Genomic DNA, 144,179 nt, shown 5'->3' on the forward strand with positions numbered 1-144,179 from the left:
AACCTGGTCACTGTGCTTTTATCTCTGGCCCCAGATACAGAAGACACAGAAGGAGAGCTGTAGTTTTCTTATCTATTTTCCAGCCTCTGGGTTATCTTTGCTTCTAGTAGCCTTTCGTGGGCAGAGTCCTACACATCAACGATATGAAGCCAAAGCTTAGTGCTGGGAGGAGGAGGTGTTAAGCCATGAAGCATCAAGATGGAAAACCTGCTTTGGAATATTATTGTAATCCTAGTCCGTGTCACACCCAACCTCCTTGTGCTGGTGGGAACTTTTGTTTGTTTTTTTGTTTTGTTTTTTTTGTGTGTTTTTTTTTTTTTGAGACAGAGTCTTGCTCTAGGCTGGAGTACAGTGCCATGATCTCAGCTCGCTGCAGCCTCTGTCTCCCGGGTTCAAGCAATTCTCATGTCTCAGCCTCTGGAGTAGCTGGGATTACAGGCATGTGCCACCATGCCCAGCTAATTTTTTTTTATTTTTAGTAGAGACAGGGTTTTCACTACGTTGGACAGGCTGGCCTTGAACTCCTGACCTCAGGTGATCCACTCACCTCAGCCTCCCAAAGTGCTGGGATTGCAGGCGTGAGCCACTGCACCCAGCCCTCGCTGGTGGGAATTTCAACATAATTGGCAGCAAGCAGAGAGGGGAGAGATAAACATTCCACCAGGTGAAGGCTTTCTGGAATAGCCTGCCCACACACAGGGCAAGATGTCCCAGATAAAATCTGAGTGCCCAGCCCAGTTTCAAAACTTCAGCCACAGGAGTACCATGAACAGTCGTGGATCTACTGCTCAAAGAAATAGCCTCCTCTCTCACACCAGTCTTTAAAATGACTATTAAATAAATCATTTTGAATCTATTTGTCAAACTGCGGCTTCCCTAAACCCTAGGCAGTGAAACTCAAGATTTGCTTGTAGAAATTGAGGCTAACACGTGGTCTTCTTCTGGTCCCCAAATGAGACTGAAACACTTAAAGACTTACAATAGGTCATAAAAAGAGATAAATTATCATCTCACCTAGAAATGGGTCATCTAAAAGGAGGTGAAGAAAAACTATGGGTGCATGGGTGAGGGTTTTAATTAAAATACTCAAGCTTTCATTAATGGCCAAGGGATAAAACCTAAAGTTGATTAGACACCTGCATGTATCAGCACAGTGCTAGGAGCTTTACAGAGCTCATTTTATTTAAGTCCTATTTTAGAACAAAGGAAACAGTCTTAGGGAAGGCAAACTCACAGTTGGCTACTTGATGTCTTTTATTTCTGCCTGTTTTTTGGCCCCAGAAAATGCAGTATTTTGACACAGAAAAAAACATTAGGATGAGTGTGAAATCAAATATGATTCTGGTTTTTGAGCTAACGTTTAGTCATTTGGAGCCACATGGCTGTCCCAGGGCCTGGTCCCCAGGTCACAGGCTTAAAGCTTCCAGGCGGTTCTCATCATGACGATGAAGTACACATCAGTGTCAATGGATGCGCTCACGCCTGCATAGTAGTTCATGAACTCCTCAGGGGTCACCTGCAGTGGAAAAGTTAGAAACAAAAACGAAACTTTGCTTCTCACTCTGTCAATGGGCACCCACCTTGTGCACCTGTAAATAGAAGGGAAATAGAGGATTTCTTTGTGTGTGTGATCATGGCTGAGGAACTGATCTAAAACAAAAGAACAAGTGAAGCTGAGGATGGTGTGAGAACAGCACCTAGGAAGAAAGAAAGAAAGTCTTGAAAGTTTCTAAGCCAACCTAAATGGAAAGTGACACATAGGTTTTTATCTTTTCTCTAAGGGTGGGAGCCCGTCAGTTCAGATAAGGGAGACTGAAACTCAAAGTAAGAAGGAAGTGCTCTGCAACTGTAGTTATTTCTGTCTTTCTGTGACACTTCAGAAACAACATGTCATGTCCTTGTGTCAGGATAAGTGATGTTTTCCCTTTCCAAAAATGGAGTTCTCTCCTGTGGGTGAAGAAACAGATTTCTAGTTAAACGCTCTTGGGTTGCATGCTTTTCTAACACATAAATAACTCATTCAAGGCCCAGGGTGAATAAAAAGCTTTCCCCTGCTTCATGGCTCCCACCCATCCTGGCTTCTCTCCACTCTACATCCATGATCATGTCTTTGAAATATTGACTAATGTGTTTATCTGTGCGGGGATTTTATATTACTTTCCTTTGGAGAAGAAGAAAAGACAGTTATTAGTCTTATTTTTAACAGGTCTAGATAATATGTACACTCTAATTTAATCATGTTGGTTGACATGATCGGTTGGGGACATACCTATGCCTTCCAAGAATCATAAGAGATGACTGACCCACTGGTCCTATTGAAATTATAAGTGACCAGAAAAAAAAAAGTCACTGGATCCATAATTCTCTCTCATACCACCCCTTCCCACTAAAAACATAAGGAAGGGCAGTAGAAAGAAAGGCATTTGAACTCAGCTCATAGTTAAACTGTAAATACACATCTACAATACATGCATAGAGCCTCTGTCAAAATTAGGATACCATTAGCGTCCCCCTTTGTTGAACTTCTTTATTCCTCTCCTCCTTTGGATTCCTCAGCCTCTGCTTTTCAATTCCCTCATTAAGGGATTACATTAAGTTTCACACATCATTATTGCCCTCTTTCTATCTTTCTCATGTTGTGTGAGGTTCTAGGGAAATGTTTATCAGTGTGGGTCCACACCACCTGCATCAGGACCACCTGGGGTGTCTGTCATAAGCCTAGGTCCCCAGGCTGTACCCCACACCTGCTAAATCAGAATCTCTGAAGCAAGCGGTTGTGGAATTTACTTCTTAAAAATCTAAACATCCCTGTTAATTGTTGTGCACACTACAATAATTTAACTGGGAATATCAAAGATAATTAAGATAAAGTCTTAGTCCTCAAAAATGTTGCAGGCTGGTGAAATACTCCAACAAAGTAAGTGGATCATTTTACAGCAAATAGCAAGTAAAGTAAAAGAGTTACCCATGAGACCCTGAGCCATTTTGACGTGCACTTTACCGTGACAGTTTGAGGAACATTTTTTACAGCTAATTATTTTTTAATTAAAAATTATCAAACTCCTAATATTTTTAGTTTGTTATTGTTTCTGTTGTTTGTTTGTTGACCAGGGATGACAGCCATTGAGTGAGACTTCCTCCACATCCACTGTAATACTCTTGTCCCTAGCTTTTCTCTCCCACAAAAGTTGAAAAACTCAAAACCTACTTTCCCAGACTTCCCTGCAGCTTCAGTTTGGGATGGCCAAGTAATAGAGTTCTCACCAATAAGATACAAAGGAAATTTGACATGAATTTCTAGGGAAGCCTTTGCATTCCTGATGCAGGCTCTAGCCCTTTCTCGTTCCCTCCTTCTCCCTCCTTTGTCCTGCTGCCTGAAACTCAGATGTGCTGGTTGAAGTTAGGCAACCATCTTGAGATCATGAAGGAAAGGCCAGGAAAATCACAAAGACCTCAGCTCTGCTCTCTTTAAGAGCACTTTAAGGCTCTTTAAGCCACTCAAGTGAGAACATCAAGTAGAATAAAAAATAAAACCTAATTTGTGTATTCCAGTGTATAATAAGATTTCCTATTTCTTGCGATTGAAAGCAAACCCTAACTGAAACACCAATACATGATTGAGACTGGTATCATCAACCCCATCCTTCCATCCCAAACTCCCCCAATGGGATGGGGTGATCTGAGTTGAGTTGGCTCTGTTGGAGAACGGAGAAGGAATCCAAGATGGGCAAAAGATAAAGGAAGCATTAAACCTCACTTGGAAGTCAGATGATGTCAGGCCAGAAGTCAGGGCTAACGTATTTGATCATTTGGGAAAAAGCCATCAGTTACTCTTAGCTAGGTGTTTGCTTGTTTTCTGAGACTCAACTTATATTGGGAATGGCCTGAATCGCAAATTCTCTGATCTCCTGTAAATTTGCCCTCATCATAGTAAATTGTTGGTTAGCAATAATCACTATCCTTATTCATTTTAATTGACATTAGAAAAAATGAGAGACTGGGCACACCTACTTTTAGCAGGCCTCTTGACTAGGCTACCTTTATGTGACAAGATATATATCACATACACAGGGAAAGGTCCCAGATGGGGGTAATGGAAGTCACAATACAAGCCCTTTTTCTCAGCTCCAAATTCATCAGAAAAATCCTAAAACAAATCTAGGTTAGTATTAATACATACACTCAGTAATATACCTAAAATATTTTTAATTATTTAAAATTTTTTTATGAGATGGATGAGGCAATAGACTGATATTCCCTGAAGGTCTAAAGTCCTAAGAGGCTTTTTTAAAATATAGTGATGATAAAGTCATATATACACATGAAGAATTCAAAACTTAGATATTAAAGAATAAGAAGTAAATGTCTCACCAAATTGTGGTGGGGTTTAGTGATAGAAAAGGGGTAAGGAAAGTGTGTTTCACAGGTTATCTGATTGCTTCACACCTCCATCCAAATGGCTTCTGGCTGATATGAGAGTCCAGTGGGGTATTAGTGCAAGATTTATGACATCAAATTCCGTGACTGCTGAAACTCCAGCAACCTTTATGGGCATTTGAGAGTTTAACCTAGATTATCAAGTTTGAACATTATCCTTAGCTAGGAGCTATGCTAAATTTTTTGCATTATTTTAAATTTTGTCTTATATGGGATGTTTTTAACCATAAATGAGCACACTGGCTTCAAGTACAGCTATGCTTCACCACAAGAAATCTTAATATGCAAAACAGTGCAATTTGCAAGAGGTAAATTAGAAGCTAATTATTCTTCTCATAAAAGAATTTACCATGGAGTTCCTCTACATCAACAATTTATTGTGCATTTAAAATACAATTCAGTGTGCGAAAGTTTGAATCACACATCACTTTTCAGAAACACTTTTATTATGTCTATTAAATGAGATATCCCTGGTAAGCCCTTAGCAAATGACCAGTTGATATGTGCTCAAAAAATGTTGCCCAGATTCATTATTATGCTAAATGGGATCATGTGCATATTATATTTAGTAATTTTAAAACAGTCATTTCTGAATCTTTTAGAGCTAAAGATCACAAATACGCCTGAGTATAAGAGTCATCTGGTACACATTAAAATGTGAAGCCTTGGACTCCACCCTCCAAAAAATCAGATTCTGTGATTCTGCAGTGCAGCTAGCAATCTACATTACTAATAAATCCTCCCTGATGATGATTATGGACAGCCAGAGTTGGGTATCAATACAGGGTCTGTAACATGCAGATGACATCAAGTGCTATAACTGCTAAAAACCTCAATAACCTTTATGAGCTTTTGAGAGCTTAATGTGGCTTCTTAAGATAAATATCAAAAGGGGTGGTGTGCAGACTTGAATCAGCCGAATCACAACTGGCTATTTTGACTTTTGTTAGAGAAAAGGGTAGCTGAGGTTTCCCCTGGCAATGAAGAGGAACCACCTGCAGAGAGGAAGCAGACACACTCTGGGATCCACACAGGGGTGGGCTAATTTGGGGAAATGGCAGTTGGCTATTTTTCCACTGACATCTCAGTGATCAAGGCCAGCAATACTGGAAGAAAACATATAGTTTTTATTTCTGTCCCTAAGATTTTGGTTGCCGTATTGAATTTCGGCCCTTTTGTAAACCTGCCTCCACAATCCTCAGCCTGAAATAGAGGGTATGTCTCCACCCCTGACAGGGAAATGTCAGCAGGAAGAACAGAAAGGTCACCTTCCTATCCCCCACCCCTTGCTAATGAGACTCATCATGAACTTTCATTTAAAGAGTTGGAGGACATTCCTTTCAGAATACAAAGGTTTATTTCTTCTTCCCTTAACCACTCTCTTCTTGTCCACTGGGCCACTTATCTTTTCCTGTGCTGTAAAGGGCTTAAGAGACAATGAACCCTGGGGCTGTGCTGCTGCTGACTGTTACTCAAGGGACAACCCCCTTTCCTTATCACCAAAACCCTTAGGTCACCTAAGAACAGAACTGGCTCTGGGTTTTTTTGTTTTTGTTTTTTCTAAAAAGTCCATTTAGGGCTGTTGATAAAGGACAAATGACATTTTCATCTCATCCTAGACACAGTCATGGAGCTATATAATTCCTTACCCTACCAAGCTGTGCATTTGTAACTTGAAGATAAAAGTTAATGGAGATGGGCTGGTTGATTTTGTTTTCAAATTCAGTGCAGTTTAGAAATGCAAGTTAATCTCAACGCACACTAAAGAATAAATCAGAGTAAATTCTGTTATTTGACATTCCCTTTACCAAAAACTACCTTTAAATGGCATTTCCACATAGCAAAGTGTGATGACAAATGAGGATGAGTGTGAAGGCACTAAAACATCCTGAAAGGCCTTGTAAATCTGTTCCCCAAAATTAAATTATGATTTCATTTCAAAGTTAAATATATTTTATTATAGTCAGTTCATTGGAATGCAACTAGCAGAGTATGGTAAATATAATAACCATAAAATGGCATGTTTAATCAGAACATCACATTCCCCAGATGACAGGTCATCACTTATGTGGATCCCCTACCAATATATTTCAATATATATCTATGAGTGTGTGCGTGCACAAACATACATTAGGTTTCAACTAAAGTAACATGGAGGTCTCCCCTGGCAATGGAGAAGTTTCTAGGTGGTTCCTAGGGAAATAGTTAACTTCTATTTACAACAAATATGGTATCAATGTGTTAACATTTTTAAGGGTTTGGACCTATTTCCCATTTACAATTTTGAATTGAAGAAATTCCCCATAGACTCTTTTACTTACCAATCCATCTTTGTCATAGGGTGAATCAAAGTTATCCAGAAATTTCCTAAATACTTGTTCCTCACTCCATTCCCCATTCTGGTACTTTGGGTGGTGTTTTGCATTATATACTTCACGAAGGTCTTCGATTGTTATAACACCATCTCCAGTCTTGTCTAACTTTCTAAAAGCTTGCATGATTACCTCTTTTCTGGCTCTGGACATTGGAGGCTACAAGAATAGAAGAATACATACAGAGACATACATAAGCAAATGAGCTTTTTTGGTATCCTATGTGATAAAATATCTCATTCCACTCAATGATGTGAAATAATATTTGTGTGCTATTATGTAATAGGCACTACGATTGCTCCAAAAAGTTCCTAAGTCTGTTCACAGTCTTCTGCTCATCCCACTCCCCACAGTGTACTAACAACTTGTAAAAACAAAACCTCAAGGTAGCCAACCCAAACCACGTGAAAGCCAAACTCAGCAGATACGCTGATTAATGGGGCCACTTACTCTTAATGTGAGAAGAAATTCATTGAAATCTATTGTTCCATTTCCATCTTTATCAAACCTCCGGAAAAGCTCTTCCACCTCTTCTTTTTCCATGACCACAGCATAATCATTTAACCCTTTCATAAATTCTTTAAAATCAAGGGTTCGATTATTATCATCATCCATAATTCTAAACACTCTGAAGAAAATACACACAAAAATTCAGAAGAAATGTACAAATAACAGGGGTAAGTGTAAAGATTAAAAAAAAATCCACACTCAAGGTTTTGTCAAATTAAAATACAAAAGTCTTAAATTCTTCTCTGCACCCTCCCTTCTAAAACTGGAGAGCCTCTTCCCACCACACACACACACACACACAAAGTATAATTCTAATTACATGACATTCTGCAAAGGACAAAACTGTGGAGACAGTAAAAAGATGAAAGGTAAAAGAAAGAGTTGAATTGGTGAAACATGGGATTTTTAGGTCAATGAAACTATCCTTTATAATACTATGATGGTGATACATGACATGATGCATTTGCTAAAACCCATAACACTTTACAGAGCAAGGTGTAAACCTTAATGCATATGGATTTTAAAAAAATGATTTAGGAAGTCAGAAAATCAGTGTGATGGGGCTATGTTAGGGATATAGGAGCCAACTTAAAGAGCTCTCAAGATCAAGGCTGGAACAATTAAACCAATAAAACAATGTTGGATTATACCCCAAAATATAAAAAAGAAATCCCTACATCCATATTGATTTAAATAAATGATAGAGTAAATAAATGTGAGGAAAATGACAAATTTCTCTTGCAGAAAAGTTCCAAATAAGTTACGGATACATTCTGCCCTCAAGGAGGGAACACATACTCCCCACTCTCTAAGTGTGGGCTCTACAAAGAGGTTTCCTTCCAAAAAGTACAATATGGAAAAGGGAAAAGGGAAGCAACTTTACAATGGAGAAGTCTGACAAACACTACCTCAATCAGGTGATCAGTTTCAACATCAACAGTAATAAATCATGTTAATCATACATATCCTTGGAACAATGTGATAAAAATGGTGCTTTACGTCTGTGGTCCCTAAAAACAATAAGCCCCGTTTAGTCATGAAGAAAAAAATCAGAGCAATTCCAATAGGTGGGCATCCTACAAAATACTTGACCTGTCACATTCATCAAAAACCGGGAAAGTCTGAGAAACTGTCATAACCAACAGGATCCTAAGGAAACATTGCAAGTAAATGTAAAGCAGAGTTCTGGATGAGATATTGAAACAGAAAAGGACACTAGGTAAAAACTAAGGAAGTATAAATAAATTATGGGTCTTAGTTAATAATAATGTGCTGACACTGGTTTTTAAAGTAGTCTATTTAAAAAATAAGGGGGTGGAACCAAGATGGCAGAATAGGAACAGCTCCAGTCTACAGCTCCCAGTGTGAGCAACGCAGAAGAATGGTGATTTCTGCATTTCCAACTGAGGTACCAGGATCATCTTACTGGGGAATGTCGGACAGTGGGTGCAGAACAGTGGGTGCAGTGCACCAAGCATGAGCTGAAGCAGGGCAACACATCGCCTCACCCAGGAAGCGCAAGGGGTCAGGGAATTCCCTTTCCTAGTCAAAGAAAGGGGTGACAGATGGCACCTGGAAAATCAGGTCACTCCCACCCTAATACTGCGCTTTTCCAATGGTCATAGCAAACGGCGCACCAGGAGATTATATCCCGTGCCTGGCTCAGAGGGTCCGACACCCATGGAGCCTTGCTCATTACCAGCACAGCAGTCTGAGATCAAACTGCAAGATGGCAGTGAGGCTGGGGGAGGGGTGCCCGCCATTGCTGAGGCTTGAGTAGGTAAACAAAGTGGCCAGGAAGCTCGAACTGGGTGGAGCCCACCGCAGCTCAAGGAGGCCTGCCTGCCTCTGTAGACTCTACCTCTCAGGGCAGGGCATAGCCAAACAAAAGGCAGCAGAAACCTCTGCAGATTTAAATGTCCCTGTCTGACAATTTTGAAGAGAGTAATGGTTCTCCCAGCACGCAGCTTGAGATCTGAGAATGGACAGACTGCCTCCTCAAGTGGGTCCCTGACCCCCAAGTAGCCTAACTTGGAGGCACCCCCCAGTAGGGGCAGACTGACACCTCACACAGCCGGGTACTCCTCTGAGACAAAACTTCCAGAGGAACGATCAGGCAGCAACATTTGCAGTTCACCAATATCCGCTGTTCTGCAGCCTCCGCTGCTGATACCCAGGCAAACAGGGTCTGGAGTGGACTTCCAGCAAACTCCAACAGACCTGCAGCTGAGGGTCCTGACTGTTAGAAGGAAAACTAACAAACAGATAGGACATCCACACCAAAACCCCATCTGTATGTCACCATCATCAAAGACCAAAGGTAGATAAACCACAAAGATGGGAAAAAAACAGAGCAGAAAAACTGGAAACTCTAAAAATCAGAGCGCCTCTCCTCCTCCAAAAGAACGCAGTTCCTCACCAGCAACGGAACAAAGCTAGATGGAGAATGACTTTAACGAGGTGACAGAAGAAGTCTTCAGATGATCAAACTACTCGAGCTAAAGGAGGAAGTTTGCACCCATGGCAAAGAAGTTAAAAACCTTGAAAAAAATTAGACGAATGGCTAACTAGAATAACCAATGCAGAAGTGCTTAAAGGACCTGATGGAGCTGAAAACCATGGCACGAGAACTACGTGACGAATGCACAAGCCTCAATAGCCGATTCGATCAACTGGAAGAAAGGGTATCAGTGATGGAAGATCAAATGAATGAAATGAAGCGAGAAGAGAAGTTTAGAGAAAAAAGAATAAAAAGAAATGAACAAAGACTCCAAGAAATATGGGACTATGTGAAAAGACCAAATCTATGTTGTATTGGTGTACCTGAAAGTGACGGGGAGAATGGAACCAAGTTGGAAAACACTCTGCGGGATATTATCCAGGAGAACTTCCCCAATCTAGCAAGGCAGGCCAACATTCAAATTCAGGAAATACAGAGAATGCCACAAAGATACTCCTCGAGAAGAGCAACTCCAAGGCACATAATTGTCAGATTCACCAAAGTGGAAATGAAGGAAAAAATGTTAAGGGTAGCCAGAGAGAAAGGTCAGGTTACCCACAAAGGGAAGCCCATCAGACTAACAGCTGATGTCTTGGCAGAAACTCTACAAGCCAGAAGAGAGTGGGGGCCAATATTCAACATTCTTAAAGAAAAGAATTTTCAACCCAGAATTTCATATCCAGCCAAACTAAGCTTCATAAGTGAAGGAGAAATAAAATCCTTTACAGACAAGCAAATGCTGAGAGATTTTGTCACCACCAGGCCTGCCCTAAAAGAGCTCCTGAAGGAAGCACTAAACATGGAAAGGAACAACCAGTACCAGCCACTGCAAAAACATGCCAAATTGTAAAGACCATCGATGCTAGGAAGAAACTGCATCAACTAATGAGCAAAATAACCAGCTAACATCATAATGACAGGATCAAATTCACACATAACAATATTAACCAGAAATGTAAATGGGCTAAATGCTCCAATTAAAAGACACAGACTGGCAAATTGGACAGAGTCAAGACCCATCAGTGTGCTGTATTCAGGAAACCCATCTCACATGCAGAGACACACATAGGCTCAAAATAAAGGGATGGAGGAAGATCTATCAAGCAAATGGAAAACAAAAAAAGGCAGGGGTTGCAATCCTAGTCTCTCATAAAACAGACTTTAAAACAACAAAGATCAAAAGAGACAAAGAAGGCCATTACATAATGGTAAAGGGATCAATTCAACAAGAAGAGCTAACTATCCTAAATATATATGCACCCAATACAGGAGCACCCAGATTCATAAAGCAAGTCCTTAGAAACCTACAAAGAGAATTGGACTCCCACACAATAATAATGGGAGATTTTAACACCCCACTGTCAACATTAGACAGATCAACGAGACAGAAAGTTAACAAAGATATCTAGGAATTGAGCCCAGCTCTGCAGCAAGCGGACCTAATAGACATCTACAGAACTCTCCACCCCAAATCAACAGAATATACATTATTTTCAGCACCACACCACACCTATTCCAAAACTGACCACATAGTTGGAAGTAAAGCTCTCCTCAGCAAATGTAAAACAACAGAAATTATAACAAACTGTCTCTCAGACCACAGTGCAATCAAACTAGAACTCAGGATTAAGAAACTCACTCAAAACCTCTCAACTACATGGAAACTGAACAACCTGCTCCTCAATGACTACTGGGTACATAACGAAATGAAGGCAGAAATAAAGATGTTCTTTGAAACCAACGAGAACAAAGACACAACATAACAGAATCTCTGGGACACATTCAAAGCAGTGTGTAGAGGGAAATTTATAGCACTAAATGCCCACAAGAGAAAGCAGGAAAGATCTAAAATTGACACCCTAATGTCACAATTAAAAGAACTAGAGAAGCAAGAGCAAACACATTCAAAAGCTGGCAGAAGGCAAGAAATAACTAACATCAGAGCAGAACTCAAGGAAATAGAGACACAAAAAAAAAACCTTCAAAAAGTCATTGAATCCAGGAGCTGGTTATTGGAAAATATCAACAAAATTGATAGACCTCTAGCAAGACTAATAAAGAAGAAAAGAGAGAAGAATAAAATAGATGCAATAAAAAATGATAAAGGGGATATCACCACTGATCCCACAGAAATACAAACTACCAACAGAGAATACTATAAACACCTCTATGCAAATAAACTAGAAAATCTAGAAGAAATGGATAAATTCCTCAACACATACACCCTCCCAAGACTAAACCAGGAAGAAGTTGAATCTCTGAATAGATGAATAACAGACTCTGAAATTGAGGCAATAATTAATAGCTTACCAACCAAAAAAAGTCCAGGACCACATGGATTCACAGCCAAATTCTACCAGAGGTAGAAGGAGGAGCTGGTACCATTCCTTTGAAACTATTCCAATCAATAGAAAAAGAGGGAATCCTCCTTAACTCATTTTATGAGGCCAGCGTCATACTGACATCAAAGCCAGGCAGAGACACAACCAAAAAAGAGTATTTTAGACCAATATCCTTGATGAACACTGATGCAAAAATCCTCAATAAAATACTGGCAAACAGAACCCAGCAGCACTTCAAGGAGCTTATCCACCATGATCAAGTGGGCTTCATCCCTGGGATGCAAGGCTGGTTCAATATACACAAATCAATGAACATAATCCAGCATATAAACAGAACCAAAGACAAAAACCACATGATTATCTCAATAGATGCAGAAAAGGCCTTTGACAAAATTCAACAACCCCTCATGCTAAAAACTCTCAAGAAATTAGGTATTGATGGGACGTATCTCAAAATAATAAGAGCTGTCTATGACAAACCCACAGCCAATATCATACTGAATGGGCAAAAACTGGAAGCATTCCCTTTGAAAACTGGCACAAGACAGGGATGCCCTCTCTCACCACTCCTATTCAATATAATGATGGAAGTTCTGGCCAGGGCAGTGAGGCAGGAGAAGGAAATCAAGGGTATTCAATTAGGAAAAGAGGAAGTCAATTTGTCCCTGTTTGCAGACGACAGGATTGTATATCTAGAAAACCCCATTGTCTCAGCCCAAAATCTTCTTAAGCTGATAAGCAACTTCAGCCAAGTCTCAGGATACAAAATCAATGTACAAAAATCACAAACATTCTTATACATCAATAACAGACAAACAGAGAGCCAAATCATGAGTGAACTCCCATTCACAATTGCTTCAAAGAGAATAAAATACCTAGGAATCCAACTTACAAGGGATGTGAAGGACCTCTTCAAGGAGAACTACAAACCACTGCTCAAGGAAATAAAAGAGGATAAAAACAAATGGAAGAACATTCCATACTCATGGGTAGGAAGAATCAATATCATGAAAATGGCCATACTACCCAAGGTAATTTATAGATTCAATGCCATCCCCATCAAGCTACCAATGACTTTCTTCACAGAATTGGAAAAAACTACTTTAAAGTTCATATGGAACCAAAAAAGAGCCTGCATCACCAAGTCAATCCTAAGCCAAAAGAACAAAGCTGGAAGCATCACGCTACCTGACTTCAAACTATACAACAAGGCTACAGTAAGCAAAACAGCATGGTACTGGTACCAAAACAGAGATATAGATCAATGGAACAGAACAGAGCCCTCAGAAATAATGCCACATATCTACAACTATCTGATCTTTGACAAACCTGAGGAAAACAAGCAATGGGGAAAGGATTCCCTATTTAATAAATGGTGCTGGGAAAACTGGATAGCCATATGTAGAAAGCTGAAACTGGATCCCTTCCTTACACCTTATACAAAAATTAATTCAAGATGGATTAAAGACTTACATGTTAGACCTAAAACCATAAAAACCCTAGAAGAAAACCTAGGCACTACCATTCAGGACATAGGCATGGGCAAGGACTTCATGTCTAAAACACCAAAAGCAATGGCAACAAAAGCCAAAACTGACAAATGGGATCTAATTAAACTAAAGAGCTTCTGCACAGCAAAAGAAACTACCATCAGAGTGAGCAGGCAACCTACAAAATGGGATAAAATTTTTTCAACCTACTCATCTGACAAAGGGCTAATATCCAGAATCTACAAGGAACTCAAACAAATTTACAAGAAAAAAACAAACAACCCCATCAAAAATGGGTGAAGGACATAAACAGACACTTCTCAAAAGAAGATATTTATGCAGCCAAAAGACACATGAAAAAAATGCTCACCATCACTGGCCATCAGAGAAATGCAAATCAAAACCACAATGAGATACCATCTCACACCAGTTAGAATGGCAATCATTAAAGTCAGGAAACAACAGGTGCTGAAGAGGATGTGGACAAATAGGAACACTTTTACACTGTTGGTGGGACTGTAAACTAGTTCAACCCTTGTGGAAGTCAGTGTGGCGATTCCTCAGGGATCTAGAACTAGAAATACCATTTGACCCAGCCATCCCATTACTGGGTATATACCCAAAGGATTATAAATCATGCTGCTATAAAGACACATGCACACGTATGTTTATTGCGGCACTATTCACAATAGCAAAGACTTGGAACCAACCCAAATGTCCAACAATGATAGACTGGATTAAGAAAATGTGGCACATATACACCATGGAATACTATGCAGCCATAAAAAAATGATGAGTTCATGTCCTTTGTAGGGACATGGATGAAATTGGAAATCATCATTCTCAGTAAACTATCGCAAGGACAAAAAACCAAACACCGCATGTTCTCACTCATTGGTGGGAATTGAACAATGAGAACACATGGACACAGGAAGGGGAACATCACACTCTGGGGACTGTTGTGGGGTGGAGGGAGGGGGGAGGGATAGCTTTAGGAGATATTGCTAATGCTAAATGACGAGTTAATGGGTGCAGCACACCAGCATGGCACATGTATACATATGTAACTAACCTGCACATTGTGCACATGTACCCTTAAACGTAAAGTATAATAATAATAAAATAAAAGAAAATAAATAAATAAATAAATAAAATTGACCACATAATTGGAAGTAAAACACTCCTCAGCAAATGCAAAAAAAACAGAAATTATAACAAACAGTCTCTCAGACCACAGTGCAATCAAATTAGAACTCAGGATTAAGAAGCTCACTCAAATCTCACAATTACATGGAAATTGAACAACCTGCACTTGAATGACCACTAGGTAAACAACGAAATTAAGGCAGAAGTAAATGAGCTCCTTGAAACCGATGAGAACAAAGACACAACATACCAGAATCTCTGGGACACATTTAAAGCAGTGTGTAGAGGGAAATTTATAGCACTAAATGCCCACAAGAGAAAGCAGGAAAGATCTAAAATCGACACCCTAACATAACATTTAAAAGAACTAGAGAAGCAGGAGCAAACAAATTCAAAAGCTGGCAGAAGACAAGAAATAACTAGGACCAGAGCAGAACTGAAGGAGATAGAGACACAAAAAACCCTTCAAAAAATCATTGACTCCAGGAGCTGGTTTTTTGAAAAGATCAACAAAATAGATAGACCACTAGCCAGACTGATAAAGAATAAAAGAGAGAAGAATCAAATAGACGCAATAAAAAATAATAAAGGGGATATCACCACTGATCCCACAGAAATACAAACTACCATCAGAGAACACTATAAACACCTCTATGCAAACAAACTAGAAAATCTAGAAGAACTGGAGAAATTCCTGGACACATATACCCTCCCAAGACTAAAGAAGGAAGAAGTCAAATATCTGAATAGACCAATAAAAAGTTCTGAAACTGAGGCAATAATTAATAGCCTGCCAACCAAAAAAAGCCCCAAACCGGATGGATTCACAGCCTAATTCTACTAGAGGTACAAAGAGGAGCTGGTACCATTCCTTCTGAAACTACTCCAAACAACAGAAAAAGAGAGACTCCTCCCTAACTCATTTTATGAGGCCGGCATCATCCTGATACAAAAACCTGGCAAAGACACAACAAAAAAAAAGGAAATTTCAGGCCAATATCCCTGATGAACATCGATGCAAAAATCCTCAATAAAATACTGGCAAACCAAATCCAGCAGCACATCAAAAAGCTTTTCCACCACAATCAGGTCAGCTTCATCCCTGGGATGCAAGGCTGGTTCAACATACACAAATCAATGTAATCCATCACATAAACAGAACCAATGACAAAAACCACATAATTATCTCAATAGATGCAGAAAAGGCCTTTGATAAAATTCAACACCACTGCATGCTAAAAACTCTCAATAAACTAGGTATTGATGGAACGTATATCAAAATAATAATAGCTATTTATGACAAATGAACAGCCAATATCATACTGAATGGGCAAAAGCTGGAAGCATTCCCTTTGAAAACCAACACAAGACAAGGATGCTGTCTGTCACCACTCCTATTCAATATAGAATTGGAAGTTCTAGCCAGGACAATAAGACAAGAGAAAGAAATAAAGGGTGTTCAAATAGGAAGGGACGAAGTCAAATTGCCTCTGTTTACAGATAACATGATTGTATATTTAGAAAACCCCATCGTCTCAGACCAAAATCTCCTTAAGCTGATAAGAAACTTCAGCAAACTCTGAGGATACAAAATCAATCTGAAAAAGCACAAGCATTCCTATACACCAATAATAACCAAATTATGAGTGAATCTCCATTCACAATTGCTACGAAGAGAATAAAATACCTAGGAATCCAACTTACAAGTGATGTGAAGGACCTCTTCAAGGACAACTACAAACCACTGCTCAATGTACTAAAAGAAGACACACAAAAAATGGAAGAACATTCCATGCTCATGGATAGGAAGAATCAAAATTGTGAAAATGGCCATACTGCCCAAAGTAATTTATAGATTCAGTGCTATCCCCATCAAGCCACCATTGACTTTCTTCACAGAATTAAAAAAAAAATTATTTTAAATTTCATATGGAACCAAAAGAGAGCCCACATTGCCAAGTCAATCCTAAGCCAAAAGAACAAAGCTGGAGGCATCACACTACCTGACTCCAACTATACTACAAGGCTACAGTAACCAAAACAGCATGGCACTGACACCAAAACAGATATATAGACCAATGGAACAGAACAGAGAGGCCTCAGAGATAATGCCACACATCTACAACCATCTGATCTTTGACAAACCTGACAAAAACAGGAAATGGGGAAAGGATTCCCTATTTAATAAATGGTGTTGGGAAAACTGGCTAGCCACATGCAGAAAACTGAAACTGTACCCCTTCCTTACACCTTATACAAAAACTAACTCAAGATGGATTAAAGACTTAAATGTAAGACCTAAAACCATAAAAACCCTAGAAGAAAACCGAGGCAATACCATTCAGGACATAGGCATGGGCAAAAACTTTATGAGTAAAACACCAAAAGCAATGACAACACAAGTCAAAATTGACAAATGAGATCTAATGAAAGTAAAGAGCTTTTGAACAGCAAAAGAAACTCTCCTCAGAGGGAACAGGTAACATAGAGAATGGGAGAAAATTTTTGCAATCTATCCACCTGACAAAGGGTTAATATCCAGAATCTACAAAGACCTTAAACAAATTTACAAGGAAAAAACAAACAATCCCATCAAAAAGTGGGCGAAGGATATGAAAGGACACTTCTCAAAAGAAGACATTTATGCAGCCAAAAGACACATGAAAAAATGCTCATCATTACTGACCATCAGAGAAATGCAAATCAAAACCACAATGAGATACCATCTCACACCAGTTAGAATGGCAATCATTAAAAAGTCAGGAAACAACAGGTGCTGCAGAGGATGTGGACAAATAGGAACACTTCTACACTGTTGATGGGACTGTAAACTAGTTCAACCATTGTGTAAGTCAGTGTGGCGATTCCTCAGGGATCTAGAACTAGAAATACCATTTGACCCAGCCATCCCATTACTGGGTATATACCCAAAGGAGTATAAATCATGCTGCTATAAAGACACATGCACACGTATGTTTATTGCGGCACTATTCACAATAGCAAAGACTTGGAACCAACCCAAATGTCCAACAATGATAGACTGGATTAAGAAAATGTGGCACATATACACCATGGAATACTATGCAGCCATAAAAAAATGATGAGTTCATGTCCTTTGTAGGGACATGGATGAAATTGGAAATCATCATTCTCAGTAAACTATCGCAAGGACAAAAAACCAAACACCGCATGTTCTCACTCATTGGTGGGAATTGAACAGTGAGAACTCATGGACACAGGAAGGGGAACATCACACTCTGGGGACTGTTGTGGGGTGGGGGGAGGGTGGAGGGATGGCATTAGGAGATATACCTAATGCTAGATGATGAGTTAATGGGTGCAGCACACCAGCATGGCACATGTATACATATGTAACTAACCTGCACATTGTGCACATGTATCCTAAAACTTAAAGTATAATAATAATAAAAAAAAGAAAAAAACAAACAACCCCATCAAAAAGTGGGCAAAGGATATGAAAAGAGATTTCTCAAAAGAAGACATTTATGCAGCCAAGAAATATGTAAAAAAAAAAAGCCCTGTTTGCAGATGGCATGATTGTATATCTAGAAAACCCCATTATCTCAGCCCAAAATCTTCTTAAGCTGATAAGCAACTTCAGCAAAGTCTCAGGATACAAAATCAATGTGCAAAAATCACAAGCATTATTATACACCAATAACAGACAGAGAGCCAAATCATGAGTGAACTCCCATTCACAACTGCTTCAAAGAGTATAAAATACCTAGGAATCCAACTTACAAGGGATGTGAAGGACCTCTTCAAGGAGAACTACAAACCACTGCTCAAGGAAATAAAAAGAGGATACAAACAAATGGAAGAACATTCCATGCTCATGGGTAGGAAGAATCAATATCATGAAAATGGCCATACTGCCCAAGGTAATTTATAGATTCAATGCCATCCCCATCAAGCTACCAATGACTTTCTTCACAGAATTGGAAAAAACCACTTTAAAGTTCATATGGAACCAAAAAAGAGCCTGCATCACCAAGCCAATCCTGAGCCAAAAGAACAAAGCTGGAAGCATCATGCTACCTGACTTCAAACTATACTACAAGGCTACAGTAACCAAAACAGCATGGTACTGGTACCAAAACAGAGATATAGATCAATGGAACAGAACAGAGCCGTCAGAAATAACACCGCATATCTACAATTATCTGATCTTTGACAAACCTGAGGAAAACAAGCAATGGGGAAAGGATTCCCTATTTAATAAATGGTGCTGGGAAAACTGGATAGCCATATGTAGAAAGCTGAAACTGGATCCCTTCCTTACACCTTATACAAAAATTAATTCAAGATGGATTAAAGACTTAAACGTTAGACCTAAAACCATAAACACCCTAGAAGAAAACCTAGGCACTACCATTCAGGACATAGGCATGGGCAAGGACTTCATGTCTAAAACACCAAAAGCAATGGCAACAAAAGCCAAAATTGACAAATGGGATCTAATTAAACTAAAGAGCTTCTGCACAGCAAAAGAAACTACCATCAGAGTGAACAGGCAACCTACAGAAGGGGAGAAAATTTTTTCAACCTACTCATCTGACAAAGGGCTAATATCCAGAATCTACAAGGAACTCAAACAAATTTACAAGAAAAGAACAAACAACCCCATCAAAAAGTGGGCGAAGGATATGAACGGACACTTCTCAAAAGAAGACATTTATGCAGCCAAAAGACACATGAAAAAATGCTCACCATCACTGGCCATCAGAGAAATGCAAATCAAAACCATAATGAGATACCATCTCACACCAGTTAGAATGGCAATCATTAAAAAGTCAGGAAACAACAGGTGCTGGGGAGGATGTGGAGAAATAGGAACACTTTTACACTGTTGGTGGGACTGTAAACTAGTTCAACCATTGTGGAAGTCAGTGTGGTGATTCCTCAGGGATCTAGAACTAGAAATACCATTTGACCCAGCCATCCCATTACTGGTTATATACCCAAAGGATTATAAATCATGCTGCTATAAAGACACACACACGTATGTTTATTGCGGCACTATTCACAATAGCAAAGACTGGGAACCAACCCAAATGTCCAACAATGATAGACTGGATTAAGAAAATGTGGCACATATACACCATGGAATACTATGCAGCCATAAAAAATGATGAGTTCATGTCCTTTCTAGGTAGATGGATGAAGCTGGAAACCATCATTCTCAGCAAACTATTGCAAGGACAAAAAACCAAACACCGCATGTTCTCACTCATAGGTGGGAATTGGACAATGAGAACACATGGACATGGGAAGGGGAACATCATACACTGGGGACTGTTGTGGGGTGGGGGGAGTGGGGAGGGATAGCATTGGGAGATATACCTAATGCTAAATGACCAGTTACTGGGTGCAGCACACCAGCATGGCACATGTATACATATGTAACAAACCTGCACGTTGTGCACATGTATCCTAAAACTTAAAGTATAATAATAATAAAATTTTTTTAAAAAAAGCTTATCATCATTAGAGAAATGCAAATCACGTCAGTTAGAATGGCAATCATTAAAAAGTCAGGAAACAGCATATGCTGGAGAGGATGTGAAGAAATAGGAATGCTTTTACCCTGTTGGTGGAAGTGTGAATTAGTTCAACCATTGTGAAAGACAGAGTGGCAATTCCTCAAGGATGGAGAACCATAAATACCATTTGACCCCACAATCCCATTACCGGGTATATACCTAAAGGATTATAAATCTTTCTACTGTAAAGACACATGCACACATATGTTTATTGCAGCTCTATTCACAACAACAAAAACTTGGAACCAACTCAAATGCCCATCAATGATAGACTGGATAAAGAAAATGCGGCACACATACACCATGGAATATCAGGCTGCCATAAAAAAAGGATGAGTTCATGTCCTTTGCAGGGACATGGGTGAAGCTGGAAACCATCATTCTCAGCAAAGTAACACAGGAACAGAAAACCAAACATTGCATTATGTCACTCATAAGTGGGAGTTCAACAATGAGCTCACATGGACACAAGGAGGGGAACATCACACACTGGAACATGAACGTCGGGGTGGGGGGCTAGGGGAGGAATAACATTAGGAGAAATACCTAATGTAGATGACAGGTTGATGGGTGCAGGAAACCACCATGGCACATGTGTACCTATATAACAAACCTGCGTGTTCTGCCCATGTATCCCAGCACTTAAAGAACAATTTTTTTAAAAGATGGAAAGTTGGAGTAATCAGAATCTAAAGACTTTTAAATGCCCTTAAATGCTAAAAATTTGAACTTTATTAGCAAGTCATTTTTAAAGTCATTAAACGGTTGACTTGAAGTGACATTATCAAAATAGTTCTCTTAGCAATAAGAGAACTAAGAGAACTCTAGCAATAATGGGTTGAATGAATTGGAGGACTGAAAACTTACAAGCAAAGGAACCAGTAAGAATACTATCATAAGAGTCCAGTGAAAAAATGTTGAGTGTCTACACTTGAGCAATTGGGATGAATATAAGAAAAATAAAGATTTCAAGATATTATAGAAATAAAGGAGTCAATATGGTGGGCTAATGAAGATAATTCTAAAGTTTTCAACCCAAGGACCTGGAAGAGTAGTAATACTGTTAAAACTGTAGGGGCTGCAGAATGAGCTCTATTTGCAAAAAAAAAAAAAAAAAAAAAAAAAAAAATGACTTTTGTTTTGTTTGGATTGGATACTAAGGCAACTACATAGAGATATTCACTGGTTAGTTAGCTAGTATCTTTCCTGACAAAAAAAGTATATATATATATATATAAATTGTGAAATTAGTTTGGATCTCAGGAACGGATATCATTCCTATAATGTGACAAGGGGCCAAGGTAGAGATGTGCTAACTCAGGAGTAGCCAAGTTGTCTGATAAATTAAGGATACTAGCAAAAGAATCTTGAGAATGTACATACTAGAGAAGTATCTACATTTACAAGGCAATTGGAAATGACTAAGAAAGCACGTATACTGTTGAAAACCACAAGAATTTCATGTCAAAAAATGAAGGTGCCAAGGTTATAAATAACAGAGTCGTCTTGATCTTGGTCAGGATAAAGACTCAGGGTGGAAAGATGATGCCGGGAGTCAATGCTTCACAGAATGCTAAATGTTGTGCAGGGGGGAAGATGGTAGAGCCTAACCTGAAGAGATGCCCTTCTAAGACAGGATTTATGGGAAAGAAATAAGTGAACAAAGGGGTGTGTATGACCTGGGATTTGGAGTTAGACTGAAGGAGAGTGTTCAGTCTTCAACTGACCCTAAGGTAGGAGTGGAGGAGAAGGGGCAGCTTCCACTTGAGTTAGGAGGTGCTTAGAGAAGGCCAAGGCCAGTAAGTGAGGCAGATGGCATATTCTGCAAAAGGCTTAGGATGGAATGGTGTCTGTTGACTGTAGAGTGGTTCCCAGTGGAAAGGCTGGTAGAAACACGGTGTGCAGTGGGTATGGGGAGAAGATGGAACAGGTAGCAGGAGGGATTCCACTGAGTGAACCAGAGAGTAGAAGAGAGGATTCCTCAAAGATTTGCACTAAGGACAATGATGTGGACCCACGATGAACGGGGTAGAGGTTGAAGTGACACAATATTGAGGGCATGGGGGCTGGTCTTCCCATTGGACTGGGGCAGCCTGGCCACCAGGGTCCATATCCCCACTGCCTGGCCTTCTGACAGAGCTGGGCTTAGTCTGAGACTTGGGACTGTTCAGAGTTGTCTCCCAGGCACTCAGTACCTTGCTGGAAGTGAAGCCTTCCGCATCTTCTGGGTGTAAGGCTAGATTTCCCTCCCATTGGCACCCTGTACTTCTCTAATAAACAACTTCTCACACCACTGAGATGCCATTTAGATCACTCATATTCTTCATTGTCTTAGTCCTCCATGGGGGCTTAAGAAGCCTTGTTTACCCACAGGTCCCTGAGATGTGTCCAATGCCTGGCCCATGGCAGGCTCTTGATGGAGTTTGTTACAATGCACAGGACCTGCCCTCAGGAGGCTCACAATCTCCTTTCCCCTTGGGTTTCTCAGTCCTTAAAACTATTCACACTCAGAGGACAGAGGGTGGGAGAACAAGAGCTACCCAGCTGAGAGAACCCCATTGGCAGTGAGCTATCAGTTACCTGACAAGCAATACAAGTGTCCCTGGAAGTGATGGAGAAATGATTGCCTGAGAGCAAAACTCCAAATTCTGCAATTAGGGCTAACTGACTGTTCCTTCCTCCCTCTTCCACCCTGGCCTTTATTATCACAGCTGCAGAGAGTCTCTCTCATTGTCCTGGTAGGCATCTCCATGCCAGGGCACATGCTGCTTCTCCCTTTACCTCATATTTTCCCAGAGCTGCACTGTCTTGTAGCAGATATGAGTCTTGCTGAATCTGGGACTAAGATCCAAAAACTGTCACAAGAGACCTCATAGATCAACTCTTCTAAACTCCACATTTTACAAATAAGGAACTGAGCCCCTAGGAGGAAACGATTTGCCCAAGACCACGTGGCCAACATTAGCCTCACCTGGCAGAGTCGTTCCTTCCCGCTCCATTCCCTGCCACCTGTAGCTGGGTCCTACCTGCCAAGTCCTTTGATCCCAGCAGAGCCCCTGGCCAGGCACTGCAGTCGGAGTCTTTCAATGGGGTCGGTGGCCGTGGTGAGCTTTTTCTTGGCCTGGATCGCCATCTCTCGGTCATGGCGCGCTGTCCCTGCCATCTGAGGGGAAGCCATAGCATGTTAGCAAAGTCCAGGCCTCACCGCTGCCTCTGGTTGGGCAGAGTGACAGCAGCCTCACTGAGAAGGAAATGTACAGCCTTCTCTGTCAGGAAACCTCTCAGAATTTCCAATTTTTCTCTATGCCAACTGTGCCTGGCATATTTATAACTTACTTATCTAGTCCTGAGGACATCTGGCTTCTCCAGCCTAGACAATAATCTTAAATATATCACCATTTCCCAAGATGCTTTGATCTTTCTGAAGCCCTCTTCCATGCATAAAAGAAGTCCAATTTCTCTATACTCTCTTTTTCGAACCAACCTTATATACCATATTATTTTATGTAGAATTTTCCATATTCCCTTGACCCTCACATTTAATGTTCTCCTCTTTGGTCTAAACATTGATTTTGTTGCTGTCTTGAATGAGATTTTCAGCACTTGATCCTTAATAATTCTTACCAGTAATGGGTATGGTCTCCTTGATTCACAGTTTAGTGTCCACTAACACCTAACGAGGTTCTTAGGATGGGTGCAGTGAAGTGCTGTCTCCTGAGTGGTCCCCCAGGGACGTACAAACTCCTGTAGCCACACTTGAGCTCTCAAAGCTTGCAAAACAGTGGGAAGAGCACTTGGCTGGGAGCCTGGAGACCTGGGTTATAGTCCTGACTCTTCAATCCCCACCCCTCAACTCCCCCCACCCCTCACCCCCATCTGCCTGGTAACCTGCCTGTGAGTGAATCTCATAGCCTGTGTTTCCTCCTCTGTTAAATGGGAGGATTGGATAAGATAGTCTTTAAATTCCATCCCAGCTTCAAAAAACACTAATTCTCGTGAGTCCACATACTCAGTAAATGGGGGACTCTGGAAGTTACTTGTGAGTCGTGAATGAAAAGAATGAGAGGCAAGAGGCTTAAAGGATGTGCAAAGGGCAGCATGCAATGTGCAGAAAAAAAACAAAACAAAACGGTATTAGAATGTGGTTCCACCCTGGCTTCAAGGCTCCCTCCCCAGTCAAATTCTGGCACTTCCCCTAAGTGTTACATTAGGACTGAATTATTTTCATCAAAGACAGCAATCTGCAGATTCACAACCTGGTCTATGCCAAGACTGTTTTTCTCCTATACGCCCTGAAAGGTCTCCCATACAGGGTACTCCTTATTTGACTTTTGGGAAAGGGAATCTCAACAAGCCAATAACTGAGGCCAGAATAGACAGTCAGGGATGCACACACTTAACATGGCCACTTTCTTGCAGCCTCTGCCGAGCCAAGGTACGGGATCCCTCCTTCTTGCCCTGTATTCAGATTCCCAGTATGTGGGTGAAGGTGGGAGCAATTCCTTTCAGTTCTCTTGAACCTTGGGTCAAGAAGGAGACCTGTCTAGGTCCCAGCTCTTTACTCCACATTAGGAAAGACTTGCTCTGTCTAAAGCTACACAGTCTTCCTCTGCTTCCTCTGGCACCTAAGCAGAGGTTTCCTGGAACTCCAGACAGTGGCACACCCTGCACTTAGAAACTTCCATCTCCGTTCTTGCCAGGCACACACAAGGAGCATGTTCCAATTCTCATCCAACAGGGACACCTGCAGCCAAGACTGTGCCCTTCCTGGCAGCTTTAGCTTTCTAATAACTGGCGTTTGCTTATTACTATTTTGTCACCTGACCTCAAGCTGACAATTCCCAGAGCTCATTCCCAGCTTCAGCACTAACTCTCCCCTCATTAACAGCCAGAATCCTGAGTCACGGACAAGACCACCAATTCACTCATCTAGCCATGTCCTGCTGTCTTTCTCATCCTTGCCTGAGCCATTCTCTTGCCCTGACCATATTCTGCTAGTGGCATGTGCCCCATCCCCACCCCAACCCCTATGGAAGCAGAAACTGGTGTCGACGACATGCCCTTCTCATTCTCTAAACCCACCTCAGAGTCTTGATCCTTCCCAGGACCACCATCGTCTTTCCTGACCCTTGACCTTGCTTCATGATACTTGCCCAATGGCTGTCCCCAGCCGCTCACCTCCCATTCTCATTTCCCATGACATCTCCCCCACCTTGTCCACCTTACTCATTTTGCTCTGGTTTTTCCCTGCCATCCATGACAGTAAGTGAGAATGAAGAGAAACAGAGACTAAAAACCAGTCATGGAGAGAAAGTGAGATCCGGCTCCTGGATCTGGGACAGATCCCCAGTGGGACCCTTTTTGCACACCTTCGGAATAATATCAAAGGCATCAGTGGTGCCCCCACTAGGTAGTAAGCATGTGTCCAGTTCCCACAAAAACCCCGTGAGCTGAACTGAAAACAGGAACTCAAACAAATGCACATATACCCATGTTTATAGCAGCATTACTCCCAACAGCCAAAAGGTAGAAACAAACCAAATGTCCATCCATGGATAAATGGATAAACAAATTGTGGTATAGCCATACAATGAAACATTCTTCAGCCATAAAAAGGAACACAGTACTGACAGATGCCACAATGTGGACAAACCTTGGCTATGTTATGCTAAGTACAAGAAGCCAGACACAAAATGTCACACATTTACGATTTCATTTATGTGAAATATTCAGAATAGGCAAATTCATAGAGACAGAAAGCAAATTAGTGGTTGTAAGGGGCTGGGGTGGGAGGGCCAGTGGGGAGTGACTGCTTAATGAGTGTAAAGTTTCCTTCAGGGGTAATAAAAATGTTTTGGAACTTGATATAGACGGTGGTTTATCAACATTGTGAATGTAATATACACTTTAAAATTGCTAATTTATGTTATGTGTATTCATCTCAATAAAATAAAACCCATGCACAGATGTTACTAGCTAGATTTAGTCATTCCACAATTATACATACTTCAAAACATCATGTTATACAAGGTAAATACGTACAACTTTATCTGTCATTTTAAAAATAAATTTTAAAGTGTGCTGGGCACGTAGTCATCTTGGTAAATTAGCAAAGGTTAAAAAAGAAAAACAAGCCTATGAGCTAATTACTACTATTATTGGTATTTCACAGATAAAGAAATTAGGATGCAGAGAAATCAGGTAACTTGCCCAAGTCCCACGGAAATGTGGCTCACAGTAATCCACACGCTGTTAGAACTGTATGACCCTTGAAGATCCTCTAGTGCAACCTCATTTTGCAAACTTGGAAACTAAGGATTGGGTTGGCAAACCGACTTGCTCAAAAGTCCTGGCCAAGACCAAAACAGAGGGCTTCTGATTCCCAAGGGCTCTTTCTGCTTCATCATGTTTGTGGTTTGTGAAATAATATATAAGAATCTCAAAGCACAGTTTGATGGTGCTTTCTCATAGGAAAGTGGGATCCAGTCCAGGAAGGCAAGAGACAGCCAGCCCAGTACCTCATGCTGTCCCACCTCTTGAGGCTGACCCTACCGAGCAATGATGTGGGCAGTTTATTTCTGGAGTCTAATTTAATAAATTCAAGGGGAAAAAAAGTCCATTCTCTCCTGCTAGCCTGCCATGAAACTTGAAATGCCCATAGTAAGCATCCTTTTTAATCATTGAATCACCCAGTTTACCAACCACTAGCTAAGTGTATTGTGTACTCTTTTCAAGGCACTATGCTGGAATAGAGTGTGGGAGTGTGAGGAATTACTCAGAGGAGCAAGTCCTTGAATAGCCTAGAGTCTTCATTAGTTTGAATCCTAATCTCCTGTATTTAAGCAGAACGGAAAACATAAAGTTTATTAAGCACCGGGGCTTTTAAGGAAGGCAGGATTGCACAGGATCTCAAGTGAATAAGAGAGATGCTCAGCTTTGAAGTTTCAATAAAGACGCCAGGCACCAGGGCAAGAGTCAGTCCCCAAACATATGTCACCGACTTCACAGCAGTGCACAAGATGTCTCTGCCTGCAGAAGACTCTGTCTGAACCTTAAAGATCCGGCGTGGTGACAACGGAGCGCATCCCTGTGCAAGGCGGAGAACAGGTTGCGCTCCCGACGCACTTGGCTGCAGCGCCACCACGTGTTCTCAAGCGTCTGCACAATCCCCCGGCCAGGCGTGCGGTTCAGTCTCTGCCTTCCACAAAGGTCTGCTAAGAGCTCAGGAAGCGCCACGCATTGTGCTAGGGGTAGGATGAAAGCGGGACCAAGACAACGCTCACAGCCTAGGGGCTGAGCGGGGGATGCAATCACAAGAGGACAGGGGGCTTACCTGGCCTGGGAGTGGGGCTTTCTGAGGACCTCTCAGAGGAGGTGATGTCTGAACTTTCATCCTAATGGAAGGTGGTAGTTATCGAGGCTGGGGACGTGGGGATAGAAGGATATTTTAGATAGAAGGTGTACCCACTACTTAGACCAAGGTGAGAGAGAAAACAATATAATTAGGAAAGTACAAGTATTTCAGTATGGTTGGAGAACAGAGGTATGGGTGGCAGGGGGAGATGAACAGTAGTGGAGATTCGGAGGAAGTAGGGAAAGGGGAATTTTGGGTAAAGATGAAACTGACCAGGCGGGCAGCCATCAGATCCCAAAGAGCCTGGGGTGCCAGGGTGGGATTTGGATTTTGTCCTGAGAGCAACAGGAGACCACAAAGTCTTCTTAAAAAGGGAAAAAGTCTTCTTAAAAAAGGAAAAAGTCTTCTTAAAAAGGGAAAAAGTCTTCTTAAAAAACAGGAGACCACAAAAAAGGGAAAAAGTCTTCTTAAAAAAACAGGAGACCACAAAGTCTTCTGGCCGGGTGCGGTGGCTTACGCCTGTAATCCTAGCACTTTGGGAGGCAGAGACGGGCGGATCACCTGAGGTCAGGAGTTCAAGACCAGCCTGGCCAACATGGTGAAACTCCGTCTCTACCAATATACAAAAATTAGCCAGGCATGATGGCGGTTGTCTGTAATCCCAGCTACTCGGGAGGCTGAGACAGGAGAATCGCTTGAACCCAGGAGACGGTGGTTGCAGTGAGCCAAGATCGTGCCACTGCACTCCAGCCTGGGCGGCTGAGCGAGACTCCGTCTCAAAAAAAAAAAAAAAAAAAAAAAGTGAAAGGCCGTTTGCATTGTAAAGTGAGAAGAATGGATAGGAAGGCGGGACAGGCTAGCCAGTGGGAGACTGTTGTTTCCAGCTATGCTGCCTGGACCGTGTGGACGGAGAGAGAGGAAGAGATACAAGACGGCCAGTGGCAGAACGTGCAGTTTGAGGGAGAGGGCGGACTCAGGGCTGGCATCCAGAGCTGTTGCTTGCGCTCTCCACTCCTACCCTCCAGTGGCTGGCGGCAAGGGAGGATGGATATTCACAGAAGCTTGGAGATTTGGGGCAGAGGCAGAGTGTAGCCACGGTAGCAATGGTCCCATTAAGGTTGTCTCATTCCACTGTCCCCCCGGTGCACAACAACTGCCACGCCAAACTCTCTGTCTGCCTGGATTTTGCGAATTATTGTAGGAAGGATATGGAAAGCTGTAAATACATGAGGTCTGTATCTTCATGGTTCTCTCTAAGTTTCAGAGACAGATTTAAGTGGACCCTTGGAAGAGGGAACTGCTCTAGCCCTAGCCTGCATCCATTGACTTGTCTTTGGTGCCCCCTGGTGGCATTAAGCTGAATTACATCTCTCTCTCTTCCTCTTTCTCTGTTCCTTTCCATCTGCAGCCAACTACCTGCAAACACAGAAGGGGATCTTATTGCTAAAGAGGCAACCCTAGAGATCGTTGATCCAGACACCATAAGGCACCAAGCCTTTTACATCCTCTTTGTTGCAAAATCCAATGGAAACTTCTCACCTCACCCTCAAGAAACCCTCCCTCCTTTGACTTCTCTGACAGTACATTCCTGGTTTTCCTTTCTCAGGGAAAAGACCGTTCCTTGAAAGAGAACTGAAGCAGGTTTAGTCAGCTCGGATGAACTTTAGAGAAGAGGGTTAACCTGTGTTAAAGTGGAAAGGGAAGGACAGAATTAGGTAAATAGAAAGTGACAGCAAATGTGGTGGAGAGGACAGAGGCGAGATGTGCTTGAGGAGGGGAAAGGAGGCTTCCCCGCTGGCAGGGATGTGCAGTAGATATGGCTGGACCAGATTTTGCCTGGACAGTCTTCCTTTGCACCCCACTGATTGAGACAGCACGTACTGTGAGGAAGCTGTCCTGTTGAGGAAGTCCTGCAGGTCCAGCCTTGTGACAACAGCAGCCGTCTGCAGTCCAGTTGTTCCGAGCGCCTGTCCCACCTCTTGATGCTCTTAAGCCCATTTTCCCCATAGCCAGACAATGTCATGATTTTTAACATTTTTAGGCATTTCTGTAATTGTTAGATACCTGTGCCATTACATAGCAGGGAACCTGGGGTTGCTATAATGGTTCCATGTGTTTGGAAACATTCTACTATGGGGAGAGAAGAAAGGAGAAAGTTATACAGTAGGCAGCTGTTGATGAGGTTTGTAGGGCATCAAGCTAGTTCTGAGAAGGTGGAAAACATTTGCCTTCTTTTAAATTCTCATCCAAGACAAAACATTCCCTATTCTGCTAGCTCAGGCTTGATCCTGAGCACTGAGACCAGTCCCCCATAGGGATGGGAAACTTGATGTGGCTTTTGCTCTTTCTCTCTGTACTTGGAAACTGGGTGTAAGATTGAAATTTTGATTAAGACTTGATGGACCTTTCAATACTTGAAATGTCATCCAGGTTTGAGAAGAGATATACAACAGACCATGTCTGAAGGCAATTAATGGAAAAAATTAAACCATCTGCCCTGACTTTAGTCCATTCAATAAACCAGCTATTACTACATGGTAGATGGCAAAAACCCATAGTTCCTCAATAAGTTTCCCCTTGGAAAATGACCTTCTGAAATAAATATTGCATTCCAGAGGTCTTAGTACAGTTGTGCTGCTAGAACAAGATACCATAGACTGGGTAATTTATAAACAAGAGAAATTTATTTCTCATTGTTTTGAAGGCTGGGAAGTTCAAGATCAAGGTATCAGCAGATTTGGTGCCCGGCAAGGACTATTCTCTCTGCCTTTAAGATGGTACCTTGAACTATGGATCTTCCAGAGGGGACTAATGCTGTGTCTTCACATGGCAGAAGAGACAGAAGGGCAAAAAAGGGCTGAATAATTTGCAAAGCGACTTTTATAAACACCTTAATCTCATTCATGATGGATGAGTCCTTGTGACCTAACCAACTCCTAAAGACCACACCACTTAATACTATTGTATTGGGGATTCAGTTTCAACATGAATTTCAAACATTCAAACCATAGCACTAGGTGTTGAGTATAGCCTAGCAGGTGGCTAGGAAGTAAATAAATAGTGATGTCCTTCCGAAGAGACCGAAATTGAAGACCCTGACAGTTTGAATACATGGCTTCTGCAGTACACAGAAACCTCAGATAAGAGTATGTCAGTGTTATTGACATCGTAAGAGTTACTTCACGGAGCCCATTTGAGTTTGAATCAACTGAACATGCCCTTAGCACCACTAGCTATGCAAGGCACTGTGCTAACTCTTCAGGTAATAATTATAGAGAAGTGCTTCTCAGCTGGGTACAATCCCCCCCCACCCCCAGGCAACATTTGATAATGCCTCCTGTGAGACATTTTTGGTTGTTGCAACGGAAGTAGGGTATAGTGTTATTGGCATCTAATGGGTAGAGGCCAGGGATGCTGCTACACATCCTGCACAAGATACACGAGATGGCCCCTGACAACAAAGAATTACCAGTCAGAGATGTCTGCAGTGCTGAAGTTGAGAAGCCCTGCTATAGAGAAAGACCTGGGACCACCGTGGGTGCTGTTGAAAAACAAAGATGCCCACAGCACTCACCAAGCACAGTAAATTAGACTCTCTTGGTGTAGATGCTGCGGCTGGGCATTTTATTGTTTTTAGTTGGTTTTCATGTATCCCTAAGTTTGAGAACATAAGCTACAGGAAATACAAGGTCACCCTCTAGTAAGAGGAGTAAGGCCTTATTATAACACAACACAGGGCAAGATAAAGGCATGAAGAGAAGAGTTAGTAATACAGTTGTAACTATGCTGGGGGCTAAGTCCTTGGCTAAGGACTTTACATATATCCACACATTGCATCGTGTGGTGGATTCTATCAAACACTACTGCCCTATTACAGGAAGTCAGCAGAGACCTGAAGAACCCAGGTCACTTGTCTGAGAATGTGCCACTAGGGAGTAGCAGAGCCAGGGCTGAAAACAGTTCCTTTTTTTTTTTTTTCTGAAACAGAGTCTTGCTCTGTTGCCCAGGCTGGAGTGCAGTGGTGCATTCTCAGCTCACTGCAACCTCCGCCTCCCGGGTTCAAGCGATCCTCCTGCCTCAGCCTCCCGAGTAGCTGGGAATACAGGCACCTGCCACCACGCCCAGCTGATTTTTGTATTTTGTATTTTTAGTAGAGATGGGGTTTCACCGTGTTGGCCAGGCTGGTCTCGAACTCCTGACCTCATGATCCACCCACCTTGGCCAGACATGAGTTCTAAGTTACTGCATTCAACAGCTACACCATGATGTTGCTTAAAACTGATAAATTGCTTTGGGGACTCAGAGAAGGTCCATGAAATGCAGGAAAGGAAAAGCTTCAGGGAAAAGAATGCTTTGGAGTGCTGCTAGATTTCATACCAGCAGAGCGTGAGGACAGCAGTACAGAGCGAATCCGGGCCACTCACAGTCCCTAAACATGACCCCTTCTCCCATCTTAGGTCCTTGCTTGGGTTTTCAAATCCTTAAGGCTCAGTGTAAATACCTTCTGGTTAAGATGGAAAATTTTACTTAGCCTCTTCCTCTTGCAGCAGCTATTTTTTTCTCTGCTTGTTTTAATTAAAATGATGTGTGAGCGTTTTTAAATCAAACTCAAAACTTCTGCACTGATTATCTTTTATACAATTTACTATTTTCCCACAATTTATTTTTAAAATTTTTTCTAAAATGTATGAATATATGAAACATCTGGTTTTTGTTTAGATTGCCAACTTCCACATACCACATAAAGTATGACGGCATTTCTTCTATACTTCAGTGACATAGCATACTGTGGAAATAAGATGTCACTGAAATCTGGCATCTTACCACATTTTCTCTGCATCAGAATACATTTTCTCAAAATGCTTAAAATGCATGTTGCAGCCACTCTCAATAGGCAGGTTTGTGTAGAGCCCATTTATGCTAAACTACAGTCTTTACTTCTTTCTATTGATCTTTGAGATGTGAATTCGGTCCTTATTTTAATGTTTGTGATATGGTACATTTTAAAAATAATATTTTATAAATATCATTGTGATAAAGTGTTTACTTCATACATATTCATATTTCACTTTATTCACTGAACCAGGGTTGGGGCTAGGGCTAAGTAAGAGAAAGGCACAATGTTTAAAGAGGCACACAGTCTCAGAATCATGCAAATGTTAACCATACACTTGCCCAAGCCTGAGAATGAGTGTCTCCTTAAATAGTGCACCCTAAACACCTACCTTGCCTCACTCTAGTCTTAGTTCTGCATTAACGCATGTTTATTAAACACCTATTATGTGCCATACAAGAGGAATGGATGAGATAGCCAAGGTTCCAAACCTTGGAAGTTTACATTCCTAGAAGTAGTTTTAACTTGATTAAATTTGAATTACAACTAATTTTTTAGACACTGCCACCTGGTTGAGACAAAGTCATTCTATTTCCCTTTTTCTCTGCCCTATTCCACTTTCTACTGGGTAGGCACAGGAACCAGTTCTGGCCAAAGGGACCCAAAGGAAAGTGCTGAGAGCTCTGGAATATCTCTCTCATCTCTTTTGCCTTCCTCGTGCCTTGAGTGAGGATGTGATGTCTGGAGCTATGCCAGCCTCTATGCAATCATGAGGGAAGGCCAAGGGAATCATATCCATACCAATTTAGAGCCCTGACATCAATGGAGCTGCTGAACTAATGTTGGAAACTTCTTGACTTCACACTCCTGTCTTGTAAGAAACATAATCATTTGTATTATCTGTTTAATCTGTTGTTGGTCAGGTCTTCAGTCACTTGTAGTCAAAAATATTCCTAACTGATACAGATGGCAAAAAGCTTATTCTTGCGATGTTTGGGCTGACCCTAAATATTGACCTTTAGCTGGGTAAAATAACTGGCAATCCAGTGTGAGAAGACACTCAACTACCCCTGAGACTAAGGAGGAGAGAGAAAGTCACTCTATTATAACCTCTTCTCTCAGTAGAATTTTATCAAGTAACAGCCTCTCCAGCACTTTTGACTATGAAAGAGAGCAAAATAAACAGCTTAGCATAATATTCAAGAACCCATGTAACTGACACAATGTGGTTAAAAAAAAAAAAAACAAGGTTTAATAAAGTACAGAGGCCCCAAGGTTGCAGGATCCTTGTCATAATAAGCATCCACTGGGAATGTTAGGGGGCATGCACTCTCCTAATAGCTCTCTCCTTGCTGTCTTCTCCATCTTGCTTTTCCCTTTGCTGTGCCTTCAGTCTCTGGGGTTTTTACCAAGAAATAACTTACAATCTATTCTGAGTTAGGTCAATCTGCTCAATGCAACATCTTAAAGAGAGTAAGAAGCTACCTAAACTATGCAAAGGTAAGCAAAGAGTTAGCTGAATTGCAATACAGAGAAATAAATAAATAAAACCAAGACAAAAGAAAAGTAAAACTTTCGTTGATTTCAGTGGTTATGCTCTTAAGACCAACCAGGTAGCTTTCAAATATTCCATTTTTGCCATGAAGTCATGACCTCAGACAATTGTTTCAAACCCACTGCAAGGAAAAAGCCCAACTGGTACATCTTCTATCACTCTTTTAGATGCAAGTAAAGACACAGCTCTGGCGGACATTTGCCCTTTTGCAGCCATTAGTCACCAAAATCACTTAGTAACTATCTTGCAATCCCTTAGAATGAATGCTTCTTTTGGAGTCATTTGTCTATTTTAATGTTTATTTTATGGCCACTTAGAAATCTCGTCAATTATTTGTATCCTAGTTGTTCTTAACTGATACTTCCAGAAAACCAAAAAGTGTTAAGGGATAGAAATCCAATGTCATAGTTCCAACATCAGTGTAGATCAATGTATCAGTTATGAATTGTGTCCAGCGACTCATAATAGAAACAGGTCATGTCTCTGAAAATGATAGAGATTTTCTTTACTCTCATGTAAAAGAAGACTGGAAGTGCCTCAAGTAGTCATCAATGTTTCCAGACTCTACTATCTTTCTACCCTAGCATAGTTTTTACACTCAAAGTTGCCTAAAGGTACATAATATTCCTACATAATAGCCATAGCAGCTCCAGCTATTACCTCCACACTCCAAGCAAAAGAAAAGATAAGGGCAAAAGGCAAGAAGGGTGCTCTTCCCAGCGAAATCAGCCCTTTCTGAAGTGGTTCCCAGAAGATTCACCCAATTCCTTCTATGTAAATCTCATCAGCCACTCCAAAGGAGTCTGGGAAACCTGATTTTTGGCTGAATAATTTGCCACCCCTAAGGTTCTGTTTATAAAAATGAAGACAGTGGCTATTGAGTAGGCAACTTACAGCTTCTGCCTCAGTTGGCAGAAGAAATATTGTTATTCCAAAAAGTAAGAGTGTGAGCATGTCTAGATCAGCTTATTTCACAAAACCATGTGGAGCATGAAGCTTTCTAAACATATGGAGCAACCGGATCACTCTGATGCAGAAGACTAAGGAAAGCCCTAAGGGCAGAGGTCAACACATTGATGATTTTTCCCTTTTCACCTCCGTTCACCCAAAGCAAGTAAGGCTCACTTTTCCATGGGCAGTTATGAAGGATGCCCTCAGTGCAGGCAAACATAACCTAAAATAATCTAGGCCCAGGACATCAGACCACACCCCATGGGCCAAATTTGGCCCTCCACCTGGTTTTGTCAATAACATTTTATTGGAAAACAGCCACATACGTGTATTTCTATATGGTCTGTGGTGGCTTTCACATTACAACTCAAAAGTTGAATAGTTGCATCATAGACCTTCTGGCCCATGAAACCTGAATTTCCTACTCTCTGGCCTTATATAGAAACACTTTGCTGACCTCCGGGACTATGCAAAAGATAAGAACAACAGTAATAGGAAATATTTACTGCACACTTACTCTGTCCCATGTTCTCTGCCAAAAGGGTGGCCTGTGTTTTGCAAGCTTTTCAAAGTCAGTTTGTTTAGAGCCGAAAATTTGTCTGGTATAAAATAAGTCTTGATAACAATTCTTATAGGTTACAGACATAGCTATATCCACTTTTTACAAAATAAGGAAACTGAGGTACAGAGAGATTTGGAGGTTGTCTCAGTTCACACATCAGTAGCAAAACCAAGATTCTGAGCAGGGCCTTTTGCACCTGCCAGTCCCCCAGCAGCCTTTTATAAATTATCCACAACATCTCAGAAAATGTTCATTTTTTAAACAGGAAACCCCTGTAGTCACCACAGGGCACCCATTTATAAAAACTGGGTCAAGCTTATTAGCAATATTGAGTCCAAAGCACACTAAGTAAGAAGGACTGATGCTGTTTGTTACTGAAGAGCGTTTGCCTGCTCCTCCCTTGGTGTGAAGAACTCCTGTCCAGGCTAGAGGGGTAACTGCAGAGGGGACACACACTAAGCAGAGCTTCCAAAGAAAGGAAGAAGAGTTGTCATCCACCTCTCAACCGAGGACTGTCCTGCTCTCTCAAACTACACTTTTTAGTTTGGGAAATTTTAATTCTATTTGACTTCAGGTTACAAGAAAATATACAAGAATTTTAAAATTATTCTCAGACTGCAGGAAAAACAAGATGCTGAGTGGCAATGGAATTATGGCTAAAAATGTGGGAGACAATCTGCTCTAAAGAATATCATAAATTGAACAAATGTTCATGGGATTAAGAATCCCGTGAGAAGCCAACCCGTGGCCATTTCTACAATTCAGTGTCTTGTAATGCCATCTTCTCCCAAATGCCATTCTGTTGACTTCTGAAATATAGAAAACTGCTCTTGTGAACCTTGATATGTTTTCTTTATACAAAGCTGTCTGATGTCAGAATAAAGAGCAACATTTTACAAGGAAAATTCTTATTTCATTCATCAAGAGTTTAAAGCAACGGTTGAAGCCGAAAGTGTTATTCCACGAGCTAAACACTCCCACTCCTTGCTCTCGAGCACCTCACCACCACCTCCACAAGTTACAGCAGAGGTTGGCCCTCTTGGGACCAAGCACACCTTCCATCCAGAGACACCCAGATTTTCCTCTATTCCTTATTCAATTATAAGCCTCTTCATCTTGATCAACCTCTGAACAGCAATCGTCACAGCTGAGCTGAATATTGTTTGCTTGTGTGCTTCTCCTGATCCATTCCCCACCCACATCTGTGCTACAAGAGATTGACCTCCATAAATTGTGTTAACCACACTTCCTTGCTCGCTGGCTTCCAGCTGGATTCCACCACTTGGAGGCATCAGCAGAAGATCAGAGGAGAGGAGGAGATAGAGGTTGGAGTATTTATTTCCCCAGCTTCCTCTCTGCCAAGCCACAGTTTTTCAGTGACCATATCGTTCACCAAAGGCAGCCCTCCCTACAGAAATGCTTTGATTGAGATATGAAAACCACTCCTCCTTTTGCCCCTTTAAGGCTATGGGTAACACCTTTCTTGTCCCTTCTGACTGTGGCATTGCTGGGTGTCTCATTATGCTTTCTCTATATTCCTTATCCCTACCCACACTTCTGTGAATTGTCCTTCATTAAACTCTTTTCTGTTACTACTTTTGAATATGCCATCAATTTCCTGCCAAGACACTGATTGGTACAATGTCTTTATCCTGGATGGTATCTAATTTTGCATAAGGAAACCTACCCCTCTTACAGTCTTCTCAGATGAAAGCACCTCTTACCCCAAATTCTAAGTATTAAGGAACCTCACAGATTTTAAGATGCACCCTGTCACCTCCACATCATGACCTATATCCACATCCTTCTTTGAAGCACAGCGTAGCTGGACACACTTCCTATGTTTCTCTTTGGTTCTGTCAGTTTATAAATCACTGAGACTCTGAATGTTGCCTCAGAGATGTACTCTCCATTTCAAGTGGTGTCATCAATCTGGGAAAACCCAGAGCTCATCTAGACAATCCATCCAACAGGCAGCTATGAAGTTCCTGGAGCTCCTTGGTTTCTACCAACTCAACTCTATCTGTTTGTTGTCTCAGCATTCCTTCCCAACCAAATCTGGTCTCCTCTGAAAGTCCAAAATTCTTTTTTTTTTTCTGAGACAGGGTCTCACTCTGTTGCCCAGGCTGGAGCACAGTGGTGCCATCATAGCTCACTGCAGCCTCAATATCCTGGGCACGAGTGATCCTCCCACCGAAACCTCCCAAGTAGCTAGGACAACAGGTGCGCACCACAATACCCAACTAATTTTTCCTTATTTTTAGTAGAGACAGGATCTTGCTATGTTGCCCAGGCTGATCTTGAACTCCTAAGCTCAAGCAGTCCTCCCACCTTGGCCTTCCAAAATGCTGAGATTACAGACATGAGCCACTGTGCCCAGACTGAAAGTTCAAAATTCAAGATTGACTTTTTCTGCACTGTTCAGTTCCATTATTCCAACTTGCTTCTGACCTTATGGGACCTCCAGCCTTTTGTCCCTACATTTTCACCCCAGCCATTACCTACCTCATTCTCCCTTCTGGATCCACTTCCCTTCTTATCCATTTTACACACTCTGTGCATCGTTCTGACCATCTGGTACCAGTGCCTTCCTTCTTGACCCTCATTTGTCAACCTCCCACCATCTCAAAATAATAGCTAGCTTGGTTCAATTTGCCCATGCTCCATGTACTTAAAGGCAGACTGAAGTGCAGCTGAATAAACCCACAGGCCAGCATGGACAGGTGTCACTGCATTTATTCTTTAACCACAGCTAGGCCTTCTGCAACACACAACTCTACTTTTATATGATGTTGGTCAGGTTCTTCTTCCAGTCTCCTCAGAGGCTAATCCAAACCTTTGCCACTCCAGACCTTGCCTTGAAAGACCCAGAAAAAAATGGAGCCACCAGTTATGAACAAATTCACATCACCCTCCTCCAAATCTATAAAAGTATAGAGTTCTAAAGACATCCTGACTTCATCCTCCCTCCTCCAAGAGAGTGCTGAACTTCCTCCCATCTAAGGATGCCCTCTGTACCTGCAACACAGAGGCCTACCCCTCTAAGACTCTCAGCCATCAGTTATACCCTTTTCCTCCTCTCCAGCAGCTCCTTCCTTTAGTTCATGAATCTGCTGTGGTCCCTCAGTCCTGAACTTCCTCTAGCTGTCATCCCTCAAAATCAAACTATTTGAAAGAATTTCCAGATTTTCTACTTTCTCATGCCCCATTCATGCTTTGGTCCATTTCAATATGGTCTTCACTCTGTCATTCCAACAAATATACTCTTCAATAAGTCATTGCTAACCTGATTGCCAACTTCAACGGTCATTAGCCCTTAGTTCACTTCTCCTACCAGTTGACTATTGGTCATTCTTCCTTTTTGACACCCTTTCTCTCAATGGCTATAAATCTAACTCCCTGTCCTCTCCTCCTCCCTCTTGGAACTGTCCTATTTTGTTTCTTCCTTGTCTTCACCTGCTTCTTAAGTGCTGTTTCTCGGGCTTCAGTTATCTATTCTCTTCTCACTATTCCACTATCCTATGGCAATCTCAGTCATATCCCCTGATACAATGATGACTACCAAATCTTTATTCCAATGTGGGCACTCTCTGGAGCCAGATTTCTCACAAAACATGTGCACTTGGATGACCTACAGACATTTTCAGTTTAATGTTCCATAGCCAAATTCATTACCTATGTTCCTTACTCCTTGCTTCAGGAAACAGCAATACCATTTACCCGGGTCATTAACTGACCATTATCCTAGACTCTTCCTCACCCTTTACATCCAAATAGCAGCTAAGTCCTGTAGAGTTTCACTACCTTGACACATTCTGCATTTCCATTCCCTCATCTCCATTGCCATGGATACTGACTCAGCCCAGGACATGATCACTTCTCATTTCCACCATTGCAACTGTCTCCTAGCTGGTTTCCTGCCCCGAGCTTTGCCCTTTGTACTTTGTCTTTCAGAAGACTGAGCAATCTTTAGAAAATGAAAACAAGAACTTCACGATCTAGTTTAAGACCTTTTGATGGTTCGCCATTGCATACAGGTAAAATGAAAGTTCTTAGCATTTAATTCATGCATTGGCCCTTACTATGTCTCCAGCCATTTCTAGTAATTCTCCATCCATTCAAAATCTATTCTGCATCTCTACTCACTCACATTCCCCAAACACACCATAGCATACTATATCTCTGTGCCTTTGTACATGTAGTCACACTTGCAGGTACACCTTCTTTTTCCTGTTGGCCCAGAGAAGTCCCACCCATCCTTCCATGATCATGTGGTGAAGTCCAAATAGCATTCACATTGCACGACAATGTAATTCGTTTTCAGAATTACTTGCCCTGCTAGACAGACTATAAGGTCCTTACAAGCAAGGGCTGTATCCTTTGCGTTTCCTATTACCATATCATCAGGGCTTAGCAGGAGGCTATTATATTGCTATTAGAATTTATCATTGTCATTGCTATTGAGTAATTGCTATCAGAATATAAATACAAATGTATGCCTGAAATTCAAATCTCAATATTTAAAACGTTCAATAACAAAATAGATTTTTGTGGTTGTAGGGTTTGAGGAAAAAATATCAAAAAAAAAAAAAAAACAACCAGGAGAATTTCATCTACTTAATGTGGTTTAAATACTCTCCAGACTGAAGGCAATAGAGATGTCTGCCTGGGTCATTGGTGTTGTCCTTTACTGAGAATGTAAAGGACCCACTCAAGTCTCTGATGAACCAAATCAACTATTTGATATAATTTTGAACAAGCCATCTACGTACACTTTAATAAGAATTCTGATTTTTATTCTGATTCTCAGTTGTCAGGGCATAGCAGAAATAGCATAAGTTTAAGTATCAGACAAAGCAAGGTCTGAATGAAAGTTGAAATGTTTTATTGTTTTGTGACTTGGAAATGCTGAACTTTCCTGAAGCTCAGTTTTATCAGTGGTCATCAGGATTGTTAGAGCAATTCACCCAAACCCTTCACACTCAAATACCTAGTACCTAATGACTGCTCAATAATGTTTACTTCCTTCCCCTTTACTGAATGAAATTGATTTTTGTGCATTTTTATCTAAGCATATTTTTTACAAAGGTTACAAAAATCTTTCCCAGTACCAAGCTCTTTCCTCTTTGCACTGACAGCCTAGTGATAGCTTCTCTAGTCCAAGAACTCTCCAAAGACTTTTAGGTTTTCTTTTTAGAGAGAGTAACATCTATTGTCTTCTTTTCTCAGCTAAGACACACCAAGAAAAAAAAATCAAATCATAGAATAGATAAAAACATTGATTTACCTTAAATGCTAACCTTTTGCCACCAGTTGCTTCAAACTGAAACTATGGACGCTGTCTCCTGCATCTAGGAAAACTGGTCCCTCCCAAGCCACCTTAGCCTCCTCCCTCTTACCTGTCTTCCTCAGAGGCCCTGGTCCACTCTCTTAGTATTAATTGGAGGGCCTGGGATCACTGCTGCAGATTCACAGCCTGATTGGCTGAGCTCACTGTCAATCTCTACTCTGGTTCTTCCTTTTCTGAAGTTTACACTCCTGTTGCCTAGGAAATCTCAGTGACTGTGAAAGCTCAAGCCATTTGCACTGGGAGAGAAGCCAGCCAGAAGTTTTGCTGGCAATGGTTTGGTTTCTAGAACAGCATCAAAACTTGTCTCCCATATTGTGTAAGGTAGTGCTCAGCACATTGTCTTCTTTCTTTTAGGCAGCACCTTTCTGTCCTTCTGTTGTCCCCAGAAAGCTTACTGCTAGGGTGCCTCATTACCAGGTGAGACTTAAAACCACAACCCTTGGGAGCAGGCAGGAGTAATTATAGGTGATTCACGGTTCTCCCTCCTTCTCTGCATTTGCAGAGGATGTCATTTCTGCTGTTTTCATCCTTGGTTTCTTCTCTTCTTTTCTCTTTTTGTTTCTTTTTACTTCTGTTTTTCACACGTTCCCTAGCAGTTACTTTGCCAGATAAGAAGAAATCTAGTGGCTTATTTAGAGGAAAATATCTACATTATGCTCTCTTTCATTGTGTATCTATGACATCCACCCTACCCTTGCAATTCCCACTCCTGCACGTCCTGCTCTCAGGAGCAGGCAGGTATAATTAGTGCTGATTCAGACCTTACACCTCTCTCTTTCTCTCTCTCTGACACAAACACACACACACACACACACACACACACACACCTCTGTATATAACGTAATCCTGGTTGTGTGCGAAATCCTTCCAGTATAAGAACTCACAGAACTGAATAGATGCCAGGCACCCAGCTCTGCAGACTTCTAGGTAAGTTCTTTCATGGATTTGACAAGGGCTTGGGTCATTTGCTATATCTGCAGGGAATATATGTAGTAGCTATTTCATCCTTTTATCTGAATTGTCTGAAGAATTGTCCCAGAATTAAGTAATTAGAACTATGGTTCTTCCAGGGCAACCTCAGATCTCTAATGTTTTCTTTTCAGTGCTTTAACCCACAAGATATCCTGCATTTGAAACTTTTAAGAAGAAACTTGATTCCATCTGTGAATGCAAAAGCAAAGATGAGGGCATGGGCATTTAAATATGAAGTATTTCTTGAAAGCCACCTACCAGAGAGTAAGTTTGGTGCAATAATTTAAGAAAAGATAAAAAAGAAACAGAAAAATTGAGACAACGGACAGCATGATGGAGCCACCTTGCAAGCCCTCAATAGTCTGCCTCCAGGCTGTGTCAAATAAAGTAAAAAGAACAAAATCTCTGGAGTACTTAAGCAACGCTTTCGCTTATTTCTACTGCTAGCAACTGGTGTAATTCCAAGGGTTTTACCAGTTCAAAAAACTGGATCTGGGTTTGTGGTATTGGGTTTCTGACATGATTGATTATATTTTAAGGCATAAGTATTCTTTCCAGTGGTAAAGAAGACAATGATAGTCTATGGTGTAATGTGGTAACAAGATTTGTAAAATATTACTACTGGATTCCTAATCAAATATTCATAAAAGGCAAATTTCTGGGTAATCATGATATCTTAAAATATTTTAGTCAAACTAATAAATGTAATGAGGATGACTGCTTGTAACTGTGGTAGAAAAAGTAAAGAAAAAGGATGAACTCAGGGCTTGAAATTCCAAGTTCAAGCTCCACATAAATGATCTGAAACCTTCTATGTCTTCCTGGAGGAATGTACTTATCTCCCATTGTCATCAGCCTGAGGTTTCAGAAAATCAAATCCGGAGTCTCATCCTGAGAGTGGCAGAATTACAGTGCAAATTGAATTCCCAACCAAGCAAAGTATCTTCTGCTAAACTGAGGGAATTGATTGGGAAGGAATGAGATTCTGAAAATTGGAATGAAACATATAGGGCAGATCCTGATGAAGCTGAGGACACTTAACCTCTAAATTCTCTTGCATCTTCTTTGCCAGTAGGAGCAACCCTGCTATGCATGTCTGAGAAGCTTCATCCTGATTTTTCAAAGGAAGGTGTACTAGCACCTCTGAGGTATTTTAATTGGAAGACCCTGCTGATTATCCTCAGAATCTACTTCCACCAAGCCTCTTGGCTTGTAGAACTATATCTATATCTATATCTATATATAGACTCTAGTCCCAACAGGCTTGAAAGAGAGATTAAAATTGTGAACCAATGGGAGACATACTACATACCAAAAGTAATGCGTATTTTTTCAATTTATACAGACAGAAATCTGGTGAATACATGTGAGAATTTAAGTTAATAGTGTGAAATAATGGTAGAAGGAACATAAAGTTGACTCAAGATTAATTTATTGATACAGGCCCACAAAGCACAAATTCTCAATATAGAGTTGCAGCTTGATGGGTTTGGTTGAGTTAAAGATGAAACAAAGGGTGGCCTACACTAAATGAAGCTGAAATACCAGAATTGCCTTGGGACACTGAAAAGGAAGGTATCTAAAGGCTTAGGGAGATTGAAATGTTGGACTGGATTTATGATGCAAGACCTGATTACTAAGGGAAATTGAGGTGCTACTACACATTGATGTGAAGAGTAAGCCTTAAAAGGAACAAAATCATGTGATTTGCAGGGACACAGATGGAGCTGCAAGCTATCCTCAGCAAACTAATGCAGGAACAGAAAACCAAATATTGCATGTTCTCACTTATAAATAGGAGCTGAATAATGAGAACACATGAACACACAGAGGGGAACAACACACAGAGGGGAACAACACACACTGGGGCCTGTCAGAGGGTGTGGGGAGAGGAGGGAGAGGATCAGGAAGAATAGCTAATGGATGCTGGGCTCAATACCTAGGTGATGGGAGGATCTGTGCAGCAAACCACCATGGCACACATTTACATGTGTAACAAACCTGTAAATATACCCCAGAACATAAAATAAAAGTTGGAAAAAAAAAGTAGTGAATACTATGTTTTCGTCTTCTTTGTAGCACTTGTCATAACTGCAATCATCTCTTTGGTTTACTGTTATAGGTCATTAAAAAGAAGAATAAGCCTGGAATAAAGTAACTCTGTTAGCACATCACTAAGTATGCCCATGCCCCTTTATTAAAGTCAACAAAAAATCTACAATAACCCAATTTAGTAAGGAAAACTAATAACCCCAACTCTTCAAGAATGAATATTTGGGTCCCCTTCCCAGTCAGGCAAAAAATCAATTGTGGTACTTGCTGAGGGCAAAGGGCATATGAAATACAAATGCTGGCTATCACCATATGATCAGTTGTGAAAGGATTGTAAATGTTATGAGAATTTACCTTGTATTTTGTTATGAATTTGTGTGTGTAGAATACTATTGTATTCTTCTCACTCTATCTCCTTAAAATCTAATAGATTACTTCACAGTATTTATGTTACAGAATATCAAGAATGAGAGTGAACATCACCCAAGGACCTCCACTCTGGGGAAGAGTTAGTACATTCCCAGTATGCTATAGAAGAGTTGTATAAAACTGTGTTTTTAATGTCAACTTGACATATGCCATTGTACCTAGATATTAAATCAAACCCTAATCTATGTGTTGCTCTGATATTATTTTTAGATGTGATTAATATCTACAATCAGTTTATTTGAAGATATTCTACCTCAAGACTGGAATATCAGTTCCCACCCAAGAGTGTCCAGCCTGCTGGCTTGCTCTACAGATTTCAGATTGCCAACTCTTACAATTCCAAAATCATTTATGCCAATTCCTTGAAAAAATAAAGGTATCCTACTGCTCTGTTTTAATGAGGAAATCTGACTGATAGACTTTGCAAAGCAATTGGCTCCATCTTCAACAAAAACCATGGAGTGGTTCCAGCCCAAGAGAACCCAAACAGAAAAAACAAGAAACAGTGGACTTAGTGGTGAAAGGCAATTGGCAGGCGATGGGTAGATTCATTGGAGATACAAGTTAAACTGTAGGGTGACTAACTTGCCAGAGGAAACTGGGAAAAGACAGCCAGGAAGAGCCCTTCTTAGGTCCGAAAAAAATCTCAAACATTGTCTTTAAAAGCTATCATTTTAAAGGAATCTGAATTTGATAGGATCAACCTGTTTTATACTAGATCATTGATAAAAACAGTATGGCAATCAGCCGATGATTACTAGAGCTAAATCCAGGGATGGTCCGATAAAAGAAAATCACAGTCAAGCCACAACATTCTGTCCCTGCCCTCCAAAAACTCATGTCCTTATCACATACAAATACATTCACTCCAATCCTCTAATTCCAAAGTCTTAACTGGTTTCAGCATCAACTCAATAGTCCAAAATCCAGAGTCTCATCTGTGAACCTGCAAAATCAAAATAAGGTAACAACTTCTAAGATACAATGGTGATACAGGCATAAGACAGACATTCCCATTCCAAAAGCGAGAAAGAGCACCCTTCCACGCTCGCTCTCCCAACAAAAGTAACAGGCTCCAAGTAAGACCAAAACTCAGCAGGGCAGGCAGACATTACATTTTAGAGCAAGAGAATAATCCCTTTTGACTCCATGTGCCACCTCCTGGACACACTGGGCTAGGATTGAGCCCTCAAGGCCTCAGGCAATTCCACCCCTATGATTTTGCTGCATGCAGCCCACATGATAGGGGTTTGTGGAGGTATGGGGGAAAGCCAGGAGAAAAAAGGCTGGGAAACAAGAAGTGCAATAGTGAACACGTGAAGACAAGCTTCACCAGTTCTTCCATTTCACTTTGGGTAAGCCCCAGCCCAGGCACCTATATTCCAACTGCCCAAATCCCTGATCTGTGGCAATCTTCCACCAAAGATTTCTTCTGTGACTCATGGTCTCCATGTCAGTGTCACGAGCTTCTTCTCTGTGCTCATACCTTAGGCATTTCTTATTCCAAGACACATGTTGCATTCTAACCAGAGATTTTATGGAGATACTGTGTCCGAAAGAAATAACTGCATTGGTGGAAAATATGGCACAGAGCTGTGAATGTGAGTTGAAGGATTCTTGATGGACAACCAATCAGGGCTATCTCTGGGATCCTTCACTTTGGAATTTTATGTTACTGTAGGAAATAGAAATATGGGAGCTAAAGGTTGAGTCCAAGAAACTTCCATTGGAGGGAGAAATGTGTAGTCAACATTTACAGCCAAAATCCTTGAGATTGAAATGTATTAGGTTGGTGGAAAAGTAATTGCGGTTTTGCCATTACTTTCAATATTTGGCAGGATATTTCTTATTTGGGGCCTGAATTTTCTGCAAAGTCAAATGAAGACATTCAGGAAAATTGTGAGATTGTTCTAGAATGGGCGATGTCCTAGTCTCTCTTGCAACTGGTTGCAATGGATGCATGTGTGGTCACCCCTTCTCTAGAACAATCTTCGGATCCTAAGGAAAGAAAAGTTTGATTCTTAGGAGAGATACAAGTTCCATCACACTAATGTGTCAACCTTACATAATGACATTTAGAAAACATGATTAGGTATAGAGTTTATTCAAGTGCAAACCTTGAGGATGACCACCCGGAAAACACTGACTCCAAACAAATGGGGTCAATGTTCTGAAATGAAGTTAAGATTTCACTTAAAAGGTAGGAACAGAGAAGTTTTAGCAGTATTACATTTGCCATACAAGACCAGTGCATACATTACAGCAATTTGATTGATTACAGATTGCTACATCCCCAGGAAGATTACTTTGTTACTGCTTAAGAAGGGGCTAGGACCTGAGAGAGTCTTATCTCTGGCACCTCTTGGTCTTCCTAATTATCTACCATAGAAGAATAAAGAAGGAGGTTAATCTATAATCAGAGAAGCATAAATTGCAGATGCATGCTACTTGACTGCATGCTATGTAACTCACATTCCTCCCAAGGCTCAGAGTAAGTTAAAGTTCCAACAGCTGTAAGTTTGAATCATTTAATTTTACATACGTCTTCTCCTAAACCATGCTTCAACATGGGCGTTTTTCTTGAATCTAAGAGTCTTGGCATCAGAGAAAGCCAGATCAAGAAAGAAGGTACGGCAATAGCCAAAAATTAGAAGCAAGTGTTATTTGGGAGCTGAAGTCCCATAGCGATTGGATTCGAAGTGGAGGCTGTGGTGCTAGAGAAATAGTGTGTATCTGTGGGAGTGACTATTTTTAACACCCACACTTGTGTGGTCTGAGGTAATAAGGAATATATAAAGTGAAAATCCCCTACCCCTCAGAATGCCTGCTCTTACTCACATTTTATCCATGTAAGAAGCAGAGAGGGGTGACCACACATGCATCCATTCATGGTGGGTCTTGAGCCAGAGTGCATTCTAGGACAAAGCCTGGGATTTTAGCACCTCACAAACCACATCAACTCCCTCTTGAAGTCTGAGGCAGGGAAACAGTATAATTGAAGAGATAAGCTTTTATTTTCTCCTAATGATCAAGAAAAACGAACAAGCAAAAAAAGATTAACACAGAGTCACAACTTTCTAAAACAGTTTTTGTTGTTGTTTTTTTGAGATGGAGTGTCACTCTGTCGCCCAGGCTGGAGTGCAGTGGCACGATCTCGACTCACTGCATCCACCTCCCGGTTTCAATCGATTCTCCTGCCTCAGACTCCCGAATAGCTGGGACTACAGGCATGCACCACCACGTCTGGCTAATTTTTGTATTTTTAGTAGAGACAGGGCTTCACCATATTGGTCAGTCTGGTCTCGAACTTCTGACAGGAGATCCAGCCACCTCGGCCGCCCAAAGTGCTGGAATTACAGGCGTGAGCCACCGCGCCCGACTCGGAGTAAGAAATCTTGAGTCAACTCCTCATGGACTATTAGGAAGGCTGGGTGTGCTCTTGCAAACGGTGCCTCGATTTCCTTAATCCTTGGTATCCCCCTTAGGAAAACAAAAGGGAGAGGTCGAATTAAATGAACTCCTTGGTTTCATCCAGCTCCAGGAATCCCAGATTCTCAATGATCTTAAATTGATCTAAGAGAGAGCCCACCATCCTTTCAGGGTGGGCGTAAGAAGGGTCTTGGGGAGGTCCCTCCTTTCCCTTGGTATATTTTCTCTTTTATCTTCTATTCCCTTGGGGGTAAAAGTAAAAGAAATAAAAATAGGGACACAAAATGCAAAACTAACTGCCCAAGTTATCCTTCAAAACCTTTCCAGTAGCTTGAATGAAAGATAAAAGGGCTTCCAAAGACCCGATTGTCCAGGGGTCCTCTCGTCGCCCCAGTCAGTTCTCTGGGTTTCCTATGGACGAAAACAACCCCAATTTGCTGTGGCACGTCCAGGAGCACCTTTCCTCGGTCTTTAAGGGCCTGAAAATGCTTGCTACAATTTCTCCTTCACCCACTTAGAAGAACTGAATGAGCAACGGAACATCTCTTCAGCACTGAGGAAGGCTGCCCTGGGCGAACGTATTGGACTGGGAAATTAAATGCTGGCTCCAACCTTGCGCGATGCAGCGCACGTCCAGAGCTGGAGAGAGGAAAGGAAACTTCCGTTTTCTCCAGAATTGTCTTTTCCACCCTGGGTTAGAGGCCCTTCCTGGCTCCGTGGCCCCTACCGTCCTCTTCCTTTTCCAGCCCGAGACGCCAGCCCAGCGTGGAAAACTACCTGCATGACCCTCTGACAGAACTGCCAGTGCCCATGTGTGGTGCCTGGAACATGCTTGTCTCTGCATTTTCCCGCCAAGCACTCAAGAAGTGTGGATGCTGTCAGGATTTCGGCGGCCTCTGAGAGCAGAATCCCAAAGAGAAGGAAGCCCACTAGGAGCAGAGCCCAGCTGCCCAGCCATGCACACTCCTGCAGAAGCCCCAGAACCCAGCCCTTAGGCTGTGTGCCCTGCACCCGCTTAAGGGACCCTGTGCACCAAAGGCACTGTCTATAGGCTTGAGAAGGGGTAGGAGAGGAGAGCCTGTCTATCTTCTCTTCTGTCTGTTCCCTCTCACCCTCTGCCCCTTCTTACTCAATTCATGATCGATTAGATACCCTATTCTCACTCTCCCAAACCAGCCGCAGTGGAAAGGGGGGATTGGTGAACTGAACCTTGAACCCTGCCCTAACCACGTAAGCACCACTCTCCCCTCCTGGAAATTAGTATGAACCAAGAAAACTAGGGACCCTAAGAAATCACGTGGATGACAGCTGCAGCTTGAGGTGACAGGAACCCATCTCCCTTTTATGGGTCCTTCCCTGACCTTATGGTGCCACACTTCCTTTCTTATTCTGATGACCTTGTCAAACCCAAATAGCTCACATTGAGAGATGCTGTCTCTAAAAGAAACCTTTTGGAGACCCTCTTTAAAAGAAATGGGCATTCCAGTGGGAATACACATGGGCATATTCAGGGAGATAAAAGAAGACAATAAGGCTTTTTTAAATGAAAAATGAGGAGGGTTACACAGGTCATTTTTAGACAATTATCCTTGGCTAGAAGGATCAATAACAAGGGTGACATCAGTCCAAGGTAGGATAGGCAGTTGCTGGACAGATATCCTCACAGAAGTATTTTTTTGTGTAAGGGTGCAGTGGCCTAACCAAGGTTGTGGTTTTTGCAGTCTTATGTGATAGTTCTTGTTATTAGGGATACTGTGTGAGAACCTCCCTTCACCACCTTCCCTGGCTCCATTGGTCAGGGTTTTAACACAGGTGACTCCATTTTGATTCTGACAACTTTCATAACCTTATACGGACATCCCTATGCTTCATTTCCCCGGATACCTGTATAAAATTTCTAGCTAGTGTCACAAGCTCAAGAACTCTGGAAGCCAATCCCCAAAAGATAATGATCTACAAAGGGGAAATGGCCTACGATTATTACTCAGGCAGACTCCTTAGAAGATATCATATCCATAAAATGATTCTAGTGTCCAAACGGGTTAAGCACCCCTGTATTTTCATTTCTTTATTAAAAGCATAAGTCTCTAAAGTTTACATTATAATCCTGAATAAGTATAAAATAGAATTGGGGCTTTTTCCACAATCTTCTCAGGGACAATTTGAAGACAGCTTACAATTTTACCCCCTTGAAATGTCAGCCCTGGCAAGGGGTGGGCACACTACTCCCAAATACCATCTTTGCATTCCCCATCCTCAATATAATGCTGCCTTTAATAAAGGATTTCAGTGCAATTCTCAAACAGGCAGAGCCAGGCACAGTAGCATGCACCTCTCATCCCAGCTACTCAGGAAGCCGAAGCACGAGGATGGCTGGAGCCCAGGAGTTTGGGGCCAGCCTAAGCAACATATTAATATCCTGTATCTAAAAAACAAACAACAAAATGACAGAGAAAGTCCTTCAATGCCTACATGATGAAGTGGGCCCTTGAATTCTGCTTTGCACTATTACATGTCTTCTGTCTATAAGCCTTTTTAAAAAAAAAAAATCTGAATTTAAAGTATTGCATCCTTAGACATTTCTGCAACACAGGCATGTCCATTGGTCTCTGAGGAGTTGATGCAGAGGGCAGGGGCAGGTCTTTACCAGGCATCACAGGGCTCCAGCCCATTTATTATTTTTGGACCTCCAATAACGCATTAGCAAACAGAGAATTTGTTTTCTCATCCTAAACTTATTCTTTAACTCAACAAGCATACTAATAGGTAATCATCTGTGAGGCACTGTTTGGTTGCTGCACAGAGTACATTGAACAACAAAGACAAAACGCCTGCCTCCCAGAACTTACATCCTTGTGGGGGAGTCAAATGATAACAAAATAAATAAGTCAAATATGTGGTGTGTTAGTGATAAATAACATGGAAGGACACATGAAGGGTGGGGTACCAGGGTGATTCAACTGAACTCTTAAAAATCTCATATCCCTGTCAGAGAGTTCTGAACAATGAGTATTTGATATTAAGAGGTTACTGTTGATTTGAGGGTGTGTTATAATGTTACTGTGGTATGGAAAAAGAGAGACTCTCAGAGATACATTCTAAAATATTTACAGATGAAATGCTATGATATCTGGAATTTGCTTCAAAATTCTTTGGGTGACAAGGAATGGAAAATGAGTGGGGGCACCGAAAGTATAAAGAAAGTTGGCCAACGTAGTAGTCCATTCTAACACTGCTATAAAGAAGTACCTGAGACTGGGTGATTTAGAAAGAAAAGAGGTTTAATTGGCTCACGGTTCCACAGGCTATTACAGGAAGCATGGCTGGGGGTGCTCAGGAAACTTACAATCATGGTGGAAGGTGAAGGGGAAGCAGGCATGTCTCACAGGGCTAGAGCATCAAGAGAGGAAGAGTGAAGGGGGAAGTGCTACACACTTTCAAACAACCAGATCTCATGAGAACTCATTCACTGTCATGAGAATAGCAAGGGTGAAATCAGCCACCATGATTCAATCACCTCCCACCAGGTCCCTTCTCCAAAATTTGGGATTACAATGCAACATGAGATTTGAGTGGGGACACAGAGCCAAACTGCATCAGCCAGGAGTGGTAATCACTGAGGCTGGATGGGAGACACCAAATACCGCTTTTTTTTTCTTTCTATTTTTTTGAGACGGAGTCTCGCTCTGTCACCCAGGCTGGAGTGCAGTGGCGCGGTCTCGGCTCGCTGCAACCTCCGCCTCCCAGGTTCACGCCATTCTCCTGCCTCAGCCTCCTGAGTAGCTGGGACTACAGGCGCCCGCCACCACGCCTGGTTAATTTTTTGTGTTTTGTTTTGTTTTGTTTGGTTTTGTTTTAGTAGAGACAAGGTTTCACCGTGTTAGCCAGGATGGTCTCAATCTCCTGACCTCATGATCTGCCCACCTCGGCCTCCCAAAGTGCTGGGATTACAGGCATGAGCCACCGCGCTCGGCCCAAGTACTGCATTTATAAATGTTAGAAATTTTTCACTGGAAAGCTTTTAAAAGTCTCTTCACATTATTCAATTTTTTTCTTGTACTTCTCTGCATTTTTGTGCTATACTCTTTGAAGCCATGGCATTACATGCATACATGTTGACAATTATTATATTTCAGATATTGTAGCCTCCCAGTCAAACAATCTTCATTACAAAGGTACCATTTAGCATGGATATAGTAACATTATCTTATCTATAGACCTTATTCAAATTTAGCCAATTGTCCCAATAACATCCAATGTGGTATGTGGTAATATTATTTTTCTGGTGCAAAATTTAATCCAGGATTATTCAGGGCATTTGATTATCTTGAAGATTTCATCCCCTTCAGTAAAGACTGATTTCTCAGCCTTTCTTTGTCTTTCATGCCACTGACATTTTGAAGTATACAGGCCATTTATTTTGTAGAATGCTTCTCAGTTTGGATTTGTCTGATGATTTTTCATTATACTTTGTGTTGTGGAGTTTTGCTGAAAATACTACAAAGGTACATCATCTCTATCTCAGTGAATCACAGTAGGAGGCACATGACCTGAGATGGTCCCATTATTCATGATACTGACTTTGATCATTTGGCTAAGGTCATGTCCACCAAAATACTCAACCGTAAAGTTACTATTTTCCACCTATAATTAGTAATTAATTTGTGTGGTGCTATTTTGAAACTGTATAAGCCTCCTATTCCTTATCAAACTTCCACTCACATTTTATCATCCTTTAGGATTCTTGTCTGAATCAATTATCATGATGATGGTGGCAAATTAATGCTTTTTAAACTCTAACATCCCTTCTATGTTTTATATCACATTTTGTTTTAACATTTGTCTTCAGTCCTATCTATCTATCTATGTAATCTATTTATTTATTGTCAGTATTGTCTCTTGAATTCTTATTTATTCAATAAGATGTAACCTATTACTATCATTGTTCATTGTGTTTCGCCTGTGTAAGCTCCATTATTTTGGAGGCTTTTATTTCTTTCTTGCACATGATGATCTAGGCTTATCTTGCACTTTCCCTGTCCCAATTTTAGAACCTAGAATTTCTCAAGGAAACCTTTTAGTGAGGAGTGATATTCAGAAACAGGATATGTTGCCTAGGTGTGTTCATTGCTAATGAAGTGCCATTGTTTGTAATTCCTCTTCCATAGACAGAGCTAAGAAACATACATATATAAATGTGGGTATAAAGAATACATACCTATATCTCTCCCTATACCTATATTTATATTTATATTTATATTATGAAAAATTATAAATTTATACTGATAACTCTAATTCCAATACAACACTACAGGGGTTATTCTAATCTTCCCCTTTCCCACATTTCTAATTCCTTTTTCCAAAATAAGAAACCTGACTCTCACTGTCATTGATGCATTTACTCAATCCTAATACGCACAGAAATTAGGTTCAGATACACTAATTTGCCAACTGAGAATAACACAATTACTCAATAGACTACAAGATTCGTTAGGAGTTCATTTTTTTCTTTCAATTGATTGTGTACAGTATGTAGTAAAAGTACTGTGTTTAAAAGGTAATGATGCTAATTTTTTTCACTACAGTATAGTTACATTTTCATTTGGAAAAAATTGATTTCATTTGTTTCCATTTGTATTTCAGTTCTTGGCTTTTCTCTCCTTGTTAATTTAAACATATACTTGGTATGCAAAATATTAACGTTTCCAAGATCCAAACTATGTAAAAACATAAACCCATGGATCCTTCCACCCTATTCAAACACCACCCTCAGAGATAATCTATCACACTCTGGTTTATTCCCTCTGCACTGTTTTTGCAAGGCAATGCACATAGATACATATTTTTTTCATTATCCCCCATACACATACTTTCCCTTTTCTTATGAAAAAAAAAAGGATACATCCTATAGTTACTCTTACTCTTTGCTCTTTTTTACTTAACCGTATTGGAATTTGCTCCATATTAGCTTATTCTGCTTTTGTTTATTGTAGTTTAAAGCTGAATATTATTTCAGTATGTATATGTATCATAGATTCTTCAATTTTAATAGTTCTTAGTTTATCAGAAATATTAGGTCTATATGTGAGATATATGTGGCAGCTATGTTTCTCCGACTTTTTAATTTGGATCGCTAATCTTCTTACCATGATTTTTGCCATGCCAAAGTTTTTTATGTCAAATTAATTTACACTTCTCTTGTTGTATCAGGATTTTTGATTCCTATTTTGAAAGTCTTTCCCTATACACAGGCTATGGAAAAATTCACTTTTTCTCTTAGACTCAGCATGGTATCATTTTTTGTACCTAGATATCTGGTGTGTTGGAATTCAGTTTTTGATATAGTGTGAAGTCTGGATCAAATATTGCCTTTTTTCTAAATATTATCCAGTTGTCCTAGCAGTATTTGTTCCAGGCACTATGCCAGGTTCTATAATAACAAGATAAATAGGAACCAGTCCCTGTCTTTATGACCTTATAGTTTCTAAATAGGAAACAGATATTGTAATAAATAATTGCGATATAGTAAGAAAAATGCTTCAAAACAGAATGCAGTGAGCTCCATTTCGGGTGTAGTGGTCAGGCACAGGCTTACCAATGTGAACACAATGACACTGGATATTGACAGATAAGCAGAAGTTTCTCATTCCAGCAAGAATAGGATGATATTTCTGAGAGAAGGAAGGGCATAGACAAAGCCCAGAGGTTAAAAACAGCAAAATGTGTTCTGAGGGGGTGTAGTGAACATTTGGAAAAGAGTGGGAGGAGAACTGCTCCAGGTGTGCCTAGATTGGTAGCCAGGACCAAATCATAGAGCCCTTATATTCCACACAATGGGAACAAAGATTTTAAACAGTGAGGGATAACACCAGATTTCTAGGTTGTCAGAGCCATGCTGGCAGCCCTGTGGAGTGTGCTTGGAGAGAACAAGATCAGAAGCATCATTCTGGCTCATTGGCTGCTTATGATCAGATTTTAGGGATGCAAGTTTATACAACTGGCATAAAGTTGACCTCAATGAATTACCAAGTGTTAGAGAAAGGCTATGTGCTGGGGTGGGAGGGGAGTTACTGGCCAGGGAGGCTTATCCCTAAGACCTTGTGTTGTTCATGAGGGGAATGAAATCGTGGCTGTTGATTCAACAGAAAACACAGGGAAGGATCCACGTCTGCCCTTCATGGGAGTATTGCCATCACTCAATTCACGTGGTTTCATAAGAATTACAGCAATAAAACCTTGTATTATATGCACACAGACACACACACTCTAATGTAGTTCTGCATGCTTCACGCTTCTGGCTCTTGTGTCATGAGAACTCACAAAATGGATAGACATCCAACACTCAGCTCTGCAGACTCACAAGCAAATCTTTTCATGGAATTGGCAAAGTTTTTGGTGGGGGGCATTCTCTATTTCTGCAGGAGCATTTGTAACAGTTTCATCTTTTGATCTGAATTGTTTCAAGATCTGTTTCACAATTCTAGAATTAAACAATCTAAAACTATGGTTCATCCAGGGCCACTCCATATGCCTGTTTTCTACTCTATGTTTTTAACTCATCAGATACCATGCATTTGACAGTTTTATTACAGTGGAATTTCATTTTATTTCAGAACTCTAAAGCAAATAAAAAGGTACAATCATTTGAAGGTAAAATATTTCATGAACACAAGCTATCAGAGAGGTAGTTTGGTGTTACACTAAGGAAGATAAAAAAGAAAAGATATGGGCTATTGATGACATGATGGAGCAACCAACCACAACAGCCCTGAATGGGCTACCTTCGGGCTTTATTAAGAAAGATGAAACAAATGAACAAACACTCTGGGGGCGTTTATGCCATGGTTTTTCTTGCTTCTGTTCCTAGCAGATTAAGGTAATCTCTTAGGTTTTACCATATAGAAGGGTATTAACTGCCATGTAGGGGATGGAAGATGGAATTTTTCTAAAATCAACAAAGTCTTTAAAACTACCTTAGCCACTGGTACCTGAAGCCACAAAGCCTTACACATGGGTTTCCACTTCACTACTTGAGGTTCCCTGTACTCCATTTATAAGATGGGAATCTTAAGAAGGAAACTGTAAAAACTGAAATAAACAGTATCATCTGTGACCAACTGCAGGCTCCATGTCTGACCAGCAAAGGAGGTGCTCTCTAAGGAAGGGGTCTCAGGCAGTGAGCAAAGGTCTTGGCGGGGGTTCTCCTTTCCTAAATGCAGGAGAGCAGACCAGGTTTCCTGAGCTTTGAGAAGAGCTTATAGGAAGGGCAAGATATATGCATAAAATGGAAGAATTTGAAATGGAAGATATGTCAAATATTTCCTGTGTTTTTATTATGAAAAGTGATAGAAGGAGAAACGGGGACTGGAGACTGGGAAGTCATCTAAACAAGGAGGATGGAGTTGTCAGAGTCCTGTGTCTCAGAAAAGGGAGAAAGGAGGAGGCAGGGCTGGCAGGTGAAAGTTTGTATCTGAGCTGGGAGATCCAAGTCACAAGGGGCAAGTCAAGAAGGCTGAGTGGTGCATGAAGATTTCTGAACAGAGGCAGAGAAAAGAAGGAAGCAAGTTGCGGGATCATTGGCAGGTGGAGCTGAAGAGATAACACAGGGGTGGCCTGTGCTGGGGTGGGGAGAACCTTCAAAGGACCAGGGATGCCCTCCCCTCACCCAAGGCTACACCTAGCCTCATGTTTTCTTCACTTTCCTGGCCCCACACAGCCACCTGGCCACCACACCCAGCAGCTTCCCACAAAGCCACATAGTGCCCAGAGTGAGCCCCAGCAGAAACACAAAGACATCAATGAGGTACTGCTCATGCCAAGGCTGCTGGAAGGCATAGGGCTTGAGGTGCGCCGCCCCCCCAGTCTGGAGGATGTGGTCGATCCAGCCCACCAGCCGCTGTGCGGGGCTCAGGGGCTGAGAGTGCAGGATGACACTGGCTGCCACCACTGCCGACTTGTACCTGTTGGCAGAGAAAGAGAGGGTGTGTTACTGATGTAGCCTCACAAGTCTTACAGACTTTGTATTGCATGAGCACACACACAAGCATACATACACTTTTCTAACACATGCACCAAGGCTGGGCTGCAAAGAAAATTTGTTGGCATGGCCTTGCCACTGTCTCGCTGAATCCTCTTGAAAAGTTCAATAAAAACACCCACATACAAAGACCAATGATTAATTCTAAAAGTGTTAAACTGTAGGAAAGTGATTAAATCTCTAAGAACTAGTCCATGTCCCTAGGATGCTTATGGTATACTAAAGGAAAAAATACATATGACCATATACGAGAGAATATGTACCTGATTCAGGGTTTGTGTTTCTGAAACCATAATAAGGTATTCAGTCCTTCTTGATCATAAGATCATTGGCTGGATGGGCAGTAACCAAGAAGGTCACTATGCCGCTTTTATTTCCTCACTTAACTGAAATTCATGGAAACTTATTTTGTGGCAGGCTCTGCAGTAAGCACTGGGAACATAGTTGAAAAAAAGAGAGACACATTGCTGTACTTATGAAGCTGACTCTCTACTCTCTTGTGTTGGGGGCCGGACAATTAATAAAAGCATAAATAAATGGAGTCATTACAAATCTTGAAAAGTGTTAGGAAGGAAATAGTATATTATGATTGGGCTGAGTGGGAGAGGAGGCTAGTTTGGGTTGTCAAAGACACAACCCTGTCTATGGAGGAAACATTGGAGAAGAGACCCGAATGTCATGAAGGAGCCAGTCCTGTGAAGAGAAGGGAAGGGTGTTCTAGGGAGCAGCACAGACAAAGAAGCCAGAGGTGAGAAAAGCAGGCACATTGGGGAAACACACAAAGAAACCCCCTGCTTCAGTTGGAATTCCACTAGAGGGACTCCCAAATATAAGATCAGTCAAAGAGATCTTGTGTATATAATTTGTCACCATCACAACCTTAAGGTAGGAAAGTAATTCTCAGCATCTAACCTAAATTAGTCTTCCTAGAGACTTACTAGAGAAAACAGGTGGGCTATTAGCATCACACACATGTTATTCCATGTCACAGAAGTTTCAGCTATTATTGTAAAAAATACATACAGAGTATCCCTTGTGTTTTCTATCTTCATTCAGCCTTAGTGACCACATGCTCGGAGAGCTACATACCTCTTGTCTTCTATGACTTGTTTCATCATAAGTGTCAGTGTGTCGGCTGTGACCTGATTCAACCGGATAGAGACACCATAATTTTTGGCTACTACTCGGACCATGTTTCCATGCTGGTCTCCATTGACTGGTAATCCCACCATGGGCACACCATGCCGGATGGCCTCCATTACGCTGTTCTGCCCACCATGAGTGACAAAAAGACGGATGCTGGGGTGAGCTGTGGCAAATAAGAAAGAGAGTGGAACACTTCAGGGTGAAAAATTTTGGAATACCAGGTAAAGCAGAAAAGTCAGATAAACACCAATGAAATCAAGGTCTGTTGAGAAAATGAATTCACTGATTTTGCTTGGGACACACTTCATTGTGAACATTCCAGGATACAAGATTCAAGCCTCCCTTTCTGTAGAGATTCCTCACCTCAGCCCCAATCCATCTAAGACTCTGAATGCAGGGAAAGCTGCAGAGAAGAATGATAAGCAAGGCATATTTCTCCATCCATGCAGCCATCCTTCTCTCTTCACCTCATCTCTCCCTTTACTTCCTGCTCTCTGTTCCTTCATAGTACCTACACTGTATGTGCTGTTTTCTCCATTTGAAGAATGTTGTTCCATTTGAAGCAAGGAATAATAAACCATACACTTTTACTTCCGTATTTCTAGTTCCCGTCTGCATGTCCCACCCTTATTTAGAGCAAGCTAGTGACTTTTGATAATGAAGAGTTAAATCTGTGTTTCTCAACAGAAATGTGGATTCAAATCTACTTGTGTTCCTTTGAAAATGAAAATATTTTTCCTTGTCCCATGTCTTATAAATTAAATATACAGAAACCTGTATCTTAATTTACCAAGCTGACTTTGAGCCATAAACTTAGTTATGAATCTCTGATCCAGTCACTGAGGATGTCAGTGAGAGGTCTCCAAAAAGTATCACAAGGACAATAAAACCTTTTGAACTGTAAGGAGCTCTGTTACCAAATGACTCAATACCTGGCTATGTGATTACTCAGCTTGGCACTAATATTGTGGCACATCCTTCAAACAATGTTGGCATCAATGTTGTGAATGTATGAGTCCTTCACATCCTTAGTAGATTAAAAAAGATATATTTATATAGGTATATGTGTGTTTGTGTAATGGCACATTACTAAACAGGTGGTCAGAAGGCCACAGAACAGGGGCAATATACTCCCAGATATATGCTCTTGGAGTTTACATATTATCTTAGATTGTGTTGGGGTAACTCTGTTCAGTGTCAAATATAGTAGGGTCAAGGCAACATGACCACATACATATCACCTCTGGTTGGAAATTCAGGCCTCGCTTGGGTTAGAAAGAAAAAGAGAAAGTGGCTGTTTTCACCATTTTTGAAGTACTGCCTGATTCCCAAAGAATTCCAGCTGGCTGTTCTTTTCCTGCCCTCTGAGCATTACCTTTACCCATGAGTAGCTACTACCTAGGCTGGTACAAATGCCCAGCTAGAGGGCACCAAAAGACAGGTCAATGATGAGCACCAAAGACAGGTCAATGGAAAGACACTGATGAGCACCAAAGACAGGTCAATGGAAAGAGAAGAGCAGACCTAAGCAGTCCTTACCCAGGAGGTCACTCTGAGGAAGCCAATCCACGATTTTCACATTTGTGGCCAAATGAACATCTTTGGGCCAATGAGAACTCTGACATTTCCATATCACTCCTTGAGGGAGGTGGGCAAAGGCACTGTGCATCTTCTTGAGGTCTTCCTGGGACTGATGGGTGTTCAACGTGGAGCCAAAGGCCACAAGGACAAACCCAGCATCCCCAAAGTTGGCAATGAAGTTCTCCAAGTCCTAGAGAGAGATGACAAAAGAAAGGAGGTGACGAAATTGTTTGAGAATGCCTAAGTGTCCATGAAATGAAACCCAGTCTATTTATTAAACACACCCTCCCATCAGTACCTTGTCTTCACTCTCTCGAAGCTATTATTATGGCTCCTGGCACAGCTCAGTGACCTCTGTACTGTGCTCATATTGTGTCTGAATGACCTAGAAGTCATTTTTCTGATACCTGAGGACATGTTTTTGCATATAAATTATAAATTTGTGATTTTTTAAAGTTTTTGTTCCTGTTATTGATGTCTAGCTCATCCTATTGGGATCACAGAAAATGCTTTGATGAGTTCAGTCTTCTGAAATGTATCGAGATTTATATTGTAGCCTAACATACGGACTATCTTGGGGAATAGTCTGTGTGCATTTGAGAAGAAGGTGTAGTCTGCTGTTGTTGGGTGGAGTATTCTCTAAATTTCTATTAGGTCCAGTTGGTTTATGATGGTGTTCAACATAACTATTTCTTTATTGATCATTTGTGTAGATAATCTTTCCATTACTAAAAATGGGGTATTGAAGTCCCAAGCTATTGTTGTAGTAATGTCTATTTCCTCCTCAATTCCATCAATTATTGCTTCACATATTTTGGTGCTCTGTTGTTTGGTGCAGATATACTTATAGCTCTTATATATTGTTGATGATATTTCATATATTACTTTTAAATGATACTGATAATATTATAATTATTTATGTGAATGCAAACATAAAATTTTATACTATATAATGCCTTTCTTTGTCTCTTGTAAATATTTTTGACATATAGTCTATTTTGTCTGATATTTACATAGCTACCCAGCCTATTTTAGTCCTCAGGTAATTCTTAAGAAAGATTATGATCTAATGCTCTAAAACTTAGCTTTAGCACTATTTCATCAATTATTACTTCCAAACATTTCTTCAGACTCTTCCTCTCTCAGCATTTTTGTGACTGTCTCTAGTTCTGAGCCCCTCATTCTACTGGGTCATTCTGTAGGATAACTTGATTCCATCCAGCATAATGCTGCTTGAACTACCATCTCAATTAACAAACTGAAAACAGCTTTGTTGTTCTTGTAATTATAGAATCATTATATAAAATCAAAAGAAGCAGAGCAATAATGTTAATCAGAAGCCACATGCCCTTGTTCTTTCAGGGAAACATTTGAAAATCAACTGGAGACTGACTCAAATAACTCCGTAGAGTTTTGAAAACCAGTCAAAGACACACAGCAAGCAACCAAATGCCCAATCAAGAAAAAGCCACTTTCAAACAGTAGAAATTTCTAATCCATTTTATTTACCTTTGCCCTGGAGTGGCAGACCACAGTCCACAGGCAAAAGCTCAGTTGTGCATTCCCTCCCTCAGCTGGAAGGAGCAGAATAGAAACTATTTACAACATTCTAACCTGTCTGTTGGCTACTTAGTGACTGGTTTGTCTCACCTGATTCAGAGCTCACATTGAGAATGGTGACATAGTTCAGATTTCAAGCTGACAGAAGTCATAGAAAGCAGTGGTAGGTACCATGACGTATGAAAGTTTCAGGGATACTGCAGACCTATGAAGGCTTGGGTCAAGAGGTTATGGGCAGAAGAATATAATAGAACATCTAAAGTCCAAGAAGAGTCTGGGCGAGGTTCATTGGGAAATTAAGGCATTCAAAAACAGTTGAGCATACAGAGGGAACTGGAGAAAGAAAAGCACACACAAAGGTCCAGATGAGACACATAACCAAAAAATACCTGAGAAGACCTTAATCTTGATCAAAACACTCAAAACATGCTCTTCCATGCCAGACTGCAAAGACTGACAGAAGTAACTAATTGTTCAAATGTCCAATTTTCAACAAAAGATCACAAGGCATGCAAAGAAATAGTCAAAATGCATAATTTTAAAAAATGAAATAAACCTCCAGAAACCCTCCGTAAAGAAACACAGGCATTGGACTTACTACACAAATATTTTTAAAGAAACTGTCTTAAATATGCCCAACGAGCTCACGGAAAACATGGGAAAAAACTAAAGTAAACAAGAAAAACAATATATAAACACATTTAGAATATCAACAAAGAGAAACCTTTTAATTTAAAAAGGGAAATTTTGGGAGCTGAAATATGAAATCATTAAATTGAATTTTTTCTCAAGAGTTTCAATAGGTAACTCAAACGGGCAAAAGAAATAATCAGTGAACTTGAAGACAAATTATTTGAAATTGTCAAGTCTGAGAAAGAAAAAGAAAAAAAGAATGAACAAAATGTAAGGGACAATAGGACATCATCATGTGGATGAATATACGCCCTATGAGAGAAAATGAAAGGGAAAGAAAGGCTATTTGAAGAAATAATGGCAGATAACATGATTCTATACATTTAAAACCTTAAAAATAACATACACACACACTCTAAAAATTAAAAATCTGTTAGAACTAATAAACAAATTCAGCAAAGTCGAAGGAAAAAACTCAAGTCTCCAAAGTCAGCTGCATTTCCATACACTAACAATGAACAAATCAAAAAAGAAATTAGGAAAACAATTTCATCAATAATAATATCAGAGAGAATAAAATAAACTTAACCAAGGAGGTGAAAGATTTTACATTGAAAACATGAACATTTTGCTGAAAGAAAGTAAAGACACACACAAAAAAATGGAAAGGCATTCTGGCTTCATGAATTGGGATACTTATTAAGAGGTCAAATATGTACAATCCAAAGGGATGTACATATTCTGTACAAACCCTATCAAAATGCCAGTAACTTATTTTGCAACAGAAAAATCATTCTAAAATGTATAAGAACTATCAAGAACCCTGAATATTCAAAACAATATTGAAAAAGAGCAGAGAAGTTCTCACAATTGCTGATTTCAAAACATATTACAAAGTTACAGTAATCCAAGTAGTGTAGTACTGCCATATAGACACATGGACCAGTGGAATAGAAGACAGAGCCCAGAAATAGACTTTTGAATTACGGTCAAATAAATTTTGATGATAGTGAAATGGGAAAGTTCCCTGACCCCCCCTCGCAGGATATGTGACAAGGGTGTGGCTTGTCAGTTTGGCCGCAGCCTCCACTGCTGCTCAAACTCCTTACAGTAGGGGGAGCATGCAGATGGGCAGGTGCATGAGCCTGGGTGAGTGCTTTGGGGCTCTGGCCCCACAGCAGTGCATAAGGGTGGGTGCTTGCAACTCCTAAAGCCCAAGTGAGCACGGTGTGTGTTACAGTGTACTCTTTTAGCTTTGCAATCTACAGACGGCTTAAGTGTTAACCAGCTCAATGCCCTCTTGGTACCCAGGTTCTTGTCTGGCATCCAGAAAGAACCAGGTTGCACATGGACTTGAAGATGGTGAATGTGGGGATTTTATTGAGTGGTGGAGATAGGATGCATGGGGAGCTGGAAAGGAGATGGAATGGGAAGATGGTCTTCCTGGAGTTCAGCTGTCCAGTGGCTGATCTCCTCTCCAATCGCCCCCAGCCGATCTCCTCTTGGTGTTCAGACTCTCCTTCTCTTCTCTCTGCCACACCATTATGCCATTCTTCTGCTCTCTGTTCATCTCCTTTTCATCTGCTTCTGGAACCTGAGGTCTGAGGTTTATATGAGTACAGGAGAGGGGCGCGTGGAGAGCCAAAAGGCAACTTTTTTGTGTGAAAACACGAATGCATGTTCTCAGTTAGGGCCAGAGGTTTCCAGACTTGAAGGCAGGACCTTTGCCAGGGAACTGCCCTCTTCTACCCAGTATTTCTCTGTCTCCTAGCTGTATCATCTCCCCTCTCTGCAGAGGTACATCTAACTGCCATTAGAATATGGATGATGGCCTATCTTAGCTAATTTTTGCTGACAGGAGGCATTATTTTGGAGAAAACAGCAGTCAGATTCCTCCCAGAGGTTTATCTAAGGGTCCTTGCAAAAGGGAGCCATTGTCCGAGGCTCCGGTTGCCTGACCATTTGGAGTTTGATGGCCTCTAAGTGAGAGGAAAAAACAAGTTTTATAACGTTAAGTATGCATGGGTTAAACATGTGTATTATACAAGAAAATAATCTAGTGCCAAAGATCACAGAAATAACAAGTGAAGATACTAAAAACACTCTGCTTTGAGCTGTTTCACCCTGGTAAAAGAAATTAAACCTTGTATAGAAGTGGCTCAACTTTAGAAGAGAGACAACTGTTCTTGCCACATCTGTAGCAATTAACAAGTATACCCTGGGAATTCTGGGGTTTGTGGGCTTGCATGGTGGCCATTAATGCTTCTGCCTCTTTCTTGTGTCCCCCTATCTCTATTGTAAAAGGCCAAGATGGCCACTTTCAGTTAGACCTCTAAAGTACTATCTGGTCCCAGGGCCCATTTCTGCAACTTCCTCCTGATATCAGGGGCTGCCTGAGTAATAAATTTATTCTTCAGAATTAGTTGTCCCTTGACTGAATCAGAAGACAGAGAGGTGTGCTTTACCAAGGCCCCTCTTAGCCTTTCTAAGAAGGCAGTGGGATTTTCATTAAATCCCTGGTCTATCATAGATAGCTTGCTATAATCAAGAGGCTTGGTCTTAGTCCATGGAGGGTCGTAATCCCTCCATGATGCACACCTGAAAGTGTCTCCTCTTCCAGTCTCCCATTTCATCACTGGGATCCCATCCAGGGTCATTTACTGGTACTGCTTCTCTTCCAGTCGGATAAAGTTTGCCCCCTTTCCTGATGCTATATGTGAAATAAAGCTCATCCCCAAATCTCTCTGCTACTTGCAGAGCAGCCTGCCTCTAAGTGTTCATCAGGATCTGATTCAAAAGTAACACAATGTCTCTCCAAAAGAGTTCAAATACTTGGGTTAAATTCTGGAAAGCCTCTATATATCTGTCAGGGTCATGTGAAAACTTGCCAAAAATCCCCCTTAATGTACTTTAAGTCCTGTAGGGGGAAGGGGACCTGCACCTTACTGGGGCCAAATTCACCAGGCATCTGTTGGAAGGGCAGGAGTGAGACTGGGGCTTGTCTAGGGTGAAGATTTCTAGGATTAGGCAAGCGAGAGACTGAAGCTGGATAGAGAGGTTGAGGTGGACCCAGAGGAGCAGAGCTGGAGGCAGCTGGCTCCTCTGCTGGGAGTGCCTCTGGGATTTGTTTCTTTAGTTCCCTGGAATTGCCCTTTGCAGCCTCTCCTGAAATGACAAGCAGGAGGGCTGGATCAATCCTACACTGTCAGCAAAGGTCTAGATTTCTCTGCAAGGTATAGAAAGCCTGCACATATGGGGCCTCAGGCCATTTGTCCTCGTGTCTACAGAAAAGGTCCAGCTGCCAGATGGTATCACAGTGAATGGTTCCTTCCTGAGACCAAGCCAGTCCTTCATATTTTGGCCAAACCTTTGTTCCGAGGGCTATGAGGTGTTTTTCCTCCAGATTCTGAGGGTCAAAGCAGTCTCAGTGGTTCAGGATACACTCCAGAGGAGAATAAACTGGGGGTGGTGAAGAGAGCTGGTTGCCCATTCTGAAAGACAGGGAAATAGAGGTGTCCCTCATTTCCCTTCCTTCTTTCAACGAAAACTCAGGGTGTGAGGGAGAGAGAAAGCAAGGGACTTTCTCTTCCATCTGTTGTCCCTGAGTCCTGGCAACCTTATGGATGCCACCCACAGGTGCCACTGTGGTCTGCACCCGTGAAGCAGGGTGGGGCTAGAGAACAGGAATTATCTCCCCTCACCTATGCCTCTATTTCCCCTGCTGTTGAAAACCTTTGAGTTCCCTGGGTCTCATGGAGCATGGCCTCCCTCCATGAAGTGGGGGTTTAGTCAGCAGTAATTTGTCCTGCCCATTTACATTGTGCCTGTTGCCTGACTTTGGATCCCTCAGATCGGGTTTTCCTTTCTAGGCCCTCAGCCTGAAACCTGGAATTGAGTTTGGGACAAAAACGGATATCAGGGGCTGCATGTGTCTGTTTAGATTGTCTCAAATGGACCCTGCCGAATTTGCAGTTATCAGCCAGCAGGGGCCGCTCCTCCATTATTTCCTCTATCAGAAGCAGCGTGCTGGGAAAAGGAACCCTCCCGATTAGAAAAGGAAAAAAATAAAGAAAACCACAGCTTAAGGGGCAAAAAGGGGAGGCCCTGGGGAAAGAACCTCTTGCTCTGTGCAAATAGGTTCCTTTAATCATTATAGCCTTCCCCCAGTTCAGGCCAGGCTGAACTCCTTGGCCAGGGGAGAAAAAGTTCCACTGGGAGGTGCTGGCCAGCTGGTTCATGGGGCCACAATGGCAGGCCCAGTTTTTTCCCACCCCTTGTGGCTGTTGGGCATGGCTTGTACATGCTGTGGACACAGCCAGGTACCGAGCTGGGAAGGGAGGGGATAAGGAGAGGTGCTATGCACTGCTCATGCCTGTAGTTGTCGGAATGGGGGGTGGGGATGGCACCTCTAACAAAAAATGGAAACCCCTTTGTTCTGAATCGCACCTTTGGTGGCTGAGACAAATGCTCATTCTATTTAACGTATTATTTAATGCATAGGAAGTTTCAATTTGGGAAGATAAAAAAAAGTTTTGGAGACAGATGGTAATGATAGTTGTACAGCAATATAAGTGTACTCAATGCCACTGAAGCATACCCTTAAAAATGGTTAAAGTGGTATATTTTATATTATATATATTTGTCCACAATTAAAATAATCAAAAAGAGAAAAAATATTTGAAAACAAGCATCTGTTATCTCATAATCTGATCTCCCATTATTCTCTTCGTAACAATTTCCACAACTGCCCCAATGCCAAGACCTGACCCACCCGCCTGGTAGCCAAGACCTCAACTAAATCCCCATGGTTTTATTCATGCAATTGAATCTTCTACTACACTAATCTAGCCAGCGTCACCCAGAGAACCCAGTGTTATGGCCATCTCACTTGCACCTCCACATGTTAGGTCCCCCGCTCCCTGACCTGGGGTGCTTTCCCTCCCAGCTCCATTCCTAAATACACCTACCACCAATGCAAAGCCCATCTCATCCATAGATCATTCCCCAACTCTTCCTGCTTACTCAATATAAGATCAGGGAAGGAAGAATAGTCACTTTTGTACCTGGAAAGTCCAGGCCAAATCCAGAGTCTCGGGGCCTCTGCACTACACGGTGGTGGGAAGGTCACCTACATCACATGTGCTTCTGTCCTCCTCCATTAATAAAAATGGAGATGACCACACCTCCCTATAGATGGCAAGATAATAAATAAATAACTTCTGTAAAATGGGAACCCAGTGCTCAGAGGCAACAGGCTGCCAACTCATTTTAGCTCTCCTCCCTTTGAAAACCTTCTATAGCAGTGGTTCTGAGTCTGCGCTGTGCGTTTGAATCACCCAGGCACATTTAAAATTACAATGGCAGAGGCCCACCCCAGACAAATCAAGTCAGAAAGTCTAGATGGAACCAGGAGCCAGGGCTCTACAGGCAGGGAACACTGGAGATAACACTGTCAGTTCTTTCTGTCAGTCCCACGCAGTCCCACCCTGCTTACCCCGAATCCACAGTGTTGTCTGTTTCACTGTGAGTAGCTCATCTCCTTAACAATTATTGCATGTAATGGGCACTAACTACATATTTATTTTACACATAATCACACAACATAAAAATTAAAATGAAAATAGCAACTTTAATTAAAGGGCTCATCCCACTGATTCTAAGACCAGAGCATGGCAAGAGAGGAGCCAATTTAAGGAGATCTTCTATCTCAGGATCCTGCAAGGCCTGACACTGTACTTGCCAAACCCTGAAAGTCAGCACTTCCTTTAAGAACGTGTCCTAGATGCCTCCTTTGCCTATCCCTACTTCAACCTCAGGATCCCACTGGCAGGTGGCAGCCACCAACTATGCACCCAAGGACTCTATGTGAATCCCAAACTGAATGCTGAGGGTTCACTTACTTGTGGTACTGGTTTAATAGGTTTTTCCATCAAGCCTCCAATATAAACAGTGTTGGGAAGCAGGGGCCGGGCAAAATCAAAGGCAAAATCAGAGTTAACAAACCACAACTCTGCTTTCAGTAGAAGATGAGACAAAACCGGCCTAGAGCCTTCTGGGAAATGCTCCTTGATGGTGTTGTCAAATGTAGACTGCATGTCCCATTGGCTCCTGGAGAAACTAAAGAACATCAGAAAATTCTTCACTCGGCCCCAGAAGTCCATGTGATCAGTCAGCAAGGAATGGAATACTGGAACATAAGACAAGGGGCTTGGTAGCCCAAAATCCAAAGAGCCGAATGTGGTGGGAAGAATGGCCACAAATGGTTTCACAAGCTTCTCAGCAATCAGGAAAGAACAGAAATCAAATGCTTCAACAAATACCAGATCAAAGTTTTCATTCTTTAAGGAATCCATTATATCCTTTCTGCTTAGCAAATAACTACATTGAGTCCCAAATATTTCCATTAGCTTTACAAAGACTTCAAATTCTTTTCTGTAATAAAGAAAATAAATAATAAATATTTGGGGAAGTATAATTTTACAGTATTTGGGAGAATGTTAGACTCAAAAAAAATTTCAGGTATGTTAAGAATATAACCAGCATCCATCCACCCATTCTACAATATTTCAACAAATACCCTCAGCTCTGGTCACTCTGGTCCAGATATTTCTGCTCTCTAAAATGTCCCCACTTGCCCCCATCCTATTTCTTCCCCTGATCCAATTCCCACCACCATCAATGCCAATTCAATGTCCTTCTACTCTGGGAGCCATCTCTGACTATAGTAGATCTCAGAGTTATGTGTCTCCTTTATAAATCCTGTGATGCTCTGTTAACCTTCATTTATATACTGACTTTTTGTGAGTGACTATCTTTTCTCCAGAAATCTATGTAAGTAATTTGACAGGCTCCTTAAATATTGATGATGTAGTCTTTTAAAAAATACTGTGTATCTTGCATTTGACAGATTGTCTCATGCAATGAACTTTTTGATGACAATATTAGAATCCAAAATCTCAGCTGAAATGAGATTTTTCTTCCTAGCCTAGGAGTTAAGCAGTAAAAAATAAAATAAAAATAAAAGCCTGGTTTGAAATGTATTATCAGTCTTTTCACTTCATGCTGGCTGGAACATTCATATAAAATAACGCTAAAGTTTTACTGACACCTAGTTAAGACTCTTGCCTATGGCACTATTCCAGAAGCTACTGCCCTTCAATGTCTTCCCATAATTGCTTGCATAGAAAATGATCCTGTTTATATAGAATACAGAAGAAGAGATGAAGCAGTTCCTGAGCAGTGGTAATAGGTACAGGTGCTCTGGAGACCACAGGCCTCCTAATCACATGAAGAATGGAAGAAGCAATAGCCCAGCAAGCCTGTAACCCATACACCATCATATCATGTCACTTCACATAAAGAAGGCCTACAGGTTTAGAACTCATGAGTGATATGCAGATCTCTGCCTGTTCTTAAGAATCAACTTTAAATTACAATGGTGATTCTCTGAAATTATCCACTATTTCATTTTTTAAAAATTTTTACATAAAGAATGATTTTTAAATATTGTGGATATATTCAATATATACAGTATAAACTTCCCAAAAGTATAACATTAATCATATTTCAAGTAAATATATTGAAAAAAAATCACAGGAAGGCACTGATCCCAGTAACTTAGACAATATTTAACATGTATCTGGAACCTGTCTTCAAAGAAATCAAGCTGGAAGAGAAGAGACAACACATATACTTTAAAAATATTTAACAACACAAGATGCCATAGACTAAGAATCAAATGAGTGCTATATGCCAGACCTATGGAGGAGAGAATGTGATCTTCCAGCTTGAGTGAGGAAGCAAGCTTTATGGAATAATTAGATTTGAGCACCACCTTGACTACTGAGTAGAATTTTCAAGGAAAGCAAAGAGGATGAAGCCACTATAATTAACTAAGAATGGCATGGATTTGTGTTTCTCCTCTTTTATGTGGCAGATGAAGGAGATTCTTTGTATTCCAGGTGAGGGCAAAAAGTCTCAAGCTCATCTCTCATTGTATACCATCAGGGTATTTGATTGTTTTTAAGGAGTTTAAAAGGTGAAGATACAAGGTGTGAAAAATCAATGTTCATAAGAGTTTTCTCCATTAGTGAATTTATGAGAGGACAAAGGAGGGAAAATAAGTGAGAATAGGTGTTTCTTTTTTCTTGACAAACAAAATAGTTGAAGATCCTAGCTTCTTTATTGGGGAGAATGCATACAAAGATTATAGGTGAAGTGTTGTAAGCAAGACTCAGAGGAGCAATCCCCCACTTTCTATAGAACTCTTATGGTAGAAGAAGGACACTATAGACTCAATTGTTGGGAATGCAAACCTTGTCTACTGTATGCACTCAACCACCCACCTGTCCTCTATTTCTCCATCCCCTCATTTATCCAACCGTCCATCCATCTATCCATTCATCCACTCACACATCATCTATTCCTCCATCTATCCATCACCCACCTATCTATTTCTCTAAAACTCACTCCAAATATCATGCATCTCTCTATTCATTTGTATCACTAAAATAGTGACTCTTTGCTTCATAGAATGAAAAGAAGTTACCTGCCATCCAATGCTGTTTCTATGTAACTATCGAAATGCTTCTTAATTCTTTTTTGATAATCTTCAGGTGAAAACCACCTGATAACTTGGTATGATTTTTCCTCCTCTTTAATATCTAAGAAAACACCAGTTGGTTAAAAAGGTAAATATATCATACAACATGGATTAACAGCATGATGATATTAAAGTTTTATTCTATTAATTTTACATTTATGGAAATGTTTAAAGTTTTATGTTGATTTGGTTTTGTTTTTCTTTTTCATTCATTCAATTGCACAACCTGATAATATTGAGACTTTATCATTATCCAGGCACTTTTATTCAATTTAAAGTTATAAAAGTTTCCACTTAAAGCTTTCATTTAAAGGAACAGCTATTACACTTATTTTATAGATGAGACAACAGAAACTAATGCAGTGTGAGGTAATTTGTCTCCTTTGCACACATAATGAGCTGTAGGGCTTGTGTTTAAATATAGGTCAGATTGATTTCAGAGCCCATGCTATTTTCTCTTTTAGAAAAAATCATTTTCATGACTTAAAATGATACCTACAAATAGGTTTTTATTCAGTCAAAAAGCTCTAAAAGGCAAAATTAAAAAAATGGTAGTCCCCTTCATTCTACTTACCAGCCCCACCCCTCCCCCATCACCCATGTGTAATAAGAAGTCTGACTCCATTCTTGGAGTTTGACTGCTGACTCCTTTCCAGCCCCAGCTCCTACTTCACTTTCTGTGCCTCATCTGGGCAAACTGAGAAGAAAACTTCCACTCATTCTCCCTTGTTACTAATGAGAACTCCAAACCAAGCAAGCCAGGCCAAAGTGGGAGAATCCTCACCTCAATTCAAGTTTCAATCAGAAGTTTCAATAATTTGCATTGTGAGACAGAAATGACATATTGGGACCCTCTTTTCAGTAGCCCTGGATCATGGGTCTCAAACCAAAGCTATCTGTATGTCTCAGATGGAATTGTGTTTCTCAACTACAGCATGAGCTGTGGCTGACAGTAACTCAATGGAATAACTCTTACCCTATGAGCACTGGTTATGTGTCCCAATCATATATTACCTCCCACACACACACCATTGTAAAGAGCACTCAGGGTTAAGACTGACATCAGTGTGAAGATGGCCGAATAGGAACAGCTCTGGTCTACAGCTCCCAGCGCGAGCGACGCAGAAGACGGGTGATTTCTGCATTTCCATCTGAGGCACCGTGTTCATCTCACTAGGGAGTGCCAGACAGTGGGCGCAGGTCAGTGGGTGAGTGCACCGTGCGCCAGCCGAAGCAGGGGCGAGGCATTGCCTCGGGAAGCGCAAGGGGTCAGGGAGTTCCCTTTCCAGGGGTGACAGACGGCACCTGGAAAATCGGGCCACTCCCACCCGAATACTGTGCTTTTCCGACGGGCTTAGGAAACGGTGCCCCAGGAGAGTATAGCCCGCACCTGGCTCAGAGGGTCCTATGCCCACGGAGTCTCGCTGATTGCTAGCACAGCAGTCTGAGATCAAACAGCAAGTCAGCAGCGAGGCTGGGGGAGGGGCGCCCGCCATTGCCCAGGCTCGCTTAGGTATACAAAGCAGCCGGGAAGCTTGAACTGGGTGGAGCCCACCACAGCTCAAGGAGGCCTGCCTGCCTCTGTATGCTCCACCTCTGGGGGCAGGGCACAGACAAACAAAAAGACAGGAGTAACCTCTGCAGACTTAAATGTCCTGTCTGACAGCTTTGAGGAGAGCAGTGGTTCTCCCAGCATGCAACTGGAGATCTGAGAACGGGCTGACTGCCTCCTCAAGTGGGTCCCTGACCCCTGACCCCCGAGCAGCCTAACTGGGAGGCACCCCCAGCAGGGGCAGACTGACACCTCACACAGCCGGCCAGGTACTCCAACAGACTTGCAGCTGAGGGTCCTGTCTGTTAGAAGGAAAACTAACAGAAGGGACATCCACACCAAAAACCCATCTGTACATCACCATCATCAAAGACCAAAAGTAGATAAAACCACAAAGATGGGGAAAAAACAGAGCAGAAAAACTGGAAACTCTAAAAAGCAGAGTACCTCTCCTCCTCCAAAGGAACGCAGTTCCTCACCAGCAACGGAACAAAGCTGGACAGAGAATGACTTTGACGAGCTGAGATAAGAAGGCTTCAGACGATCAAATTACTCTGAGCTACGGGAGGATATTCAAACCAAAGGCAAAGAAGTTGAAAACTTTAAAAAATTTTAGAAGAATGTATAACTAGAATAACCAATACAGAGAAGTGCTTAAAGGAGCTGATGGAGCTGAAAACCAAGGCTCAAGAACTACGTGAAGAATGCAGAAGCCTCAGGAGCTGATGCGATCAAATGGAAGAAAGGGTATCAGCCCTGGAAGATGAAATGAATGAAATGAAGCGAGAAGGGAAGTTTAGAGAAAAAAGAATAAAAAGAAACGAGCAAAGCCTCCAAGAAATGTGGGACTATGTGAAAAGACCAAATCTACGTCTGATTGGTGTACCTGAAAGTGACAGGGAGAATGGAAACAAGTTGGAAAACACTCTGCAGGATATTGTCCAGGAGAACTTCCCCAATCTAGCAAGGCAGGCCAACATTCAGATTCAGGAAATACAGAGAATGCCACAAAGATACTCCTCGAGAAGAGCAACTCCAACACACATAATTGTCAGATTCACCAAAGTTGAAATGAAGGAAAAAATGTTAAGGGCAGCCAGAGAGAAAGGTCGGGTTACCATCAAAGGGAAGCCCATCAGACTAACAGCGGATCTCTCGGCAGAAACTCTACAAGCCAGAAGAGAGTGGGGGCCAATATTCAACATTCTTAAAGAAAAGAATTTTCAACCCAGAATTTCATATCCTGCCAAACTAAGCTTCATAAGTGAAGGAGAAATAAAATACTTTACAGACAAGCAAATGCTGAGGGATTTTGTCACCACCAGGCCTGCCCTAAAAGAGCTCCTGAAGGAAGCGCTAAACATGGAAAGGCACAACCGGTACCAGCCACTGCAAAATCATACCGAAATGTAAAGACCGTCAAGACTAGGAAGAGACTGCATCAACTAATGAGCAAAATAACCAGCTAACATCATAATGACAGGATCAGATTCACACATAACAATATTAACTTTAAATGTAAATGGACTAAATGCTCCAATTAAAAGACACAGACTGGCAAATTGGATAAAGACTCAAGACCCATCAGTGTGCTGTATTCAGGAAACCCATCTCACGTGCAGAGACACACATAGGCTCAAAATAAAAGGATGGAGGAAGATCTACCAAGCAAATGGAAAACAAAAAAAAGGCAGGGGTTGCAATCCTAGTCTCTGATAAAACAGACTTTAAACAAACAAAGATCAAAAGAGACAAAGAAGGCCATTACATAATGGTAAAAGGATTAATTCAACAAGAAGAGCTAACTATCCTAAATATATATGCACCCAATACAGGAGCACCCAGATTTATAAAGCAAGTCCTGAGTGACCTACAAAGAGACTTAGACTCCCACACATTAATAATGGGAGACTTTAACACCCCACTGTCAACATTAGACAGATCAACGAAAAAGAAAATCAACAAGGATACCCAGGAATTGAACTCAGCTCTGCACCAAGCAGACCTAATAGACATCTACAGAACTCTCCACCCCAAATCAACAGAATATACATTTTTTTCAGCACCACACCACACCTATTCCAAAACTGACCATATACTTGGAAGTAAAGCTCTCCTCAATAAATGTAAAAGAACAGAAATTATAACAAACTATCTCTCAGATCACAGTGCAATCAAGCTAGAACTCAGGATTAAGAATCTCACTCAAAACCACTCAACTACGTGGAAACTGAACAACCTTCTCCTGAATGACTACTGGGTACATAACGAAATGAAGGCAGAAATAAAGATGTTCTTTGAAACCAATGAGAACCAAGACACAACATACCAGAATCTCTGGGATGCATTCAAAGCAGTGTGTAGAGGGAAATTTATAGCACTAAATGCCCACAAGAGAAAGCAGGAAAGATCCAAAATTGACACCCTAACATCACAATTAAAAGAACTAGAAAAGCAAGAGCAAACACATTCAAAAGCTAGCAGAAGGCAAGAAATAACTAAAATCAGAGCAGAACTGAAGGAAATAGAGACACAAAAAACCCTTCAAAAAATAAATGAATCCAGGAGCTGGTTTTTTGAAAGGATCAACAAAATTGATAGACTGCTAGCAAGATTAATAAAGAAAAAAAGAGAGAAGAATCAAATAGATGCAATAAAAAATGATAAAGGGGATATCACCACCGATCCCACAGAAATACAAACTACCATCAGAGAATATTACAAACACCTCTACGCAAATAAACTAGAAAATCTAGAAGAAATGGATAAATTCCTCAACACATACACCCTCCCAAGACTAAACCAGGAAGAAGTTGAATCTCTGAATAGACCAATAACAGGAGCTGAAATTGTGGCAATAATCAATAGCTTACCAACCAAAAAAAGTCCAGGACCAGATGGGTTCACAGCCGAATTCTACCAGAGGTACAAGGAGGAGCTGCTACCATTCCTTCTGAAACTATTCCAATCAATAGAAAAAGAGGGAATACTCCCTAACTCATTTTATGAGGCCAGCATCATCCTGATACCAAAGCCTGGCAGAGACACAACAAAAAAAGAGAATTTTAGACCAATATCCTTGATGAACATTGATGCAAAAATCCTCATTAAAATACTGGCAAACAGAATCCAGCAGCACATCAAAAAGCTTATCCACCATGATCAAGTGGGCTTCATCCCTGGGATGCAAGGCTGGTTCAATATACACAAATCAATAAATGTAATCCAGCATATAAACAGAACCAAAGTCAAAAACCACATGATTATCTCAATAGATGCAGAAAAGGCCTTTGACAAAATTCAACAACCCTTCATGCTAAAAACTCTCAATAAATTAGGTATTGATGGGTCGTATCTCAAAATAATAAGAGCTATTTATGAAAAACCCACAGCCAATATCATACTGAATTGGCAAAAACTGGAAGCATTCCCTTTGAAAACTGGCACAAGACAGGGATGCCCTCTCTCACCACTTCTATTCAACATAGTGTTGGAAGTTCTGGCCAGGGCAATTAGGCAAGAGAAGGAAATCAAGGGTATTCAATTAGGAAAAGAGGAAGTCAAATTGTCCCTGTTTGCAGATGACATGATAGTATATCTAGAAAACCCCATTGTCTCAGCCCAAAATCTCCTTAAGCTGATAAGCAACTTCAGCAAAGTCTCAGGACACAAAATCAATGTACAAAAATCACAAGCATTCTTATACATCAATAACAGACAAACAGAGAGCCAAATCATGAGTGAACTCCCATTCACAATTGCTTCAAAGAGAATAAAATACCTAGGAATCCAACTTACAAGGGATGTGAAGGACCTCTTCAAGGAGAACTACAAACCGCTGCTCAAGGAAATAAAAGAGTATACAAACAAATGGAAGAACATTCCATGCTCATGGGTAGGAAGAATCAATATCATGAAAATGGCCATCCTTCCCAAGGTAATTTACAGATTCAATGCCATCCCCATCAAGTTACCAATGACTTTCTTCACAGAATTGGAAAAAACTACTTTAAAGTTCATATGGAACCAAAAAAGAGCCCGCATCGCCAAGTCAATCCTAAGCCAAAAGAACAAAGCTGGAGGCATCATGCTACCTGACTTCAAACTATACTACAAGGCTATAGTAACCAAAACAGCATGGTACTGGTACCAAAACAGAGATATAGATCAATGGAACAGAACAGAGCCATCAGAAATAATGCCACATATCTACAACTATCTGATCTTTGACAAACCTGAGGAAAACAAGCAATGGGGAAAGGATTCCCTATTTAATAAATGGTGCTGGGAAAACTGGCTAGCCATATGTAGAAAGCTGAAACTGGATCCCTTCCTTACACCTTATACAAAAATCAATTCAAGATGGATTAAAGACTTACATGTTAGACCTAAAACCATAAAACCCTAGAAGAAAACCTAGGCAATACCATTCAGGACATAGGCATGGGCAAGGACTTCATGTCTAAAACACCAAAAGCAATGGCAACAAAAGCCAAAATTGACAAATGGGATCTAATTAAACTAAAGAGCTTCTGCACAGCAAAAGAAACTACCATCAGAGTGAACAGGCAACCTACAAAATGGGAGAAAATTTTCGCAACCTACTCATCTGACAAAGGGCTAATATCCAGAATCTACAATGAACTCCAACAAATTTACAAGAAAAAAACAAACAACCCCATCAAAAAGTGGGCGAAGGACATGAACAGACACTTCTCAAAAGAAGACATTTATGCAGCCAAAAAACACATGAAAAAATGCTCACCATCACTGGCCATCAGAGAAATGCAAATCAAAACCACAATGAGATACCATCTCACACCAGTTAGAATGGCAATCATTAAAAAGTCAGGAAACAACAGGTGCTGGAGAGGATGTGGAGAAATAGGAACACTTTTACACTGTTGGTGGGACTGTAAACTAGTTCAACCCTTGTGGAAGTCAGTGTGGCGATTCCTCAGGGATCTAGAACTAGAAATTCCATTCGACCCAGCCATCCCATTACTGGGTATATACCCAAAGGACTATAAATCATGCTGCTATAAAGACACATGCACACGTATGTTTATTGCGGCATTATTCACAATAGCAAAGACTTGGAACCAACCCAAATGTCCAACAATGATAGACTGGATTAAGAAAATGTGGCACATATACACCATGGAATACTATGCAGCCATAAAAAATGATGAGTTCACGTCCTTTGTAGGTACATGGATGAAATTGGAAATCATCATTCTCAGTAAACTATTGCAAGAACAAAAAACCAAACACTGCATATTCTCACTCATAGGTGGGAATTGAACAATGAGAACACATGGACACAGGAAGGGGAACATGACACTTCGGGGACTGTTGTGGGGTGGGGGGAGGGGGGAGGGATAGCATTGGGAGATATACCTAATGCTAGATGACGAGTTGGTGGGTGCAGCGCACCAGCATGGCACATGTATACATATGTAACTTACCTGCACGTTGCGCACATGTACCATAGAGCCTAAAGTATAATAATAATAAGAAGAAGAAGAAATAAATAAAATAAAATAAAATAAAATAAAAAAAGTTGAAAAAAAAAAAAAAAGACTGACATCAGTGCAATATATGATCCCACCGAATGGTGTGAAGAATGGTAGTCATTGTGTGGCATGCTCACATCCACAATCCTAAAAATAGATGGTCCACTGGGACCTCAGAAAATGCCTTTGCTACTATTGCTGATTATATCTCTGTAGCTAAAAATGCTCCAGATGAACAGAATTATTAGGAAAAGCACCCATGACAACACTATACAGCCAAAGAGATCCTTCAAACCCAATTTAAGCCTTGGGTCTCTCAAAATTACCGGAAAGAAGGTCTCTAACCTTTCTGATACTCATTGGAACTCTCTCAGAAAGAAACTTACAAAGATGAGCATGTTAGAAAGGACAACCACCCACCACCACCAAAGTACACCTGATAACAACCAAAAAGACAAAGAGAGAATTAGGTTAGCCAAAAGAGGTGGGGAGGGGGACAGGTGGGATGCAAGAATAAAAACTAAAACAAAGTCTACAACTTAACCCTTTGGAAATTTAACATTTATTTTTACAGGAAAATTAAAAGGATACTGATTGGCTATTTTCTCTCTACATTATAAGTTCTAGATTAACATCAGATCAAATACACCCATGTGAACCATAATAACCTTAATCAACAATGGGGCAAAAATTGCAAGTATATCAGAATATTTCACTAAATTTAAGTAATATTACCTCTGTACTTTTAAGGAGTTACCCAATATAATATAGAGGGCAAATATATATGCCCCATCTTAAGCATTGGTACTAAATACCTGAATTAGTCTGTTTTCATGCTGCTGATAAAGACCTACTTGAGACTGGGTAATTTATACAGGAAAAAGGATTTAATAGACTTACAGTTCCACATGGCTGAGGAGACCTCACAATCATGGCAGAAGGCAAGGAGGAGCAAGTAATGTCTTACATGGGTGGCAGCAGGCAAAGAGAGATAGAGCATGTGCAGGGAAACTCTCCCTTATAAAACCATCATTTCTCGGCCGGGCACCATGGCTCACGCCTGTAATCCTAGCACTTTGGGAGGCTGAGGCAGGCATATCATGAGGTCAGGAGATCAAGACCATCCTGGCTAATAACGGTGAAACCCCATCTCTACTAAAAATACAAAAAAATTAGCCAGGCGTGGTGGCATGCACCTGTAATCCCAGCTACTTGGGAGGCTGAGGCAGGAGAATCACTTGAAACTGTTAGGCAGAGGTTGCAGTGAGCTGAGATAGCACCACTGCACTCCTGCCTAGTGACAGAGTGAGACTCCATCTCAAAAAAAAAAAAAAAAAAGCCATCGGTTCTCATGAGACTTATTCCCTATCACAAGAACAACATGGGAAAGACCTGTCCCCATGATTTAATTACCTCCGACCAGGTCCATCCCACAACACGTGGGAATTCGAGATAAGATTTGGGTGGGGACACAGCCAAACTATATCAATACTCCATAGTCTTAAGACTCATTTCCTAAAATATTCCATTCCTTTCTGGGCATGGCTACTCTTAACTAACAATTAAAAAACGAACATAAAATTGTTTCTTTGGCACTTAGAATTGGCTTAACAAAAAGGGATGCTGTGGATCTGCTTCAATATATTAAAATTATTAACACTGCCGAAAATAGACTAAAAAAGGGCCTTTAAGGATTAAATTCCATTATGAAAGATATATTTAGAAAAGGGTTAATTATCTCCATTCTTTCTCCCTTTAAAATCCCAATTTGGACTATTTTTAAACCTAGCAATAATTAATGATGCCTCACAACATTTTACTACAGCCTTAATGCCAGGATCCATCACATTTAGAACCTCATACCCATGGTTATTAAAAATAGCTTACTATATTTGAATACTAACAAATACTTTGCAATCATAGATTTGACAAATATGTTCCATTCAAGGCCTACTTCAATAGGATCTCAGTCAGTTTCCCTTTATCTTTAAAAGGCCATAAATCACCTGTAACTGGCTAACTGTGGGGAACCTCAATACCCTGGCCCACAATCACTGCCAGCAAGACCATCATCATATCCAACTTTCCCCAGGAGCAGTTATACATTACAATGAGGACGTCCTCCTTGGAGGAGACTCATCAAGCACAGTCATTTAAGACATACACAGGGTGTGCTTATTCAAGACATACACAGGGTGCGCTTATTCAAGACATACTATATATGCAAAGGAACTCACAAAAAGGGGTGTGCCATTGCCACACGCAAAGTAGAAGGCATGGTGCTTCAGTTACATTCCTGAGAAGAAATGCTTGGTAAGTTTAACAATGCTCCATCATTACCAGCATTCCATTCCCAGCATAATAGCATGAGTAACTCTCCAGACACCGTTCATACCAAAACTGGTGAAAATCACACACACATGCATACACACACACACAGACACACAAAAAAAAATGCTGGAAATGGTTCTAGGGCATACAGAAAAAGAAGAAATATTTACTCAAGAAAATCTACCAAAATTCACTGAAAACTGAGCCTAGGGGTCTGTGTTATTTGAATGAAGACCCACTCTCTCCCTTTACTCAACCAACTCTGAGAGGCCGACGTCCTCTGACTGCTCCCACCAACTCCCAAACTGCAGCCAATAATGCAGGCTCCCTCCCTCTTGCTCCAACCCCAGCTCTCAGCCAGAGAGGTATTTTTCTGGGAGGGGCAGAATGCAAACATTTCTCATCCTGCCCTTTTCTGCCTGTTGCTGTAGCTAAGTTCTGGCCAAATGTGTCCAAGGGGTGGGGGCTCCCTTCTACCAACCACCCCACTTGTGAAGCATGAGCTCTACCTTGGACACACCACTGTTGCAAATAGTGGGGTGCCGCTTAACCATGACCCACCTTGTAAGTGTGAGGTCTCCTGCTGGGGGAGGAAAGCAAGGAGACCTATGCCTACTGCCCACCCCTCCACATAGCATTCAGATCCCAAAGTAGAGATGTGACTCAGAGAGAAGTGCACCACCCTCAAGTCCAGAGCTGTCGTTCAAAGATTTTTTTCCCAGGCAGAGAAGGAAGCCATAAAACAGAGCACTCCAAATTTTCTTCTATGATAGTTAGTTTTATTTGTAAGCTTGGCTAGGATAGAGTACATGGTTATTTAATCAAACACTAATCTAGGTGTTGATATGAAAATATTTTATAGTATGCTTATTGTCTGCAATCAGTTGACTTTAAGTAAGATAGATTAACCTCAATAATGTAGCTGGGTCTTAACCAATCAGTTGATAGGTTTTAAAAACAAACAAACAAAAAACCCTGAGGTTTCCCAGAGGGAAAAAAAAATTCTGCTTCAAGACTGCAACATCAGATCTTGCTTGAGACTTTCTAGCCTGCCTACCTGACCTATAGATTTTGGACTTGCTAACACCTCAAATTATGTAAACCAAGTCCTTGAAATACGTGTGTGTATGTGTGTGTGTGTGTGTGTGTGTGCGCGCATATCCAATTGGTACTGTTTTTCTGATTTCCTAGGACTCTGGTTTCCTAGGTTTCGTTCTCTATTATGAGAACCAAGTGATTCAAATATTGATTATATTTGAAGCCAATAACTCTTTTCGGTGGTAAAGAGGGCACTCATCCTGTGGCATTAGGTGGCAATCATTGGACACTCCTAAGCAAATGCTTCTAAAAGCCAATGTTCTGGGATATTTAAATCAAACTAATGAGTATAATGAGGATAGCTGGTTTCTTCTAATTTGATAGAGAAAGCATGGAAAGAAAAGAATGAGATCGAGGCTTTAAATTCCAAGCTCCATCTCCACATTAATGACCTCAAAGCTTCTTTGTCTGCCCTGGAAAAAAAAAAATCTCCTATAGCTACTGGGTTGAATGTTTGTGAAAATCAAACCCAGTCTCCTCCTGAGACTGAATTACAGTGAAATTTAATTCCTCACCTTGCAAGGTATTTTCTGCTAAAGTCAAGGCAATGATTGGGAAAGGAGATCCTAAAAACTGAGATAGTGACATATGGGCAGAGCCTATGAATCTGGGGCTATTGAACCTCTAACTTCTGTTGAATCTTCTTTACTGGTAGAAGCAACTCTTCTACACCCATCTGGAGAAGTTAATCTCATTTGTATGAGAAACTATACAGTCTCTTTCTGAGTTATTTTGCTGAAAGATATTGTTTTAGCATCCCTCTTTATTTTTAGATTTAAAAAATAGACTCAAGCTCCAGAAAGTGTCAAAGGTTACCCATAAGAGGGTTCACTATACACCAAAAGAACAATATGTATGACAAAAATCTGGGGTACATGTGTAGGACAGTATGTGAGGTAATGGTGAAAAGTGTGTAAAGTTTGATTAGATTGAATTTATTGATATGAGGCCACCAGACAGATATTCTTGATTCATCGTTGTAGCCCAATAGGTTAAAGGGGCTCTGTTTGGTTAATTGAATTAAACATGGATGAAAGGGTGGACTACACTAAATAAAAGTAAAATACAAGATCTGTCTTGGTACCCTGAAAAGTATCAAACAGCTTAGGGAAATGAAGATGTAAGGACTGCTAACCCAGTGCAGGAAGGAAACAGAACCAGAGGACACATTTTTTTCACCATGACTGTGAGAAACAAATTTGCAAGGGGCTTCCCAGCACCACTAGAGGCTCTATGTTTGTTCTCCTTCATGGGTCAGAAATTATGATGCCCTTGAAGTAGGATTCCCTAAATATAATGGAGTTAATTGCATCTTGGGGTGGCTGGGGTCAAGTGGTAGCACTTAAGCACCAAAATCAAGGTAAGCATGGTTGCCATGAGGAATAGTAGAGTCAAAGCAATAATTAGAATAATCTGATTCATGGAGACCTAGAGCATTAGCTAATTAATTATGGCATCCCTAAAAGAAAAGAAGATGAGCAGTTTACAAAATTGTTACTTGATGAGTACAAGCAAAGGAGTCCTAAATAGATTAAACAAAAGTTTAACTTCAATTACAAAAACACAGACCTCAGACAATTTATGGACACAGAAGCCCTGGAATGAAGAGGAGGCAAAGTCCCTTGGGAAAAGACCCCACTACACTACTAGAAATATATACTGTTAATCTTTCTCCAGCTTTCTCCAAAGGAACCTACAGCTTTTTACTAGTGTGGCTATGCATTGGGGAAATAAAAATAATTATATTTTTCAGAGACTACTGAACATTGGATCTTGAAACTAGACCCTAATTCCAAGGCTCTAATTCCCCAAACTGATTGTGATTATTTCCCCAGATTTGAAATGCATAATTGGAATAGATATACTCGGTATTGGCAGAATAATCATGCTGCTTCTCTGAAGTATGGAGTGTAAGCTATCATGGTTGGAAAGTCCAGGTGGAAGTCACTAAAATGACCTGTATCTGGAAAAACAGAAAACCAAAGCAACATTGCACTCTACAGAGATTTCAAAGACTAATGCCACAATTATGGACTTAAAGATTGCAAGGGTGGTGATTCCCATCACATCCCTATTCAACTTGCATTTTTGACCTGTGCAGAAAACACATGGATCTTGGAGAATGATAGATGTCATAAACATAACCACATAGGAAACTCTAATTGCAGTTGCTCTTCCGGATAATAGTTTCATTGCTTGAGCAAATTAGCACAATCCCTGATACCTGGTATGCAACTATTGATCTGGCAAATTTTTCTTGACACCCATTAGTCAAGTCCATCAAAGACAGTTTGCTTTTATCTAACAAGGTCAGCAATACACCTTCACTCTCTAACCTCAAGGATACATCAATGCTCCAGCCCTGTGACACCATTCAGTCTGCATGAAACTTATTCACATTTCTCTTCCACAACAAGTCACACTTGTCCATTGCATTGCCTATGGCCAATGGTTTGGCTAGATCATCATGGACTTGCAAGGAACATAACTTAAAAATTGGTGGCAAGAAGTTCTGGGGAAGAGGTATGTATGTTATAAGACTATCTGAATGGGCAAAACGTAAATATATTTGTGTCCTATGTAAATGTTCACTTAAGGGTGACCTCAGCAGACAAGAACTTTAATAATCAAGTGGAGAAGTTGGCCTGTTCTGTGGATAACAGCCAGGTTCCTTCCTCAGCCAACCCTGTCATTTGCCTAATGGTTTCATAAACATAGTGGCCATGGTAGCAGGGATGGAGTTTATGTATGGGCATATCAAACTGGACTTCCACTCACCAAGTTGACCTGGATACTGCCGCTGCAGAGTACACAGTCAGCCAGTGACAGAGAACAACATTGATTGCCTGATTGGCATCATTCCTCAGGGTAACCTAGTCAGCTATCCGGGTAGCAGATTGATTACATTGGACCAATTCCACTATGAAAGAGATAGAACTTTATTCTTACTCAAAAAGTCACTTACTCTGGATTTGACTTGCTTTCCCCTCATGCAATGCTTCCATCAAAGCTACCATCCATGCACTTACAAAACGCCTTATCTACTGATGTGGAATTCTACACAGCATTGACTCTGACAAAGAAACTCACTTCACTGCAAATGAACTGCAGCATGAGTGCATAATTATGGAATTTATCGTCTTACCATGTTCCCCACCATCCTAAAGTGGCTGACTTAATGAAACAGTGAAGGATTTTTTTTACTTTTTTTTTTCATTTTATTTATTTATTTATTTATTCATTATACTTTAAGTTTTAGGGTACATGTGCACAATGTGCAGGTTTGTTACATATGTATACATGTGCCATGTTGGTGTGCTGCACCCATTAACTCGTCATTTACATTAGGTATATCTCCTAATGCTATCCCTCCCTGAAGGATTTTTAAAAGACACAGTTACAGCTACAGGTGGTGGAAATACATTGCAAGCCTGGGGAAATGTTCTCCAGGAGACTATATATGTGCTTAATCACATCTAATATATGATGTTGCTTCTCCCATAGCCAGGATTCATGGGTTCAGGTATCAAGGGTAGAAATGGCAGCATCGCCACTCACTATTTCCCCCTAGTGATCCACTATCAATATTTTTGCTTCCTGTTCCTGCAGCTTTATGCTCTTTCAGACTAGGGATTTTAGTTCCAAAGGAAGGAATGTTTCCACCAAGAGACACAAAAATAATTCTATTAAACAGAAAAGTAAGAATGCAATCCATCCACTTTTGGTTCCCCATGCCTCTGAATCAAATGGCAAAGAAAGAAGTTACTGTACTGATTGAAATTGGTGATCCTGATTATCAAGTTGAAATTTTGTTGCTCCTACACATTGGAGGTAGAAAAAGCGTAAGTTTGCATTATAGAAGATCTCTTAGGGCATCTCTAAGTATTAATATGCTCTGTGATTAAAATTAGTGAAAAACTGCAACAACCCAATTTAAGAAGGATAACTAATGGTTCATTCCCTACTTTCTCTTCTGGTAAGAATTTAAAATGGTACAGCCATTTCAGGAAAAGTATGCCAATTTTTTAAAAAGTTAAACAATATGATTCAGCCACTGCACTTCTAGTTGCTAACCCAGAGAAAAGAATGTAGGACAGGCATAGTAGCTCATGTCTGTAATCCCAGCACTTTGAAAGGCCAAGGTGGGAGTATCACCTGAGGCCAGAAGTTTGAGGTCAGCCTGGGCAACATAGTGAGATACCGACTCGACAAAAAATAAATTAGCTGGGATTGGTGGTGCATGTCTGTAGTTCCAGCTACTCAAGAGGCTGAGGTAAGAGGATTGCTTTAGCCCAAGTTTGAGGCTGCAGTGAGCCAGGATTGTGCCAGTGCACTCTAGCCTAGGCAACAGAACAAGAGCTTGCCTCAAAAAAAAAAAAAATATGAAAGAAAAAAGAAGGAAGGGAGGGAGGGAGGGAAGGAGAAAGGGAAGGAAGGAAGGAAGAAAGGAATGAAGAAAAGAAGGAAGGGAAGGAGGGAGAGAGGGAGGAAGGAAGGAGAGAGAGAGAAAGAAAAAGAAAGAAGAAAGAGAGAGAAAGGGAGAAACAGGAGAAAGAGAAGAAAGAAAGAAAGAGGAAGGAAGGAAGAGAGGAAGTAAGGAAGGAAGGAAGGAAAGAAGGAAGGAAGGAAGAAAAAGTAAGTTATAACAGACTTGTACACAAAATGGTCATAGCAGGTTTATTTGTAATAGTCCCAAACTATTTGGGTTATTTGTAATAACCCAAATGTCTATCAACAGAAAACTAAATAAACACATTTTAGTAACGAATACAATAGCATACTAGTAAGCAATAAAAATTAATAAATAACTCATAAACACAGTATGAATGAAGCTTTAAATAATAATTGATATTCTTTGGATGTTTGCCCCCTCCAAATCTCATTGAAATGTGACCTCCAAAGTTGTAGGTGGGCCTAGTGAGAGCTGTTTGAGTCTTGGGATCAGATACCTCATAGACGGCTTGGTGCTGTCACCATGGTAGTGAATTCACACAAGAGCTGGTTATTTAAAACAGCTTAGCACCTCCACCCACCCTTTCTAGCTCCCTCTCTCATCATGTGACTAGCCAGTTCCCCCTTTGTCTTCTGCTATGACTGTAAACTTCCTGAGGCCTCACCAGAAACTGAGCAGATGCTGGTGCCATGCTTGTACAGCCTGCAGAACTGTGAGTCAAATAAACCTCTTTTCTTTATAAATTATGCTGCCTCAGGCAATAGACATTATGTTATAGCAATGTGAAATGGACTAACACAACAATGTTAATTAAAACAAGGCAAAATAAAAGAATGCATACCTTATAATCCCATTTACATAAAATTTAAAAGACACAAACTAACACATAGTAATATATTAGTGACTAATTAGCAATGGGAGCTGGAAGGTGGGATGACCCATAGTGGGGATTGTAAAGGGACAAGAGAAATTTTCTTGGAATGATGGAAATATTCATATCCTAATTATGTTGATGGAGTCACAAGTATATACATATGTTCAAACATCAAATTGTACATATGTTTCAATTTTTACTTTTTTTCTATTTGAGACAGAGTCTCACTTTGCCACCCAGGCTGGAGTGCAGTGGTGTGATTTGGCTCACTGCAACCTCCACCTCCTGAGATTGCAAGAAGTTCTCCTGCCTCTGCCTCTTGAGTAGCTGGGATTACAGGTGCACACCTCCAGGCCTGGCTAATTTTTGTATTTTTAGTACAGATGGGGTTTCACTATGTTGGCCAGGCTGGACTTGAACTCCTGACCTCAAGTGATCCACCCGCCTTCGCCTCTCAAAGTGCGGGGGTTACAAGCATGAACCACTCTGTATTAGTCCATTTTCATGGTGCTGATAAAGACATACCTAAGACTGGGTAATTTGCCAAAAGAAAAGAAAAATAGATTTAACAGACTCACAGTTCCAAATGGCTGGAGAGACCTCACAATCATGGCAGAAGGCGAAAGGCACATCTTACATCACAACTGGCAAGAGAGATAGAGCTTGTGTAGGGAAACACACAAGTTTTTACAAAACCATCAGATCTCATAAGACTTATTCACTATCACAAGAACAGCATGGGAAAGAATGAGATTTGAGTGGGGACACAGCCAACCCATATCATTCTGCCACTGGCCCCTCCCAAATCTCATGTCCTCACATTTCAAAACAATCATGCCTCCCCAATAGTCCCCCAAAGTCTTAACTCATTTCATCATTAACTCAAAAGTCCACAGTCCAATGTCTCATCTGAGACAAGGCAAGTCCCTTCCACCTACGAGCCTGTAAAATCAAAAGCAAGTTAGTTACTTCCTAGATACAATGAGGGTAGAGGCATTGGGTAAATAGGGCCATTCCAAATGGAAGAAATTGGCCAAAACAAAGGGGCTACAGGTCTCATGCAGATCAAAAATCCAGCAGGGCAGTCAAATCTAAAAGCTCCAAAATGATCTCCTTTGAATCCATGCCTCACATCTGGGTCACATTGATGCAAGAGGTAGGTTCTCATGGTCTTGGGCAGCTCCACCCCTGTGGCTTTGCAAGGTATAGACTCCATCCCAATTGGTTTCATGAGCAGCTGTTGAATGTCTGTGGTTTTTCCAGGCACATGGTGAAAGCTATCGGTGGATCTACCATTCTGGGGTCTGGGGGATGGTGGCCCTTTTCTCACAGCTTAACTAGGTGGTGCCCCCAGTAGGGACTCTGGGTGGGGGCTCCAACCCACATTTCCTTCCACACTGACTTAGCAGAGGTTCTCCATGGGATCCCTGCCCCTACAGCAAACTTCTGCCTGGAAATACAGGCATTTCCATATATCCTCTGAAATCTAGGCAGAGGTTCCCAAACCTCAATTTTTAACTTCTGTGACCTGCAGGCTCAATGCTACATGGAGGCTGCCAAGGCTTAGAGCTTCCACCCTCTGAAGCCATGGCTCGAACTATACCTTTGCCCCTTTCAGTCATGGCTGGTGCAACTGGGATTCAGGGCACCAAGACTGCAGACAGCACTGGGACTCTAGGCCTGGTCCACAAAACCATTTTTTCCTCCTAGGCCTCTGGGACTGTGATGGGAGGGGCTGCTGTGAAGACCTCTGACATGCCCTGGAGACATTTTCCCCACTGTCTTGGGGATTAACACTCGGCTTCTCCTTACTTATGCAATTTCTGCAGCAGCTTAAATTTCTCCTCAGAAAATGAGATTTTCTTTTCTATCACATTGTCAGTCTGCAAATTTTTTGAACTTTTATACTCTGCTTCCCTTATAAACTTATAAAACTGAATGCTTTTAAAATCACCCAAGTCACATCTTGAATGCTTTGCTGCTTAGAAATTTCTTCCACCAGATACCCTAAATCATCTCCCTCAAGTTCAAAGTTGCACAAATCTCTAGGGTATGGGCAAAGAGTGACCTTTGCTTCAGTTCCTCATAAGTTCCTCATCTCTATATGAAACCACCTCAGCCTGGACTTCATTGTCCATATTACTATCATTGTTTTTGTTAAAAAAATTCAACAAGTCTCTAGGAAGTTCCAAACTTTCCGACATCTTCCTGTCTCCTTCTGAGCCCTCCAAACTGTTCCAACCTCTGCCTGTTACCCAATTCCAAAGTCACTTCCACATTTTTGGGTATCTTTACAGAGCACCCCACTCTACCAGGACCAATTTACTGTATTAGTCTGCTTTCATGATGCTGATAAAGACATACCTGAGACTGAGTAATTTACAAAGAAGAAGATATTTAACGGACTCACAGTTCCACATAGCTGAGGAGGCCCCACAGTCATGGCAGAAGGCAGAAGGTGTGTCTACATCACAGCAGGCAAGAGAGAGAGAGCTTGTGCAGGGAAACTCCCTTTTCTTAAGACCATCAGGTCTCATGTGACTTATTCACTATCACAAGAATAGCACAGGAAAGACCTGTCCTCATGATTTAATTACTTCCCACAGGGTTTCTTCCACAACACGTGGGAATTCAAGATGAGATTCTGGTGGGACACAGTCAAAACATATCACACTGTGCCCAGCTACAAACTGTACACTTTACATATATGCAGTTTATTATTTATAAGTCAATATTACTTCTGTAAAATGTTTTAAAAATGAAGAAAAGGAAGTTCAATCTGTGGCCATGAGGAAGTAATAGAGCAGATTTACCTTCCTACTTTAAACAACTAAAAATAAAGAAGATAGAATCTATGAAAAAAATTGTTTCTAAACACTGGACACCAGTCAGTGCAGAACATTTATTACTGACTGGAGAACATTTTCATAATAGAGCCCATGGAGAAGGTAGCTACATCTGGCCAGGCCTTCTCCCTGAATGGAGGAGACTGGATTCAGATTTCAGAGAAAACAAGGCAGACAGAATTCACAAAACAATACCAGAAGGGAGAGAGCTGCAGAGAGAAAAGTCAAGTTGGGATCTTCCAGAGAACAGCTCAGTACATATATGTCAGAACACTACCATGGCAGAATGACTACCAGAAATAATCAGGTAGAATAATACCCAGACATCATACAAGGCCTCTCTCCAAATCTCTACTCATCTTTGATTCAATTCTTGATATTTAGTAAAGATCTAAAGATAAGCTTTCCAAGCAGCTAGAAAAAGTATGGCATTTTGATCATTATCTGTCTAACTCCTGTCATTATCTATCCATGGGTTCTGATTTTCGGAAGAAAGACAATTTTACTTTATTAAGTTCCATAGATCTTAACAATATGAAATTTACTTTACCTTTTACGACAGATAAAGATGCTGTACATTTCACTCCTCAGGGCTACGGTGAACACCACTTATAGAGAAAGAGAAAAGCCCAGTGGCCGAATTAGAAAACTGAATCGTAATCAGGGATTTCCTTATATTAGCTATTGATCTGCTCTCCTACCTAGTTACTAAAAAAAGTCAAAACTGACCTGCTGGTCAGGTTGAGAACTTTCTGGTCAGGAGAAGAAAATCACCGGCCTGAGTGTTTGGAGTCAGCCCATGAAGATCACTGATGTAACTTGGGCAGTCACCCAAAAACGATGAGGACCAGTCACTTGGAGAAAAGTATACCAGGTAGATGGTGAGGTACAGAAAACTGTCTTAAAGAAAGAAAGAAAAAGAGGCCTTCTGGTTCCAAAATGGCATCCTAGAATCAAGCTAGCTTCACTCCCCAATTACAGAAAACCAAAAATAAATATACAATGCTGAGATTATCACCAGCAATATCCCAGAACTCAAATATGAGAATGAGACAGTTCCAAGGGCCACAGAAGAATAAAAAAAACTCCAAATAGACATTAAGATAAGGGAAATTCCATATATGTGATGCCCGTCAACCATATCTGCCCAGCACCAAGCATGCCAAAAATTTTCCCCTGTCTCTCAGTTTTACACTGAAAAAAGTGAAGTCGAGGTGGACAACCAACTTCCCCACCATCTTGAGTCCTCTGATAGAAGACCTGTCCCTGCCTCAACCCACAAGAAGCACTGAGAGTGTCTGAAAGGAGAAATAGCCTTGAGGACAGAGACAAAGGGAGCCCAGAGACAAAGGGAGGAGTCAGGACTACCATTCCCAACTCTGGATACTCTGCTCTGTAACTCAGTCAAAGGAGATGCCAAATCAGAGTGGATGTTCAGCAACACCATGCTGTAGAAGGTCCATTCCACAGGTCTTCTGGACACAAATCCCTAAACAGCCTTCCTACACCACCAAGATATCCCTTTTAGGACTTTCTCCATTCAAGATGAGTGGCACTCTGACTGTGCCAGAACCAAGGCAAACCTGGGATTAAGGTGTCATCTAGAGCTGAAAAGGAGGCAGCAACCTAGTGGGAAAAGAAAAAAGCAAGAAAAAAAAATCAATAGGTAAAGTGCAAAGAATCTCTAACCAAACATATCCAACTGAAACCAAGACAAGACAGACAAAGAAAACTGGAAAAAAATAACTAATCCTTCAATGCAAAGACATAGACCTATATCCACAAGAAACAACATGAAATAGAGAACCATGACCTCCCCAGACAGACACAACAAGAAATCAGTGACTGACCCTAATAAGATGGCAATATGTAAACTCTCTGACCAAGAATTCAAAAGAGCAGCTTTAAAGAAATTCATCAATCTCCAAGATAACACAGAAAAGTAATTCAGAAATTTATCAGAGAAATTTAATTTAAAAAACTGAATTAGGCCAGTCACAGTGGCTCACGCCTATGATGTCAGCTACTCAGAAGCTGAGGTGGGAGGATTGCTTGAGGCCAGGAGTTCAAGACCAGCCTGGGCAACATAGAGAGACCCCATCTTTAAAAAAAAAGAAATCAGCCGGGCATGGTGGCTCACGCCTGTAATCCCAGCACTTTAAGAGGTCAAGGTGGGTGGAATTCCTGAGGTCAGGAGTTCGAGACCAGTCTGGCCAACACGGTGAAACACCGTCTCTACTAAAAATACAAAAAAAAAAAGCCGGACATGGTGGTGTGCAACTGTAGTCCCAGCTACTCAGGAGGCTGAGGCAGGGGAATTGCTTGAACCCGGGAGGTGGAGGTTGCAGTGAGCCAAGATTGCACCACTGCACTCTAGCCTGGGCAGCAGAGCAAGACTCCAACTCAAAAAAAAAAGAAATCAAAAAATAAATTAGCTGGATGTGGTGGCACAGGCCTATAGTCCCAGCTACTCAGGAGGCTAAGGCAGAGGATCTCTTGAACTCAGAAGTTTAGGGCTGCAGTGAGTTATGATTGCACCACCACTGTACTCCAGCCTGGGTGACACAGCAAGACCTATCTCTAAAACATATTTTAAATGAAATAATAGGAAAAAATGAAACAAATCTTGGAACTGAGAAACCCGTTTGCTGAACTGAATAATTCATTAGAGATATTCAACAGCAAGATGGATCAAGTAGAGGAAAGAATCAGTAAGTTCAAAAACAGGCTATTTGAAAATATAAAGTCAGAGGATTAAAAAGAGAAAAAAAAAGGATGAAATGGAACAAAGATTACTTTCAAGGTATATAAAATTACCTCAAAAGACCAAATCTAAAAAGTATTGGTGTTCAAGAGGGAGTTGGGCAAGAGCAAGGGATAGAAATCTTCTTCAAATAAATAACAACAGAAATCTTTCCAAAACTTGAAAAGGTGATAAATATCCAGGAAAAGGAAGGTCAGAGAACACCAAACAGACCCAAATAAATCTACCCCAAGGTATACAATAAACTCTCAAAGATCAAGGACAAAGAGCAGATCCTAAAAGCACCAAGAGAAACGTACCAAGTAACATACAAAAGAGGTCTAATTCATCTGAAAATAGACTTCACAATGGAAACCATACATGCCAGGGAGAGTAAAATGACATTTTCAAAGTGCTGAAAGAAAAACACCTGTTTCCCAAGAATATCGTATCCAGTAAATCTATCCTTCCAATATGAAAGAGAGACACAGTATCTCCCAGATAAAAGCTGCAAGAATTCACCACTACTAGATTACCAGATCTGTCTTATAAGAAAGGCTAAAGAGAGCTCTCCAATCTGGAAAAAAAAAACACTAACATGCAAAAATAAAATATTTGAAGGTATAAAATCCACTGGTAAGATTAAGTGCATGGACACACCGAGAATACTCTATACGGTAATTGTGGTGTGAAACCCACTCATTACTCTAGTATGAAGCCCAAAAGACAAATCTATTGAAAACAAAATAATAGCAACAGCAACCTATTAATAGATAGACAATGTAAAAGTATACACATTGAGCTAGCATAAAGTCAAAATGAGGGAGAGATGAAGTTAAAGTGCGGAGGTCTTCTTTCTCTTTTTGATTGTTGTTTGTATTCTGTTCTTTGTGACCTAAGTTGTCATTTATTTAAAATAATTTGTTATGTCTATAAGATTTTTAGAAGCCTCACAGCAACCACAATGCAAAAATTTATAATAGGATTCATTAAAAATAAAATGCAATGAATTAAACATGCTGCCAGAGGAACCAACTTACCCACAAATGAAGACAAAAGAAAGGAAGAAAGAAAGAAAGAAAGAGAGAGAGAGAGAGAGAGAAAGAAAGAAAGAAAGAAAGAAAGAAGAAAGAAAGAAAGAAAGAAAGAAAGAAAGAAAGAAAGAAAGAGAGTTACAAAACAACCAGAAAACAAGCAACAAAATGGCAATAGTAAGTAATTACATATCAAAAAAAACACTGAATGTAAATAGATTCAATTCTCCAATTAAAAGGCATATAGCTGGATGGAGAAAGAAACAAAACTCAACTATATGCTGCATTAAAAAAAACCCACTGCACCCATAAAGACACAGTAGAGTAAAAGTGAAGGGATGGGAAAAGATATGTCATGCAACCGGAAACCAAAAAAGAGCAGGAATTCTATACTTACATATCAGATTAAATAGAATACAGCCAGGTGCGGTGGCTCATGCCGGTAATCCCAGCACTTTGGGAGGCAGAAGCGGGTGGATTACCTGAGGTCAGGAGTTCGAGACCAGCCTGGCCAACATGGTGAAACCCTGCCTCTACTAAAAATACAAAAATTAGCTAGGTGTGGTGGCACACGCCTGTAACCCCAGCTACTTGGGAGACTGAGGCGGAAGAATTGCTTGAGGCCAGGAGACAGAGGTTGCAGTGAGCTAAGATTGTGCCATTGCACTCTGGCCTGGCTGACAGAGCAAGACTCTGTCAAAAAAAAAAAAAAAATAGAATACCAATAAAAGACTGTAAAAAGAGACAAAGAAGGTCTCTACAGAAGGATTAAAGGGTCAGTTCAGCAAAAAGATATAAAAATTTTACATATCTGTGCACCTCACACCAGAGCTCCCAAGTATACAAAGCAAACATTAGTAGATATAAAGAAAGAGATAGGCTGCAATATTATAATAGTAGGGGACTTCAACTTCCCACTCTCAGTAATGGACAGATTATCTAGACAGAAAATCAACAAAGAAACACTGGAGTTCAGTTGATAGCAATAAATGTCTACACTAAAAAGTTTGGAAGCCTTCATATTGACTATCTAATGATGCACTTCAAGGAACTCTAAAAACAAGAACAAAAAAAAGCCCAAAATTAGAAGAAAGAAAAAAGTAAAAACATCAGAGCAGAAATAAATGAAATTGAGACTAAAACAAAGATCAATGAAACAAAAAGTTGACTTTTTAAAAGGATAAACAAAATCAATAAATCTTTAGCCAGATGATATGGTGTGGCTGTGTTCCCACCCAAATCTTATCTCAAATTGCGATCTTTAGTATTGGAAGAGGGAGCTGGTAAGAGATGATTGGATCATGGGGGCAGATTTCCCCCTGGTTGTTCTCATGACAGTGAGTGAGTTCTCACAATATCTTGTTGTTTGAAAGTGTGTACAGCACTTCCTCCTTTGCTCGTTTTCCTCTCCTTCTCCACCATGGTAAGACATTCTTGCTTTCCCCTTTGCCTTCTGCTGTAATAGTAAATTCCCTGAGGCCTCTCAGCCATGCTTCCTGTACAGCCTGTGGAATTGTGAGTCAATTATACCTCTTTCCTTCATAAATTACCCAGTCTCAGGTAGTTCTTTATAGCAGTGTAGAAATATACTAATACAGATAATTGGTACCAGAGAAGTGAGGCATTGCTATAAAGATACCTGAAAATGTGGAAATGACTTTGCAACTGGGTAATAGGCAGAGGTTGGAACAGTTTGGAGGACTCAGAAGGAGACAGGAAGATGTGGAAAGGTTTGGAACTTTCTGGAGACTTGTTGAATGATTTTGACCAAAATGCTGATAGTGATATGGACAATGAAGTCCAGGCTGAGGTGGTCTCAGATGGAAATGAGGAACTTATTGGGAACTGAAGCAAAGGTCACTCTTTCTATGCTTTAGCAAAGAAACTGGTGGCATTCTGACCTTGCTCTAGAGATCTGTGAAACTTTGAACTTGAGAGAGATGATTAGGATATCTGGCCAAAGAAATTTCTAAGCAGCAAAGCATTCAAGACATGGTCTGGCTGCTTCTAAAAGCCCATGTTCATTTGCATAAGCAAAGAGAACTTATATTTTACTGGGAAATAGAGCATAAACATTTGAAAAATTTGCAGCCTGACCATGTGGTAGAAAAGAAAAACCCATTTTCTGGGGAGAAATTCAAGCAGCTACCTGCAGAAGTTTGCATAAGTAAAGAGGAGCCAAATGTTAGTAACAAAGACAATGGGGAAAATACATCTAGGGCATGTCAGAGACTTCATGGCAGCCCCTACAATCATAGGCCCAGAGGCCTAGGAGGGGAAAATGGTTTTGTGGGATAGGTCCAGGACCCCACTGCTCTGTTCAGCCTTGGGACATGGCACCCCTAGCTGTTCCAGCTCCAGCCATGGCTAAAAGAGGCCCAGGTACAGCTAAGTCATTGCTTCAGAGGGTACAAGCCCCAAGACTTGGTGGTTTCCATGTGGAGTTAGGCCTGCACATGTGCAGAATGCAAGTGTTGAGATTTGGAAGCCTCCACCCAGTTTTCAGAGAATATATGAAAATGCCTTCATGTCCAGGTAGAAGTCTGCTGCAGGGGTGGAGCCCTCATGGAGAACCTCTACTAGGGCAGTGCAGAGGAGAAATGTGGGGCTGAAGCCCTCACACAAAGTCCCCACTGGGGCATTGCCTAGTGGAGCTGTCCTCCAGAAACCAGAATGGTAGAACCACCAACAGCTTGCACCATCCTCCTGGAAAAGCTGCAGGCACTCAACAACAGATCATTAAAGCAGCCGTAGGGGCTATACCTTGCACAGCCACAGGGGCAGAGCTGCCCAAGGCCTTGCAAGCCTACCCCTTGCATCAGCATGCCCTGGGTGTGAGACATGGAATCAAAGGAAATTATTTTGGCACTTTAAGATTTAATGGCTTCCCTGCTGGGTTTCAGACTTTCATGGGGCCTATAGCCCCTTTGTTTAGGACAATTTCTCCCATTTGGAATGGGGGTATTTACCTAATGCCTATATTCTCACGGTATCTTGGAAGTAACTGAATTGTTTTAGATTTAGAAGGCTCATAGGCAGAAGGTACTTGTCCTGCTTCAGATGAGACTTTGGACTTGGACTTATGAATTAAGGCTGGAATGAGTTAAGATTTTGAGGAAATGTTGAAAAGGCATTGTTTTGTTTTGAATTGTAAGAAGGACATGAGATTTGGAAGGTGCCAGGGGTGGAATGACATGGCTTGGCTTTGTGTCCCCACCCAACCTCATCTCAAGTTGTGATCCTTAGTGAAGGAGGAGAGGCCTGGTGGGAGGTGATTGGATCATGTGTGCAGATTTCCCCTTGCTGTTCTTCTGACAGTGATTGAGTTCTTATGAGATCCGGATGTTTGAAAGTGTGTAGCACCTCCTCCCTTGCCTTCTCTCTCTCCTGCTCCACCATGGTAAGATGTGCTTGCTTTCCCTTCACCTTCTGCCACAATTGTAAGTAAGTTTCCTGAGGTCTCCAGCCATGCTTCCTATACATCGTGTGGAACTGTGAGTCAATTACACGTCTTTTCTTCATAAATTACCCAGTCTCAGGCAGTTCTTTATAGTAATGTGAAAACAGACTAATACACCAGACTAAAAAATAAAAAGAGAAGATCCAAAAAAATAAAATCAGAAACAGAAAAAAGATATAACAGAGACCACAGAAATACAAAGAATCATTAAGTCTCTATATTATTACAAACAACAATATGCCAACAAATTGGAAAACCTATAAGAAAAGTATGAATTCCAAGGTACGTAAAACCTACCATGACTTAGCAATCAAGAAATAGAAAACCTCAACAAACTTATGATGAGGAATGAGATCAAAGCCATAATAGAGTCTCTCATTAAAGAAAAGCCCAAAACCTGATGAATTCACTGATGAATTCTATCAGACATCCAAATAACGAAACCAATTCTACTCAAAGACTTCAAAACAATTAAAGATCGGGGCTATTTTCAAACTCATTCTATAGTGCTGGCCATACTCTGATACCAAAATCAGACAAGGGCATAATAAGAAAAAAAACACTATAGGCCAATATAAATGATGAAGATAGATGCAAAAATCCTCAACAAAATACTAGCAAAACAAATTCAACAACACATTAAAAAGATCATTCACCATGATCAAGTGAGATTCATCCCAGGGATGCAAGAGTAGTTCAACATATGCAAATCAACAAACATGATACATCACATTAACAGAACCAAGAACAAAAACCATATGATCATTTCAATAGATGCATAAAAGCATTCAGTAAAATTCAACATCTTTTTATGATTTAAAAAAAAAACCCTCAACAAACTAGGTATAGAGGGAACATACCTCAAAATCATAAAGGCTATATATGACACACCACAACTAACATCATATCGAATGGCAAAAAACTGAAAGCCTTTCCTCTAAGATCTGAAATAAGACAAGGATGCCCACTTTCACTACTTTTATTCAACATCATAGTGGAAGTTCTGGACAGAGAAGTTAGGCAAGAGAAATAAATAAAGACATTCAAATTGGAAAGGAGGTAGTCAAATTAGCCTTGTTCACAGAAGACATGGTTTTATACTTAAAAAACCTAGAGACCCTAGCAAAAAACTATTAGAATTCATAAGCAAATTCAGTAAAGTTGCATGATAAAAAATCAACGTACAAAAACCAGTAGCATTTCCATATGCCAACAGCAAACAACCTGAAAAAGAAAGCAATAAAGAAATTCCATTTATAATAGCTACAAAAATATCAAATACCTAGAAATCAATTTAACAAAAGATGTAAAAGATATATATGGAAACTATAAAACTCCACTGAAAGAAATTGAAGAGGACACAATAAATAGAAAGCTATTCCTTGTTCATGGACTGGAAGAATAAATATTGTTAAAATGCCAATACTACCCAAAGCAAACTTACAAATTCAATGCAATTATTATCAAAATATCAACGACATTATTGACAGAAATAGAAAAAAATTATAAAATGTATATGGAACCATAAAAGATCCTGAGTAACCAAAGCAATCCTGAGCAAAAAGATGAAAGCCAGAGGCATCAAACTACATGACTTCAAAATATACTGCAAACCTATAGTAACCAAATCAGCATGGTACTGGCATGAAAACAAACACACAGACCAATGGAACAGAAGAGCCCAGATAAAAACCTACACATGTATAGCAACCTTATCTTCGACAAAGATGCCAAGAACATACAATGAGGAGAGGACAGTCTTTACAATAAATGGTGCTGGAGAATCTGTAAAACTGGATATACACAGAGAACAAAACCAAGCCACTGTCTCTCACCACACAAAAAAATAAGGTCAGAGTGGATTTAAAACTTAATTCTAAGACTTAGAACTATGAAACTACTAGAAGAAGACATTGAGGAACTATTCCAAGACATTGGTCTCAGCAAAGACTTTTTTAGTTAGACATCAAAAGTACAGGCAACCAAAGCGAAAATAGACAAATGGGATTACATCAAGCCAAAAAGCTTCTGCACAGCAAAGGAAACAGTCAACAAAATGAAAAGACAACCCAAAAAATGGAGAAAATAATTGCAAACTATTCATTTCACAATGGATTAATAACCAGAATATATAAGCAGCTCAAACAACTTAATAGCAAATAAATAATTTAGTTAAAAATGGGAAAAAGATCTAAATAGACATTTCTCAAAATAACCAACAGATATATAAGAAAATGTTCAGCATTATTTATCCTCAGAAAAATGCAAATCAAAATCACAATGTGATATCATCTCATCACAGTTAAAACGGCTTTTATCTGAAAGACAGGGAATAATGAATGCTGACAAGAAAGTCGAGAAAGGGGAACCCTCATACACTGTAAATTAGTACAGCCGCTATGGAAAACTCTATCAAGATTCCTCAAAAAACTAAAGACAGAACTACCATATGATGCAGCAATTCCACTACTAGATATATAATCCAAAAGAAAAAAAGTCAATATATCGAAGAGATAGCTGCATTCCCATGTTTATTGCAGCACTGTTTACAATAACCAAAATAAGGCAATCAACCTAAGTGCACATCAGTGGACAATGGATAAAGAAAATGTGATTTAAATCCACAACGAAATATTATTCAGCTATAGAAAATAATGAAATTGTGTCATTTACAACAACATGGATTGAATTAGAGGCCATTATATTAAGTGAAATAAGCCAAGCATAGAAAGAAAAATATCCAGTGTTCTCACCCATAGGTAGCAGCTTACAAAAGTGGATCTTATGAAAGTAGAGAGTAGATTGGCAATTACTAGAGACCGGAAATGGTAGTGGACAGGCGAGATGGATAGAGGTTGATTAATGAGTACACATCTATAGCTTTACAGAAGAAATAAGATCTAGTGTTTGATAGATCAGTAGGGTGACTATAGTTTACAATAATCTATTGTATGTTTCAAAGTAGCTAGAAGAGAATAGTTTGAATGTTTCTAGAATAAAGAAAAAACAAATATTTAAGGTCATGCATATCCCAATTACACTGATTTGATCCTTACAAATTATATAAATGTATTAAGTTATCACATGTACCCTGAAAATATGTACATCTATTATGCAGCAATAAAAATGTATAAATTTTTTTAAAAGGAAAAAGAGTCAGAACCTCAAATAATTATGTTCTCCTTTAGGCTGCTATCCTATACTTGAGATTTCAGTTATGAGTTGGAAAAATATTACACGTGAGCACAAGAAACCTACACTTCTTCAGTATCCCTGAAGTCATTTTTTTAATTAAAGTTTTAAACAAGGAAGTGATGGAAACATGTAGTTAACAAATGTACAAGTATTTCAATACACTGATTTGGCTATCAGACTATCAAAAACAACCCAATCAACTGTTTTTCCTACTTTCAGAGCTCTACCCAAATACTACTGTAAAATAGAAGGAAGAATATTTCATCTCAAACTCAGAAATGTCCAAAGATTGAGGAATACTGAAAGAAACTCTAGAACACTTGAACCCCAACACTTGAACCCAAAGATAAAACTGAACAGATTCATGAATCCACAGAATCATTTGTAGATTTTGGTGTGCATGATCTGTTAAAGTAGTGGGTCTATAGCTTTCAGCAGTTTGTCAAAAGCTATTGGAACCACCAAAATAAGATGACCATATATTACTGCTGAGAAATCAGACACTATAAGGCAGATACAAAGGGAAATGTATAAAAAAGATATTCAGTGAACATTCCAAAACTCAATCTAGAAGGTGATCAAAAGTGCATTAAAACTATCTAAACATTAACAAGGCCTGAGGTTTACCTTCAGAATTTTATAATGACTCAGACTTTTTCTCCCAAGATGGTTAATTTTTGATGTTGTTCAAAGCTTCAGAAACCCTCAGATTGAGAAACCCAGAGCCTGAAGACCCAGATTCGCCCAACTCTGTTATTAATTTTTCATTCGACATTAAAGAAATTATTTCAGTTCCCTGGACCTCCGTCTCCTTGTCTGTCAAACAGGAATTGATGAGTTTCATTTTAGTTACAATTCTTTACAGGAAATGAATCAATTAAGAACTTCTGACATCATTATGTACAACTTATGCATAGCTACAAATTTTTCAAGCATATGAGGTCATGTTAATCATATATTCTCATCTTAGTTCATAATTAAGAGGCTCCCTGGGAAATCTTTCATAAATTTCAAGTCTCTCAAGAATAGAAAGTAACCTGTGGGATAGGAAGAACTTCTATACTTACATAATAAAAGTCTGAAATATGGCTAAACATTTCGTTCAAAAAAAATTTAAGCCATACTATTGTGTAGTATTCCTCAAAATAATTAATAATAATGTGTGAAGAGTTGTCTAGAATAGAATGACACCCAGGTAAGTGGTAAAATACAGAAGTATGTTATGTGAAGTCTTAGTTTACAGACCCAATAAGAATTCCAATACTTAACATGAACACACACCCACACACACGTTTATTCATCCCAAAATAAGACTAGATTCAAAGAAGTTTTTACTATACAGCTGTATAAAAAATATATTATCACTTTTTGCTTAGAGTAAAAGAATATAAAAATTAGTTTTTTAAAAAAATACCTGGGATTAAAAACTTTCCACTCTGATGAAGCATAGTCACATTATGACCATGCTCTTGAAGAATCTGAGACACCCGGTCCAACAGTAGGTAATGGCTTCCACCTAGAAACAATGCACAATGTCTTTTTGTAAAGATGAAAATAGAGTTTCTGATGACAATATGGGAGTTGGCAAGAGGGAATGGAAATTCAGCAGAAAAAGTATAGGGAAGAGGAAAGGTGAACAGTGAGCAGATGGAGATTAGCGCTTCCTGTTCCTCAATCTCACTTTGGGTAATGCCCGGCACAGGCACCCAAAGCCTTCCTGTCCTATGTTCGGGACCTGTGGCAATCCTCCATCAAAGATTTCCACTTGTGGCTCAAAGACTCCAAGTCAGTGTAATGAGCTTCTCTGTGATTACGCCTGTAAAAGTTGCTCATCTTAAGGTACGTGCTGCATGTTAATTGGGGCCTTAGAGAGACATTGTCTCCAAAATATAACTGCAATGATAGAAAATACAGCACAGTAGTGTGTACATTAGTATGTGGTTCCTAATGGGCAATCAGTCAGAGCTATCTTTCATCTTTTTCTGGAAAAGTATGCTACTGTAGGAGACAGAAATATAGAAGTTACAAGGTGAGTCTAAGAAACTGCCATTGGACAGAAGCTACTACTTAGAGCCCAAATCTTTGTGATTAAAATGTATTTGGCAGGAAATTACTCAATTTGGGCCAATGTACAACTTATAATTAAGATATCTGAGGACAACCGTGGAGCCCTTGGGGTGGACCTATAGATCCTGGTTGCACCAGAAACTAAGGAATCACTGATTCTAGGAAAATCCTACCATGCTAAGGAAAGAGAATCCTGGTTCTCAAAAGAAGTAAAAGTTTTATCACGTTAATATCTTCTCTTAGTGCATGTTCCAACACAGACCCTTCACTGGAAGCTAAGGTTCTCAGCAGCAGAAAAAGGAAGATCAGAAGAGAAATTAATGGAAAAAGGCCAAGAGTTTGAGGATGGAGGTGGAAGGGGAGTAGAGAAATAGTGCGCAGCTCTCTGAATGACTCAGTTTACTTATACCCAGACTTGAATAGTCTAAAGCAACAAGGGATGTATAAAGTAAAAATCTGCAACGGTCTTGCTCACATTTTAATCCATGTAAGAACAGGGACTCAGGAAGAAGGGGTCCTCACAGAAACAGCCATTCATAGTGGGTCTTAAGGAGTCAAATGGCTTTCTGGGGCAAAGACCAGGATTCCAGCATCTGGATTCAGAAACGACACCAGCTCCCTCTTGAAGTCTGTGGAAGGAGGGCTGTGTACTTCCAAGAAGTTAAGAAGCTCTGTTGCTTCACTGCTACTAACACTCAGAAAGCGGGGAAAAGGCTTCAAATGGACTAACACAGTTCCTTAGTGATTTGAGGCGGGCGGATCACGAGGTCAGGAGATCGAGACCATCCTAGCTAACACGGTTAAACCCCGTCTCTACTAAAAAAATACAAAAAAATTAGCTAGGTGTGGTGGTGGGCGCCTGTAGTCCCAGCTACTCGGGAGGCTGAGGCAGGAGAATGGCGTGAACCCGGGAGGCGGGGCTTGCAGTGAGTTGAGATGGCGCCACTGCACTTCAGCCTGGGCAACAGAGCAAGACTCTGTTTCAAAAAAAAAAAGAAAGAAAGAAAAAAAGAAAATCCTTAGTGAAAAGGGCTTCAGAGCAGAAGTTGTGGTGAGCGTGGTCTTGGGGTAAGAAACCCTAAACAATTCTTCATGGGACATTAGGGAGGCCACATGTGCTCTTAAGAAAGGCATCTCACTTCCCTGTCCCTCAGTTGCCCTCTCAGAAAATCAAAATGGGCACTAAGTTAGATGATCCGTGGTTCCTTCCAGCTCTACGAGCCCTGATTCTCCGTGATCTAAAAGGAATCCATTAGTGCCCACTAGGGATTGAAATAAAGTCTCGGGGAAGATCGATCCTGGGATCGAGCTCATATATAATTATCTTTCATCTTCTACTTCCTCTGAAATAAAAATAAAATAAAACTGAGGCCCAAAATGTAGAATTAACAGTCCCATGAATCCCTCAAAAACGGTCAGCGGCACAGGTAAAAGAAAGGACGCTCCAAAAGATCCGAATGACCTGGGTTCTCTCCTCAGCCCTGGAGAGTTCTCCAGGTTTCCCCTGGAGGAAAACACTCCGCTGGCCTTGCAGCCATGAAATACCTGCCTGCGCCACCCTGGCTCCGGATGCAGCTTCACAGCATTTGCAGTGCTGCCCTCAGGAGTGCCTTTCCCTGGTCTCCAAGAGGCTGGAAACGCTCACCACCGTTTCTACTGGAAGCTACTGTGCCACCTCCCGGCCCCATGGAGCTTAGGGTGAACCTCTGAAAGTCCCACTGCGCTCTGGAGAAGGCAGCCCAGGAACTCAAGCTCTGGTCCTGGTCTCAAATTTCTGGCCCCAGTCCTGCGGGATGGGGAGCGCGTCCTGAACAAGAAGAGAGAGGAGAGTCTCTTTTCTCAAAAACTATCTTCCCCACCTCAGCAATAGAGGCCCCTCTCTGCCTCACGGCTAGAGGGGCTTCTCCCTCCTCCAGCCAGGTCCGCAAGACCAGCTTGGAAAATCGCCTGGATAACTGATCAATCGCCGTTCGCTGGAGCCCTGGCAGTGCGGGGATCCGGGGCGCGCCTGTCTGGGAATTCTCCGGCCAAGCACTCACCCAGTGTAGATATTGTCAGGATTTTGGCAGCCTCTGAGAGCAGGACCCCAGAAAGAAGGAAGGCCACTAGAAGCAGCACCCGCTGCCCAGCCATGCTCACTTCCACAAAAGCCGCGGATCTCAGCCTGGACTGCGCGCCCTGCGCCGAGCTAAGGGACTCTGTGCGCCTCAGTGCTCCAAAGGCACTGGCTGTGGGCCTAGGAAGAGGTAGGAGACGGATCCTGCCAATTCTCTTGTCCTTCTGTTCGTTCTCTTTCCCTCTGCCCCTCCTCCCTGGGTGCATGCTCCATGGGATAATCTGCCCTCACCCTATCAAACTACCTGAAGTCAGTAGGAGGGGGTTGGTAACCTGATCTGTAACTTTTCTCTGCCTGAGTAATCACAGCTGTCCTATCTGGAAAATCCTTACTAAGAGCCAGGAATGACAGGGGCCTCAGTAAATCACGTTAATGAAGGCTCCATCCCCAAGGAAACCACCCGTCTTTCGTGGAGCTGTCTGAACTTATGTTACTCTACTTTCCTTCCAGCTGCCTCTATTACCTCATAGTGCCATCTCCATGCCCCCATTTTCCCCAGAAACGTGCTGAAAATCTCTAGCTGGTGTCCCAAGCTCAAGATGGCCCTGAGAGGGAATCCCTAAGGGAAACTGATCTACCCTCTCTGAGGGCCTCTTTAGAAGATAACATTCATGAAGAGGAGCTAGTAGTGTTCTAATTCTGGAAGTCACTCTGGGTCTGTACCTGGAGACTGAAATTCAAACACAGAGACTATGATTCTGAATGTGTATCATAAAATAGAACTGGGGATATTTTGATAATCTCCCCAAAGCACAAACTGAGAATAGGTTGTAATTCTGCCCCCTTGAAAGGTCAACCCTGGGAAGGACAGGAATCACTATACCAGATATGGTCACCTTTGTACTCTCTATCCTCAAACCAAGACTTTAGGAAAGGCTTTCAGTGCAATTCTAGACAGGCAGAGAAATCCTTCAATGGATTATATCTACTGGCTGCAATAGGCTCTTGAATTCTGCTTGTACTCTTCCTACCTTCAGTCTACAGGTATTACATTTTTAGTCTGAATTTAAAGCATTACATTTTATTTAAAGCATTACATTTGTGCATCCCTCACCTGGACATGTCCATTGTGGAGAGGGAGGAAATGAGAAAGAGAGAGAGCCAGACAGACAAATGCACAAACATACACACACATCCACTCACACACACTGGGTTGGCTGAGCGAAAGGGAGAAGGGGAAAGAGAAGTTGGGGGGGGGCAAGGTTTACCAGGCTTCACAAGACTCCAGTCCATCTATTCTTATACCTTTTATAATGCATTAGCAAAATAAAGGACTTGCTATCAAGCTCCAAGCTCTTCATTTATTCAACAGTTATTCTGACAGCTAATTTTTACACCAGATATGTTTGCTGGACAGACAGATGCTAAACACAATAAGAAATGAAATACATAATATATTCATGGGAAATGCTGCCAAGAGAAAACAAACAAGGAAAGAGATATGAAAGGTCAGGTATTAGAAGCGTTAACGTATTAAATAGTATGATTTAAACCAATTCTAAAAAATTATAGGAGTATGAGAGAAAAATGAGCACAATACTTGATGATATTAAGTAGTTACTGTTGCTTTGGAGAAGAATTTTATGTTATTACGAAAGGAAATTAAATTTGGGGACCCAAAACTCATTTGACCAAAGGGAAAAGTCAAGCTTGGAACTGGGTCACACAAACCTGCATCTCCCTTTTGGTTCCTAAATAAGATTGCTACAAGATGGAAAGCTACACACCTCCCCCATATGTTGCCCACAAGGAAATTCCTAGTGAGCTCTTAAAATTTCACCATGGCAATGGAAATTGATAGCTTATTTTTACAGGTGCAGTCACCCCCAGCCCACCAGACATAAATGCATATCTGCCCCATTTTGTCTATGTTATCTTAGGTAAAAATGCAGATTCCCTGCATTTTTTCTCTGCTCCATTTGTTTCTATCATCTTATATAAAAAATGCAAATTGGCTAGGTGCGGTGGCTCACGCCTGTAATCCCAGCACTTTTGGAGGCCGAGGCGGGTGGATCACGAGGTCAGGAGATTGAGATCATCCTGGGCAACATGGTGAAACCCCTGAAACCCCGTCTCTCCTAAAAATACAAAAATTAGCTGGGCGTAATGGCGTGTGCCTGTAATCCCAGCTACTAAAGAGGCTGAGGCAGGAGAATCGCTGGAACCCAGGAGGCGGAGGTTGCAGTGAGCCAAGATCACGCCACTGCACTCAAGCCTGGTGACAGAGCCAGACTCCGTCTCAAAAAAAAAAAAAAAAAAAAAATGCAGATTCACTGAGCCGGACAAAGGCATGAATGACTATTTTTCCCTACCCACCCCTTACATGAAAATTGTGTACTTCCTAATATCCCACCCTCTCCCCTTTAAATTTAGAACCCTCAAAATCATCTTTGGAGAAAGGCATAGACCTATCTCCTGGTGCGCGTCCTTTACTTTGGCAAATAAATCTCCTAAAATGATTCAGGTTGGTCTCATCATTTTTCTCTATTGACATCTAGTAACCATGGAGGGATCCTGAGTGAAATTGACCCAGCCTGCAGCCTCTCATCTCTCGTGTTTGGTACCAGCTTGGGCACCTCATAGCCCAAACCAATAGGACAATTTTCTGAAGTCCAGGAACTCTTTCCTCCGGGGATCCCTGATCTTCCAAAGTTTTTCAGGGATCTAGGAGTCTGAGGTTTATATGCTGTTATTAAAAAAAACAAACAAACAAACAAAAACTCCTTTTTTATGGGAGTTTCCACTTGTTTCCTTCAAGGAGGGCGAGCCTATCTGCTTCTGTATCAGGGATCTTGCGGTCTGAGGTTTATTTGCTGTTTAAAAAAACTCCTGTTTTGTGGGAGTTTCCACTCATTTCTATCAAGGAAGGTGAGCCTGTCTGCTTTTGTATTAGCAGAAAGCAGACTTCAGCTTGGACCTCCATCACTATGTAAAGAACAGGTTTGGGATTCTGTCTTGCAAATTCTTTTAAATGACTAAAATTAGCATCAACAACCAGCTGGTGTTAATTTCCCACTTACACTTAGAGCACTCAGAAATCATACAATTTGTGTCATTATTGTTAGTTTTGCTTAACAGTTTTGTTGTTTGTTTCTAGTTTTGTTTGTTTTGTGTGTGTGTGTGTGTGTATGTGTGTGTGTATTTGTGTGTGTGTGTGTGTGTTTCGGTTCTTTCCCCATCAGGTTTGACCAACTCCAAACTCTCTAGCTCATGAGGGTAGAATTTTCCACTCTGAAAAACAAATAAGAGCACCCTGCTCCTCTCAGCCTTTTGTAGCATTCTCAGGTGACTGAGAATCACGTGACGGTGACGGAGAGAAACACTCCCTAAGATGTTCAGTGCCTCTGAATAGGTTTCCCCCTCAGGAGAACATACTTAGGGTCTAATCTCAGCTGACAGGTGCATATAAGGAGCTGACCCCTCCCACACCTTTAGCCCCTGACATATATGCCAGGTAGCCGCAACATGGGTGGACTGAACCAGTTTAGGGTGTGATGGCCCTGAAAAGCTAGGTCTGCAAGCAGCACATTTGGGGTCCAACACACATCCCAACTTGGTGAAATCCAAAAAGGAACTCTAAATTATGGGGAATAAGGTCTCTAAGACCCCAGAGGAACATAAACTTCCCCCTTCAGAAACTCCGGATGGGTATTGTGGCAAATAGTCATGCAAATATTTAACCAAGTGGACCACTATAACTAAAGCAGATTCTAAGTTACAATGGCCTAAATGGGGATCTTTTGATATGCCCAAACTAGTGTAACTGTGAACCAGGATGGAAAACGCAGGCACAAAAACTAAACAGCCAGAATGGGGGAGCTACTTTCAATGGTATCTGGAGAGTAGCAAAAGGGAGGAAGACTGCCTCATCTCCCTACAGGAGGCCAACAAACAAGTTAGAAATGCTCATTGAGAACTCTCTAATCTTTTTTCTCTCTTGAAGAGCTATTGGCACCTCCCCTACCTCCACCTCCACCCTCACTCTACCCTGACCTCTCTGAACTTCCCAGGTCAGATCTGTTCCCCCCTTCTCCTGCATGTCTACCACTCAACAGTAGTCTGACTTCAAAGACCCCACTCCCTGACGATTCCCTGACAGCCCCAATGGCAGCATCTCATCTGGAAGATGTGAAAATGAGGGACCCTACAGGGACATCTCTCATGATCGTCCCATTTCAGGAACAACCGGTAACAGGTAGGGGATCCCTGCCAATTGTCTACCAACCCTGGTCAAAGGCTGAATTACAAGGCATAGTTAAAGAATTTCCTGACCTCCACAAAGATCCAATTGGTTTTGCCCGAAAATATGAGCTCATTATCAGAACCTATCACCCAGGTCATTCAGACCTTTATCAGCTAGTCTACATGTTGGTCTCAGAAGCTAAAGCTAAGGAACGGCTGGAAAAAGCACAGTGGTCAGACCCTGTAGCAGATTTAACCCCTGAAGGCCCAATAGAGCCAACAACCAGCCCCCCAAACTCCAGAAGACAGGCATAAAGAGGCACGGGAATGAGTGACTGCTCTGTTAAATATTATTCCTTCAGTGTTCCAAAGGGTTGTGAATTGGAATAAAATCCAACAATGCTGCCAGAACCCAAATGAATCAGTTTTAAATTATTTAACACATTTTGATATTTGCACATTTTGCAAACTTTTATTGCAGGATGTCAGCTGATTGCTTTGAAAACAATAAAAAATGATATATCATAAAATGCAAATTTCCTAGACTAGATGATGATTTAGTCCCCTTGTAAAATGGCACATGACAAATTGGGCCATGACTGGACTAATGAACTAGTTAACTTAGCTGATCAAATATCCTGCACTATGACAAAAAAAAAAAAAAAAAAAAAAAGGAGAAACAGAAGATTGCCCGGGTTATGCATTTACAGCTAAAGCAATTAACTTCTCAAACCTCTCAGCCCCAGAAAGATTTTAAGCTCTCTCCGTCTGAAGACTCTTGCCTCCCAGTCTGTTACTACTGTAAAAGACCAGGATACCTTAAGCGAGACTGCCTTAGGCTGAAACAAAAGAAAAGGCAGGAGAATGCAACTCAGGGAGACTAGGGATGCTCCGAGAAAGTGCAGGGGTTTCACTTCTCCAAATATTCTATCCTGACAAACAAACTGGGAGAGATTTGTATAATAACAAACCATGAGCTTACAACTGCCTTAATTGACACAGGCATGACTATATCTCTGATAAATCCCACCTTATTTAGAAACTTCATTCTTCAGAGTAATAAAATAATTAACATGTTGGGTGTGTCTAATAAAACAATCTCATGTTTTAAGTCAAAACTTATACCTTATAATTTCAATGGAATCACCCCCTTGACACAGGCTCTAAGTGTGACAGGTTTAGTAGGTTCCATATGTTTCTAATATGCCCTGGGGCCCGTGTCAATCTTTTGGTCTGTGATCTCCTCAACATCCATAATGCCCATATCTCTTTTTCATCAAAAGGTGAACTTTTTTAAGAATTGGAGTCAGGGGACCAAAAATACCAAATTAAAAAATGTCCTGACAATGTGCCACAATTTAGTACCAGTAATGTTAAAACATCATCTCGTGACAAGGAAAAGTGAAGTGGAGCAGAGAAGGAAATATTGGAGGAGAAGAAAGAACATTGGAATAAAGAACAGAAAACAGTAAAACTCCTTTTAGCTTCCCCAATCTTCCTGTTAACAACAGAAGCAGAGCACTTGCTAAAGGATGTCCCATCCCACTTATGGTCTCAGTCAAATACAGATGTAGGGAATATATTCTCAGCCACTCCAATAAAGGTAGAGAAAAACCCAAAGAAACCCCTATTCAGTCTTAATATCCTCTATGACAGGGAGCCATAGATGAAACTGTCCCTATCACACAAGATTATCTGAAAAAGGGGCTCATTATTTCCTGCACAAGCCTCTGCAATAGCCCTATATTCCCTGTCAAGAAACCAAGCAGGAGAAGATGGAGTCTTGTGCAAGACGCAAGGGCAATAAACAATGTCATGATACCCAGACACCCAGTAGTCCCCAACCCACATACCCTTCTATCAACTGTACTCACTACAGCCAGTATTTCTCAGTTGTGGGTCTCTGCAGTGCCTTCTTTAGTATTCCTGTAGGTCCAGACAGCCAATGTTTGGATATTTGCCTTTACTTGGAAAGAATAACAATACACATGGACAGTAATGCCCCAAAAGTATACAGAAAGTCTCACTTACTTTTCCCAAATATTAAAAGCTGATTTAAAGGATTTAATTTTTTTTTTTTTTTTGAGATGGAATCTCACTCTGTCACCCAAGCTGGAGTGCAATGGCAGATCTCTGCTCACTGCAACCTCCGCCTCCCAGGTTCAAGCAATTCTCCTGCCTCAGCCTCCAGAGTAGCTGGGATTACAGGCACCCACCATTATGCCTGGCTAACTTTTGTATTTTTAGTAGAGGCAAGGTTTCACCATGTTGGCCAGGCTGGTCTCAAACTCCTGACCCCGTGATCCACCCACTTCGGCCTCCCATAGTGCTGGGATTACAAGCATGAGCCACAGCACCCAACCAGAGGATTTAATTTTTACCCAGAGCTCAACACTCATCCAGTATGTGCATGACCTTCTCCTTTGTTCAGACACACTTCCTTCCTCTCAAGAAGATAGTCTATATTTACTCAAACAGTTAGCCACCAAGGGACACAAAGTGTCCAAAGACAAACTTCAGCTATATTTACTGAGACTTAAGTATTAGGGGCATATTATCTCTGTCAAAGGACTGACTATTAACCCTGACAGTGTGAGAGGAATTTCAGCTTTCCCCATGCCTGTGACTAAGAAACAACTTAGAGGATTTTGGGGCTTGGCAGGCTATTGTAGAAACTGGATATCAACTTTTTCCCTTATGGCTCAACCTCTGTATGCATACCTAAAAAAATGAACAACCTGATCCCATCATGTGGACTCCAGAGGGACAATCAGCTGTACAACAAATAAAGGAAATTCTAACTAATGCCTCAGCCTTAGAAAACTCAAACTACAAATTTCCTTTCTCCCTTTTTGTACACGAAATTGTGGGTACTGCATTTGGAGTACAGACCCAGAAACATGGTGATCATCAGAGACCTATTGGCTATTGTAGCCAACAGCTGGACCCTGTGGCTCAAGGGCTGCCTCCTTGTATGACAGCAATCACAGCTATGGCCCTTCTGTACAAGTCTGTTGAAGAAATTACTATGGGTTACCCCCTTACCATTTTTGTGCTGCATTCTCCGGAGACCTTTCTAAATTGTCATCATACTCAACATCTGTCTGTCAACTGGTTAGCCTCTTATAAATTTTGGCTTTTATTATCTCCCAATATAACTATTTCCCACTATAGTGATCTTAATCCAGCCACTCTCTTGCTGGGCCTTTTCAACAAAATCCCTCATGACTGTGTTGTAATGACTGACTGACTTGTTAACCCCAGGGCAGACCTACAATAGATGCCACTGGATAAAGCCAAGATAGAATGGCATACAGATGGATCTTATGTAAGAGGAGACGATGGAAATTTTAGAGCAGGATATGCTGTGGTTTCCTTATGAGAGATAATTGAAGCCAGTGCTCTTCCCTAAGCCAGATCAGCTCAAGTGGAGTTGCCAAATTGATTGCCCTAACTGACTTGAGCTTGTCAATTGGCAAAGGAGAAGGCTGCAAACATTTACACTGACAGCTTTTGGGGTTGCTCATGACTTTGGGATGCTATGGAAAGAGAGAGAATATTTAACCTCCTCAAAGCAACCCATAAAAAATGTACAATAGGCCGAGTGCGGTGGCTCATGCCTGTAATCCCAGCACTTTGGGAGGCCAAGGCGGGCAGATCAGGAGGTCAGGAGATTGAGACCACCCCGGCTAACATGGTGAAACCTCGTCTCTACTAAAAATACAAAAAAGTTAGCCGGGCACAGTGGCAGGTGCCTGTATTACCAGCTACTCTGGAGGCTGAGGCAGGAGAATGGCATGAATCCAGGAGGCGGAGCTTGCAGTGAGCCGAGATCACACCACTGCACTCCAGCCTGAGCCATAGAGAGAGACTCCATCTCAAAAAAAAAAAAAAAAAATGTACAATAAGTATCAGAGCTGTTAGGAGTTATTCTAAAATCAAAATGTTTGGCAATTATAAAAATCCCAGGTCACTCAAAACTAGACTCCACAGAATCAGGGTAACCAATTGGCTGATGCCACAGCTGAAAGAGCAGCATTCAAGCCACCAGCAGCAATCCAGGAAATGCCCATAAAACCTGAAACACTTAAAAACATGGTGAAAGAAACCGAGAGCACAGCTCCATCAAAAGAGAAATCCACTTGGAAACAAGCAGGGGGATACTTGGCTCCCGAAACTAAAATATGGTGTAGACCTAATAATAAATCCATTATTCCAATGGGATATCAGGTGCCCTTATGGAATATATTCATAATCAAACCCATTGGAATCCAGATAAAATGAAACCCTGGTGTAAAAAATATTACTGGAAACTGTCCTTCACGGTGGCAAATAGTTTACTCTTGATGTGACATTTGTCCCAAATATAACCCAGGAAATTCCCTCCATGGGGCCAAGGGTCATTTTCCTTTTCCAGCTGGACCTTTTAAGGTATTGATTGATTTTATCCAGCTGCCATCATCTCAAAATTACAAGTATGTTTTAGTAATGGTCTGCATGTTTTCCCATTGGGTTGAAGCTTTTCACTGCAGGCAAGTAACAGCTATGGCAGCTGGAAAAAATCTACTAGAAAAAAATTATGCCACTGTGGGGAGTCCCCTGTGAACTTCACAGTGACAGGGGAATTCATTTTACTGGCCAGGTTATTCAAAATATTTGTAAAATTCAGCCCATATTTTAACATTTCCATTGTGTCTACCATCCCTGGTCCTCAGGCCTGGTGGAGAGGCCCAGTGGAATAATTAAAACATATCTATCTAAGTTCACGAAGGCATTTCACCTCCCCTGGCCCAAAGCACTCCCCCTAGTGTGGCTTACACCCCAATCCACCACTTTTGGTAAACATCAACTGTCCCCTTATGAAATTAGAACAGGAAGGCCATGTGTATGGAAATGAAGATAACCAATCCAACTTTTCTCAAGGGAGATACATTGCAATATTGTGAGGGACTCATTTATCATCTCTTCAAAAAGCCAAGATTTAGTAAAGAATTCCTTTTACAGTGTGCTCCTAGAAGATGAGATGCCTCGTCATGATCTGCAACCCAGAGATTTTGTCTATTGGAAAAGACGTATAATAAAGGATTCCCTTCAACCACAATGGAAGGTCCCATACCAGGTACCATTGACAAATCCATATGCCACAAAATTAGAGAGTATAGACTCATGGATTCACATCTCTCATCTTAGAAAGGCACAACCTCCTGAGTGGACTGTAACTCCCAACAAAGACCTTTACCTTCAGTTTACTAAACATCAATCTTCAACCCAGGATAAAAAGCAGATGACAGCTGTTGTGGACTGTTTAACCCCAAGACACAGGACCAGGCATGTATACAAAGGAATGCCTGTGTTTATTGTACAATAACCATTACAATTATTGTCCTGGATATAACAGCAACTCCTGTCTTAAGAAGAACAGGGCACTTAAACTATCTGATTTAATATCCTTTAGTAACTGAAGTGAATTTCACAACCTTGCTATCATTGATCCTATGTCCCTACACCTTCTTGCCACTGCCAATCACAGATGCCAATGAAATGAGCCTGTTTCTACAATGGGCTCAGGATTATGCAGACAGATTATAAAAGGACACCTACTGGATACGTGGACTCATGCCTCTTTCCAGTGGCTCTGGTCTGCCATGGTGGGTATCCCCCTTCCAAGGTCAGGACTGGATAGAACACCAAAAATTTATTACATCACAGAAACGGTCTGGTATCCTTAGTAATGGCATAACAAAAGACAATATATGGAATTGGCCCGTTAAAAACATGTTTAAGAACAAGGGACATAGGAAAAGTATTTCAATGGAAAGGATCAGCTCATTAGCTCTCACTTTAGCATCCTCCCAACAAAAACAGGAAGAGGTAACCACACCCCAAACAACAGCCCATTTTCAAAATGCGATAATGCAAATTTGGGATGGATTTTTCTGTCTCACCCCTTCATTTGGCCAACTCAGCCAAAATGCTTCTTTGTACTGGGAGCAAAGAAACCGCATGAAGAACCTATGGCCAAAAAGTACAGGAGATATGGGGTGGATACCTGGAGAATGCTGTGACCACATTATCATATTACAAGACACTGACTGGTATGCCACTGATTGGGTGCAGGGACTAGGTATTTATTGACTAGCTCCAGATGGGACATATTGGCTATGTGGCACTAATTTATGGCTGTGGTTACTTCCAGGGTGGTTACGACAATGTTTTTTAGGTTATGCTTGGGTGCAAGGATGAGTAATTCAAACCCTACCAAAATCAGCAAGCCTTTTTTATTTACGATCTTGTTGGACACATTCGGTATTCCGATGGTATGATCACTTAGCTTCTGCCACGAAGTTCCCAAAGATTCAAACCAACCATTTAACCAATTGATTAGTGAGGGTTTTGGATCTGACAGGTTGGTTATCTGGGTTTTCATATTAGTCATAAGTTAGGTTATGTTCTTAGATTCATCTGGAATATAAACACAACATTCAGTTTTATGATAGTGCAGGTTCCCCCTTGGGCTGTCTTGAGTATATTTAAAGCCACAAGGTTTGGGAGCATACCTTTCCTCATAAGCATGACTTCATTATTTAGCAAAGAGATACTCATGCAGCTATCATTAAGGGCTTTTTGGGTGTAATTTGTTAATGCCTCTATATGCCATTTAACATCTTCAATACTTATCTGTGGTACAAAGATTGAAGCTAAGTGATCATACCATTGGAATATATAATGTGTAAACTTTATTATGAACTATATTGTGAAAGGGGTGTGTGTGTGTGTGTATGTGCGTGTGTGTGTGTGTGTGTGTATTTTGAGACAGGATCTGGCTCTGTCACCTAGACTGGAGTGCAATGGCGTGATCTCATGTCACTGCAACGTCCCTCTCCCAGGCTCAAGCCATCCTCCCACCTCAGCCTCCCGAGTAGCTGGTACTACAGGTGCATGCCACCATGCCTGGCTAATATTTGTATTTTTTGTAGAGACAGGGTTTCACCATGTTTCCCAGGCTGGTCTCAAACTCCCGAGCTTATGCAGTCCACCTGCCTCAGCCTCCCAAAGTGCTGGGATTACAGGCATGAGCTACTGCACCCAATCAAATTATATATAACAATAATTTTATTCATCATATGTTATTATTTAAATTTTATATTCCCAATGCTTGCTTAGATCTATCCATGTATTTTCCATTTCCTTTACTGTTTTTTAAGATAGGGTCTCCCTCTGTTGCTGAGGCTGGAGTGCAGTGGCTCACTGCAACCTCTGCCTCCTGGGTTCAAGAGATTCTCTTGCCTCAGCCTCCCAAGTAGCTGGAATATCAGGTGCCCACCATGAAAGAGCAGCCAATTTTTTTCTGTATGTTCAGTAGAGATGGTGTTTCACCATGTTACCCAGACTGGTCTCGAACTCCTGAGCTCAAGTGATCCACCCACCTCAGCCTCCCAAAGTGCTGGGATTACAGATGTGAGCCACCGTGCCCAGCCCATTCCTGTTATTATTTGTATTTTCTTTCCACCCTGACCTTCTTCCTGGAATCACCTCTTCCTAAAGTACATGCTATAGCATTTCCTTTACTGAGAATCAGACAGTGAGAATTTTCTCCTTTTCTTTTCCCTGATAGTGACTTTTTTCATCCTCATAATTAAAAGATAAATTTACTACTTCTTTTCAGCACATTGAAGATATCCTTCCACCATCTTTTTTGTTTCCGTTTTTATGTATCATGAAAAATTGCTGGGAGTCTAACTGGGGCTCCATGAATTTAATGTATCTCCCTCATTCCCCACCCATGACAGCTTTAAACATGTTTCTCTTGTCATTGGGATTCTAAAATTTCTGTATAATGTATCTCTTACTTTGGCCTCTTGAATCTATGCATTGGTATCATTTTATCAGTTCTAGAAAATTATCCAAACATTTTCATTACTCCTCTACATATTTCTCTGTCCCATTTTATCTTTCCTTCCACACCCATAATGACAGCTTCTCAGGGATAAGATTCCTTTTGTTTTTTTCTTCTCTTTTCTTTTTATGTATTTATCTATTTATCTTTTTTAAAAAAACTCCTACTCTGCTCAGCACCAAGGCAGCATGCCGTGCAGATCCATAGGGGTAGGGGAGGAAGGATAGAATTGTCTCTAGTTCACCAGTAATTTGAAGATGCAGCCTTTTCATCCCTGGGTTTGACATTTACCCCTTTCACAACCAAAACCTAAGTCCAAGTCTACCATGGATCAACAAAACCTTGGAGCAAAAGGTTCTTTCCTCCTTTTGCCTCCAAGTGTTCCAGCTTTTCTTTTGAATTTGGCTTGGTAATTTCTTATTATGCTGTTAGCTCTTTGGTGCTTTTAAGATTTTTTTTCTTTTATATCTAGCTTTTAAAATTTATTTTGTATGGAAAAATGGTCTGAATAACTTGATATGTCAGTTGAACTTCAGTATGGAAAGAGAAGTATAAACCAAAAATAAAATTATAAGTCCCCTCAACCATCTAAATCGACTTCTTCCTCAGCCAGGGTTCTTTTAAAACTTAACCTCAAAAACTGGTTCAGGCCATGACAGGAAGTGGGGGTCCAACATGCCTCATTATACCTCTCCAGCATTAATATCAACACTGACTTTAAGTCTGAGAAGAAACATGTTAAAACCTGTTCTCTCTGAAGCCTGTTACCTGGAGGCATGATAAAACTTTGGTCTCCACGACCTCAACCCGGCCATGACATTCCTTTCTTTGATCCCAGGTCTTTAAACAAACTCAACCATTTGTAAACCAGAAAATGTTTACATGTATCTACATCCTGGAAGCCCTATCCCTGCGCCCCCCTATACCCCACCCCCGCCTCAAGTTGTCGCCTTTCTGGACCAAACCAGTGTATTTCTTAATGATGTCTCATGTCTCATGCTTTCCTAAAATGTATAAAACCAAGCTGCACCCCAACCACCTTGGGCACATGTTCTCAGGACCTCCTGAGGGCTGTCATGGGCCATGGTCACTCATATTTGACTCAGAATGAATCTCTTTAAATATTTTACAGAGTTTGACTTATTTCATTGACAGAAGCCACATTCAATTATTTAACTATTCAATTATTCTAACCAAGGAAATTGAAAATAAAGACTTGTTAACCAGATACTGGAGAACTGAGAAGGCAAATGAGAGACACTGAGATATTAGAGTTAGTAGCTAAGGAAAGCAACTACCACTCCTAAGGCTAAGGAAACAAAAGGAAGAAGAAAGAATTGATAAAAGTTAGAGCCTTGCAGGTGGGGGTTGTGCAAGGCTTGTGGGGAAGGAGAAGAAGAATCCTGCTTAGCTGGTATTAATGTCATAGGAATTCAGAGAGGGAATCCACAGAGCTGAAATTAGACCTCTGAGGAGGGATCACCAGCCTGCCAGTCCTAATATCTGTGAAAGGGCCCAGTGAGGCTAGCTCCAGTTATTTAGAAAAGCTGCAAACAGAAAACAATTCCTGGTCTTAAAACCGTCACTGCTACAATTAAAAAAAAAAAAAACATAGCTGTTGTGTTTACAAGAACAGGGAGCAAGCAAGAAGGAACAAGTCCTTTTTTGCCCCTGAAGCCTTCTAGTATCCTTATATGTCCACTATTAGCAGAGCCCAATAGGGAGTGAGCTAGGATGCAATCTTCAGAGTCTTCCCCCCATCTTCATGGGCTGAAGATGTAGAGTAGGACATGGAAAGGTGGGATCAAAGCTGAAAGACCAGCTCAATTACTGACATAACTGGCCTGATGTTTCTGGAGCCAGAAATCCAGCTAAGTCACTTTGGGCAATATAGTTGTATTAGTCCACTCTCGCACTGTTATAAAGAATTACATGAAACTGGGTAATTTATTTTAAAAAAAAAGAGGCTCAATTGGCTCATGGTTCTGCAGGCTATACAAGAAGCATAGCAGCTTCCACTTCTTAGGAGGCCTCAGGAAACTTACAGTCATTGTGGAAGGTAAAGGGGAAGCAGCCACATCTTACATGGCCAGAACAGAAAGAAGAAAGGGCAGGGGAGGTACCACACACTTTTAAACTATCATATTTCATTAGAATTCACTCACTATTGTGACACAGTACCCAGCAGAAAATCCACCCTAATGATTCAATCACCTACGACCATGCTCCACCTCAAAAATTGGGAATTACAATTAAAATTGAGTTTTGGGCCAGGATACAAATTCAAACAGTATTATTCCACCCCTGGCCCCTGAAAATCTGATGTCCTTCACACATTGCAAAATACATTCATGCCTTCCCAACAGTCCCTCAAAGTCATAATGTTCCCGGACCAAACTGAGGGTCAGGCTGCTATTTCTCATGACCCAATAATGAGATGCAGATGAACTGGGGAGGAAGAGAGTTTTTATTTCTGTAACTGGTTACAGAGAGAAGTCCAGGAAATTATCACCAGACCAACTCAAAATTCAAAGTTTTCCGGAGCTTATATACATTCTAAGCTATATGTCTACATGTAACTGTGCATTCATCTAAAGACATAAGTGATTAACTTCTTTTAATCTATAACTAAGGTCTGAGTCCTGAAGACCTTCCTCTGAAGCCTCAGTAAATACTTAATCTAAATGGGTCCAGGTTCTGAGGTGATTGTCCTTATCTTGTCTCCTGCTAAATCACAGAGGTTTGAGGAGTTCCTTCAGACCCCCAATAAACTTGACTGTGGAGGCCTGGGGGGGTTCTTCAGACCCACAATAAAACTTGTTTAATCCTAAATGGGTCCTGTTAAGAATTCCATCATTATTTTGTCATGCTTTAAGGCCCAGAAAAGGCCTAGGTAAAACTCCTGATGGGCTTTCATTACATCTCAGCCTTTGTATAAGGGCACTGGCTTTTAATATTTAACTTAACCACTTAGTCAGTACTGAAACAGTTGTTAGTGAGGTCTGGCCTGCCACAGTAACTTATGCCAAAGTTAAAATCGATATTCAAAGTCCAAAGTTTCATCTGAGAAAAGGGAAGTCCTTCCACCCATAACCCTGTAAAATCAAAAGCAAGTAGTTACTTCCAAGATACAATGGGAGTACAGGCAGGCAGTGGCTAAATACTCGCATCCCAAAAGAAAGATCAGCCAAAATTGAAGGTTGCTAGCCCCATACAAGTCCAAAACCCAGCAGAGCAGTCATTACATCTCAAAGCCCCAAAATAATCTTCTTTGACTTCACATCACATATCCAGGGCAAACTGGGGCAAGGGGGTGGGCTCCTAAAGTCTTGGGCAGATCCATCCCTGTGACTTTATAGGATTCAACACCAAAGGCTGCTCTCATGGGCTGACATTGAGTGCCTACAGCTTTTCCAGGGAAGGGTGCAAGTTGCCAATGGATCTACCATTCTGGGATCTGGAGGATGGTGGCCCTCTTCTCACAGCTCCACTAGGCAGTACCCCAGTGGGGACTCTCTGTGGAGGCTCCAATTGCACATTTCTCCTCTACACCACCCTAATAGTGGTTCTCAATGAGGGTTCCATCCCTCCAGCAGCTTCTGCCTGACCACCCAGGTTTTTCTATACATTCTCTGAAATTTATACAGGGGCTCCTAATTCTCACCTCTTGCACTATGCACACCTATGGGCTTAACATCAGGTGGAAGCTGCCAAAGCTTATGACTTGCACCCTCTGAAGCAATGGCTTGAGCTGTACCTGGGCACCTTTTAGCCACAACTGGAGTTGGAGCAGCTGGAATGTGGGAAGCAGTGTCCCAAGGCTGCACAGGGTGGTGAGGACCTGGACCTAGTCCATGAACCATTCCTCCCTCCTAGGCCTTCATCCCCTGATAGGAAGCACTGCCACAAAAGTCTCTGACATGACTACGAAGCCTTTTTCCCATTGTTTTGGCTATGAGCATTTACTCTTTTAATTATGCAAATTTGTGCAGCCTGCTTGAATTTCTCCCCTGAAAATGGGCTTTTCATCTCTACATGACCAGTCTGAGAATTTTCCAAACTTTTATGCTCTGCTTCCCTTTTAAATATAATTTCCAATTTCAGGTAATTTATTTGGTCACACACATGAGCATAGGATGTTACAAGCCATCAGGCTACCTCTGGAATACTGCTTAGAAACTTTTTTCACCAGATACCTTAAATCATCACTGTCAAGTTCAAAGTTCCACGGTTTTCTAGGAAAGGGGCTCAATGCCTCCAAGTTCTTTGCTAATGCATAATAAAAGTTACCTTTGTCCAGTTCCCAATAAGTTTCTCATTTCTATCGAGACCTCCTCAGCCTGGCCTTCACTGTTTATATCACAATTAGCACTTGGTCACAACCATTCAACAAGTCTCTAGGAAGTTCCAAACTTTCCCTTGTCTTCCTATATTCTTCTCAGTCCTCCACAATCTTCCCAACCTCTGCCTATTACCCAGCTCCAAAATCGCTTCCACATTTTTAGATATCTTTAGAGCAATGCCCTACTCCTCAGTACCAATTTTTTTTTAACACAGAGTCACGCTCTGTCACCCAGGCTGGAGTGCAGTAGCATGATCTTGACTCAGTGCAACCTCCACCTGCCAGGCTCAAGAGATTCTCATGCCTCAGCCATCTGAGTATCTGGGATTGCAGGTGTACACTACTACACTATTATGCACAGCTAATTTTTATACTTTTAGTAGAGACAAGTTTTCACTATGTTGGCCAGGCTGATCTTGAACTTTTGACCTCAAGTGATACACCTGCCTAGGCCTCCTAAAGTGCTAGGACTACAGGCATGGGCCACCAGGCCCCATCAAAATTTTTTATATTAGAAAATTCTCATACTGCTATTAAGAAATACCTGAGACTGGGTAATTTTTTAAAAAGGTTTAATTGGCTTACAGTTCTGCAGGCTGTACAGGAAGCATAGTTGTTTCTGCTTCTGAGGAAGCCTTAGGAAACTTACAATCACAATGGAAGATGAAGAGGAATCAGACAATAATTACATGGGCAGAGAAAAAGGAAGGCAGAGGGAGGTGCCACACACTTTTAAACTACCAAACCTATTGAGAAGTCACTGACTATTGCAACACAGTACCCAGGTGAAAATCTCTCATGATTCAGTCACCTCACACCAGGCCCCACCTCCAACATTGGATTTACAATTTGACACGAGATTTGTGTGAGGACAAGGCCCAAATTATATCATTCCACCCTTTGGCTCCTCTAAATCTCATATCCTTCTGACATGGCAAAATACAATCATGTCTTCCCAACAGTCCTCCAAAGTCATAACTCATTTCAGCATTAACACCGAAGTTCAATGTCCAAAGTCTCATTTGAAACAAGGCAGTCTCTTTCACCTATAAGCCAGTAAATCAAAATCAAGTTTGTTACTCTCAAGACAAAATGAGATTACAAGGATTGGGTAGATACTCATCTTCCAAAATGGAGAAATCAGCCAAAACAAAAACATTAATTGTCCCAAGCAAGTCTGAAACCCAACAGTGCAGTAGTTAAACCTTAAAGCTCCAAAATAATTTCCTTTCACCTTATATCACACATCCATGGCATACTTTTGCAAGGGGTGGGCTCCCAATGCCTTGAACAGCTCCAGCCCCATGGTTTTGTGGGGTTCATCCCCCAAGACTGCTCCCCTGGGCTGTCATTGAGTCCCTACAGCTTTTCCTGGGGCAGGGTGCAAGCTGCCAGTGGATCTACCATTCTAGGATCTGGAGGATGGTGGCCTTCCTCCCACAGCTCCACTAGACAGTGCTTCAATTTTACAAATCCCCTCAGCATTGCCTTAGTGGAGGTTCCTTGTGAGGGCTTCACCTTTACAACAAGCTTCTGCTTGGATATCCAGGCTTTTCCATACATCCTCTGAAATTTAGGCAGAGGCTCCCAAACCTCAACTCTTGCACTCTGTGCTCCCAGTCTTAACATTTTATGGAAGCTGCCAAGACTTATTACTTGCACTCTCAGAAGCAATGGTTTGAGCTGTACCTGGACACCTTTTAGCCATGGCTGAAGCTGGAGCAGCTGGAACACAAGAAGCAGTGTTTGTTTGATGCTGCACAGGTTGGTGAGGCCCTGGATCTGGCCTATGAAACCATTCTTCCCTTCTAGGCCTCCTTGCCTGTGGTGGGAGGGGCTTCCATGAAGGTCTAAGAAACGTCTTCAAGTCCTTTTCTCCATTGTTTTGACTACCAGCATTTTCCTTCCTTTTAATTATGCATATTTCAGCAGCCTCCTTGAATTCCTTCCCTGAAAATCTTTTCTTCTCTACAACATAGCTAAGCTGCAAATTTTCCAAATTTTCACATGGCTTCCCTTCTAAACATAAGTTCCTTATATAAGGTTTATATATTAAATTACCTTATAAGGTAACTTCTTTGCTCACACATGAGCATAGGTTGTTATAAGAGGCCAGGCTGTCTCTGGAACACTTTGCTGCTTAGATTTATTCCACCACATACCTGAAATCATCACTCTTAAGTTCAAAGCTTCACAGTTTCCTAGACAAGGGGCTCAATACCTCCAAGTTATCTGCTAATACATAACAAAAGTTGCCTTTGGTCCAGTTCCCAGTAAGTTACTCATTTCTATCTGAGACCTCCTCAGCCAGGCCTTCACTGTCCCTATCACTATTAGCATTTTGGTCACAACCATTTAACAAGTCTCTAGGATGTTCCAAGCATTCCCTCATTTTTCTTTCTTTTTCTGAGTCTTCCACACTCTTCCAACCACTGCCCATTACCCAGTTCCAAAGTCACCCTTACCTTTTCAGGTACTTTTATAGCAATGTCCCACTTCTCAGTACCAATTTTCTATATTAGTTCATACTTGCAATGCTATAAAGAAATACCTGAGGCCAGGAATGGTGGCTCACGTCTGTAATCTTGCACTTTGAGAGGCCAAGGCAGGTGGGTCACTTGAGGTCAGGAGTTTGTAACCAGCCTGGCCAACATGGTGAAACCCCATCTCTACTAAAAATACAAAAATTACCCAGGCATGGTGGCGCATGCCTGTAGTCCCAGCTACTGGGGAGGCTGAGGCAGGAGAATTGCTTGAATCTGGGAGGCAGAGGTTGCAGTAAGCTGAGATCACACCACTGTACTCCAGCCTGGGTGACAAAGAGAGACTCTGTCTACAAAAAAAAAAGAGAGAGAAAAGAAAAAAAGAAACAAAAGAAACACCTGAGGCTGGGTAGTTTATAAAGAAAAAAGATATTCAATTGATTCATGTTTCTGCAGGCTGTGCGTGATGACTAGATGACTTCTGCTTCTGGAGAGGCCACAGGAAACTTACAATTATGGTAGAAATTGAAGGAGAAATAGGTAAGTCTTACATGGTCAGAGTAGGAGAAAGGGTGAGGAAGGTACTACACACTTTTGAACAACCAGATCTCATGAGAACTTCCTAACAATTGTGAAACAGCACCTATCCAAGGGAAAATCTGTCCCCATTATCCAGTCATCTCCCACTAGGCCCCACCTCCAACACTGGGAATTACAATTTGACATGAGATTTGGGCAGGGACACAGATCCAAACCAAATTAGTTGTATTATATGATAATTCTCCATAATTGCCATTGAAGTATACAGAATATGTAGTTTTATGACTGTATTTGCATTTGAACATGATAAAATTTTACTTACAGTTTTAAACTTTCAAAAATATTGAATAAGGTAATTGTGAGGAAAAAAGATATTTGGTCAATTCCTTTCTTAAAGAACCAATTTTCATAATTTTTGTAATTTCTTAGTTTTCATAATTCCAGTACATCCTGGGATCTGTTAATGGAATCATTTCCCACAAGTTTAATATTCAATTATACATTTGATGAAAAACAAATTATCAGCATAAGCAGTATATCCTAAATTTGTAAATTTTTGACAGATGTGAAGAATAGGAAACATGAGACTACATACATGGTTGACTGAATTTTTTTAATTGTAGAAAAAGAGTCACTGTTTCATTCATATTCCCTGCCATAACAGTGAATAATGTATGATAAGGTTTGGCTGTGTCCACACTTAAATCTCGTCTTCAATTGTAATCCCCATAATCCACACCTGGAGGGAGGTAATTGAATCATGTGGGCAATTTCTCCCATCTGTTCTCATGACAGTGAGTGAGTTCTCATGAGATCTGATGATTTTACAAGCATCTGGCATTTTCCCTGTTGGCACTCATTCTCTCACTGACGCCCTGTGAAGAGCCGCCTTCTGCCATGATTGTAAGTTTCCTGAGGCCTCCACAGCCTCCCCAGAAATAAATGAAAACTCTGTCATTTATAAATTACCTATTCTCAGGTATTTCTTCATAGCAGTATGAGAACAAAATAAGTGACAGGCAGATATAGATATCTAATGATATACAGAATTCTATAGCAAAAATCTGAAACTTCTGTGTATGTGTTTTTACAGTAACAGCTTTTATAGTTGTGATTTTTTTTCATATTTCTAGTAGGAAGAAGTATAAAAATGGCTCTGGAGATTACCATTCCCTGGTGCCCACATCCTGTATTATGCCCTCTGATATGGTTTGAATCTGTGTCCCTGCACAAATCTCATTCAAATGATAATTCCCAATGTTGGAGGTAGGGCCTGGTGGGAGGTAGCTGGGTCATGGGGGCAGTTTCTCATGGTTTAACACATTCCCTCTTGGTGCTGTATAGCGATAGTGAGTTCTCATGAGATCTGTTATTCAAAAGTTTGTAGCTCCTCCCCACTCTCTCTCTTGCTCCTGCTCTCACCATGTGAAATGCCTTGCTCCCCCTTGCCTTCTGCAAAGTGACTGTAAGTTTCCTGAGGCATCCCCAGAAGCTAAGAAGATGCCAGAATCATGCTTTCTGTACAGCCTGCAGAACCATGAGCAAATTAAACCTCTTTTCTTTGTAAATGACCCAGTCTCAGGTATTTCTTTATAGCAATGCAAAAACAGACTAATACAGAAAATTGGTACCAAGGAATAGGGAATTACAACTGAAATGTGGAAGCGACTTTGAGCCTGGGTAACAGTCAGAGGTTGAAAAAGTGTGGAGGGCTCAGAAATAGGAAGATGGGGGAACATTTGGGATTTGATATGGTTTGGCTCTCTGTCCCCACTTAAATCTCATTTTGATTTGTAATCCCCACATTTCAAGAGAGGACCTGTAATCCTCATGTGTCAGGGAGGGAGGTGATAGGATCATGGGGGTTGTTTCTCCCATGCTGTTTTCATCATAGTGAGTGAGGTCTCATGATGAGATAATTTTATAAGCATATGGGATTTCCCCTGCTTGCACTTCTCCCTCCTGCCACCATGTGAAGGAAGTTCTTGTTTCTCCTTCACATTCTGCCACGATTTGAAGTTTCCTGAGATCTTCCCAGCCATGTAGAACTCTGAGTCAATTAAACCTTTTTCCTCTATACATTACCCAATCTTGGGTATTTCTTTATAGCAGTGTGAATGGATTAATACAATAAGCTGGTATCAGGAGTGGGACACTGCCATAAAGATACTTAAAAATGTGGAAGCAACTTTGGAACTGGGTATCAGCAGAGATTGGAAGAGTTTGGAGGGCTCACAAGAATACAGAAAGATATGGGAAAGTTTGGAACTTCCTAGAGACTTGTTGAATAATTTTGCCCAAAATGCTGATAGTGATGTGGACATTGATGTCCAGACTGAGGTGGCCTCAGACAGAGATGAAAAACTTATTGGGAACTGGAACAAAAGTCACTCTTGCTATACTTTAGCAAAGAACTTGGAGGCATTGATCCTCTTCTCTAGGAAACTGTGGAAATTTCAACTTGAGAGAGATAATTTAGCATATCTGGTGGAAGAAATTCTAAGCAGCAATGCATTCAAGAGGTGACAGACTGTAAAAGTTTGGAAAATGTGCAGCCTGACCATGTGATGGAAAAGGAAAACCCATTTTATTGGGAGAAATTAAAGCCTGCTGCAACAATTTGCATAAACAATGAGGAACTAAATGTTAATAACCAAGACAATGGAGGAAAATGTCTTCAGGGCATGTGAGAGACCTTTGAAACAGCTCCTCCCATCACAGGCCTGGAGGCCTAGAAGGAAAAAAATGATGACCTGGGCTAGGTTAATGGTCACCCACTGCTCTGTACAGACTCAGGACTTGGTGCCTGTGTGCCAGCAGCCAGAGCTAAGGGTCCAAGGTACAGCTTGGGCCATGACTTCAGATGGTGCAAGCCTCAAGTCTTGGTGGCATCCACGTGATGTTGGACTGCAGGTGCACAGAAGACAAAAATTGAGGTTAGAGAACCTCCACCTAGATTTCAGAGGATGTATGAATACACCTGAATGTCCAGGCAGAAGCCTGCTGCAGGGGTGGTTCCCTCATGGACAAACTCTGCTAGGGAAGTGCAGAAGGGAAATGTGGGCTGGAGCCCTCAAACAGCAGCCCCACAGGGGCACTGCCTAGTGGAGCTGTAAGAAGAGGCCCAGCATCCTCCAGACCCCAGTACTATAGATCCACCAACAGCTTGCACTGTGCATGTGGAAAAGCTCTAGACACTCAACACCAGCCCATGAAAGCAGCCGAGAGAGGCTTTACCCTGCAAAGCCACAGGAGCATAGCTGCCCAGGACTGTGGGAGCCCTCCTCTTGCATCAGCATGACCAGGTTGTGAGGCAAGGAGTCAAAGATTATTTAGAAGTTTTGAGATTTAATGACTGCCTTTCTGGGTTTTGAACTTGCATGGGGCCTGTAGCTCCTATGTTTTGGCCAAATTCTCCCATTTGGTATAAAAGCATTTATCCAATGCCTATAATCCCATTGTATCTTGGAAGTAACTAACTTGGTTTTGATTTTACAAGTTCATAGGTGGAAGGAATTTGCCTTGTCTCAGATAAGACTTTGGAGTTTGACTTCTGAGTTAATGCTGGAATGAGTTAAGACTTTGGGGAACTGTTGGGAAGCCAGGCTTGGCTTTGAAATGTATAAAGAACATGAGATTTGGGAGAGGCCGGGGCAGAATAATACAGTTTTGCTTTTTGGCCCCAATCAAATCTCATCTCAAATTGTAATCCCCATGTGTCAAGGGAGGAACTTGTAATCCCCACGTGTCGAGGGAGGGAGGTAATTGGATCATGGGGGCAGTTCCCCCATCCTGTTCTCATGATAGTGAATGAGTTCTGATGAGATCTGATGGTTTTATAAGCATCTGGTATTTCCCTTGCTGCATTGCTCTCTTCTGCCACCATGTGAAGAAGGTCCTTCCTTCTTGTTAACCTTCCACCATCATTGTAAACTTCCTGAGGCCTACCCAGCCATGTAGAACTCTGAGTCGATTAGACCTCTTTCCTTTATAAATTACCCAGTCTCAGGTATTTCTTTTTCTTTTCTTTTTTTTTTTTTTAAGACAGAGTCTCCCTCTGTCACCCAGGCTGGAGTGTAGTGGCGTGATCTCAGCTCACTGCAACCTCCACCCCCCAGTTCAAGTGATTCCCTTGCCTCAGCCTCTCAAGTAGCTGGGATTACAGGCATCCACCACCATTCACAGTTCATTTTTGATTTTTTTTTTTTTAGTAGAGATAGGGTTTCACCATGTTTTTAGTAGAGATAGGGTTTCACCATGTTGGCCAAGCTGGTCTTGAACTCCTGACCTCAGGTTATCCACCTCAGCCTCCCAAAGTGCTGGGATTACAGGCATGAGCCACCATGCCCAGCCCAGGTATTTCTTTATAGCAGTGAGAAATGGACTGATACAGGACTTCCTAGAGACTTGTTAGATTATTGTGACCAAAATTCAGGTGGTGATATGAACAATGAAGTCCAGGCTGAGAAGCTCTCAGATCAAAATGGGGAACTTACTGAAAAATGGAGTTAAGTTTACTTTTGCTATGCTTTAGCAAAGAGCCCGGCTGCATTGTGCTCCTGCTTTAGGGATCTGTGGAATTTTGAACTTGAGAGTGATGATTTAGGGTTACTGGCAGAAGAAATTTCTAAGGAGCAAAGAACTCAAGATGTGGCCTGGCTGCTTCTAGCAACATATGCTCATATGCGTGAGAAAATAAATTACTTAAAACTGGAACTTGTATTTAAAAGGGAAGCAGAGTATAAAAGTCTGAAAAATTTGCAGCCTGGCCATGTGGGAAAGAAGAAAAGCCCATTTTCAGGGGAGAAATTCAAGCAGACTACACAAGTTTACATAACTAAAATGAAGGCAAGTGCTCATAGCCAAGACAATGAGGAAAGGCCTCTAAGGCATTTCAGAGACCTTTGCAGCAGCCCCTCCCATCACAGACCCAGACTCCTAAGAGGATTAAATGATTATGTGGGCCAGGCCCAGGGCCTCACTGCCCTGTGAAGCTTTGGGATGATTGGGATGCTGGTACCTTCATCCCAGCTGCTCCAGCTCCAGCTATGGCTAAAACATGCCCAGGTACAGCTCAGACCCTGCCTCAGAGCATGCAAGCATAATCTTTGGCAGCTTCCATGTGGTGTTAAGCTTACAGGTGTGCAGAGTGCAAGAGTTGAGACTTAGGAGCTTCTGTGTAAATTTCAGAGGATGTATGGAAAAGCCCAGATGTCCAGGCAGAAGCCTGCTGAAGGGGTGCAGCTCTCATGGGACAGAGTAGTGGAAACCACTACTAGGGTAAAGCAGAGGATAAATGTGGGATTAGATTCCCCACACAGAGTCCCCACCAGGGCACTGCATTGTGGAGCTGTGAGAAGAGGACCACTGTCCTCCAGGCTCCAGAATGGTAGATCCACCAGCATCTGGCACCATGTACTTGGAAATGCCACAGGCCCTCAACACCAGTCTGTGAGAGTAGTCTTGTGGGCTGAATGCTGCAAAGCCACAGCCCTGGAGTTGCCCAAGGCTTTGGGATCCCCTGGATGTATGATATGGAGTTAAAGGATATTATTTTGGAACATTAAGATGTAATGACTGCCCTGCTGTGTTTCAGATTTTCATGGGGCCTGTAGACCCTTTCTTTTGGCAGATTTCTCCCATGGGGGACAGGAGTATTTACCTAATGCCTATACCCCCATTGTATCTTGGAAGTAACGTTTTTTATTTTGCAGGTTCATAGGCACAAGGGACTAGCCTTGTCTCAGATGAGACTTTGGACTTTGAAGTTAATGCTAGAATGAGTTAAGACTTTGGGGGACTGTGGGGAAGTCAGGATTGTATTTTGCAATGTGAGAAGGACATGAGATTTGAAGGGGCCAGGGATGGAATGATATGGTTTAGATCTGTGTTCTCTCCTAAATCTCATATTGAATTGTAATTTCTAATGTTGGAGGCCTAGTGGAAGATTATTGGATCATGGGGGTGGTTTCTCATGGTTTAACACCATCTCTCAGTGCTATCATTGTGACAGTAAGTTCTCATGAGATCTGGTTGTTTAAAAGTGTGTAACACCTCCCCAGTCTCTCTCCTGCTCCTGCTTCCACTATATGAAGATGCCTTGCTTCCCCCTTGGCTTCTGCCATTATTGTACATTTCCTCAGGCCTCCCCAGAATTCAGGCAGATGCCAGAATCTTGATTCCTGTGTGTCCTGAGGAATTTGAGCCGGTACCAATTGAACCTCTTTTCTTTATAAATTATTTAGTCTCATATACTTCTGTGTAGCAGTGTAGGAGTGGACTTATACAGCCTTCAATTAAATGTAGGTAGAATCTGTGAATATAACGGGGCATTACTCCTGTTATTATGTCACTTTATATGTCAAAAGAATATTTCATATGAAATTAAGGCCATTAATCAGTTGAGTTTAAGTTAATAACAAGGGAGATTATCTTGGGTGTGCCTGAACTAATCAAGTGAGTCCTTAATATAGATTGAAAGCAGCAGCAGGCACTCTCCTGCTGGCATTGAGGCAGCACCCTACCATGTTGTAGAGTGGGCCATGTGGTCAGGAACAGCTGTCATCCTCTAGACAGCTGAAGGCCTTGGTCCTACAACAGCAAGTAACTAAGTTCTGCCAACAACCTAAGGGAGCTTGGAACTGAACATTTCCCTAATTAAACCTTTAAATAAGGATACAGCTGACCAAAATCTTGATTTCACCTGGTGAGACCCTGAACAGATGACCTAACTGAACCATTTCCAGACTCTAGACCCACTCAAACTGAAATCTGAGTTTATAAACATGAGATAATAAATTTGCATTGCTTTAAGTTCCTAAGTTAGTGATAATTTATCACACAGCAAGAGAAAACTAGTACAGTCTTCTTTCGTTTTACCTATGAAGCCTCACTTGGAATCTTATGAAAGTATTAAAAGTTTTAGTTAAAACTCGAACAAGTAGATTTCTCCTTTCATTCACAACAGAGTACTTATAACCAGATTGTCCTTCCTACCATCGCTGCCTACAAAACTAGTCAGGTACCTAGGAGACGATTGTTTTCAAATGTTGGACAGCAAGTGGTGCAGAACTGTGATGCCTGAAAAGAGGGAAATACTGGAGGAGAGCCTCACAATGGCTCTCATTTTCTCCCCGGAGGCTCTTTTCAGACTGCTGTGCAGAGAGGAGGAACCCAGGCAGGGTACAGTGAACTTGCAGAACTGGGAAATCAGATATCAAAGTCCAGGACTGCTGGGCAGAAATACCAGTGAGAAAATTGCCATGCATGCATAAACATGTATGCAGGTCTCCTTAAAGCTTAAACCAAATCATAGATTACAGAAGTGTAGGGTGGGATTTTTATCAAAAACAAATTATAAGCATAGTCAAAATATTCTATAGTTGCTAATTTTTGACAGTTATGAAGCTTAGGAGACATACAAGTCTGTACATATATTGCTAATTGAAGTTTTCAAATTGTGGGAAAAGAGTCACAATTTCATTCATGTTCCCTGTCATAGTGAATAATATAGCTATCAAGTAGTAGACAGATATAGATATCTGTCTATATCTATAAAATAGAGATATCTGTCTATATCTATAAACTCTATAGCAAATAATCTGAAACTTTTGTGTATGAGTATTTCTACAATAACAGCCCTGGAAGATTTGAAATTCTATGAATCTCAGTGCTGAAAAACAGGGAAGTTCCAATGAGCCACAGTGAAGAGACCTCACTCAACAGCCCAGTCACATAATGTCTGTCTGTTCTGACATTGGTGATACCATTGAACTGGTTTACATTCATTAAGTCCATTTATTGGTAGTTATTTTCCCTCTTATAATTACTGAGTGAAGAGATATTTTGAAATTATGAAGTATCATCAAATTTGTATCCACTGCATTTAGCATCCATGAATGATTCTTGCAAATTTAGCTATTAGGATGATGGTTGCAAAATGATGATTTTTCTAAACCCATTATTCCTTTGATATTTATTAGATTAGCATTCAGCTGTAAGGAAGTGCTTCATTTATCCCTCATCTATCTGTCTGTCAATTCATCTATTTACCTATCTATTTCATATCAGTAGCAAATCATGGATATTAAATTCACTGAATGAGGTATAATATATTGTTATCTTTTTTTTCTTTCTATAGGTTTACGGAGGAACAGGTGTTGTTTGCTTACATCAATAGATTCTTTAGTGGTGATTTCTGAGATTTTGGTGCACCCATCACCCTAGCCATGTACACTGTACCCAATATGTGAGCTTTTATTCCTCACATCCATCCCAACATTTGCCCTGAGTCTCCAAATTTCATTGTATCATTCTTATGCCTTTGTGTCTTTATAGCTGAGCTCCCACTTATGAGTGAGAACGTACAATATTTGTTTTCCATTCCTGAGTTACTTCACTTAGAATAATGGTCTCCAATTCCATCCAGGTTGCTGCAAATGTCATTATTTTGTTCCTTGTTATTGCTGAGTAGTATTCCATGGTGTGTATATATATCACATTTTCTTTATACACTTGTCAATTGATGGACATTTGGGCTGGTTCCATATTCTTGCAATTGTGAATTGTGCTGCTATAAACATGCGTGTGCAAGTATCTTTTTCATATAATGACCTTTTTTCCTTGAGGTACATACCCAGGAGAGGGATTGATTGCTGGATCAAATGTTAGATCTACTGTTAGTTCTTTAAGGAATCTCCACACTGTTTTCCATAGTGGTTGTACTAGTTTATATTCCCACCAACAGTGTAAAAGTGTTCCCTTTTTGACTGAGTGTAGTGGCTCACACCTGTAATCCCAGCACTTTGAGAGGTTGAGGAGGGCAGATCACAAGGTCAGGAAATCGAGACCATCCTGGCCAACATGGTGAAACACTGTCTGCTAAAAATACAAAAATTAGCTGGGCATGTGCCTGTAGTCCCAGCTACTCATGAGGCTGAGACAAGAGAATCGCTTGAACCCAGGAGGTGGAGGTAGCAGTGAGCCAAGATCACACTACTGCACTCCAGCCTGGTGACAGAGTGAGACTCCATCTCAAAAAAAAAAAAAAAAGTGTTCCCTTTCACCACATCTATCACATCCATGCCAACATCTATTATTTATTTATTTATTTATTTATTTATTTATTTACTTTGAGATGATGTCTTGCTCTGTCTCCCAGGCTGGAGTGCAGTGGTGCAATCTCAGCTCACTGCAACCTCTGCCTCCCAGGTTCAAGCGATTCTCCTGCCTTAGCCTCCCAAGGAGCTGGGATTACAGGCACTTACTATCATACCCAGCTAATTTTTGTATTTTTAGTGGAGACAGGGTTTTGCAATGTTCACCAGGCTGGTCTCAAACTCCTGACCTCAGGCAATCTGCCTGCCTTGGCCTCCAAAGTGCTGGGGTTACAGGAGTGAGCCACCATGCCTGGCCTATTTTTTTTTATATTTTTTGATGATGGCCATTCTTGCAGAAGTGAGGTGGTATCACATTGTGGTTTTGATTTACATTTCCCTGATCATTAGTGATATTGAGCATTTTTTCCATATGCTTGTTGGCCATTTGTATATCTTCTTTTCAGAATTTTCTATTTGTGTCCTTAGCCCACTTTTTGGTGGGATTGTTTGGTTTATTTCTTGTTAATTCGTTTGAGTTCCTTGTAGATTCTGGATATTAGCCCTTTGTCAGATGTATAGATTGCAAAGATTTTCTCCCACTTTGTGGGTTGTCTGTTTAATCTGCTGATTATTTCTTTTGCTGTGCAAAAGCTTTTTCGGTTTAATTAGGTCCCATCTATTAATCTTTGTTTTTGTTGCATTTGCTTTTTGGTTCTTAGTCATGAAGTCTTTGCCTAAGCCAATGTCCAGAAGGGTTTTTCCAACATTATCTTCTAGAATTTTTATGGTTTCATGTCTTCAGTTAAGTCCTTGATCCATCCTCAGTTGATTTTTGTATAAGGTGAGAGATGAGGATCCAGTTTCATTCTTCTTCATGTGGCTTGCCAGTTATCCCAGCACCAGTTGTTGAATAGGGCGTCCTTTCCCCACATTTTGTTTTTGATTGTTTTGTTGACTACCAGTTGACTGTAAGTATTTGGATTCATTTCTCAGTTCTCTATTGTGTTCCATTGGTCTATGTGTCTATTTTTACACCAGTGTCATGTTGTTTTGGTGACTATGGCCTTATAGTATAGTTTGAAGTCAGGAAATGTAATGTCTTCAGATTTCTTCTTTTTGCTTAGTCCTGGTTTGGCTATGTGGGCTCTTTTTGATTCCATATACATTTTAGTATATTTTTTCTAGTCTGTGAAAAATGCTGGTGGTATTTTGATGGAAATTGCATTGAATTTGCAGATTTTTTTGGCAGAATGGTCATTTTCACAATATTGATTCTACTCATCCATGAGCATGAAATGTGTTTCCATTTGTTTGTGTCATCTATGATTTCTTTCAGCAGTGTTGTCTGGTTTTCCTTGTAAAGGTCTTTCACCTGCTTGGTTGAGTATATTCCTAAGTACTTTTTTTTGCAGCTGTTATAAAATGGATTGAGTTACTGATTTTATTCTTGGCTTGTTTGCTATTGACGTATAGCAGGGCTACTGATTTGTGTACTTTAATTTTGTATCCTGAAACTTTGCTGAATTCATTTACCAGTTCTAGGAGCTTTTTGGATGAGTCTTTAGGGTTTTCTAGGTATACGATTATGTCATCAGTAAACACGGACAATTTGACTTCTTTTTTACTGATTTGGATGCCCTTTATTTCTTTCTCTTGTCCCATTGCTCTGGCTAGGACTTCCAGTAATATGTTGCACAGAAGTGGTGAAAGTGGGCATCCTTGTCTTATTCCAGTTCTCAGGGGAGATGCTTTCAATTTTTCCCTGTTTATTATAATGTTGAATATGGGTTTGTCATAGATGGTTTTTATCAGCTTAAAGTATGTCCCTTCTATGCCGATTTTGCTGAGGGTTTAATCAAAAGAAGGCTGGATTTTGTCAAACGCTTTTTCTGCATCTATGGAGATGATCATGTGATTTTTGTACTGTTCATGTGATGTATCATATTTATTGACTTGCAGATGTTAAACCATCTCTGCATCCCTGGTATGAATCCTACTTGATGATGGTGGATTATCTTTTTGATACACTGTTGTATTCAGTTAGCTTGTGTTTTGTTGAGGATTTTTGCATCTCTATGTTCATCAGAGATACTGGTCTGTAGTTTTCTTTTCTTTGCTATGTCCTGTCCTGGTTTTGGTACTAGGGAAATAACAGCCTCACAGAATTATTTAGGAAGGATTCCCTCTTTCTCTATCTTTGGAATAGTGTCAATAAGATTGGTACCAACCCTTCGAATGTCTGATAAAATTCAGCTGTGAATCTGTCTGGTCCTGGCCTTTTTTTTTTTTTTTTTTTTTTGTAATTTCTTAATCACCATTTCAATTTTACTGCTTGTTATTGGTATGTTCGGAATCGCTATATTTTTCTGGTTCAATCTAGGAGGGTTGTATATTTTTAGGAACTTATCCATCTCCTCTAGGTTTTGTATTTTATGTGTGTAAAGGTGTTCACAGTATCCTTGAATGATCTTTTGTATTTCTGTGGTATCCGTTGTGATATCTGCTGTTTTGTGTTGGAGTGATCAGATCCAACACAAGGTCCTGGGGGTGACAAAGTCTGGTGGAGTCAAAGGATTGAGAAAAGACAGTTAGAGAGAGAAATGTGGGCACCAGGGGGCCATCACAATCGTGGAGGGTGCAAAGACCCCAAGTCCTGGGAGCCCACGCTATTTACTGGTAATCCAACAAAGAAACAGGTGGTGAGAATGTGGGGGTCAAAAGAGCAGGAGCATGATCTACAGCTGTGACAGTTTAGCATTTATAAGGAACATGTTCTGCTACTTGAGATAATAGGAATACAATCAATCTAGGAGCCTGGGAGGGCTAGAAGCAAGGAGCCAGCAAGTCTAGACACACTCCAGAGGACATTATGTCAGACATGCATGCCCTGCCTCAGTTTTCTCCCCAACACTCAGCTTTTTCCCAACAGTATTGTTTCTAATTGAGCTTATTTTGCTCTTCTCTCTTCTTTTCTTGGTTAATCTTGCTAATGGTCTATCAATTTTATTTATCTTTTCAAAGAACCAGATTTTTGCTTTATTTATCTTTTGTATTTTTTTGTTTCAATTTCATTTAGTTCTGCTCTGATCTTGTTATTTTTCTTCTGCTGGGTTTGGGTTTTGTTCATTTTTGTTTCTCTAGCTCCGTGAGGTGTGACCTTAGATTGTCTATTTGTGCTCTTTCAGACTTTTTGATGTAGGCATTTAATGCTATGAACTTTCCTCTTAGCACTGCCTTTGCTGTATCTCAGAGATTTTGATAGGTTGTGTCACTATTATCATTCAGTTCAAATAATTTTTTAACTTACATCTTTATTTCATTGTTGACCCAATGATCACTCAGAAGCAGGTTATTTAATTTCCATGTTTTTGCATGGTTTTGACGGTTCCTTTTGGAATGGACTTCCAATTTTCTTCACTGTGGTCTGAGAGAGTACATGCTATAATTCAATTTTCTTAAATTTGTTGAGACTTGTTTTGTGGCCTATCATATGGTCTATCTTGGAGAATATTCCATGTGCTGATGAATAGAATGTATATTCTGTAGTTGTTGGGTAGAATGTTCTGTAAATATCTGTTAAGTTTATTTGTTCTAGGGTATACTTTAAGTCCATTGTTTCTTTGTTGACTTTCTGTCTAGTGCTGTCAGTGGAGTATTGAAGTCCCCCACTATTATTATGTTGCCATATACCTTATTTCTTAGATCTAATAGTAATTGTTTTATAAATTTGGGAACTCCAGTGTTAGGTGCATATATATTTTGGATTGTGATATTTTCCTGTTGGACTAGTCCTTTTATGATTATATAATGTGCCTATTTGTCTTTTTTTAACTGCTGTTGCTTTAAAGTCTGTTTTGTCTTATATAAGTATAGATACTCCTGCTCACTTTTGGTGTCCATATGCATAGAATATCTTTTTCTACTCCTTTACCTTAAGTTTCTATGAGTCCTTATGTGAGTTTTTTGAATCCAGCAGATGGTTGGTGAATTCTTATCCATTCTGCCATTCTGTATCTTTTGAGTGAAGCATTTAGGCCATTTACATTCAACGTTAGTATTGAGATGTGAGATACTATTCTATTCATCACATTATTTGTTGCCTGTATACCTTGGCTTCTTTTTTCTTCATTGTGTTGTTTAAGGAGATTCTATTTTGGTGTATTTCAAAGATTTGTTTCAAGATTTAGAGCTTCTTTTAGAATACAAAGGACATGATCTCTTGAAACTTCTATGGCTTTGCTCACCACCCGATCCCTCCTATTTTACCACAGCTGATGTGCTCTTGAAAATGCCACCTCCTGGCTGGAGGCCAACCAACACAAAACCAGTGCATTTAACAAAAATACAACCAAGGACCCCCACAGAGTCCACTTCATTCCCCTGCTGTCTCCACTGGAGCAGGTGCTGGTATCCATGGCTGAGACAGCTGAAGACAGATCACATCACAAGACACTGAAGACACTCCCCATTACCAGTCTGGAGGCTGGTAGCTTTCTTCAGTGGCTAGATCCAGAAGAGAAATAACAATCACTGCAGTTTGGCTCTCAGGAAGCCCCATCCCTAGGGGGAAGGGGAGAGTACCATATCAAGGGAGCACCCTGTGGGACAAAAGAATCTGAACAGCAGCCCTTGAGTCCTAGATCTTCCCTCTGACATAGTTTACCCAAATGAGAAAGAATCAGAAAAAGAATTCTGGTATTATGACAAAACAAGGATCTTTTATACCCCCAAAAGATCACACTAGCTCACAAGCAATGTATCCAAACCAAGATGAAATCTCTGAATTACAAAAAGAACTTAGAAGGTTGACTATTAAGCCAATCAAGGAGATACCAGAGAAAAGTGAAACCAAACTTAAAGCAATCAAAAAAATGATTCAGGATATGAATGGGAAAATCTCCAGTGAAATAGAGAGCATAAATAAAAGCAATCACAACTTCTGGAAATGAAGGACACAGATAATTGCAAAATGCACTGGAAAGTCTCAGCAATAGAATCAAACAAGTAGAAGAAAGAACTTCAGACCTCGAAGACAAGACTTTCAAATTAACCTTGTTCAACAAAGACAAAAGAAAAAGAACCTAAAAAGATGAACAAAGCCTACAAGAAGTTTTGTATTATGTTAAATGACTGAACCTGAGAATAATTGGTGTTCCTCAGGATGAAGAGAAATCTGAAGGTTTGAAAAATATATTTGAGGGAATAATTGAGGAAAACATCCCCAGCTTTGCCAGAGATCTAGACATCCAAACACCAGAAGCTTAAAAACCACCTGGGAAATATACCACAAAAAGATAATCACCTAGGCACATAGTCATCTTGTTATCTAAAGCTAAGATGATGGAAAGAATCTTAAGAGCTGTGAGGATAAAGCATCAGGTAACCTATAAAGGAAAACCTATCAGATTAACAGCAGATTTCTCAGCAGAAACCCTGCAAGCTATTAGAAGGAATTGGGGTCCTATCTTTAGCCTCCTGAAACAAAACAAGTTTCAACTAAGAATTCCATATCCAGAGAAACTACGCTTAATAAATGAAGAAAAGATAAAATCTTTTTTAGACAAACACATGCTGAGAGAATTCGCCACTACTAAGCCAGCACTGCAAGAACTATCGTATTTATTTTAATGCTAAAATTGTCCCAGGTTTGAGTTGTTGTAGCCTCACAAAACGGGCCTGTGTGTTTTTTTGTTAGGTTTGTTTACATTCTTATTCTGCTTTTAAGCACTTTCTTACTTTTTAGCCAGAAAAGAAGTTCTAGGCCCTGAAGTGTACAGATACACAAATACATTTACGTCTATTTCTATATATTTATTAAAAACCATGAGTTCATACTAATAACTCAAGTTCCATTATTTCAATTCAATACCACAGGGTTCCTGCCAGTTTTCTTTCTTTCTATATTGTGTCTTCTTTCCGACAGTGAGCAACCTGACTCCTGACATCTTCAATATATTTACACATTTGCTCAATCCTACAGTCAGAACACAGTGCCAAATTTTCTAACTCATGCTACTGGTAAAACCAAACCTACTTCCACTTAATGAGGTATGCAACATAGTCAATTCATGGAGACAGAAAGTAGAATGCAGACTACCAGGGGCTAGGGGGAAGAAGTAAGGGGATTTATTGTTTAATAAGTAAAGAGTTTCAGTTTGGGATGATGAAACAGTTCTGAAGATAGATAGTGGTGATGGCTGCACAACAACAAGACTCTATGCAATGCCACTGAATTGTGCACTTTTCAATAGTTGAAGTAGTAAATTCTATGTAATCCATATTTCATCATGATTTAAACAACACTACAACACTGGTTAGACTTCAAGATTTACTTGTACTTGTTTTTGTCTTTAGACTGGGGAGATAGAGAGAGAGAGACAGAGATAGATAGATATATAGATAGATAGATAATAGATAGATAGATAGATAGATAGATAGACAGATAGATAGTGGATAGATACAGACAGATTCAAAATCTACATATATTACTTATCTTCTTTTTAAGTATGGTTATCTTATTTATTGAAATATAGCCAATTTATTTTTATGTTGATTCCATTTAGTCTCCATCCTTTAATTTAGGCTTAAAACTATGTAAGATAATAACATAATTCTAGATGTCAAACCTATCTAGAAAGGAAAAGTCACTTCCTCCCCAATCCCTTCCCTGTTTCCACCCAGCCCCTGGAGATAACCAGTCTCATTCTTTTCTAATTTATCCTTCCTTATTTCTTTTTGCAAAAATAAGCAGATACACAAAAGGTATTATAAATTCTTTCAAAGAATAAACCATCTCCTAGAACCCACAACACTTCACTCTATAGAAATCTTTCTAATTCATTTACATGGCTGTATAGTATTCCATTTTGTGGCTGTGCCATGGTTTCTTCAACTAATCTCCTACATATGGGCATTTAGGATGTTTCTAATATTTTTCCATGTGTGGTAGATAATGTTGCAATAAGCAGATGTATTTGGATCTGGTTGGAGATAATCTTCAAGGAAAATTCCTAGATGTGAGAATCCTGGGTCAAAAGATAAATGTGTGTGTTGTGTAGTTTTCATAAATATTGCCAAATCCTCCTCCATAAGGTTCTACCATTTTGTTTCCCCACCAGCAATGCTGACAGAGCCTGTATCCTCACGGCCTCACCACAGAGTGTTACTAAATCTTTGTAATGTTTGCCAATCTAATGGGAAATGGTATCATAATGTAGTTTTAACTTGCCTTCCTCTGAAAATGAGCAAAGGCAAACATCTTTTCATGTGTTAAGGGTCACTTATGTGATGCACGTGTGTGCACAGACGCGTCTGTGTAAATTTTATGCTCTCAGATTTTGCCCATTTTTGTCAAGTTTCTTCTCATTTGTTAGTCTATTGGGATATTTGAATAACACTAGTGTCAAGAATCCTCAAAGGAGAGTACAATTGCAGTTAGATAAACAGAGTGTCCAGAAAACAGATGGTCTCTGTGCTCAGTGAACTTGGAAGCTGTGGAAAGCAGACTTGATTGGACCATCCAAACGCCTACTTCAGCTCAATCATAAGGCCCAGCAGAGTTCAGCATCTGGCCTGAGGAAGCAAAATCCAGCAAGATTCTGAAACGGGGTCTGGTAGGCTGCTTTCTTGTCAGAGTCACACCATAGCAAGATCACACCTCTCCCACCCTTACATACCCCTAAAACACAACAGAAGAGAATGGAATAGAACAGACCCACCAGTGTTTAGTTATTTTGTCTTGCTCAACACCAACAACTTTTTTAAAAAATATATACTTTAAGTTCTAGGATACATGTGCACAATGTGCAGGTTTGTTACATATGTATACATGCACCATGTTGGTGTGCTGCACCCATTAACTCGTCATTTACATTAGTTATATCTCTTAATGCTATCCCTCCTCCCTCCCCCCACCCCATGACAGGCCTTGGTGTGTGATGTTCCCCTTCCTGTGTCCAAGTGTTCTCATTGTTCAATTCCCACATATGAGTGAGAACATGCGAACACCAACAACTTTTTTATGGAGAAGTTAGCAGGGAGCCCGGGGAGCTCCCTGTGACCCTCACATTCCTGACTCCCCACCTCCATCACAGGAATGAGGTGACAACCAAGCACCCCTGCCTACCATCCTGGAGGAGGGAAGGCATTCGTGCCAGCCTTGGGTGGCAAAGAAAGGAGGAGGTCTGCACCGAGCCAGGCCTGAGGCCCCGGGAGCCCCCAGTGGCTCCAGCAGGCTCTGGGACATGGCGGATGGCGAGGTGGGCATTCCTGTGGATTCAAGGACTCACAAAGCTCTGGGGGCTGATTTGCTCTGAGACATGGTGGCAAGGAGCCTGGCTCCTTGCCCATTTTTCACTTGGGATTTTCAATAATACTTTTCCCTCAATTTTAAGACTCTTCTATATGGTAGGGTGGAGTATGGTGAGTTGCGATCTCCTTAATGCATGGATTTTGCTGTTGGTGATCGGGGTTAGGAGGTTGCATTGTCCAACTTCCTACTTGTCTGTCCTCTGCAGAACCACACATTCCCTCCTGTTGCATATTTTTTCTTCATCATCCAGTATCCAAAGAATGCCTCCCCCTTCTTTCACCCTTTCCTCCCTCGGAAATGAAGACTTCTCCAGACTGTCACCAAGGGTCCCTAATGCTTTCATGTCCTTTTCCTGTCATCAAAGCTTGGATCTCCGAGGACTTTTTCTCAGAATTTTCATATGCAGTGTAGATTGTCTCTTCCTGGGCATACATTTAACTCACCTGTAGGCCGTCCATCGTCCTTTTCTCTTTTCCTACACTGCAGGACAGTTCTCTAGATGGTCTTGGGCTGATCCAGTTCTCTTATCATGTCTTGCCTGTAGATCTCAAGAATAATTGTAGAATAGTATACTGGGAAAGCAACATCTTGAGACAGGGAGGAACTGGCTGGGACAGCCCAGGCTCTGTTCCCATGCCCCCACCTCTAGAACAGGATGTCCTTCAGTGCTTTAGCCCAGTGTGTCACGTTGCCTTCAGGTATAAAACCCAGGCTGGGATGCTCTCTGGGGTCACTCATCTGCTGTGCAAGTGTGGCGTACTACATGGAGATTCCATCAACACTGGGCAGCTTTCCTGAGCTTTGGGGAATCAGCTCCCAGTGAATCTAGGCCCCTTTGCTGCCTATCTGTTAAGTAATAAACCCACTTCGTGTCACTTGCTGGAGGTGAAGGCTGGGTTCTGTCTCACTGGACTCAGATAAGTTACTAACCAGTGCACAGTGAACGTGTTTAACAAAATTGGCACAGCAAGCACGGTTCGGTCTGATAGAAGCATGGCTTATTAGTGAAACAGGAGGGGTGATACCCCCCAGTTTCTAACACATGGTGGAAAGGCCAGTCTGGGTTGCAGGGTCTGAACATGCATCTGGATGTTTTCTTGGGACGGAACAGTGAGAAGTGGAACAAAAGTCACCCACAAAGATGTGAACAAGCTGGCTGCATGAACATAGGCAGCAGAAAGGGATGTGGAAATGTGACTGCAGCTCATAATCCTCTGGTTTGGGGGCACTTATGTAATCGCTTATTCCTGGGGCGGGAAACTCCCAGGAGTGGGAACTCAGCAGCAGCCTGAGGTACTTGAGAGGGAACAGGAAAGACAGTCTCAGATGATCCCTGAGGTCTCTGAGTGAGAACCAACATGAGATGTGGGACCTAAGAGGGAGACTTTCTTTTCAAAGGGCAGATATGGAGAAAGCCCAGGGAAGTCTCGCACAGTATGGTTAGTGTGACTGTTTGAAGAAGGGATAATGCAGACCCAAATGTCTGGCTGGATGGTGCAATTAGGGGTAAGGTTAAGGTCTCCAGGTGCCCACCAGAGACCAGTGGTCCTATACTGCTGTCAAGCTAAAAGGAGGAAAGAGAGAAAAAATTAAACTGATGACATCAGGAAGTTTTAGGATGAACACAGTGATGGAAGGTGTTTATCTGCTTTGGATAAGGCTTTTTGTGCCATTTTGTGTGGCAGTGACTGCAGTTCCTAACCCTGAGTGCATTATTACAGGCATTGACATGTTGGCTGCTCTGGGAGAGAACATCACAGCTGCCTGAGAAGCTCTGCCCCTCACAGCCAAGAATTTGAGCCATAACAATGGGACATATCCACTCCTGCCTATCACCCAAGCTACCCAAGTCCCAGTGGGTTATTCAACAAAAGCCGTACTACATACTGAGTGCAGAATTGCACATTGCTTTGTTAATTCTGGATTTGATACAAAACATCCTATTGCAATGTAACAGCCCAGTTTGACTGGTCAAAAAGGCCTTCAGGGCATGAAGACTAACAATGGACTGTTGCAGGCTGAATGCCAAGGCCACTTGGCATTTCTTGGTTTACAGATGGCTCTGGGAAACTACAAACAGATGGGGTCTCTTGTGGTTTCCCAGATGTAATTTATAGGTGGCCAGCCAGTGAATGGCCATCTCTTGACTTATACTGGACATAGATGTTCTGCCCAATGGGCCGACTTCACACAGTGGTGATGGCCATGCCAGCCACCCCTGCTACCATATCTTAATGCATACTTTTTGACCAGTGGGCTGTTCACTCTCAGGTCATGAAAATGGCAACTGAGTGACTGAACTATTAAAGGACCTCTGTATGGGAACAAAGACTACAACCACTCGCTGCCTAAAAGGCAGAAATATCTGTCACTTGCGTGGATGCTGGGACTACCATGGCAACCCATGAAAAGAATTTATATCATCTTTTTGGATACACTGCAGGACTTCACTCTGACCAAGGAACGGTCTGCTAGTGGGATAGTATCCCTATCCAACTAGGGCAATAAGGACACTAAACACTGCTCTCCAGTGCCAGGGAAGCACAGCCCTGAGTGCATGTCGGGAAACATTGGGCTTGGTGAGTGTGGAGGTGGATCAGGCAGCTGCTTGATTAGGCTACACCTGTGAAATCCCAATCACAGTATTCTCAACTGTTCTTTTTCCTTTCTCCCTTTAGAATGCACCTCCCAGGGATGGCTTGTGGTTTGGGCCTCCATAGTACCCCAGACAGAGCTCACAAAATCTAAACTGGAGGTGATGCTTCCCCCTGTTAACTCCCCTATATGGAGTCTCATAGAGTAATGGATAGGACCAAGGAATACCACCATGCACAGGTCCCTCTATTGGCTCCAGGGACATCTGATCTTTCCAGTCGGGTGAGTGGCGTTTTCAGACATGTCAAGTTTTTACAGGATGTTTCCTCCCTTTCTGGACTGGAAAACAGAGGCTGACAAGTCTGGGTTAAGCAACAAGGAGAGTGAGTGCCAAAGAGGTAGTAGCCTCTGGACTGGGTGGTGCACCAGCTGAGCCCAACTCCTATCCAATAGGTAGGGAACACAAGATACTCCAGAAGGTGTGGGGGTGGGGCACCAACCTGTCATTCTATTTTCTCCACAAGGACATGGTAGCAGAGGCCTGGAAGCACAATGCCTTCTTTAGGTCCTCCCAAGCTGTGGTCACCATGGGTGATATGGATTGGATCTGTGTCCCCACCAAATCTTATGTTACAATGTAATCCCCATTGTTGGAGGTGCCGCCCAGTGGGAGGTGTTTGGATGTTGGGGGAAGATCCCTCAAGGCTTGGTGCTGGCCTCTCGATAGTCAGTGAGTTCTCACAAGATCTGATTGTTGTTGAGTGTGGCGCCTCCCTCCAACCCTCTCACTCCTGCTTTTGCCATGTGAAGTGCCTGCTCTCACTTCAACTTCTGCCCAGAGTGAAAGCTTCCTGAGGCCTCCCCAGAAGCAGATGTTGACGCCATGTTTCCTGTAAAACCAGCAGAATCATGAGCCAATTACATTTTTTTCTTATAAGTTACCCAGTCTCAGGTATTCCTTCATAGTGATGCAGGAATGGCCTAATACAATGGGTCAGCTGATGAAGTGCTGGATCGGCCACTCTGGACCTTATTCTG

The 144,179-nt window shown here is 41.1% G+C and overlaps 2 protein-coding genes and 1 long non-coding RNA gene across 4 annotated transcripts; 1 reads left to right on the top strand and 2 right to left on the bottom strand.

The window, feature by feature from the left end:
* Positions 1-1,157: 1,157 nt before the first annotated feature.
* On the bottom strand, positions 1,158-40,986 carry CAPSL (calcyphosine like). Its single transcript, XM_002815488.5, has 5 exons — positions 40,905-40,986; positions 23,388-23,524; positions 7,260-7,437; positions 6,759-6,968; positions 1,158-1,516 (listed from the first exon to the last, which is right to left on the bottom strand). The coding sequence occupies exons 2-5, from the start codon at positions 23,522-23,524 to the stop codon at positions 1,415-1,417; spliced, it is 627 nt and encodes a 208-aa protein (XP_002815534.1). The 5' UTR covers positions 40,905-40,986; the 3' UTR covers positions 1,158-1,414.
* Positions 40,987-41,165: 179 nt separating this feature from the next.
* Positions 41,166-44,823, top strand: LOC112133462 (uncharacterized). Of its 2 annotated transcripts, none has more exons than XR_008525059.1 (4): positions 41,166-41,283; positions 41,839-41,894; positions 42,071-42,203; positions 44,631-44,823. It is a non-coding gene; the product is annotated as an uncharacterized LOC112133462 (long non-coding RNA). The 2 variants fall into 2 exon arrangements; XR_008525061.1 differs by having other exon boundaries at positions 41,175-41,288.
* Positions 44,824-53,358: 8,535 nt separating this feature from the next.
* Positions 53,359-103,777, bottom strand: UGT3A1 (UDP glycosyltransferase family 3 member A1). The gene is given in 8 exon segments (NM_001133868.1): positions 53,359-56,809; positions 57,150-57,318; positions 57,976-58,195; positions 59,572-59,803; positions 65,174-65,297; positions 67,707-68,238; positions 100,925-101,026; positions 103,617-103,777. Coding segments are annotated over 2 exon segments (582 nt in total). The 5' UTR covers positions 68,211-68,238; positions 100,925-101,026; positions 103,617-103,777; the 3' UTR covers positions 53,359-56,809; positions 57,150-57,318; positions 57,976-58,195; positions 59,572-59,803; positions 65,174-65,219.
* Between the last annotated feature and the right edge of the window lie 40,402 nt (positions 103,778-144,179).

Source organism: Pongo abelii, chromosome 4 (assembly GCF_028885655.2).
Source record: "Pongo abelii isolate AG06213 chromosome 4, NHGRI_mPonAbe1-v2.0_pri, whole genome shotgun sequence".
Taxonomy (NCBI): domain Eukaryota; kingdom Metazoa; phylum Chordata; class Mammalia; order Primates; family Hominidae; genus Pongo; species Pongo abelii.

Excerpts from the sequence above, each read along its gene's own strand:
- CAPSL (XM_002815488.5), bottom strand. The coding sequence starts at position 23,524 with ATGGCAGGGACAGCGCGCCATGACCGAGAGATGGCGATCCAGGCCAAG. Across the intron at positions 6,969-7,259 it reads AATTTCTTCTCACATTAAGA|CCTCCAATGTCCAGAGCCAG; the intron begins GTAAGTGGCCCC and ends CTATTCTTGTAG. Across the intron at positions 1,517-6,758 it reads CCTATGACAAAGATGGATTG|GTGACCCCTGAGGAGTTCAT; the intron begins GTAAGTAAAAGA and ends TTTCCACTGCAG.